Below are 144179 nucleotides of genomic sequence, written 5' to 3'. Positions count from 1 at the left end.
TGATGAGGGTTGAGGGTGTTTGCAGATGGAGGATGTGTTTGGGTGGATGGATGGTGAATTGCGTTGAGGGTGTTTGTAGATGGAGGATGTGTGTGGGTGGATGGAGGGTGATGAGGGTTGAGGGTGTTTGTAGATGGAGGATGTGTGTGGGTGGATAGAGGGTGATGTGAGTTGAGGGTGTTTGTAGACGGAGGATGTGTGTGGGTGGATGGAGGGTGATGAGGGTTGAGGGTGTTTGTAGATGGTGGATGTGTGTGGGTGGATGGATGGTGAATTGAGTTGATGGTGTTTGTAGATGGAGGATGTGTGTGGGTGGATGGAGGTTGATGAGGGTTGAGGGTGTTTGTAGATGGAGGATGTGTGTGGGTGGATAGAGGGTGATGTGAGTTGAGGGTGTTTGTAGACAGAGGATGTGTGTGGGTGGATGGAGGGTGATGAGGGTTGAGGGTGTTTGTTGATGGAGGATGTGTGTGACTGGGTGGATGGAGGGTGATGAGGGTTGAGGGTGTTTGTAGATGGAGGATGTGTGTGGCTGGCTGGAGGGTGATGAGGGTTGAGGGTGTTTGTAGATGGAGGATGTGTGTGGGTGGATGGAGGGTGATGAGGGTTGATGTTGTTTGCAGATGGAGGATGTGTGTGCGTGTGTGGAGGGTGATGAGAGTTGCGGGTGTTTATAGACGGGCGATGTGTGTGGGTGGATGGAGGGTGATGAGGGTTGAGGGTGTTTGTAGATGGAGGGTGTGTGTGGGTGGATGGATGGTGAAATGAGTTGAGGGTGTTTGTAGATGGAGGATGTGTGTGGGTGGATGGAGGGTGATGACGGTTGAGGGTGTTTGTAGATGGAGGATGTGTGTGGCTGGCTGGAGGGTGATGAGGGTTGAGGGTGTTTGTAGACAGAGGATGTGTGTGGGTGGATGGAGGGTGATGAGGGCTGAGGGTGTTTGTAAATGAAGGATGTGTGTGGGTGGATGGAGGGTGATGAGAGTTCAGAGTGTTTGTAAATGGAGGATGTGTGTGACTGGTGGGATGGAGGGTGATGAGGGTTGAGGGTATTTGTAGACGGAGGATGTGTGTGGGTGGATGGAGGGTGATGAGAGTTGAGGGTGTTTGTAGACAGAGGATATGTGTGGGTGGATGGAGGGTGATGAGGGTTGAGGGTGTTTGTTGGTGGAGGATGTGTGTGACTGGGTGCATGGAGGGTGATGAGGGTTGAGGTTGTTTGTAGATGGAGGATGTGTGTGTCTGGCTGGAGGGTGATGAGGGTTGAGGGTGTTTGTAAATGGAGGATGTGTGTGGGCGGATGGAGGGTGATGAGGTTTGAGGGTGTTTGTAGATGGAGGATGAGTGTCGGTGCATGGAGGGTGATGAGAGTTGAGTGTGTTTGTAGATGGAGGATGTGTGTGGGTGGATGGAGGGTGATGAGGGTTGATGTTGTTTGCAGATGGAGGATGTGTGTGCAGGGTGATGAGGGTTGCGGGTGTTTATAGACGGGGGATGTGTGTTGTGGATGGAGGGTGATGAGAGTTGAGGGTGTTTGTAGATGGAGGATGTGTGTGGGTGGATGGATGGTGAATTGAGTTGAGGGTGTTTGTAGATGGAGGATGTGTGTGGGTGGATGGAGGGTGATGAGGGTTGAGGGTGTTTGTAGATGGAGGATGCGTGTGGGTGGATAGAGGGTGATGTGAGTTGAGGGTGTTTGTAGATGGAGGATGTGTGTGGGTGGATGGAGGGTGATGAGGATTGAGGGTATTTGTAGACGGAGGATGTGTGTGAGTAGGTGGAGGGTAATGACAGATGAGAGTGTTTGTAAATGGAGGATGTGTGTGGGTAGAGAGAGTGTGATGAGGGTTGAGGGTATTTGTAGACCGAGGATGTGTGTGAGTAGGTGGAGGGTGATGACAGTTGAGGGTGTTTGTAAATGGAGGATTTGTTTAGGTAGATGGAGGGTATTGATGGTTGAGGCTCTTTGTAGACAGAGGATATGTGTGGGTAGATAGAGGGTGATGTGAGTTGAGGGTGTTTGTAGACGGAGTATGTGTGTGGATGGATGGAGGGTGATGAGGGTTGAGGGTGTTTGTAGATGGAGGATGTGTGTGGGTGGATGGAGGGTGATGAGGGTTGAGGGTGATTGTAGACGGAGAATGTGCGTGGCTGGCTGGAGGGTGATGAGGGTTGAGGGTGTTTGTAGACGGAGGATGTGTGTAGGTGGATGGAGGGTGATGAGTGCTGAGGGTGTGTAAATGGAGGATGTGTGTGGGTGGATGGAGGGTGATGAGAGTTGAGAGTGTTTGTAAATGGAGGATGTGTGTGGGTGGATGGAGGGTGATGAGGGTTGCGGGTGTTTATAGACGGGGATGTGTGTGGGTGGATGGATGGAGGAGGGTGTTTGTAGATGGAGGATGTGTGTGGGTGGATGGATGGTGAATTGAGTTGAGGGTTGAGGAGTTTGTAGATGGAGGATGTGTCTGGGTGGATGGAGGGTGATGAGGGTTGAGGGTGTTTGTAGACGGAGGATGTCTGTGGGTGGATGGAGTGTGATGAGAGTTGAGGGTGTTTGTAGACGGAGAATGTGTGTGGCTGACTGGAGGTGATGAGGGTTGAGGGTGTTTGTAGACGGAGGATGTGTGTGGGTGGATGGAGGGTGATGAGAGTTGAGGGTGTTTGTAGACAGATGATATGTGTGGGTGGATGGAGGGTGATGAGGGTTGAAGGTATTTGTTGATGGAGGATGTGTGTGACTGGGTGCATGGAGGGTGATGAGGGTTGAGGTTGTTTTAGATGGAGGATATATGTGGCTGGCCGGAGGGTGATGCGGGTGTTTGTAAATGGTGGATGTGTGTGGGTAGATGGAAGGAGATGAGGGTTGAGGGTGTTTGTAGATGGAGGATGTGTGTGGGTGGATGGAGGGTGATGAGGGTTGAGGGTGTTTGTAGATGGAGGATGTGTGTGGGTGGATGGAGGGTGATGAGAGTTGAGGGTGTTTGTAGATGGAGGATGTGTGTGGGTGGATGGAGGGTGATGAGGGTTGATGTTGTTTGCAGATGGAGGATGTGTGTGGGTGTGTGGAGGGTGATGAGTGTTGCGGGTGTTTATAGATGTGGATGTGTGTGGGTGGATGGAGGGTGATGAGGGTTGAGGGTGTTTGTAGATGGAGGATGTGTGTGGGTGGATGGATGGTGAATTGAGTTGAGGGTGTTTGTAGATGGAGGATGTGTGTGGGTGGATGGAGGGTGATGAGGGTTGAGGGTGTTTGTAGATGGAGGATGTGTGTGGGTGGATGGAGGGTGATGAGGGTTGAGGGTGTTTGTAGATGGAGGATGTGTGTGGGTGGATGGAGGGTGATGAGGGTTGATGTTGTTTGCAGATGAAAGTTGTGTGTGGGTGTGTGGAGGGTGATGAGGGTTGCGGGTGTTTATAGACGGGGGATGTGTGTGGGTGGATGGAGGGTGATGAGGGTTGAGGGTGTTTGTAGATGGAGGATGTGTGTGGGTGGATGGATGGTGAATTGAGTTGAGGGTGTTTGTAGATGGAGGATGTGTGTGGGTGGATGGAGGGTGATGAGGCTTGAGGGTGTTTGTGGGTGGAGGATGTGTGTGGGTGGATAGAGGGTGATGTGAGTTGAGGGTGTTTGTAGATGGAGGATGTGTGTGGGTGGATGGAGGGTGATGAGGGTTGAGGGTGTTTGTAGATGGAGGATGTGTGTGGGTGGATGGAGGGTGATGAGAGTTGAGGGTGTTTGTAGATGGAGGATGTGTGTGGGTGGATGGAGGGTGATGAGGGTTGAGGGTGTTTGTTGATGGAGGATGTGTGTGGGTGGATTGAGGGTGATGTGAGTTGAGGGTGTTTGTAGATGGAGGATGTGTTTTTGGGGGATAGAGGGTGATGTGAGTTGAGGGTGTTTGTAGATGGAGGATGTGTGTGGGTGGATGGCGGGTGATGAGAGTTGAGGGTGTTTGTAGACGGAGGATAGGTGTGGCTTGATGGAGGGTGATGAGGTTTGAGGGTGTTTGTAGATGGAGGATGTGTGTGGGTGGATGGAGGGTGATGAGGGTTGAGGTTATTTGTAGACGGAGGATATGTGTGAGTAGGTAGAGGGTAATGACAGTTGAGGGTGTTTGTAAATGGAGGATGTGTGTATGTAGATGGAGGGTATTGAGGGTTGAGGTTGTTTGTAGATGGAGGATGTTTGTGTGTGGATGGAGGATGATGAGGGTTGAGGGTGTTTTTAGGTGGAGGATGTGTGTGGGTGGATGGAGGGTGATGTGAGTTGAGGTTGTTTGTAGATGGAGAATGTGTGTGGGTCGGTGGAGGGTGATGAAGGTTGAGGGTGTGTGTAGATGGAGGATGTGTGTGGGTAGAGAGAGTGTGATGAGGGTTGAGGGTATTTGTAGACCGAGGAAGTGTGTGAGTAGGTGGAGGGTGATGACAGTTGAGGGTGTTTGTAAATGGAGGATTTGTTTAGGTAGATGGAGGGTATTGAGGGTTGAGGCTGTTTGTAGACAGAGGATATGTGTGGGTAGATAGAGGGTGATGTGAGTTGAGGGTGTTTGTAGACGGAGTATGTGTGTGGATGGATGGAGGGTGATGAGGGTTGAGGGTGTTTGTAGACGGAGGATGTGTGTGGATGGATGGAGGGCGATGAGGGTTGAGGGTGTTTGTAGACGAAGAATGTGTGTGGCTGGCTGGAGGGTGATGAGGGTTGAGGGTGTTTGTAGACTGAGGATGTGTGTGGGTGGATGGAGGGTGATGAGAGTTGGGAGTGTTTGTAAATGGAGGATGTGTATGGGTGGATGGAGGGTGATGAGGGTTGCGGGTGTTTATAGACGGGGATGTGTGTGGGTGGATGGAGGGTGATGAGGGTTGAGGGTGTTTGTAGATGGAGGATGTGTGTGGGTGGATCGATGGTGAATTGAGTTGAGGGAGTTTGTAGATGGAGGATGTGTGTGGGTGGATGGAGGGTGATGAGGGTTGAGGGTGTTTGTAGACGGAGGATGTGTGTGGGTGGATGGAGGGTGATGAGGTTTGAAGGTGTTTGTAGACGGAGAATGTGTGTGGCTGGCTGGAGGGTGATGAGGGTTGAGGGTGTTTGTAGACGGAGGATGTGTGTGGCTGGATGGAGGGTGATGAGGGTTGAAGGTGTTTGTAGACGGAGAATGTGTGTGGCTGGCTGGAGGGTGATGAGGGTTGAGGGTGTTTGTAGACGGAGGATGTGTGTGGGTGGATGGAGGGTGATGAGGGCTGAGGGTGTGTAAATGGAGGATGTGTGTGGGTGGATGGAAAGTGATGATAGTTGAGAGTGTTTGTAAATGGAGGATGTGTGTGACTGGGTGGATGGAGGGTGTTAAGGGTTGAGGGTGTTTGTAGACAGAGGGTGTGTGTGGGTGGATGGAGGGTGATGAGGGTTGAAGGTGTTTGTTGATGGAGGATGTGTGTGACTGGGTGCATGGAGGGTGATGAGGGTTGAGGTTGTTTTAGATGGAGGATATGTGTGGCTGGCTGGAGGGAGATGAGGGTGTTTGTAAATGGAGGATGTGTGTGGGTAGATGGAAGGAGATGAGGGTTGAGTGTGTTTGTAGATGGAGGATGTGTGTGGGTGGATGGAGGGTGATGAGGGTTGAGGGTGTTTGTAGACCGAGGATGTGTGTGAGTAGGTGGAGGGTGATGACAGTTGAGGGTGTTTGTAAATGGAGGATTTGTTTAGGTAGATGGAGGGTATTGAGGGTTGAGGCTGTTTGTAGACAGAGGATATGTGTGGGTAGATAGAGGGTGATGTGAGTTGAGGGTGTTTGTAGACGAAGTATATTTGTGGATGGATGGAGGGTGATGAGGGTTGAGGGTGTTTGTAGACGAAGAATGTCTGTGGCTGGCTGGAGGGTGATGAGGGTTGAGGGTGTTTGTAGACTGAGGATGTGTGTGGGTGGATGGAGGGTGATGAGTGCTGAGGGTGTGTAAATGGAGGATGTGTGTGGGTGGATGGAGGGTGATGAGAGTTGGGAGTGTTTGTAAATGGAGGATGTGTGTGGGTGGATGGAGGGTGATGAGGGTTGTGGGTGTTTATAGACGGAGGATGTGTGTGGGTGGATGGAGGGTGATGAGGGTTGAGGGTGTTTGTAGATGGAGGATGTGTGTGGGTGGATGGATGGTGAATTGAGTTGAGGGAGTTTGTAGATGGAGGATGTGTGTGGGTGGATGGAGGGTGATGAGGGTTGAGGGTGTTTGTAGACGGAGGATGTCTGTGGGTGGATGGCGTGTGATGAGAGTTGAGGGTGTTTGTAGACGGAGGATGTGTGTGGCTGGATGGAGGGTGATGAGGGTTGAAGGTGTTTGTAGACGGAGAATGTGTGTGGCTGGCTGGAGGGTGATGAGGGTTGAGGGTGTTTGTAGACGGAGGATGTGTGTGGGTGGATGGAGGGTGATGAGGGCTGAGGGTGTGTAAATGGAGGATGTGTGTGGGTGGATGGAAAGTGATGATAGTTGAGAGTGTTTGTAAATGGAGGATGTGTGTGACTGGGTGGATGGAGGGTGTTAAGGGTTGAGGGTGTTTGTAGACAGAGGGTGTGTGTGGGTGGATGGAGGGTGATGAGGGTTGAAGGTGTTTGTTGATGGAGGATGTGTGTGACTGGGTGCATGGAGGGTGATGAGGGTTGAGGTTGTTTTAGATGGAGGATATGTGTGGCTGGCTGGAGGGAGATGAGGGTGTTTGTAAATGGAGGATGTGTGTGGGTAGATGGAAGGAGATGAGGGTTGAGTGTGTTTGTAGATGGAGGATGTGTGTGGGTGGATGGAGGGTGATGAGGGTTGAGGGTGTTTGTAGACCGAGGATGTGTGTGAGTAGGTGGAGGGTGATGACAGTTGAGGGTGTTTGTAAATGGAGGATTTGTTTAGGTAGATGGAGGGTATTGAGGGTTGAGGCTGTTTGTAGACAGAGGATATGTGTGGGTAGATAGAGGGTGATGTGAGTTGAGGGTGTTTGTAGACGAAGTATATTTGTGGATGGATGGAGGGTGATGAGGGTTGAGGGTGTTTGTAGACGAAGAATGTCTGTGGCTGGCTGGAGGGTGATGAGGGTTGAGGGTGTTTGTAGACTGAGGATGTGTGTGGGTGGATGGAGGGTGATGAGTGCTGAGGGTGTGTAAATGGAGGATGTGTGTGGGTGGATGGAGGGTGATGAGAGTTGGGAGTGTTTGTAAATGGAGGATGTGTGTGGGTGGATGGAGGGTGATGAGGGTTGTGGGTGTTTATAGACGGGGATGTGTGTGGGTGGATGGAGGGTGATGAGGGTTGAGGGTGTTTGTAGATGGAGGATGTGTGTGGGTGGATGGATGGTGAATTGAGTTGAGGGAGTTTGTAGATGGAGGATGTGTGTGGGTGGATGGAGGGTGATGAGGGTTGAGGGTGTTTGTAGACGGAGGATGTCTGTGGGTGGATGGCGTGTGATGAGAGTTGAGGGTGTTTGTAGACGGAGGATGTGTGTGGCTGGATGGAGGGTGATGAGGGTTGAAGGTGTTTGTAGACGGAGAATGTGTGTGGCTGGCTGGAGGGTGATGAGGGTTGAGGGTGTTTGTAGACGGAGGATGTGTGTGGGTGGATGGAGCGTGATGAGGGCTGAGGGTGTGTAATTGGAGGATGTGTGTGGGTGGATGGAGTGTGATGATAGTTGAGAGTGTTTGTAAATTGAGGATGTGTGTGACTGGGTGGATGGAGGGTGTTAAGGGTTGAGGGTGTTTGTAGACGGAGGGTGTGTGTGGGTGGATAGAGGGTGATGTGAGTTGAGGGTGTTTGTAGACAGAGGATGTGTGTGGGTGGATGGAGGGTGATGAGGGTTGAGGGTGTTTGTTGATGGAGGATGTGTGTGACTGGGTGCATGGAGGGTGATGAGGGTTGAGGTTGTTTTAGATGGAGGATATGTGTGGCTGGCTGGAGGGAGATGAGGGTGTTTGTAAATGGAGGATGTGTGTGGGTAGATGGAAGGAGATGAGAGTTGAGGGTGTTTGTAGATGGAGGATGTGTGTGGTTGGATGGGAGGTGATTAGGGTTGAGGGTGTTTGTAGATGGAGGATGTGTGTGGGTGGATGGATGGTGATCAGAGTTGAGGGTGTTTGTAGATGGAGGATGTGTGTGGGTGGATGGAGGGTGGTGAGGGTTGATGTTTGCAGATGGAGGATGTGTGTGGGTGTGTGGAGGGTGATGAGGGTTGCGGGTGTTTATAGACGGGGGATGTGTGTGGGTGGATGGAGGGTGATGAGGGTTGAGGGTGTTTGTAGATGGAGGATGTGTGTGGGTAGATGGATGGTGAATTGAGTTGAGGGTGTTTGTAGATGGAGGACGTGTGTGGGTGGATGGAGGGTGATGAGGGTTAAGGGTGTTTGTGAATGGAGGATGTGTGTGGGTGGATAGAGGGTGATGTGAGTTGAGGGTGTTTGTAGATGGAGGATGTGTTTTTGGGGGATAGATTGTGATGTGAATTGAGGGTGTTTGTAGATGGAGGATGTGTGTGGGTGGATGGCGGGTGATGAGAGTTGAAGGTGTTTGTAGACGGAGGATAGATGTGGCATGATGGAGGGTGATGAGGGTTGAGGGTGTTTGTAGATGGAGGATGTGTGTGGGTGGATGGAGGGTGATGAGGGTTGAGGGTATTTGTAGACGGAGGATGTGTGTGAGTAGGTGGAGGGTAATGACAGTTGAGGGTGTTTGTAAATGGAGGATGTGTGTAGGTAGATGGAGGGTATTGAGGGTTGAGGTTGTTTGTAGATGGAGGATGTGTGTGTGTGGATGGAGGATGATGAGGGTTGAGGGTGTTTTTAGATGTAGGATGTGTGTGGGTGGATGGAGGGTGATGAGGGTTGAGGGTGTTTGTAAATGGAGGATGTATGTGGGTGGATGGAGGGCGATGAGGGTTGAGGGTGTTTGTAGATGGAGGATGTGTGTGGGTGGATGGAGGGTGATGTGAGTTCCGGGTGTTTGTAGATGGAGGATGTGTGTGGGTGGATGGAGGGTGATGAGGGTTGAGGGTGTTTGTAAATGGAGGATGTGTGTGGGTGGATGGAGGGTGATGATTGTTGAGGGTGTTTGTAAATGGAGGATGTGTGTGGGTGGTTGGAAGGTGATGAGGGCTGAGGGTGTTTGTCGACGGAGGATGTGTGTGGGTGCATGGAGGGTGATGAGGGTTGAGGGTGTTTGTAGATGGATGATGTGGTGTGGGTGGATGGAGTGTGATGAGAGTTGAGGGTGTTTGCAGATGGAGGCTGTGTGTGGGTAGATGGAGTGTGATGGTAGTTGAGGGTGTTTGTAGACGGAGGATGTGTGTGGGTGGATGGAGGGTGATGAGGGTTGAGGGTGTTTGTAGATGGAGGATGTGTGTGGGTGGATGGAGGGTGATGAGGGTTGAGTGTCTTTGTAGATGGAGGATGTGTGTGGGTGGATGGAGGGTGATGAGGGTTGAGGGTGTTTGTAGATGGAGAATGTGTGTGGGTGGATAGTGGGTGATTAGGGTTGAGGGTGTTTGTAGATGGAGGATGTGTGTGGGTGTATGGAGGGTGATGAGGGTTGAGGGTGTTTGTAGATGGAGGATGTGTGTGGGTGGATGGAGGGTGATGAGGGTTGAGGGTGTTTGTAAATGGAGGATGTGTGTGGGTGGATGGAGGGTGATGAGGGTTGAGGGTGTTTGTAGACAGAGGATGTGTGTGGGTGGATGGTGGGTGATTAGGGTTGAGGGTGTTTGTAGATGGAGGATGTGTGTTGTTGGATGGAGGGTGATGAGGGTTGAGGGTGTTTGTAGATGGAGGATGTGTGTGGGTGGATGGAGGGTGATTAGGGTTGAGGGTGTTTGTAGATGAAGGATCTGTGTGGGTGGATGGAGGGTGATGAGGGTTGAGGGTGTTTTTAGATGGAGAATGTGTGTGGGTGGGTGGTGGGTGGTGAAGGTTGAGGGTGTGTGTCGATGGAGGATGTGTGTGGGTAGAGAGAGTGTGATGAGGGTTGAGGGTATTTGTAGACTGAGGATGTGTGTGGAGTAGGTGGAGGGTGATGAGAGTTGAGGGTGTTTGTGGACGGAGGATGTATGTAGGTAGATGGAGGGTATTGAGGGTTGAGGGTGTTTGTAGACAGAGGATATGTGTGGGTGGATGGAGGGTGATGAGGGTTGTGGGTGTTTGTTGATGGAGGATGTGTGTGACTGGGTGGATGGAGGGTGATGAGTGTTGAGGGTGTTTGTAGACAGAGGATGTGTGTAGGTAGATGGAGGGTATTGAGGGTTGAGGGTTTTTGTAGACAGAGGATATGTGTGGGTAGATACAGGGTGATGTGAGTGGAGGGTGATTGTAGACGGAGGAATGTGTGTGGGTGGATGGAGGGTGATGAGGGTTGAGGGTGTTTGCAGACGGAAGGTTTGTGTGGGTGGATGGAGGGTGATGAGGGCTGAGAGTGTTTTTAAATGGAGGATGTGTGTGACTGGGTGGATGGAGGGTGATGAGAGTTGGGAGTGTTTGTAAATGGAGGATGTGTATGGGTGGATGGAGGGTGATGAGGGTTGAGGGTGTTTGTAGACGGAGAATGTGTGTGGGTGGATGGAGGGTGATGAGGGTTGAGGGTGTTTGTAGATGGAGGATGTGTGTGGGTGGATGGATGGTGAATTGAGTTGAGGGAGTTTGTAGATGGAGGATGTGTGTGGGTTGATCGAGGGTGATGAGGGTTGAGGGTGTTTGTAGACGGAGGATGTCTGTGGGTGGATGGCGTGTGATGAGAGTTGAGGGTGTTTGTAGACGGAGGATGTGTGTGGCTGGATGGAGGGTGATGAGGGTTGAAGGTGTTTGTAGACGGAGAATGTGTGTGGCTGGCTGGAGGGTGATGAGGGTTGAGGGTGTTTGTAGACGGAGGATGTGTGTGGGTGGATGGAGGGTGATGAGGGCTGAGGGTGTGTAAATGGAGGATGTGTGTGGGTGGATGGAAAGTGATGATAGTTGAGAGTGTTTGTAAATGGAGGATGTGTGTGACTGGGTGGATGGAGGGTGTTAAGGGTTGAGGGTGTTTGTAGACAGAGGGTGTGTGTGGGTGGATGGAGGGTGATGAGGGTTGAAGGTGTTTGTTGATGGAGGATGTCTGTGACTGGGTGCATGGAGGGTGATGAGGGTTGAGGTTGTTTTAGATGGAGGATATGTGTGGCTGGCTGGAGGGAGATGAGGGTATTTGTAAATGGAGGATGTGTGTGGGTAGATGGAAGGAGATGAGGGTTGAGTGTGTTTGTAGATGGAGGATGTGTGTGGGTGGATGGAGGGTGATGAGCGTTGAGGGTGTTTGTAGACCGAGGATGTGTGTGAGTAGGTGGAGGGTGATGACAGTTGAGGGTGTTTGTAAATGGAGGATTTGTTTAGGTAGATGGAGGGTATTGAGGGTTGAGGCTGTTTGTAGACAGAGGATATGTGTGGGTAGATAGAGGGTGATGTGAGTTGAGGGTGTTTGTAGACGGAGTATGTGTGTGGATGGATGGAGGGTGATGAGGGTTGAGGGTGTTTGTAGACGAAGAATGTCTGTGGCTGGCTGGAGGGTGATGAGGGTTGAGGGTGTTTGTAGACTGAGGATGTGTGTGGGTGGATGGAGGGTGATGAGTGCTGAGGGTGTGTAAATGGAGGATGTGTGTGGGTGGATGGAGGGTGATGAGAGTTGGGAGTGTTTGTAAATGGAGGATGTGTGTGGGTGGATGGAGGGTGATGAGGGTTGTGGGTGTTTATAGACGGGGATGTGTGTGGGTGGATGGAGGGTGATGAGGGTTGAGGGTGTTTGTAGATGGAGGATGTGTGTGGGTGGATGGATGGTGAATTGAGTTGAGGGAGTTTGTAGATGGAGGATGTGTGTGGGTGGATCGAGGGTGATGAGGGTTGAGGGTGTTTGTAGACGGAGGATGTCTGCGGGTGGATGGCGTGTGATGAGAGTTGAGGGTGTTTGTAGACGGAGGATGTGTGTGGCTGGATGGAGGGTGATGAGGGTTGAAGGTGTTTGTAGACGGAGAATGTGTGTGGCTGGCTGGAGGGTGATGAGGGTTGAGGGTGTTTGTAGACGGAGGATGTGTGTGGGTGGATGGAGGGTGATGAGGGCTGAGGGTGTGTAATTGGAGGATGTGTGTGGGTGGATGGAGTGTGATGATAGTTGAGAGTGTTTGTAAATTGAGGATGTGTGTGACTGGGTGGATGGAGGGTGTTAAGGGTTGAGGGTGTTTGTAGACGGAGGGTGTGTGTGGGTGGATAGAGGGTAATGTGAGTTGAGGGTGTTTGTAGACAGAGGATGTGTGTGGGTGGATGGAGGGTGATGAGGGTTGAGGGTGTTTGTTGATGGAGGATGTGTGTGACTGGGTGCATGGAGGGTGATGAGGGTTAAGGTTGTTTTAGATGGAGGATATGTGTGGCTGGCTGGAGGGAGATGAGGGTGTTTGTAAATGGAGGATGTGTGTGGGTAGATGGAAGGAGATGAGGGTTGAGGGTGTTTGTAGATGGAGGATGTGTGTGGGTGGATGGATGGTGAATTGAGTTGAGGGAGTTTGTAGATGGAGGATGTGTGTGGGTGGATCGAGGGTGATGAGGGTTGAGGGTGTTTGTAGACGGAGGATGTCTGCGGGTGGATGGCGTGTGATGAGAGTTGAGGGTGTTTGTAGACGGAGGATGTGTGTGGCTGGATGGAGGGTGATGAGGGTTGAAGGTGTTTGTAGACGGAGAATGTGTGTGGCTGGCTGGAGGGTGATGAGGGTTGAGGGTGTTTGTAGACGGAGGATGTGTGTGGGTGGATGGAGGGTGATGAGGGCTGAGGGTGTGTAATTGGAGGATGTGTGTGGGTGGATGGAGTGTGATGATAGTTGAGAGTGTTTGTAAATTGAGGATGTGTGTGACTGGGTGGATGGAGGGTGTTAAGGGTTGAGGGTGTTTGTAGACGGAGGGTGTGTGTGGGTGGATAGAGGGTGATGTGAGTTGAGGGTGTTTGTAGACAGAGGATGTGTGTGGGTGGATGGAGGGTGATGAGGGTTGAGGGTGTTTGTTGATGGAGGATGTGTGTGACTGGGTGCATGGAGGGTGATGAGGGTTGAGGTTGTTTTAGATGGAGGATATGTGTGGCTGGCTGGAGGGAGATGAGGGTGTTTGTAAATGGAGGATGTGTGTGGGTAGATGGAAGGAGATGAGAGTTGAGGGTGTTTGTAGATGGAGGATGTGTGTGGTTGGATGGGAGGTGATTAGGGTTGAGGGTGTTTGTAGATGGAGGATGTATGTGGGTGGATGGATGGTGATCAGAGTTGAGGGTGTTTGTAGATGGAGGATGTGTGTGGGTGGATGGAGGGTGATGAGGGTTGATGTTGTTTGCAGATGGAGGATGTGTGTGGGTGTGTGGAGGGTGATGAGGGTTGCGGGTGTTTATAGACGGGGGATGTGTGTGGGTGGATGGAGGGTGATGAGGGTTGAGGGTGTTTGTAGATGGAGGATGTGTGTGGGTAGATGGATGGTGAATTGAGTTGAGGGTGTTTGTAGATGGAGGATGTGTGTGGGTGGATGGAGGGTGATGAGGGTTGTGAGTTGAGGGTGTTTGTAGATGGAGGACGTGTGTGGGTGGATGGAGGGTGATGAGGGTTAAGGGTGTTTGTGGATGGAGGATGTGTGTGGGTGGATAGAGGGTGATGTGAGTTGAGGGTGTTTGTAGATGGAGGATGTGTTTTTGGGGGATAGATTGTGATGTGAATTGAGGGTGTTTGTAGATGGAGGATGTGTGTGGGTGGATGGCGGGTGATGAGAGTTGAAGGTGTTTGTAGACGGAGGATAGATATGGCTTGATGGAGGGTGATGAGGGTTGAGGGTGTTTGTAGATGGAGGATGTGTGTGGGTGGATGGAGGGTGATGAGGGTTGAGGGTATTTGTAGACGGAGGATGTGTGTGAGTAGGTGGAGGGTAATGACAGTTGAGGGTGTTTGTAAATGGAGGATGTGTGTAGGTAGATGGAGGGTATTGAGGGTTGAGGTTGTTTGTAGATGGAGGATGTGTGTGTGTGGATGGAGGATGATGAGGGTTGAGGGTGTTTTTAGATGGAGGATGTGTGTGGGTGGATGGAGGGCGATGAGGGTTGAGGGTGTTTGTAGATGGAGGATGTGTGTGGGTGGATGGAGGGTGATGTGAGTTGAGGGTGTTTGTAGATGGAGGATGTGTGTGGGTGGATGGAGGGTGATGAGGGTTGAGGGTGTTTGTAAATGGAGGATGTGTGTGGGTGGATGGAGGGTGATGATTGTTGAGGGTGTTTGTAAATGGAGGATGTGTGTGGGTGGTTGGATGGTGATGAGGGCTGAGGGTGTTTGTAGACGGAGGATGTGTGTGGGTGCATGGAGGGTGATGAGGGTTGAGGGTGTTTGTAGATGGATGATGTGGTGTGGGTGGATGGAGTGTGATGAGAGTTGAGGGTGTTTGCAGATGGAAGCTGTGTGTGGGTAGATGGAGTGTGATGGTAGTTGAGGGTGTTTGTAGACGGAGGATGTGTGTGGGTGGTTGGAGGGTTATGAGGGTTGAGGGTGTTTGTAAATGGAGGATGTGTGTGTGTGGATGGAGGGTGATGAGGGTTGAGTGTCTTTGTAGATGGAGGATGTGTGTGGGTGTGTGGAGGGTGATGAGGGTTGAGGGTGTTTGTAGATGGAGAATGTGTGTGGGTGGATGGTGGGTGATTAGGGTTGAGGGTGTTTGTAGATGGAGGATGTGTGTGGGTGTATGGAGGGTGCTGAGGGTTGAGGGTGTTTGTAGATGGAGGATGTGTGTGGGTGGATGGAGAGTGATGAGGGTTGAGGGTGTTTGTAAATGGAGGATGTGTGTGGGTGGATGGAGGGTGATGAGGGTTGAGGGTGTTTGTAGACGGAGGATGTGTGTGGGTGGATGGAGGGTGATGAGGGTTGAGGGTGTTTGTAGATGGAGGATGTGTGTGGGTGGATGGAGGGTGATGAGGGTTGAGGGTGTTTGTAGATGGAGGATGTGTGTGGGTGGATGGAGGGTGATGAGGGTTGAGGGTGTTTGTAGATGGAGGATGTGTGTGGGTGTATGGAGGGTGCTGAGGGTTGAGGGTGTTTGTAGATGGAGGATGTGTGTGGGTGGATGGAGAGTGATGAGGGTTGAGGGTGTTTGTAAATGGAGGATGTGTGTGGGTGGATGGAGGGTGATGAGGGTTGAGGGTGTTTGTAAATGGAGGATGTGTGTGGGTGGATGGAGGGTGATGAGGGTTGAGGGTGTTTGTAGACAGAGGATGTGTGTGGGTGGATGGTGGGTGATTAGGGTTGAGGGTGTTTGTAGATGGAGGATGTGTGTTGTTGGATGGAGGGTGATGAGGGTTGAGGGTGTTTGTAGATGGAGGATGTGTGTGGGTGGATGGAGGGTGATTAGGGTTGAGGGTGTTTGTAGATGAAGGATATGTGTGGGTGGATGGAGGGTGATGAGGGTTGAGGGTGTTTTTAGATGGAGAATGTGTGTGGGTGGGTGGTGGGTGGTGAAGGTTGAGGGTGTGTGTCGATGGAGGATGTGTGTGGGTAGAGAGAGTGTGATGAGGGTTGAGGGTATTTGTAGACTGAGGATGTGTGTGAGTAGGTGGAGGGTGATGAGAGTTGAGGGTGTTTGTGGACGGAGGATGTATGTAGGTAGATGGAGGGTATTGAGGGTTGAGGGTGTTTGTAGACAGAGGATATGTGTGGGTGGATGGAGGGTGATGAGGGTTGTGGGTGTTTGTTGATGGAGGATGTGTGTGACTGGGTGGATGGAGGGTGATGAGTGTTGAGGGTGTTTGTAGACAGAGGATGTGTGTAGGTAGATGGAGGGTATTGAGGGTTGAGGGTTTTTGTAGACAGAGGATATGTGTGGGTAGATACAGGGTGATGTGAGTGGCGGGTGATTGTAGACGGAGAATGTGTGTGGCTGGCTGGAGGGTGATGAGGGTTGAGGGTGTTTGCAGACGGAAGGTTTGTGTGGGTGGATGGAGGGTGATGAGGGCTGAGAGTGTTTTTAAATGGAGGATGTGTGTGACTGGGTGGATGGAGGGTGATGAGAGTTGGGAGTGTTTGTAAATGGAGGATGTGTATGGGTGGATGGAGGGTGATGAGGGTTGCGGGTGTTTATAGACGGGGATGTGTGTGGGTGGATGGAGGGTGATGAGGGTTGAGGGTGTTTGTAGATGGAGGATGTGTGTGGGTGGATGGATGGTGAATTGAGTTGAGGGAGTTTGTAGATGGAGGATGTGTGTGGGTTGATCGAGGGTGATGAGGGTTGAGGGTGTTTGTAGACGGAGGATGTCTGTGGGTGGATGGCGTGTGATGAGAGTTGAGGGTGTTTGTAGACGGAGGATGTGTGTGGCTGGATGGAGGGTGATGAGGGTTGAAGGTGTTTGTAGACGGAGAATGTGTGTGGCTGGCTGGAGGGTGATGAGGGTTGAGGGTGTTTGTAGACGGAGGATGTGTGTGGGTGGATGGAGGGTGATGAGGGCTGAGGGTGTGTAAATGGAGGATGTGTGTGGGTGGATGGAAAGTGATGATAGTTGAGAGTGTTTGTAAATGGAGGATGTGTGTGACTGGGTGGATGGAGGGTGTTAAGGGTTGAGGGTGTTTGTAGACAGAGGGTGTGTGTGGGTGGATGGAGGGTGATGAGGGTTGAAGGTGTTTGTTGATGGAGGATGTCTGTGACTGGGTGCATGGAGGGTGATGAGGGTTGAGGTTGTTTTAGATGGAGGATATGTGTGGCTGGCTGGAGGGAGATGAGGGTATTTGTAAATGGAGGATGTGTGTGGGTAGATGGAAGGAGATGAGGGTTGAGTGTGTTTGTAGATGGAGGATGTGTGTGGGTGGATGGAGGGTGATGAGCGTTGAGGGTGTTTGTAGACCGAGGATGTGTGTGAGTAGGTGGAGGGTGATGACAGTTGAGGGTGTTTGTAAATGGAGGATTTGTTTAGGTAGATGGAGGGTATTGAGGGTTGAGGCTGTTTGTAGACAGAGGATATGTGTGGGTAGATAGAGGGTGATGTGAGTTGAGGGTGTTTGTAGACGGAGTATGTGTGTGGATGGATGGAGGGTGATGAGGGTTGAGGGTGTTTGTAGACGAAGAATGTCTGTGGCTGGCTGGAGGGTGATGAGGGTTGAGGGTGTTTGTAGACTGAGGATGTGTGTGGGTGGATGGAGGGTGATGAGTGCTGAGGGTGTGTAAATGGAGGATGTGTGTGGGTGGATGGAGGGTGATGAGAGTTGGGAGTGTTTGTAAATGGAGGATGTGTGTGGGTGGATGGAGGGTGATGAGGGTTGTGGGTGTTTATAGACGGGGATGTGTGTGGGTGGATGGAGGGTGATGAGGGTTGAGGGTGTTTGTAGATGGAGGATGTGTGTGGGTGGATGGATGGTGAATTGAGTTGAGGGAGTTTGTAGATGGAGGATGTGTGTGGGTGGATCGAGGGTGATGAGGGTTGAGGGTGTTTGTAGACGGAGGATGTCTGTGGGTGGATGGCGTGTGATGAGAGTTTAGGGTGTTTGTAGACGGAGGATGTGTGTGGCTGGATGGAGGGTGATGAGGGTTGAAGGTGTTTGTAGACGGAGAATGTGTGTGGCTGGCTGGAGGGTGATGAGGGTTGAGGGTGTTTGTAGATGGAGGATGTGTGTGGGTGGATGGAGGGTGATGAGGGCTGAGGGTGTGTAATTGGAGGATGTGTGTGGGTGGATGGCGTGTGATGATAGTTGAGAGTGTTTGTAAATTGAGGATGTGTGTGACTGGGTGGATGGAGGGTGTTAAGGGTTGAGGGTGTTTGTAGACGGAGGGTGTGTGTGGGTGGATAGAGGGTGATGTGAGTTGAGGGTGTTTGTAGACAGAGGATGTGTGTGGGTGGATGGAGGGTGATGAGGGTTGAGGGTGTTTGTTGATGGAGGATGTGTGTGACTGGGTGCATGGAGGGTGATGAGGGTTAAGGTTGTTTTAGATGGAGGATATGTGTGGCTGGCTGGAGGGAGATGAGGGTGTTTGTAAATGGAGGATGTGTGTGGGTAGATGGAAGGAGATGAGGGTTGAGGGTGTTTGTAGATGGAGGATGTGTGTGGGTGGATGGAGGGTGATTAGGGTTGAGGGTGTTTGTAGATGGAGGATGTGTGTGGGTGGATGGATGGTGATCAGAGTTGAGGGTGTTTGTAGATGGAGGATGTGTGTGGGTGGATGGAGGGTGGTGAGGGTTGATGTTGTTTGCAGATGGAGGATGTGTGTGGGTGTGTGGAGGGTGATGAGGGTTGCGGGTGTTTATAGACGGGGGATGTGTGTGGGTGGATGGAGGGTGATGAGGGTTGAGGGTGTTTGTAGATGGAGGATGTGTGTGGGTAGATGGATGGTGAATTGAGTTGAGGGTGTTTGTAGATGGAGGACGTGTGTGGGTGGATGGAGGGTGATGAGGGTTAAGGGTGTTTGTGGATGGAGGATGTGTGTGGGTGGATAGAGGGTGATGTGAGTTGAGGGTGTTTGTAGATGGAGGATGTGTTTTTGGGGGATAGAGGGTGATGTGAGTTGAGGGTGTTTGTAGATGGAGGATGTGTGTGGGTGGATGGCGGGTGATGAGAGTTGAAGGTGTTTGTAGACGGAGGATAGATGTGGCTTGATGGAGGGTGATGAGGGTTGAGGGTGTTTGTAGATGGAGGATGTGTGTGGGTGGATGGAGGGTGATGAGGGTTGAGGGTATTTGTAGATGGAGGATGTGTGTGAGTAGGTGGAGGGTAATGACAGTTGAGGGTGTTTGTAAATGGAGGATGTGTGTAGGTAGATGGAGGGTATTGAGGGTTGAGGTTGTTTGTAGATGGAGGATGTGTGTGTGTGGATGGAGGATGATGAGGGTTGAGGGTGTTTTTAGATGGAGGATGTGTGTGGGTGGATGGAGGGTGATGAGGGTTGAGGGTGTTTGTAAATGGAGGATGTGTGTGGGTGGATGGAGGGCGATGAGGGTTGAGGGTGTTTGTAGATGGAGGATGTGTGTGGGTGGATGGAGGGTGATGTGAGTTGCGGGTGTTTGTAGATGGAGGATGTGTGTGGGTGGATGGAGGGTGATGAGGGTTGAGGGTGTTTGTAAATGGAGGATGTGTGTGGGTGGATGGAGGGTGATGATTGTTGAGGGTGTTTGTAAATGGAGGATGTGTGTGGGTGGTTGGAAGGTGATGAGGGCTGAGGGTGTTTGTCGACGGAGGATGTGTGTGGGTGGATGGAGGGTGATGAGGGTTGAGGGTGTTTGTAGATGGATGATGTGGTGTGGGTGGATGGAGTGTGATGAGAGTTGAGGGTGTTTGCAGATGGAGGATGTGTGTGGGTAGATGGAGTGTGATGGTAGTTGAGGGTGTTTGTAGACGGAGGATGTGTGTGGGTGGTTGGAGGGTTATGAGGGTTGAGGGTGTTTGTAAATGGAGGATGTGTGTGTGTGGATGGAGGGTGATGAGGGTTGAGTGTCTTTGTAGATGGAGGATGTGTGTGGGTGTGTGGAGGGTGATGAGGGTTGAGGGTGTTTGTAGATGGAGAATGTGTGTGGGTGGATGGAGGGTGCTGAGGGTTGAGGGTGTTTGTAGATGGAGGATGTGTGTGGGTGGATGGAGAGTGATGAGGGTTGAGGGTGTTTGTAAATGGAGGATGTGTGTGGGTGGATGGAGGGTGATGAGGGTTGAGGGTGTTTGTAGACAGAGGATGTGTGTGGGTGGATGGAGGGTGATGAGGGTTGAGGGTGTTTGTAGATGGAGGATGTGTGTGGGTGGATGGAGGGTGATGAGGGTTGAGGGTGTTTGTAAATGGAGGATGTGTGTGGGTGGATGGAGGGTGATGAGGGTTGAGGGTGTTTGTAGACAGAGGATGTGTGTGGGTGGATGGTGGGTGATTAGGGTTGAGGGTGTTTGTAGATGGAGGATGTGTGTTGGTGGATGGAGGGTGATGAGGGTTGAGGGTGTTTGTAGATGGAGGATGTGTGTGGGTGGATGGAGGGTGATTAGGGTTGAGGGTGTTTGTAGATGAAGGATATGTGTGGGTGGATGGAGGGTGATGAGGGTTGAGGGTGTTTTTAGATGGAGAATGTGTGTGGGTGGGTGGTGGGTTGTGAAGGTTGAGGGTGTGTGTCGATGGAGGATGTGTGTGGGTAGAGAGAGTGTGATGAGGGTTGAGGGTATTTGTAGACTGAGGATGTGTGTGAGTAGGTGGAGGGTGATGAGAGTTGAGGGTGTTTGTGGACGGAGGATGTATGTAGGTAGATGGAGGGTATTGAGGGTTGAGGGTGTTTGTAGACAGAGGATATGTGTGGGTGGATGGAGGGTGATGAGGGTTGTGGGTGTTTGTTGATGGAGGATGTGTGTGACTGGTTGGATGGAGGGTGATGAGTGTTGAGGGTGTTTGTAGACAGAGGATGTGTGTAGGTAGATGGAGGGTATTGAGGGTTGAGGGTTTCTGTAGACAGAGGATATGTGTGGGTAGATACAGGGTGATGTGAGTGGCGGGTGATTGTAGACGGAGAATGTGTGTGGCTGGCTGGAGGGTGATGAGGGTTGAGGGTGTTTGCAGACGGAAGGTGTGTGTGGGTGGATGGAGGGTGATGAGGGCTGAGAGTGTTTGTAAATGGAGGATGTGTGTGACTGGGTAGATGGAGGGTGATGAGAGTTGAGGGTGTTTGCAGATGGAGGATGTGTGTGGGTAGATGGAGTGTGATGGTAGTTGAGGGTGTTTGTAGACGGAGGATGTGTGTGGGTGGTTGGAGGGTTATGAGGGTTGAGGGTGTTTGTAAATGGAGGATGTGTGTGGGTGGATGGAGGGTGATGAGGGTTGAGTGTCTTTGTAGATGGAGGATGTGTGTGGGTGTGTGGAGGGTGATGAGGGTTGAGGGTGTGTGTAGATGGAGGATGTGTGTGGGTGGATGGTGGGTGATTAGGGTTGAGGGTGTTTGTAGATGGAGGATGTGTGTGGGTGTATGGAGGGTGATGAGGGTTGAGGGTGTTTGTAGATGGAGGATGTGTGTGGGTGGATGGAGAGTGATGAGGGTTGAGGGTGTTTGTAAATGGAGGATGTGTGTGGGTGGATGGAGGGTGATGAGGGTTGAGGGTGTTTGTAGACAGAGGATGTGTGTGGGTGGATGGTGGGTGATTAGGGTTGAGGGTGTTTGTAGATGGAGGATGTGTGTGGGTGGATGGAGGGTGATTAGGGTTGAGAGTGTTTGTAGATGAAGAATATGTGTGGGTGGATGGAAGGTGATGAGGGTTGAGGGTGTTTATAGACGGAGGATGTGTGTGGGTGGATGGAGGGTGATGAGAGTTGAGAGTGTTTGTAAATGGAGGATGTGTGTGGGTGGATGGAGGGTGATGAGGGTTGCGGGTGTTTATAGATAGGGGATGTGTGTGGGTGGATGGATGGTGAATTGAGTTGAGGGAGTTTGTAGATGGTGGATGCGTGTGGGTGGATGGAGGGTGATGAGGGTTGAGGGTGTTTTTAGATGGAGGATGTGTGTGGGTAGATAGAAGGTGATGAGGGTTGAGGGTGTTTGTCGATGGAGAATGTGTGTGGGTGGGTGGTGGGTGATGAAGGTTGAGCGTGTGTGTCGATGGAGGATGTGTGTGGGTAGCGAGAGTGTGATGAGGGTTGAGGGTATTTGTAGACCGAGGATGTGTGTGAGTAGGTGGAGGGTGATGACAGTTGAGGGTGTTTGTAGGCGGAGGATGTGTGCAGGTAGATGGAGGGTATTGAGGGTTGAGTGTGTTTGTAGACAGAGGATATGTGTGGGTGGATGGAGGGTGATGAGGGTTGTGGGTGTTTGTTGATGGAGGATGTGTGTTACTGGGTGGATGGAGGGTCATGAGTGTTGAGGGTGTTTGTAGACGGAGGATGTGTGTAGGTAGATGGAGGGTATTGAGGGTTGAGGGTGTTTGTAGACAGAGGATATCTGTGGGTAGATAGAGGGTGATGTGAGTGGCGGGTGTTTGTAGACGGAGAATGTGTGTGGCTGGCTGGAGGGTGATGAGGGTTGAGGGTGTTTGTAGACGGAGGATGTGTGTGGGTGGATGGAGGGTGATGAGGGCTGAGGGTGTGTAAATGGAGGATGTGTGTGGGTGGATGGAAAGTGATGATAGTTGAGAGTGTTTGTAAATGGAGGATGTGTGTGACTGGGTGGGTGGAGGGTGATGAAGGTTGAGGATGTGTGTAGATGGGGGATGTGTGTGGGTAGAGAGAGTGTGATGAGGGTTGAGGGTATTTGTAGACCGAGGATGTGTGTGAGTAGGTGGAGGGTGATGACAGTTGAGTGTGTTTGTAAATGGAGGATTTGTGTAGGTAGATGGAGGGTATTGAGGGTTGAGGTTGTTTGTAGACAGAAGATATGTGTGGGTAGATAGAGGGTGATGTGAGTTGAGGGTGTTTGTAGACGGAGGATGTGTGTGGGTGGATGGAGGGTGATGAGGGTTGAGGGTGTTTGTAGATGGAGGATCTGTGTAGGTGGATGGAGGGTGATGAGGGTTGAGGGTGTTTGTAAATGGAGGATGTGTGTGGGTGTGTGCAGGGTGATGAGGGTTGAGGGTGTTTATAGACGGAGGATGTGTGTGTCTGGGTGGATGGAGGGTGATGAGGGTTGAGGGTGTTTGTATATGGAAGATGTGTGTGAGTTGCTGGAGGGTGATGACAGTTGAGGGTGTTTGTGGACGGAGGATGTATGTAGGTAGATGGAAGGTATTGAGGGTTAAGGGTGTTTGTAGACAGAGGATATGTGTGGGTGGATGGAGGGTGATGAGGGTTAAGGGTGTTTGTTGATGGAGGATGTGTGTGACTGGGTGGCTGGAGGGTGATGAGGGTTGAGGGTGTTTGTAGACGGAGGATGTGTGTAGGTAGATGCAGGGTATTGAGGGTTGAGGGTGTTTGTAGACAGAGGATATGTGTGGGTAGAAAGAGGGTGATGTGAGTTGAGGGTGTTTGTAGACGGAGGATGTGTGTGGGTGGATGGAGGGTGATGAGAGTTGAGAGTGTTTGTAAATGGAGGATGTGTGTGGGTGTATGGAGGGTGATGAGGGTTGATGTTGTTTGCAGATGGAGGATGTGTGTGGGTGTGTGCAGGGTGATGAGGGTTGCGGGTGTTTATAGACGGGCGATGTGTGTGGGTGGATGGAGGGTGATGAGGGTTGAGGGTGTTTTTAGATGGAGGATGTGTGTGGGTAGATGGAAGGTGATGAGGGTTGAGGGTGTTTGTAGATGGAGAATGTGTGTGGGTGGGTGGTGGGTGATGAAGGTTGAGGGTGTGTGTAGATGGAGGATGTGTGTGGGTAGAGAGTGTGTGATGAGGGTTGAGGGTATTTGTAGACCGAGGATGTGTGTGAGTAGGTGGAGGGTGATGACAGTTGAGGGTGTTTGTGGACGGAGGATGTATGTAGGTAGATGGAGGGTATTGAGGGTTGAGGTTGTTTGTAGACAGAGGATATGTGTGGTTGGATGGAGGGTAGTGAGGGTTGAGGGTGTTTGTTGATGGAGGATGTGTGTGACTGGGTGGATGGAGGGTGATGAGGGTTGGGGGTGTTTCTTGATTTAGGATGTGTGTGACTGGGTGCATGGAGGGTGTTGAGGGTTGAGGTTGTTTGTAGATGGAGAATGTGTGTGGCTGGCTGGAGGGTGATGAGGGTTGAGGGTGTTTATAAATGGAGGATGTGTGTGGGTAGATGGAAAGAGATGAGGGTTGAGGGTGTTTGTATATGGAGGATGTGTGTGGGTGGATGGAGGGTGATGAGGGTTGAGGGTGTTTGTAGATGGAAGATGTGTGTGGGTGGATGGAGGGTGATGAGAGTTGAGGGTGTTTGTAGATGGAGGATGTGTGTGGGTGGATGGAGGGTGATGAGGGTTGAGGGTGTTTGTTGATGGAGGATGTGTGTGACTGGGTGCATGGAGGGTGATGAGGGTTGAGGTTGTTTGTAGATGGAGAATGTGTGTGGCTGGCTGGAGGGTGATGAGGGTTGAGGGTGTTTATAAATGGAGAATGTGTGTGGGTAGATGGAAAGAGATGAGGGTTGAGGGTGTTTGTAGATGGAGGATGTGTGTGGGTGGATGGAGGGTGATGAGGGTTGAGGGTGTTTGTAGATGGAGAATGTGTGTGGGTGGATGGAGCGTGATAAGAGTTGAGGGTGTCTGTAGATGGAGGATGTGTGTGGGTGGATGGAGGTTGATGAGGGTTGATGTTGTTTGCAGATGGAGGATGTGTGTGCGTGTGTGGAGGGTGATGAGTGTTGTGGGTGTTTATAGACGGGCGATGTGTGTGGGTGGATGGAGGGTGATGAGGGTTGAGGGTGTTTGTAAATGGAGGATGTGTGTGGGTGGATGGAGGGCGATGAGGGTTGAGGGTGTTTGTAGATGGAGGATGTGTGTGGAGGGTGATGAGGGTTGCGGGTGTTTATAGACGGGGGATGTGTGTGGGTGAATGGAGGGTGATGAGGGTTGAGGGTGTTTGTAGATGGAGGATGTGTGTGGGTGGATGGATGGTGAATTGAGTTGAGGGTGTTTGTAGATGGAGGATGTGTTTGGGTGGATGGAGGGTGATGAGGGTTGAGGGTGTTTGTAGATGGAGGATGTGTGTGGATGGCTGGAGGGTGATGAGGGTTGAGGGTGTTTGCAGACGGAGGATGTGTGTGGGTGCATGGAGGGTGATGAGAGTTGAGTGTGTTTGTAGATGGAGGATCTGTGTGGGTGGATGTAGGGCGATGAGGGTTGAGGGTGTTTGTAAATGGAGGATGTGTGTGGGTGGATGGAGGGTGATGAGGGTTGAGGGTGTTTGTAGATGGATGATGTGGTGTGGGTGGATGGAGTGTGATGAGAGTTGAGGGTATTTGTAGATGGAGGATGTGTGTGAGTAGGTGGAGGGTAATGACAGATGAGAGTGTTTGTAAATGGAGGATGTGTGTAGGTAGATGGAGGGTATTGAGGGTTGAGGGTGTTTGTAGATGGAGGATGTGTGTGGGGGGATGGAGGGCGATGAGGGTTGAGGGTGTTTGTAAATGGAGGATGTGTGTGGGTGGATGGAGGGTGATGAGGGTTGAGGGTGTTTGTAGATGGAGGATATGTGTTGGTAGATGGAGTGTGATGAGAGTTGAGGGTGTTTGTGGATGGAGGATGTGTGTGGCTGGATGGAGGGTGATGAGGATTGAAGGTGTTTTTAGATGGAGGATGTGTGTGGGTAGATGGAAGGTGATGAGGGTTGAGGGTGTTTGTAGATGGAGAATGTGTGTGGGTCGGTGGAGCGTGATGAAGGTTGAGGGTGTGTGTAGATGGAGGATGTGTGTGGGTAGAGAGAGTGTGATGAGGGTTGAGGGTATTTGTGGACGGAGGATGTGTGTGGGTGGATGGAGGGTGATGAGGGTTGAGGGTGTTTGTAAATGGAGGATGTGTGTGGCTGGCTGGAGGGTGATGAGGGTTGAGGGTGTTTGTAAATGGAGGATGTGTGTGGGCGGATGGAGGGTGATGAGGGTTGAGGGTGTTTGTAGATGGAGGATGTGTGTGGGTGCATGGAGGGTGATGAGAGTTGAGTGTGTTTCTGGATGGAGGATGTGTGTGGGTGGATGGAGGGTGATGAGGGTTGATGTTGTTTGCAGATGGAGGATGTGTGTGGAGGGTGATGAGGGTTGCGGGTGTTTATGGACGGGGGATGTGTGTGGGTGAATGGAGGGTGATGAGGGTTGAGGGTGTTTGTAGATGGAGGATGTGTGTGGGTGGATGGAGGGTGATGAGGGTTGAGGGTGTTTGTAGACGGAGGATGTGTGTGTGTGGATGGAGGGTGATGAGGGTTGAGGGTGTTTGTAGATGGAGGATGTGTGTGGGTGGATGGCGGGTGATGAGAGTTGAGGGTGTTTGTAGACAGAGGATAGGTGTGGCTTGATGGAGGGTGATGAGGGTTGAGTGTGTTTGTAGATGGAGGATGTGTGTGGGTGGATGGACGGTGATGAGGGTTGAGGGTATTTGTAGATGGAGGATGTGTGTGGGTGGATGGAGGGCGATGAGGGATGAGGGTGTTTGTAAATGGAGGATGTGTGTGGGTGGATGGAGGGTGATGAGGGTTGAGGGTGTTTGTAGATGGAGGATATGTGTTGGTGGATGGAGTGTGATGAGAGTTGAGGGTGTTTGTGGATGGAGGATGTGTGTGGCTGGATGGAGGGTGATGAGGGTTGAAGGTGTTTTTAGATGGAGGCTGTGTGTGGGTAGATGGAAGGTGATGAGGGTTGAGGGTGTTTGTAGATGGAGAATGTGTGTGGGTCGGTGGAGGGTGATGAAGGTTGAGGGTGTGTGTAGATGGAGGATGTGTGTGGGTAGAGAGAGTGTGATGAGGGTTGAGGGTGTTTGTAGATGGAGGATGTGTGTGGGTGGATGGAGGGTGATGAGGGTTGAGGATGTTTGTAGATGGAGGATGTGTGTGACTGGGTGGATGGAGGGTGATGAGGGTTGAGGGTGTTTGTAGATGGAGGATGTGTGTGGCTGGATGGAGGGTGATGAGGGTTGAAGGTGTTTTTAGATGGAGGCTGTGTGTGGGTAGATGGAAGGTGATGAGGGTTGAAGGTGTTTGTTGATGGAGGATGTGTGTGACTGGGTGCATGGAGGGTGATGAAGGTTCAGGTTGTTTTAGATGGAGGATGTGTGTGGGTGTGTGGAGGGTGATGAGGGTTGAGGGTGTTTGTAGATGGAGGATGTGTGTGGGTGGATGGATGGTGAATTGAGTTGAGGGTGTTTGTAGATGGAGGATGTGTGTGGGTGGATGGAGGGTGATGAGGGTTGAGGGTGTTTGTGGATGGAGGATGTGTGTGGGTGGATAGAGGGTGATGTGAGTTGAGGGTGTTTGTAGATGGAGGATGTGTTTTTGGGGGATAGAGGGTGATGTGAGTTGAGGGTGTTTGTAGACGGAGGATAGGTGTGGCTTGATGGAGGGTGATGAGGGTTGAGGGTGTTTGTAGATGGAGGATGTGTGTGGCTTGATGGAGGTTGATGAGGGTTGAGGGTGTTTGTAGATGGAGGATAGGTGTGGCTTGATGGAGGGTGATGAGGGTTGAGGGTGTTTGTTGATGGAGGATGTGTGTGGGTGGATGGAAAGTGATGAGGGTTGAGGGTATTTGTAGACGGAGGATGTGTGTGAGTAGGTGGAGGGTAATGACAGTTGAGGGTGTTTGTAAATGGAGGATGTGTGTGTACGTAGATGGAGGGTATTGAGGGTTGAGGGTGTTTGTAGATGGAGGGGTAACTTTGAAGGTATGAGACATGAATTAGCTAAGATAGACTGGCAAATGACACTTCAAGGATTGACGGTGGATATGCAATGGCAGGCATTTAAAGGTTGCATGGATGAACGACAACAATTGTTCATCCCAGTTCGGCAAAAGAATAAATCAAGGAAGGTAGTGCACCCGTGGCTGACAAGAGAAATTAGGGATAGTATCAATTCCAAAGAAGTAGCATACAAATTAGCCAGAGAAAGTGGCTCACCTGAGGACTGGGAGAAATTCAGAGTTCAGCAGAGGAGGACAAAGGGCTTAATTAGGAAGGGGAAAAAAGATTATGAGAGAAAACTGGCAGAGAACATAAAAACGGACTGTAAAAGCTTTTATAGATATGTAAAAAGGAAAAGACTGATAAAGACAAATGTAGGTCCCCTGCAAACAGAAACAGGTGAATTGATTATGGGGAGCAAAGACATGGCAGACCAATTGAATAATTACTTTGGTTCTGTCTTCACTAAGGAGGACATAAATAATCTTCCAGAAATAGTAAGGGACAGAGGGTCCAGTGAGATGGAGGAACTGAGCGAAATACATGTTAGTAGGGAAGTGGTGTTAGGTAAATTGAAGGGATTGAAGGCAGATAAATCCCCAGGGCCAGATGGTCTGCATCCCAGAGTGCTTAAGGAAGTGGCCCAAGAAATAGTGGATGCATTAGTGATAATTTTTCAAAACTCGTTAGATTCTGGACTAGTTCCTGAGGATTGGAGGGTGGCTAATGTAACCCCACTTTTTAAAAAAGGAGGGAGAGAGAAACCGGGGAATTATAGGCCGGTTAGCCTAACGTCGGTGGTGGGGAAACTGCTGGAGTCAGTTATCAAGGATGTGATAACAGCACATTTGGAAAGCGGTGAAATGATCGGACAAAGTCAGCATGGATTTGTGAAAGGAAAATCATGTCTGACGAATCTCATAGAATTTTTTGAGGATGTAACTAGTAGAGTGGATAGGGGAGAACCAGTGGATGTGGTATATTTGGATTTTCAAAAGGCTTTTGACAAGGTCCCACACAGGAGATTAGTGTGCAAACTTAAAGCACATGGTATTGGGGGTAAGGTATTGGTGTGGGTGGAGAATTGGTTAGCAGACAGGAAGCAAAGAGTGGGAATAAACGGGACCTTTTCAGAATGGCAGGCGGTGACTAGTGGGGTACCGCAAGGCTCAGTGCTGGGACCCCAGTTGTTTACAATATATATTAATGACTTGGATGAGGGAATTAAATGCAGCATCTCCAAGTTTGCGGATGACACGAAGCTGGGTGGCAGTGTTAGCAGTGAGGAGGATGCTAAGAGGATGCAGGGTGACTTGGATAGGTTGGGTGAGTGGGCAAACTCATGGCAGATGCAATTTAATGTGGATAAATGTGAAGTTATCCACTTTGGTGGCAAAAATAGGAAAACAGATTATTATCTGAATGGTGGCCGATTAGGAAAAGGGGAGGTGCAACGAGACCTGGGTGTCATTATACACCAGTCATTGAAAGTGGGCATGCAGGTACAGCAGGCGGTGAAAAAGGCGAACGGTATGCTGGCATTTATAGCGAGAGGATTCGAGTACAGGAGCAGGGAGGTACTACTGCAGTTGTACAAGGCCTTGGTGAGACCACACCTGGAGTATTGTGTGCAGTTTTGGTCCCCTAATCTGAGGAAAGACATCCTTGCCATAGAGGGAGTACAAAGAAGGTTCACCAGATTGATTCCTGGGATGGCAGGTCTTTCATATGAAGAAAGACTGGATGAACTGGGCTTGTACTCGTTGGAATTTAGAAGATTGAGGGGGGATCTGATTGAAACGTATAAGATCCTAAAGGGATTGGACAGGCTAGATGCGGGAAGATTGTTCCCGATGTTGGGGAGGTCTAGAACGAGGGGTCACAGTTTGAGGATAGAGGGGAAGCCTTTTAGGACCGAGGTTAGGAAAAACTTCTTCACACAGAGAGTGGTGAATCTGTGGAATTCTCTGCCACAGCAAACTGTTGAGGCCAGTTCATTAGCTATGTTTAAAAGGAAGTTAGATATGGCCCTTGTGGCTACAGGGGTCACGGGGTATGGAGGGAAGGCTGGGTTCTGAGTTGGATGATCAGCCATGATCATAATAAATGGCGGTGCAGGCTCGAAGGGCCGAATGGCCTACTCCTGCACCTATTTTCTATGTTTCTATGTTTCTATGTGTGTGGGTGGATGGAGGATGATGAGGGTTGAGGGTGTTTTTAGATGGAGGATGTGTGTGGGTGGATGGAGGGTGATGTGAGTTGAGGGTGTTTGTAGACGGAGAATGTGTGTGGGTGGATGGAGGGCGATGAGGGTTGAGGGTGTTTGTAAATGGAGGATGTGTGTGGGTGGATGGAGGGTGATGAGGGTTGAGGGTGTTTTTAGATGGAGGATGTGTGTGGGTGGATGGAGGATGATGAGGGTTGAGGGTGTTTGTAAATGGAGGATGTGTGTGGGTGGATGGAGGGTGATGATTTTTGAGGGTGTTTGTAAATGGAGGATGTGTGTGGGTGCATGGAGGGTGATGAGGGTTGAGGGTGTTTGTAGATGGATGATGTGGTGTGGGTGGATGGAGTGTGATGAGAGTTGAGGGTGTTTGCAGATGGAGGATGTGTGTGGGTAGATGGAGTGTGATGGTAGTTGAGGGCGTTTGTAGACGGAGGATGTGTGTGGGTGGATGGAGGGTTATGAGGGTTGAGGGTCTTTGTAGATGGAGGATGTGTGTGGGTGTGTGGAGGGTGATGAGGGTTGAGGGTGTTTGTAGATGGATGATGTGGTGTGGGTGGATGGAGTGTGATGAGAGTTGAGGGTGTTTGCAGATGGAGGATGTGTGTGGGTAGATGGAGTGTGATGGTAGTTGAGGGCGTTTGTAGACGGAGGATGTGTGTGGGTGGATGGAGGGTTATGAGGGTTGAGGGTCTTTGTAGATGGAGGATGTGTGTGGGTGTGTGGAGGGTGATGAGTGTTGAGGGTGTTTGTAGACAGAGCATGTGTGTGGGTGGATGGAGGGTGATGAGGGTTGAGGGTGTTTGTAAATGGAGGATGTGTGTGGGTGGATGGAGGGTGATGAGGGTTGAGGGTCTTTGTAGATGGAGGATGTGTGTGGGTGTCTGGAGGGTGATGAGAGTTGAGGGTGTTTGCAGATGGAGGATGTGTGTGGGTAGATGGAGGGTTATGAGGGTTGAGGGTGTTTGTAAATGGAGGATGTGTGTGGGTGGATGGAGCGTGATGAGGGTTGAGGGTGTTTGTAGATGGAGGATGTGTGTGGGTAGATGGAGTGTGATGGTAGTTGAGGGTGTTTGTAGACGGAGGGTGTGTGTGGGTGGATGGAGGGTTATGAGAGTTGAGGGTGTCTGTAAATGGAGGATGTGTGTGGGTGGATGGAGGGTGATGAGGGTTGAGGGTGTTTGTAAATGGAGGATGTGTGTGGGTGGATGGAGGGTGATGAGGGTTGAGGGTGTTTGCAGATGGAGGATGTGTGTGGGTAGATGGAGGGTTATGAGGGTTGAGGGTGTTTGTAAATGGAGGATGTGTGTGGGTGGATGGAGGGTGATGAGGGTTGAGGGTGTTTGCAGATGGAGGATGTGTGTGGGTAGATGGAGTGTGATGGTAGTTGAGGGTGTTTGTAGACCGAGGATGTGTGTGGGTAGATGGAGGGTTATGAGGGTTGAGGGTGTTTGTAAATGGAGGATGTGTGTGGGTGGATGGAGGGTGATGAGGGTTGAGGGTGTTTGTAGACAGAGGATGTGTGTGGGTGGATGGTGGGTGATTAGGGTTGAGGGTGTGTGTAGATGGAGGATGTGTGTGGGTGGATGGAAGGTGATGAGGGTTGAAGGTGTATAGACGGAGGATGTGTGTGGGTGGATGGAGGGTGATGAGGGTTGAGGGTGTTTGTAGACGGAGGATGTGTGTGGGTGGATGGCAGGTGATTAGGGTTGAGGGTGTTTGTATATGGAGGTTGTGTGTGGGTGGATGGAGGGTGATGAGGGTTGAGGGTGTTTGTAGAAGGAGGATGTGTGTGGGTGGATGGAGGGTGATGAGGGTTGAGGGTGTTTGTAGACGGAGGATGTGTGTGGGTGAATGGAGGGTGATGAGGGTTGAGGGTGTTTGTAGACGGAGGATGTGTGTGGGTGGATGGTGGGTGATGAGGGTTGAGGGTGTTTGTAGATGGAGGATGTGTGTGGGTGGATGGAGAGTGATGAGGGTTGAGGGTGTGTGTAGAAGGAGGATGTGTGTGGGTGGATGGAGGGTGATGAGGGTTGAGTGTGTTTGCATATGGAGGATGTGTGTTCGTAGATGGAGGGTCGTTGTACCTGAGGGTGATTGTGCATGGAGATAGGTTGTAGATGGGGAATCTTTATAGATGGTTAGTGGTTATGGCTGGAGAACCAGAGGGCCCACACAGTGTCCTGGTAGAGGTGGAAGTGTTGGAGGATATATGATTGATGGTGCTCGTGCGTATGACTCTGAAAGAATGAGCAGCCCCTTCACCATCGTTCAATGTGTATTTGTTAATGGGAATTGACTCTTACAGTATGTCTCCCAGCAAGTCCTCTGGCATTTCGTAATTCTTAATCATCAGCGGACAGCACATTCGGTGCATGGCAATGTTGGTGATTTGTCAAAAGTAAAAGTGCCTGCGGAGGGTTTCCAATGAATGCAGTGCTGAAGTTTGGGCATGTATGATATATGTTTGTTTACAGCTGTCAGAACAGATCTTTCGTCTGTTTATGACAAATGGTAGGAAGTAACGCATTGAAATCAGATGCAGGCAGCTCATGGCCACCATTGGTGACAGACTCAGCTCATGATTATTGATTGCAAGATGGATGTAATTGTCTCAGCAGATGTACTTTCTGTGCTCTGTTGGTGGTTGTATGTAGAATTGTCAATATTTTAATCGTGTAATATCTAAATGCAGACATAGAATCATACATCATGGAAAAAGGCCCTTCGGCCCAGCAGACACATGCTGACCATCAAGTGCCCATCCACATTTGCTCCATACCCTGCTATACATGACCCTGATCAGTATAGCAACACCCTGATGATTTTGAAAACTTATGTTTTTTTGTTTTAATTGTGTTTTTCTCTTGTATAATTTTATACAATTTATTTTTAATTTCCTTTTTTCCTGTGAATTCTGTGTCTCTAATCCTGTATCTGTGATGCTCCTGTAAGTAAGTTTTTCATTGCACCTAGGCATACGTGTGTTACGTATGCATGGAGCAAGAGCCACAATGGAGTAGTAAGATTAAACATTTTTACTGCATCATGTTCGTAATGGGATACACTGGGAAACTTAACAGTGTGGGAGCTACTAACTGGGCCCACCAAGATTAAAATATACATACCCAAAAGCCTGGTCCAAAAGAAAGAGCCCTCCGCATGTAGGAGGGGCAATGACACACTGCGCTATAAAATGGCTGCATGCACACTTGCCACATTCTTGTCTTCAATCCAACATGGTTCAACATGTACTTGTGCGTACATACTGTAGGTTAATAAACTCAAATTTATCTTTTTTTATGTTCTGTCAATTCAAGTGCTCATCCAGATATTTCTCAATTTGCTTTAGCTAGCAGAAAAAAACTTAAACACTTCATATACTTTTAACAATGCATTTCCACCATTTATGGGATGTCTGTGTTGAGAACTAGAAGGATTTAAGCTTTATAGGAGGATGACAGTTAATACTCCATTTTCTGTACATCGATTTACAGAGTAAAGTTTTATGGGTTTGAATCTTTGTTCAGCTGTATACTTTGCTGTTTTAATGCAGGAACATGACTTTTGTAATCAGAGACCTCAATGTTACCAGACAACACTTCCTCTATCACTATGGTGTGATATTTTACTGGGTACTTTTGCCAAAATTGTTTAAGGATTAATATCACTTGAAATATAAAAAGTGATTTAAAGTGCCTACAATGCACTGCAGTGACTGATATAATTGGTAGAGGACGAGGTGGGATGGCTAACTAGAATGATTGATCAGATTTACACACTGGGGAAAGAAACCTTTTAGATAGCATGAAGTTTTTGTTTCAATAGCCCAATGGTGTTTTCCAGAAGGGAGCTTTTGGAAAAAGCAGTTTGCAGGGTGGATACTGTCCTCAATGATTTTTCCTGCCTCGCTTCTTTGTCCTGGACACACAATTGTATCTTTCTGAGACCATTCAACTCCACACAGCAATAGAGACTTTGTCTAATTTTGGAATAAAAAACTGAGTTCCTGTCATAAGACGGTGGCTGGGAAATGAACCCAAATGCAAGACACAGACATTGAAGTACTGGGGACAGGACTAGGATACAGGGTGAGGGCTAGGACATGGACATGAAAACCAGGAACCCGGAACAAGACTGGACAAGAGAGCTAGGAGCCCGGGCTTGGACTCCGAGCCAGAGACTGGACAAGGACCCAGAACCTGGGTCTTGCCTCTGGCTCGGACCCCAGAACTAGGCAAGGACGTGACTTGGCTGGCAGGCAGGACGAGGCTGGAGTCTTCAGACTTGAGTCGAGGCTGGAGACCAGAGACTTGAGGCGAGGCTTGAGACTGGAGACGAGGCGAGGCTGGAGGCTGGAGACTTGAGGCGAGGCTGGAGGCTGGAGATGAGGCAAGGCTGGAGGCTGGAGACTTGAGGCGAGGCTGGAGGCTGGAGATGAGGCAAGGCAGGAGGCTGGATACTTGAGGCGAGGCTGGAGGCTGGAGACTAGAGGCAAGGCCGGGCTAGAGACTTGAGGCGAGGCTTGGCTAGAGAGTTGAGGCTTGGGGTCTTGAAGCTTGGCTTGGGGTGCGGCTCGAGGCTTGGGGTCTTGAATCTCCTCCTGGGCAGGGCGCGGTACTCCTGGGCAGAGCGCAGATCACCTGGGCTGGGCGCGGATCTCCACCCGACGGAGGCAAGAGACAGAAAGGTACAGAACCAACCGTAGGGTAACGGCAAGATGGCCTGGCTTACTCGACGGAGGCAAGAGACAGGAAGGGAGCTAGGTACAGGATGGCTCCAAGACAAGACTACAGGCAAGCTGAGGCAAGAGTTACCGGCAAGACAAGGCAGGGCTTCAGGCGAGTAAACAGAAGGCAGGGGAAGGGATACAAGGAGTAAGGAAAAGAACAATCCAGCAGCCATGCCCTGGTCTCTGGAGGTATTTATGCAGCCAGTCCCAAAGAGAATCAGCTGCCTCAATTAGTGCTCAACAAGAGCAGAAACAGGGTAGACAGGAAAACCTGGAGCAAGGGTCGATGGACCGGACCATGAACTGGAATGCGGACTTCATGGACGGACCATGACAGTTCCAGAGGTGTGGTGAGAGTGACTACCCTGGATGCCAAGGTTGCATTTGACTGCATGTGGCATCAAGGAGCCTTGATAAAACTGAGGTCCATGGGCATCAAGGAGAAGTGATTCCAATGGTTAGAGTCAGGCCTCATGGAAAAGATACTGCTTCAGGTGTTTCTTAAGCTAGCATCCTTAGCCTCCACCATAATGGCAGGTGAAGGTAGTGAAAACAAAGTGGTCAGTCACATTGGGGATTTGTTAAAAATGAAGCAGTCCATGAGCACTTACAGGGACCTAGATAACATCATCATCATTATGTGCCGAGTCACCTAGATAACATTCAAGCTAATAAGTGACACATTACAGTCATGTCACATATACTGCATTTTCAAGTGACTATTTCCAAAACAGAGTCTAGCCACCTAGCTTTGACATTCAATGATATAGACATCAATAAGGCCTCACTGACAATATTCAGGGGACATCAATGGCAAGAAACTCAACAAGACCACCCATGTAACTATTGTGGTTATAAGAGCTAGTAAGAGGTTGGATAACCTGCAGTGTGCTCTTATGTGGTCAAAGAAGGACACTTCGAGACATCCCAAAGTCTTTTCACCATCTACAAGGTAAATCTTGAAAAGTAACTTAAAAGTACATGAAAGGTGATAATACAAATGCAAATTGTTTTTTTTTTCTTGCTTCAGAAATAAAGTTTACTAGGAAATAACCAGTGTATTTTTGTCAGACCATTGATTGGTTTATTTCTGAAATGATGACAGTAGGCTATAATTCCAGTCCTTTCATGCACAACTTCTCAGTTTCCTTCCTCCATAAATTGAATCTAAAACACTGTACAAAGCTGACTCACTCATCACCCCATTCTCATCAATCTAGCTTCCAACCAGCCATCCCAGCAACTTGAAATTCTTATCCTTGTCGTTAAGTGCCTCCATGATCCCAAACCCTCGCTTCACTCTTCTGTTGATAAAAGTATGAAGCGATTCACTTTGGAAGGTTGAATTTGAAGGCAGAATACAGGGTTAATGGCAGGATTCCTAGCAGTGTGGAAGAACAGAAGGACCTTGGGTTTCACATTCATAAATCCCTCAATGTTGCTCTGCAAGTTGATAGGCTGGTTAAGAAGGCTTATGGTGTGTTGGCCTTCATTAGTCAGGGGAAGAGCCGCAAGGTATTGTTTCAGCTCTGTAAAATCTTGGTTAGACCAGTCTTGTAATATTGCTTTCTGTTATAGTCACCTCCTTATAGGAAGGATGTGGGACCTTCAGAGAGGGTACAGAGAAGATTTACCAGAATGTTGCTGGATTGGAGAATATGTCCTATTAGGATAGATTGAGCAAGCTAGGGGATTTCTCTTTGGAATGAAGGAGGATGAAAGGTGATTTGATAGAGGTGTATAAGATTATAAGAGCTATAGATCAAGTAGAATATCACTTTACACAGATTTATGGGTGTGTGGAATGCCCTGCCAGAGGTGGTGGTAGAGGCAAATACATTAGGGACATTTGAGAAACTCTTAGATAGGCACATGGATGATAGGAAAGTGGAGGGCTATGTAGGAGGGAATGGTAAGATTGATTTTAAGTAGGTTAAACAGGTGGCACAACATCATGGGCTGAAGGGCCTGTATTGTGCTTGTGGGAGCATTAGGTTTGTTGTCTGCAAAGTTCTGAACCCAAAGAAGTTAAGCCCAATGCAATATAGATAGCTATGTGTACCCTCACTCATGGAAATGAATACTGTAGCCATCAACTCTTCAAAGGCTAGATCACATTCCTGTTTATTTTCCATGGCGGGTTTAGCTGTCAGTACCCACTATTTGAGCAGTAGGTCCCCCCTACCTACCAAAGTTGTTAAAATACAGTTCATTTATTTTTAGTAGTACATGTTTAAATTTAGATAAAATTCTTAAAATACATTTAAAACTCACAGAGGTTTTCTATCTTATAAAAGTTTTCCAAAACACAGGCATATTTCCTTATAAATAAAAAAGATATACTAATGAGTTGCAGATGAATGAGTCATCCATCGCAAAAATCGAAGGCAAAAGAATGGATTCTAGTCACGTTGTCTTTCTGTCATTCTTCTTGTTGTTCCTTGATCATTCCTAACCAGCTTCACTTCTCTCTTACATTTATAATGTTTTGCTACTTAGTGACTTTACGTGCATATGACGTTTTTGCAAGAATCTTTTCACACAGATGGTCTAAAAGCCTCTGGGCCAGAGATCCCAGGCACCCAAAGTTAATGCTATGAAAGCTGACTCTCTGAGTACACAAATCTCCCAACTGTTGTTGATAGATCAGATATTTGATGTGCTAAGTGATAGTATCAGTCTGGTCTGCAAGCTTCCTTCAACTCAATGACTTAGCCAGCATTGTATGGTTTGATACAGGCACAATCAACATAACCCCATTGTCTGACAATGCATCTCTTGAGTAGTCAGCCCTGTGCTGTGAGCCAGCGTCCTGTGCTCTGTAGACAGTGTTGTTTGTTTGCAAAGCTGTCATTTTAACTTGAGACTGATTGCAAATTAGAATAAGAACTGAAGACTGGCTCTTGTTTACAGCAAGAAGCTGAGCAAGGAATGTTGCTTGGGATTGTAACTTCCTCAAAAACGACTCTTTGATCCCTGGAAGTGTCAGCTGCTGTGTTAGAAAGCTGAGCTTGGCAAAAAAGTCCATCAACTCCTGTAATGTTCTACATTCCATATTCTTTGTTCTGTCTGCTATCTAATCATTCAGAAATTCCAATGAGTTAGCATCTGGTATATAGGTGATGTTTTCCACATTCTCCTGAAATGGATCAGAGGATTTTTTATTTGATCTAATTGTGTTTAAGTCATGTTTAATTTATGATTTTCTTGGGCATGCTGCTATATGATACTACGTGCCTGTGATACCACTGCAAATACTTTTTTCATTGCACCTGTGCTTACTTGTACTTGTGAAAAATAAGAATAAACTCGACTTTGACTTTAGTAAGTTTCTAATCAGAACCTAAAGGGAGAGTGGAAAATAGGGTTAGAAACAGGCCACATTTTCTACTCACCCTTTACACTTACTGGAAACTTTACAATAATACAGTGTTACATCTTTTAAGAAGTGAATAAGTTGAATGAGAATGAGAAAAACTTCCAGTAGTCCAAAATATATGCTAGTCCTACACTCCGACACACTAGATTATTAAAGCTGCATTGGGTAAGTGCTTACTCCCACATTAGAGCATGGCTACGCAATAGAGTAAGTTTGGTTGACATATTACAGCACAGACCAGCGATTTTCAACTCATTCACTCTCTGCTTCTTTGACCTTACAGCACTGTGGGAGTCGCTGTTGTCCTTGCAATCACCCACTTATAACTTTTTGTCCTATTCCTTGTCCTTTCGTAAATGGCGAACAATTGAAACTGCCATGGTTTACAATCCCAAAGCTTAGATATATTGTTCCCATAAAAGTGCATCGACAGACTTCACAGATTGCACAACACACAGCAGACTGTGAAGAGATGCGTGGGTTAATGATATCCTGGAGGCTGTTTTTGCTTATATTTAAATGCACACATTTGCTGGTAGAAAGCAGAGAAGATGTTCCGAAAACAGATGAGTGAGACTGGCTAGTCACTTTAGTGGGGCATTATGTCCGGCTGCAGTTTACTACAGTTAATTCAGGAAGCTACTGGTGGATTGTGGTGCAGAATTGCTATTTTTCTTGTAGTTTAACTTCCTTGTGCTTGTTTGCATTTTTATATAACCACCCACACACGTGTGATTGTTTAATAAGATTTTCAGTGGTTATACCTGCCTCTGTATTTTTCTGGAACCTTCTTGGTTTCAGTGGTGGGTATCACATTACATGAGCCTGGCTATTTCATTGGTTAATGTTACCAATGGAATTTAGTGTTATCGGTAGCCTGGTATAAGAAGACCACACTGCCTTGGTGCTATCTCATTTTCTTTGTTCTATCTCGCCATGCTTCTTTCTTTCTACTCTTTGCTCTTGTAACATTTAATAAAATGGTTGTAAGCAGCAAATTATGTAAGCAGGATTTCCCAGTGGCCAACCATTTTAATTCTACTCCCCATTCCCATTTGAACATGTCGGTCTCTGGCCTCCTCTACTATCACTATGTGGCCACTCTCAGGTTGGAAAAGCAACACATCATATAGCCTCCAACCTGACAACTTGAACATCAATTTCTCTAGCTTTCGGTAATTTCTCTCCCTTCTTTTTGTCTCATTTTCCATTCCCAATTCTGGCTCTCTTCTCTAACTTCCAGTAATTTCTCCCTTCCTCGCTCTTATTTCCTTTTACATTCTCCATTCTGGCTCCCCTCTTACCCCTTCTCTGCTCCTCACGTGCCCATCACCTTCCTCTGGTGCTCCTCCTCCTTCACTTTCTCCATGGTCCACTCTCCTCTTCTATCAGATTCCTTCTTTACTTTTCCCATTTATCACCTCTGAGCTTTTCACTTCATCCTCCCCCACCTACCTTCCCCCTCACCTGGCTTCACCTATCACATTCTGCTCCTTCCCTCCTCCCACCTTCCTATTCTGGCTTCTTCCCTGTTCCGTTCCAATCCTGATGAATTCCCCAAACACCAACTCTTTATTCCTGTCCTGGGAAGTGTGCCATTTGTGTTAACAACCAACGCACCGAAGGATGTGCTGCCGGTAGCCCACAAGTATCACCACACTTTCTGACGCCAACAGCATACCCACCATGCTTGGCAGAACAACACAGAAGGGAAACACATAAGGGAATGCATGAGCAACAAAACAACAACAGCGAAACAAGCACTGTTCTTCCCTCCTTCTGAAAAGCTAATTTGTTAAGTAAATGAGTGTGATAAGGTAGCAGCTGAATTCATTAGAATTCCATCCATTGGAAGTGAATGTGAAGTGTTCGTCCATCGCCGACGTCGATGAGGACCTTCACACCATTATGATGGTGTCGAGACTAGCGTGTGATTTGGATTTAAGTGAGGGAGAGTTGCGCAGCATCAGCCTCACTCTCTCTTCCCAATTCCCATCTGGATCCAGTGGCAAGACAAGAGTCGAGACGGCTGGAGATGGGACTAGGCGCAGTGGATGACCAGGACGTCTTCTGTGTCTTGTCCTGCTCTACACGTTCCACGATGCTTGCAGAGACCGCCTTCTTGACCATTGGACCTTCCATTGGTCTCGTCCGCTCAATCCGCCGGAGTCTGTCTTCACATGCTGGGATAGACATCTCCCTATCTCACCGAGGGTTTGTGACCCGTCGGCTGCCCTCACCTGGTTTAGCCGGCTTGTCCAAGCCGTTGCCTGGGGTGTGGCCGCTGTCGCATGCAAACAGCTACGGGGAGCCACAGGTGAGAGCTGAGTGCCAGGTGGGGACCAGAGGTGGACTAACCACCTCGAAAAGGACGTGACATGTTCCCCCACCAGAGGTGCTACCCCTCCCTGACACCCCATACACCCCATTAATGTGAAGCAGTTGTTGTTGTTGTTGTTCATCCTTCGTAGTCGAAGATGACCGTGGCTTCAAAGTCAAATTGGAGATTAGTGGCTGTGGGTCTGGAGGTGACTGATGAGGCCAATCCGGGCTCTGAAGGCTCGCCCACATGTGGGACACAAGTGGGTGGGTGCTGTCGTGGCTGAGGATGCTGCTCGGGCCTTGCGCACAGCACGCTTTCGTTGTGCCTCGATGATGCGCCTGACTTCAGCTGCACGGGCTCCTGTGGTGATCTTGCTGCGCCAAGCTGGACGGTCGAGGGCAAGCGTCTCCCACGTGTTGATGTCGACACCCAGGCCTTTGAGGCAGTCTTTGTAACGTTTCTTCTGCCCCCCGACTGAGCGCTTGCCCTGACACAGTTCTCCGTACAGCAGCTGCTTAGGCAATCGGCTGTCTGGCATTCTGACCACAGGTCCAGCCCACCTGGCTTGGGCTTTCAGCAGGAGGGTGTAGATGCTGCAGAGCCCAGCTCGTTCCAGGATTTCCGTGTCGGGGACTTTGTCCTGCCACCTGATGTGGAGGAGTCTGCGGAGACAGCTCAGGTGAAAGTGGTTGAGATGTTTGGCGTGTCTGCTGTAGACAGTCCAGGTCTCGCTGGCATAAAGGAGGGTGGTAGGGACCACTGCACAGTAGACCTTCAGCTTGGTGGTAAGGCTGAATCCTCTCCGCTCCCAGACGTTCTCACGGAGTCTCCCAAAGGCGGCGCTGGCTTTGGCAATCCTGTTGTTGACCTCAGCGTCTATGTTCACTGCGCGAGAGAGTATGCTGCCCAGGTAGGTGAAGTTGTCGACTGCCTGGTGGTTCTGGCCCTTCACCGTGATGTGCGGCTCCTGGTATGGCTTTCCTGGGGCAGGCTGGTACATAACTTTGGTCTTTTTGGTGCTGATAGTGAGAGCGAAGTTGTCGCAGGCTTGTGAGAAGCAGTTCATTTCACGCTGCATCTCCTGTTCTGTGCTGGCGTTGAGTGCGCAGTCATCAGCAAATAAGAAGTCTCTGATGACAGTCTCTTGCACCTTTGTAACTGCCTGCAGGTGCCTAAGGTTGAACAACCTGCCGTCAGTCCTGTACCTGACGTGGATTCCTTCTTTGTAGTTATGGAAGGCATCTGTCAGCATGGCAGAGAATACCATACTGAACAGAGTCAGGCCAAGAACGCAGCCTTGTTTGACGCCATTTGTCACTGGGAAGGCCTCCGACTCGTCGCCGTCATCCAGAACTTTCACCATCATACCGTCGTGGAACTGCCGGACGATTGTGATGAACTTGCTGGGGCAGCCAAACTTCTCCATGATCTTCCACAAGCCTTCTCTGCTGACCGTATCGAAAGCCTTGGTTAAATCGACAAAGGTCATGAAGAGGTCGCTGTGTTGCTCCTGACATTTTTCCTGGAATTGGCACACAGCAAAAATCATGTCCGTGGTCCCACGTTCAGCACGGAAGCCGCACTGGCTTTCTGGGAGCAGACCTTGCTCGAGATGTTGGAGAAGGCGGTTGAGCAGGACGCGGGCCAGAATCTTCCCCGCAATGGGCAAGAGGGAGATACCTTGGTGGTTGTCGCAAGACTGGCGGTTGCCTTTCCTCTTGTAGATGTGGACTATGCTGGCATCTTTCAGCTGTTGCGGGAACTGCCCCTTTTTCCACATGGACTGGAAGAGTACAGTCAGCTTTTGCGTCATGACAGGGCCTCCTGCTTTGTATACCTCAGCAGGGATTACATCGGGTCCTGGCCCTTTGCCACAGGAGAGTTGCTTCACCGCCTTCCTGACTTCATCTACTGTGGGGAGGGTGTTGAGGTTCTTGTTGATCTCTACCTGGGGCAGGCGGGCAATGGCCTCGTCGTTGATGTCGGCAGGGCGGTTAAGGACGTTGTTAAAGTGCTCAGCCCACCGATCCAGAATCTGCTTCTTCTCTGTCAGCAGCTGCGTCTCATCTGCGTTGAGGAGGGGTGAGGAGCCGGAGGACTGAAGCAGTAACATGGAGAGATACAGCATAGCAACAGACGCTTCAGACCAAAAATGCTAGGCCAACCATCAACCAACCATTTACACTAATCTGACAATAACCCATTTTATATTCCCATTGGTTCCCCCAATGACATTGCTTACTTTGATAAATCCGTCTGTTGGAATTTTATAAACAGTTCACTAACAAGGACTGCTTTTATGCTCTAGACTAGTACATTGTATTGTTGTGAGCATTACATTTAACTGTGTGGGAGTTCACCCACAATAATGGATGAGAAGATATGAAGCCAATAAGATATATTATCACTTATCACTTATGAAGCACCAGTAATGTTAAACTGTTTAGTATTGTAACTTGTGTAGTAAATGCACCTTATGCTAAATGTCAATCTTCTGGAATGTGTTTTATTATTTGTTAATTCATTTGTGGTATAATTATGTTATATGTTGTGTGTGAGTTGTGTGTATTGTGTTGTGCAATTGGTGCTGAGGATCATTGTTTTGTTTGACTATATACATGTCTACGATTGAATGATAATCCACTTGAACTTCAATGTGAACTTGAATTTGATATTATCACCCACCCACTGCCACATTTCCTCCATCCCTGTAAAAAAAGGCATAAAGCAACGGACAGAGGGCAAAATTGGTTTTGATTGGATGCTTTTCCATTAACTCTATCATGCAGGTTGTGTGGGATGGGGAGGACTGATTATTAATGGTGACAAACCACTGAATGGAAATTGTTGAGTGGTATTTGACATCTTTTGTTAATTGATTACTTTGCACCATTTCTTTTACTTTCCTTATTAATTGGAGGTTGCAGAGGGATTTTAAAATTCTTTGGCAGCTCCTGCAGTCCTATCACAAGGGGAGGGCACGTGCCAAAGTACATTGTATTCAGAAAAGGAAGATGCGAAAAGTGAGCAGGAAGGAACTAGGGAGAGATGAGCAGGTTAAAGTGCTGAATTAAAGGTACACTCAAAGACAAGAATTTTAATTTTGCAAAGTTTGATAAACCAGTCTTGACAGATGTCTCAGCAGATCATTACCACTGCTGATCTTCATCATTCCGTTTTTTTAAAATTAGGTAACCTTTGAAAAGATATAATACCACAGAATGACAGCACAGCGGATGCATTTCCTTATGATGTCCTGCTCCTAGTTAAATGTTTCTATTTCCTTTCCAATCATTTGCAAGTGACTCTGCCTCAGTCTGTCAGACTAAAGTCCAGTTGCCTTTAACTTTAGTCCTCTTTCAGGCAGTGCCTCTTTCTTCATTGAATTTCTCTGATCGTAAAATAGGTGAATGAGAGATGTTGGCAAGGCCAACTGTCCATTTACTGTCCAATGCTAGCAATGAAGCCAGCTGCTGGAGGAACTTAGTGGGTTAGGCAGTACATTTTGAGGGAAATAGACAGTCATCATTTTGGGTTGTGTCTTCAACCACAGCTCTTGGATGCCTCCTCATTCTTATCCTAGATCGAATATCAGGCCACTGTCTTCCACACCATCATAGATCTTATCATCTCAGGAGTTCTCCATCTGACTTGATAATTCTCCAACCTCATACTAGCTATTTTTATCCCCTACCCAAGATTCACAAACAAGACTGCACCAGTACTGCCTGCTCTTGCTCCACTGAATCTAACTCTTTATACCTCAACTCTACCTTGTTCGCCCTTGTCCAGTCTCTTCCTACCTGCATCCAAGACACCTCCATCTTTTTAGCAACTTGCCATCCCCTGACCCCCACCACCTCATCCTCACCATGGATGTCCATTCCCTATGCACCCATCTCCATCAGGAAGGCCTCATGGCTCTCCATTCTCTTCTTGAAAATTAATCCAACCAGTTTCCCTCTACTAACTCTCTCCTCCGCCTGGCAGGATCTGTGCTTAATTTGACCGTCCTCTGTTTTGATCCCTCCCACTTTTGATGGAAGGCATCCAGGTGAAGGGTCTCAACCTGAAATGTTGACTGTCCATTTCCCCTCAAGGATGCTCCCTGATCCGCTGAGTTCCCCTAGAGTCTATCTTTGTGCCACATCCCAGCACCCGCAGATCCGTGTGCCTCTGACGTCCATTCCAAATTGCTCTTAAACCAAATAGACAGCTGAGAGGAGATTAATAATGGAGCAGATTGCTGTAGCCCTGGAGTCACCAACTAGACAGTTTTGGGAGATTTCCTCCCCTGAAGTAGACTTTTTTTAAACAGTAATGTGTTTATTCATTCATGTGATCATTATTACAAATACTAACTTTTTATGATTCTGGATTTACCAAAGTACAGTATTTCTCTGATTACCTTTAAGCTTAATTCCACAGTTAAGTGCTTTGGCACAACAATAATAAATGGTTAATCCATTGGTTTAGGGCGGGAGTGACTGAGTGTTGACTGTTTCATCAAAGCAGCAGAAAGACAGGATCAGAAAAGGACTATTGAACGTCTGCAGGCCGCTCCTCTATTCAATTGTATCAACATGACCTGAATCTGAATCTGAGAAGACAGATCACAACAGGGAAAGGCAAAATATTCAGCAGGTCAGGAAGAATCAGTGGCAGAGTTAACATTTCATATCAAGGTTTGTATAAAGCCTAGGCTCTTTTTCTCTCCCTGCAAATTGCCTGACCTGCTGAGTATTGCCACCATTTTCAGGTTTTATTTCAGATTTGCAGCACCTGCAGTTTTATTTTTGTTTCATTTACGAGAAGACAAGTTAAATTTTCCACTACTCTTCAGTTTATTAACTGCTCCTCAAGAGGAACTAGTTTGTACCTCCTTACCTTATTAAACCTTGCAATCATTTAAAAAACTTCAATGTGGTTAGTAATTAATCTCACATTCTTGAGCAAATAAAAGCTCACAAGGGTTGTCTTCAACAAATAATGTCACGTGTGTCCACCTAGATGTGTCCAACACTTTCTCACGTACCGTAACGCACACCATTATGCCCGAGCTCTCTCATGTTCATACTCCCATGATGGCTCTGGGCCTGTCCTTGTTGGAATAGAAGAAGTGAGGGGAGATCTCATTTAAAACTATGGAATACTGAAAGGCCTTCAAAGAGTGGACTTGGAGAGGACATTTACAATAGTGAGGGAGTCTAGGACCAGAGGGCCGAGCCTCAGAATTCAAGGATGTCCCTTTAGAACAGAGATGAAGAGAAATTTCTTTAGCTGAAGTGAGTCCTTAGGTTGAACCCAATCTGTGGACTCACTTTAAAAGACTCTGCAACTTATGTTCTCAGTATCATCTATCTATCTATTTATTTATTTATTACTTGTTTCTTTTTGTATTTGCAGTTTGTTAATCATTGATTGTATGTCATTTTCTATTTATTCTATTGTAGTTTTTATTCTACAATGAAAGCCTGTGAGGAAATGAATCTCAGGGTAGTGTTTGATGAGATATACTACTTTGAAAATTGATGAATGTGTGGAATTCATTGCCACATTCTATGGAGGCCAATTCACTGGGTATATTTAAAGTTGAGGTTAATAGATTCTTGATTAGTAAGGGTGTCAAAGGTTACAGGGACAAGTCAGGAGGATGGGGTTCAGAAGGAGAATAAACCAGCCATGGAGGAATAGTGGAACAGACTCGATGGGCCAAATGGCCTAATTCTGCCCCAGTGTCTTATGTACATTGTGGCAAAGACAGTAGTTCAGTGATTCTGAGAGTGGTGCAAAACAACTGCCTGTGAACCTCTGTACCATTAACACAGAATGGTTTTCTAGGCTCCTCCTTTGACTATACACGACCCAGAATGAACACAGTTTTGTCAGACTGGATCTCGGCACGGAATCTAGCATTGCACTATAGTTGAATATATTTGCTTGAATGGAAACATGTTAAGCAATGCTATGTGCGCCAGGCATGAAATTTCAATGTTTTGCTACATGGATCACACAAACATGGTGAAACTCTGCAATTTACATAGCTTGTTAAACAGTATCTACCTTTTCTGTATGCTATGTGCATGTAGTACATTTTGCAAGGTCACCATTTTCTGATTCTCCATGAGATGAATCTTTCCTGGTACTGTGTATTGTACCTGATGTACAAAGTGTCACGGCGGCCTCAGGATTTCCTGCAATCATTTCTGACCAGAAACAATCTACTCCTTCTCGCTCTTTGTTCTCCACTTATTTATTCTCTTCTTCCTCTTCCTTCTCATTTTCCTCTTCCCCCCTTCTCTCTCTGCTCCTCCCTTTTCCTTTTTCTCCTAACCCCACCACCTTCTCTTCCTCCTCCTCCTTTCCCACTTCCTTTTTAACCACAGCTCACAGACACCTTCTCATTCTTACCCTTGACCATGAATCCACCAACGAACATCAGGCCACTGTCACCCACACCATCATGGACCTCATCACTTCAGAAGTTCTCTATCCAACCTGATAATTCTCTAATCTCATACTGTCTAATTCTATAGCCTACTCAAGATTCACAAACAAGGTTACCCTGGTAGGTCCATTGTTTCTACTGGCTCTTCACCCCTCCTTCCTCAGGCCAAAAGGGAGTCACTCACCAATAACTCAACCACCTACACAGCTACTCTGTTCAATGAAGCAACTATTAATGGTGTTATGGATGAGTGGTCAGGCAAACCTTAACTTAATACCTGGCGCCCAGAGAAGCACACACAGAATGTGGAGGAACTGAGCAGGTCAGGCAGCCTCTATGGAGAGGAATCAACACTTGCCATTTCCGACTGAGACCCTTCATCAGGACTGGAAAGGAAGGGAACAGAAGCCAAAATAAGAAGGTGGTGGCAGGAGACAGAGTGCAATCTGGCAAGTGATACATGGAATCAGCTGTTGGCAAGGTCAGTATATTGGGATGCAATCCTGGTGGAGAGTCTCGGCCTCTCCACAGATGCTGCCTGATCTGCTGAGTTCCTCCACCATTTTGTGTTTGTTACTCTGGGTTTCCAGCATCTGCAGAATCTCTTATGCTTCCATCTGAAGCCCTGATGTTAATTAGCACATGGTAGGGCACAGTTTTGCTTAACTAACAATAAGGAAAATAATGAATCGAACCTTGGCAACTTTCATATGTTCTTATCTTAACCCACAGATAATAAACCAGTCACCAGAAATGCTGAGATCAGCAGATACCTGTCACCTTTCTCCTTCCATCTTCTTGTTCAGTTTTCTTCCCACTTCCTAAAGTTATAGCAAATACAAGATCTACTGTATCCCAGTGCAGCCTCCTCTACGTTGGTGAGACCTGATGTAGATTGGGGGACTGCTTTGTCCACCACAGAAGGGGGGATATCCCAGTGGTAACCAATTTTACTTCTATTTCCCATTCTCATTCCAACATGTCAATCCTTGGCCTCCTCTTCTGCCACCTTGAGGATAGAGGAACAACATGTCATATTCTCTTATGGGTAGCCTCCAAACTGATGGCATGAACATCAATTTCTCAAACTCCTGGTAACTTCTCTTTCCTCCCTCTTCTCTGTTTTTCTGTTCTCCATTCTGGCTCTCCTCTTACCCCTTCTCTTCTCCTCAGCTGACCAACACTTCCCTCTGGTACCCATCCTCCTTCCCTTTCTCTCATGGTTCACTGCCCTCACCTACCATATTCCCTCTTCTTCAGCCCTTTACCTCATCCACCTATCACCTTCATTCCCTCCTCCACACTCACCCACCTTCTCCCTCACCTATCATCTGCTAGCTTGTACTCCTCCCCTTCCTCCACCTTCTTGTTCTTGCTTCTTCCCTCTTTCTTTCCAGTCCCAATGAAGGGTCTCATTCCGAAATGTTGACTGTTTACTTCTCTCCATAGATGCCACCAGACCTGCTGACTTCCTCCAGCATTTTGTGTGTGTTGACCTAAGGTAGAGTGCTGTGAAGTAATCCATTTGCTCCTAGTACAAACTAACTAAAGCAATGAGGACGTCTGTGATGTATCCAGTGAGGGAGATAAAGTATATCATCACAGGGCTACAAAACTGACCCCTTGGTACAGTAATCCAATATAGACAACAGTTGCACATCATCTTTAATGTGAAAGGGCACCTCAAGGTACCATTAGGAAACCTTGGCATCAATGGGAGAGCATAGAGTGGCACAAAGAATAGAGCTGCTGCCTCACTCCTCCAGCTGGACCCAGGTTCAATACTGACCTCTGCTCACGGAATGTGTTAGTGCGGGGTTTGCACGTCCTCCCTCTGACTGTGTGCTTCTCCACACATTCTAAAAGCAGGCAGGTTGGTAAATTATACTGAGTTTGTAGATGAGTGGCAATTGTCCGCTCTGACAATCAACACTAGTGCACCTCAACGATATGAGCTTAGCTTGCTGCTCTATGCCCTCTACGCTCATGACTGTATGGCTAGGCACAGCGCAAACCCCATTTATAAATTTACTGAAGACACAATTGTTGGACAGATCTCAGATGGCAATGAGGAGGTGTCCAGGGGTGAGATAGATCAGCTGGTTGAGTGATGTTACAGCAACAGCCTTGCACTCAATGTCAGTAAGACTCAGGAATTGATTGTGGACTTCGGGATGGTGAAGTTGAGAGAACACACACCAATCCTCATCGAAAGGGTGTGCAGTTTCAAGTTCCTGGGTGCCAACATCTCTAAAGATCTATCCCGGGCCCAACGTATCAATTCAATTACTAAGAAGGCAGGACGGCAGCTATAGTTCATTCGGAGTCCGAGGAGATTTGGTATGTCACCGAAAGCTCTAACAGGCTTCTACCAAAGTACTGTGGAGAGCATTCTAACTGGTTGGATCACTGTCTGGTATGGAAGGGCCACTGCACAGGATCAGAAGAAACTGCAGAGGGTTGTATACTCCACCAGCTCCATTGCAGACACTAGCTTCCCCAACGTTGAGAATGTCTTCAAAAGGTGAAGCTACCATCCGTCATTAAGGATCCCCGCCATGCAGGACATGCCCTTTTCCCATTACTGCCATCAGGGGAGAGGCACAGGAGCCCAAAGGCACACGTTCAGTGGTTTAGGAACAACTTCTCCCCCTCCACCATCACATTTCTGAAACGTCAATGAAGCCATACAGGCTACTTACTATTCTTGCTCTCTTTTTTGCATTACTTATTCAATTTATTCATACGTATACATTTATTGCAATTTATGGTATATTTTACGTGTGGCACTGTACTGCTGCACAAAACAAATTTCACCAAAACGGATTCCGACTCTGCTGGGTGGAATCCAGGGGAGTTGATAGGAATGGGGAAGTAGGGAGAGTGTAAATTAAGGCAGGTTTGATGTTGTCGTTTAAAGTTAAATTGGATGGATATATAGACAGGAAAGGAATGGAGGGTTATGGGCTGAGTGCAGGTCTAGGTGAGAGTAAGAGTTCGGCACGGACTAGAAGGACCGAGATGGCCTGTTTCCGTGCTGTAATTGTTATATGGTTATATGGTTATATAAATGAGTGTGGACTTGGAGAGCCCCAAGGCGTGATTCCCTGCTGTATAACTCCGGGACTGTAGAATGTCTAACCATCCCATCTTTGAATTACCATCCTGATGTTATAATACTAACTGTGAAAGCAGGGAAGCATGTGTAACTATGGTTGCAATCACCATCGTCTACAAGGTATACCCTGGTATATTTCCACTATTCTGAAATTCAGGTCAGCTTTACCAGTCATTCATTCCATTGCTGAGTTTCTGATTAATTGAACAGGTTTAAACACAAAAATTGGGCAATTGTTAAGTACAATGGAAGTTCAGCAAAAGATGACGATGTCAGCAAATTATCTAAAAATGCCAAGGCAGCAGTTAAAAATCAATCACAGTTCACATCAATGCTGCAAGCAAATTACTTGAATTTAAAGATAATCTAGGCATTGAAATAGAGGAAGGATCCATTCTGCCTTCCAAGACAGACTGGGCTGGTCGTCCTTCTGGCTTTAAATGGCTGCACTGAACTAGTGGTATAGGTTAAAGTTAGCAGGTTATAGGTGAAGTCAGGTGAGGGGAAGATGAAGTGAAAAGCTGGGAGGTGGTAGGTGGAAAAGGTAAAGGGCTGAAGAAGAAAGAATTTGAAAGAAGATGAGAGAAGATGATGGGAAAAAGGGAAGGAGGAGTGTCACCAGCAGGAGGTGATGGGCAAGTGAGGAGGAAAGAAAGGGTAAATGCGAACTAGAATGGGGAACAGAAAAAGATAGAAGGGGGAAGGGAGAGAAATTACCAGAAGGAATTCCTGGCGAGTACCTAAAGACTGGAAGAATTTCATGTGTTTTTCTTCATGCCCAAGGAGCAGTAAGGAGGATTTCCCTGAATTACTGGATTCTGGAAAGCATGGACTTTCGTCCTGGTCCCACTGTACTGAACCCAATACAGCATGGCAGTTGCACTGGAAAAGTAGACCACGCTGTTGTAGGAATTTGCATTGGGAAGTAGTGATGCTTACCAACAGTGTAATGGCAACACCCAACTGTCTTAAATAAGGAAGGAGCCCGAGACTTGGATATTGCCTGCTAATTGTGTCACACTCCCACCCCCAGTCAGGAGGATTGGTTTATAGCCACTCAGGGCTGAATGGGAAGCCCCTCAGTTGCCCTTGTGATATACCGACCTGTCAGGTTTCCTGGCAGCCTGGACTGCAGTAGGTACAAGTCTGGGCCATCCTCTCTCAGCATCAGGACAGCTGAATCTGTTGCAGTGCACTAGATGAGACTAGCTAAATTCTATCTCCACCCCCACAAGATCTGCTGGCTTGGAATTAACTCATTTAAATTCTCATTTAGAGATACAGCCCAGTAACAGGCCCTCCTGGCCCAATGAGCCTGCGCCATCCAATTACACCCATGGGACCAATTAACCCACTAACCCGTATGTCTTTGGAATGTGGGAGGAAACCAGAGCACCCAGAGGAAACCCATGCAGACATGGGCAGAATGTACAAACTCCTGACCAACAGCGGCAGGAATTAAACCGAGGCCTCTGGCGCTGTAACAGTGCTATGCTAAGCACCACACAACCGTGCTTTATGAAGGGTAATCAGTAATCGAGTAATTAAAACAGTTGTCAGATACAAGCATCAGCCTCGCCTTGTGCCCTCCATTTGAACCAGACTGATCGTACAGATGACTTTGTGGAGGAGTTGTTATTCCCAGGCAATAAATAAGCTGATTCCACAATCTATGGACTCACTGTCAAGGACTCCACAACTTATGTTCTCAGTATTATTTATTTACTCATTATTTTTATCTGCACAGTTTGTCTTCTTTTTCACACAGGTAGTCATTCTTTGTTTGTGTGTAGTTTCTCATTGATTCTATTGTATTTCTCTGTCCCACTGTGAATGCCCCCGGAAAATGAATCTCAAGTCGTATGTGGTGACATATACTGTACGTACTTCGATAATAAATTTGCTTTGAACTTTGACCTTAATTTGCACCTCTGCGAGAGCTTGTGCTACCTGTCATCTCTTTGGAGATGCTAACCCATTCGTTGAGAACACTTTTATCAAGTGGTATGTAGGAATACTCCTACATTGTCAGAGTTACTTGGGTGCAATGACTGCTTCCAGTGGACAGACCGTATCAGTCCGTCCAAGAGTTTAATGACTTTGCCATTTTTTATCCAGGCGATCTCAACCAGGTGGAAATCCTTCAGATGTGCCTGAAACCTTTACACCATTAAAGCATAATGGAATTATGCACCCACTGAGTAAAATGACTCCATCTAGAACTTATAAGTTAAGTGTTTTTTTTTGTGCAGTGATTCTGGTGCTGCCCGAAGACTGTATGAATATTTCATTAGCCTAATACTTGCTTAGTAGTCACAGGGAGCCTGGAGTGAGATCTGAAATAACGGATTATCCTTCCAGCTCGAATATCTGTCAGATGCTTGACATCTCACTCCTTAAGGCAATTTTAAGTCTCTTCGATCAGCATTACAGAACCTGGAAGAGAAAGCTATAATGGACCGTCTTTTTATGCCCTCTCTTAATTTAAAATTGCTCCTAGATAAGAGTCCACCAATCTCTCGTTCTTCCCTGACATCCCTGCCTTGCAGCCATGACTCCACAAGTCATGCACTATAAGCATTTTTCCATGTGCCATAAAAATAACATAATCTCTCATTGTGTTCAACTCTAGTTTCCTTCCACATCCCAAAGACATACTGGTTGGGGGGGGGGGGGGCAATTGGTTACTGTACGTTGCTCCAAGTGTCAAAATTGCTGAAAGTGCAGAAAAGATTTATGAGAGTAGGACTCGAGGGGATGGGTTATAGGAAGAAGTTAGGCTGGGAATTTATACCTTAGATATGTAGACCTCAACAGCAGAAGATGATGACACATCACAATGGCAGTGAAGACAGAGGAAGACCACGGCATTGAAGGGTACCCATTCGTCTTGCATTCCGTGTCACTGGGCCCTGACCCCGATCTGTCAAGGACTGTGAGGTCGCTTCAATGCATCAGCCTCCCCATTTTAAGCAAAGACAGGTACAGGTGTTTGCCATGAAGGGACTTCACCCTAACAGAATATGTGGATCTTGGATTGGCCTCTACATCCACATGAGGACCCACAAATAGACAGCCTCTTAGGAGACCACCACATTCAACCTGAGTGATCAGCTTGGAGATTGGCAAAACTGAGGAGTGGACTTACAGAGGTCTATGATATCATAAGGGGCATAGAAGGGATGAACACACTCAGACCTTTACCCCCAGGGTTGTTAAATCAAAAACTAGACCACACAGTTGTAGAGTGAGAGCGGAAAGATTTAACCGGGACCCGACGGACAACTTTTTGACCCAGAGGTTAGTACATATATGAAACGAGCTGCCAGAGGAAGTGGTTGTATCAGGTGCAATAGAAACATCAGTCAGTTAGTCAGTCAGTCAGTGGGTGCCATCCCGAATCCAGGGTTGGTGGCTATGTACCTCCATCTTCTTCGATCTTGCACTCTTTTTCTGGCCTCAGCATAACTCAAACCAGTCCATTGCCTCACATTATCGTACCAAGTGGTTTGCTGCCTTCCTCTTTTCCTCTTTCCTTCTATCATCCCTTCCAATATCATCCCTTCCAATGTCAATTTCTGCAGTCCACCACCTCGTAACAAGTGTCCGGCATATTCCAGCTTCCTTTTCTGCACATTCTTCAGCAACTCCTTTTCTCTCCTCACTCTCTTCAACACGTCCATTTTACTGACCTTCATCACCCACCTAATTTTCTGCATTCTCCTTAAACACCACATTTCAATGCCTCCAGTCGTCATTGCGCTTCCTTGCATAAGGTCCACAATTCGACTTCATATAACAGACTGCTCCAGACGTAGCATTTCCAAATTCTACAATGCAACCCAAAGTCCAACCTCTTGCCACACAGCACGTCACTCAGGCTCCAGAACATTGACCTTGCAATCTCAATTCTTCGTCTAATTTCTGTATGACATTTCCCATCGTCTGTGACCATCTGTCCCAAGTACACACACTTCTTCACTTGCTCTATGCCTCTGCCGTTAATTTTGATACTGATTTTGGAGACTTCTTTCTTCCGTGATACTACCATCATCTTCGTCTTTGCAACATTTATTTTCATTCCAAATCGTTCACCTTCAGCATTTATCTTATCTACTATTCTGAGTAACTCGTCCTCAGTCTCGGCTAACAACACTGAATCATCTGCATACCTCAAGTTGTTCACCGTCACTCCACCAATTTGGACACCAGCTCCATTGTTCAACACCCTGAAGATTACCTCTGAGTAAGTGTTAAATAATAAAGGGGAGATAATGCAGCCCTGGCGAACCCCTTTTTGGATCTCAGCTTCCTGTGAATTCCCACCACTCATTCTTATTACTGCCTCCTGATGCCAGTACAGACTCGCAATCAGCCGAGCATCTTTCCCATCCAGCCCCAATGAGTTCAGGCAATTGACCAGCTGTTCATGATTTTTAGTAATCCAGGAAGCACATGTAAATGTATTTTTTTTTTCTAGACCTCGTTCCACAATCTTTCGCAAATTGAAAATCCCTTCACAGGTACCCTTACCTGGTATAAATCCACTCTGGCACTCATTAATTTCATTAAGAACTGTCCTTTTTATTCTGCTTAGAAGTATTAATAACAAGATCTTGGAGGCATGACTTATAAGACTTATAGTTCTAAAGTTGAGCATTTCGTGCTCTTACTTTTCTTTGGGATCATGACAAACTCTGACACCACAAAATCTGTTGGCCACTTTCCTGTTGAGTAGATTGTATTGCAAAGCCTCGTGATCTCCTCAACCTCCGAGTCACCAAGGCATTTCAACATTTCGGCTGTAATACCATCTACTCCACAAGCTTTACCAGTTTTTAACTTTCCAATGGATGCTCTTACTTCCGCTACCAAAATTTCCGGACCTTCCGTGTTCTTCTCACTCACTCGATCATTTCGAGCATCGTAGTACAATTCCCTAATGTATTCCATCCATCTACTTTCCACCTTGTCATTCTCAAAGAGTACGTTCCCATCGTTGCCTTGGATAATGCCAGTCCTTGATCGTTTCTTGTTCCTGTTGGTCATCTCTGCAATCTCCCTGTGCATATCCCTTGAATGATGCCACATGCCCATGGTGTCTATCTTTTCACACCGTTTGATAAACCATTGTTCTTTAGCTTTTGCACATTTTGCTCTTATTTGTTGGTCCAATTCCTTGTACTTAGATGTGTCCTTCTTGTGCTTCCTTCTCTCTTCCATGAGCTTCAGAATGTGATCGGTCACCCAGGCTTGTTCAGCTACGCGCCTTCTTTTGGGGAGACATTCTTCAGCTTCCATTTGCATACAATCCTTCAGGTTTGACCACATGTTATCTGGTGTCTGCTCCATGGCTTCTACTCTCAGTCCTTTAAACCTATTTTGTACTGCTGCAGAGGATCTTTCTCTATACTCGCTCTTCAGTAAGTCCATATCCAGCCTGGCTTTCTTGGTTGCAGGCTTAATCTTTGTCTTTAGTGCAATCTTCACCCTAACAACCACCGGGTTGTGATCCAAGCCTATATTGGCACCTGGATAAGTCTTGGCCATCCTAATACTTCTCCTGACGCGTTTCCCTCACTGCAATATATTCAATTTGTCTCCTTCCAGTATCCCCAGGCTTCTTCCAAGTGTATAATTTTCGTTTGGGTAATTTGAACCATGTGTATTCTACCATCAGTTCATTCTGCTCACAAAATTGTATAAATCTCCCCCCTCTTTCATTTCTCTCAACCAAGCCATACTGACCAATGATATCCTTGTATTTCACGTTGCCTACTCTAGCATTCAGATCTCCTATAATGAAAAGTACATCAGAGCTCTTTGTAATTTTTAAAGCAGATTCTACGTCCTCGTAAAACTGTCCCACCTCTTCATCCTCATGCTCACCTGTTGGTGCATACACTTGGACTATGGTAACATCGAAAGGCTTTCTTTTTAATTTTACCATTATAACTCTATTAGATACGGGCCAATTGCATTATAGATTTTCTTCTTCATAATAATTCCAACGCCATTGGCATGGCTCTCTCCTCCAGAGTATATCATCGCAAAATCATTCTTGTCAACTGTTCCAGCCTCTGTCCAACGGACTTCGCTTACTCCCATAATATCCACCTTCATTCGAGATATCTCAAGAATTGCATTATCAAGCTTCCCCGCTTGATATATTGTTCGAACATTCCACGTCCCTATCCGTAAGATACTTCCCCTAGTTTTCAGTCTATCATTAGACAGTGCCACACATCCTTTCAGATTTGGTGTGCCGCCTTCATTCCCAACAGGCCTACAATTCCCAAGGTCGTTATCTTTTTCCTTGTGGCTATGTACAGCAGAATTGCTCGCAAGGAGCCCAGCTTCATCTACACAATGCATGTCTCTTCTAACTAAGTACATAACATGCGATTCGTAAGAGGGAGATACGTGGTGAGGCTTTAATCTCTTCCACGAAAGATGGCCGTTGGTTCACAAGGAGCTCATCCGCCCTTTGTCAGGTCTTGTTTTTTTTAGTCCTGCTGGGTGTCCTCACACCCTCCTTGCCAGTCTGAGTCCGGTGGGGGAGCCAGTTTAGTCGCCGACCACTCGACCATGAACAGGTTGTACTGGATTACATGGAGCCGTGAGCTGCCGAGCAGCCGAGCCGGTCGGTTCTGTGGAGGAGGCGGACTGCTTGACCCCTGCCGAGTCCAGGAGCTGAGTGTTTATAGAAACATAGAAAGCCTACAGCACAATACAGGCCCTTCGGCCCACAGAGTTGTGCCGAACATGTCCCTACCTTAGAAATTACTAGGCTTACCCATAGCCCTCTATTTTACTAAGCTCCATGTACCTATCTAAAAGTCTCTTAAAAGACCCTATCGTATCCGCCTCCACCACCATTGCCGGCAGCCCATTCCACGCACTCACCACTCTCTTGGGTAAAAAACTTACCCCTGACATCTCCTCTGTACCTACTCCCCAGCACCTTAAGCCTGTGTCCTCTTGTGGCAACCATTTCAGCCCTGGGAAAAAGCCTCTGACTATCCACACGATCAATGCCTCTCACCATCTTATACACCTCTATCAGGTCACCTCTCATCCTCCATCGCTCCAAGGAGAAAAGGCCGAGTTCACTCAACCTATTCTCATAAGGCATGCTCCCCAATCCAGGCAACATCCTTGTAAATCTCCTCTGCACCCTTTCTATGGTTTCCACATCCTTCCTGTAGTGAGGCAACCGGAACTGAGCACAGTACTCCAAGTGGGGCCTGACCAGGGTCCTATATAGCTGCAACATTACCTCTCGGCTCCTAAGTTCAATTCCACGATTGATGAAGGCCAGTACACCGTACGCCTTCTTAACCACAGAACCTGTGCAGCTGCTTTGAGTGTCCTATGGACTCGGACGCCAAGATCCCTCTGATCCTCTACACTGCCAAGAGTCTTACCATTAATACTATATTCTGACATCATATTTTATCTACCAAAATGAACTAGTTCACACTTATCTGGGTTGAACTCCATCTGCCACTTCTCAGCCCAGTTTTGCATCCTATCAATGTCCCACTGTAACTTCTGACATCCCTCCGCACTATCCACAACACCTCCAACCTTTGTGTCATCAGCAAACTTACTCAACCCATCCCTCCACTTCCTCATTCAGGTCAATTATAGAAATCACGAAGAGTAAGGGTCCCAGAACAGATCCCTGAGGCACACCACTAGTCCCTGACCTCCATGCAGAATATGACCCATCTACAACCACTCTTTGCCTTCTGTGGGCAAGCCAGTTCTGGATCCACAAAACAATGTTCCCTTCGATCCCATGTCTCCTTACTTTCTCAATAAGCCTTGCATGGGGTACCTTATCAAATCCCTTACTGAAATCTATATACACTACATCTACTGCTCTTCATTCATCAATGTGTTTAGTCACATCTTCAAAAAATTCAATCGGGTTCGTAAGGCATGAAAACCATTTCAAAGACAGTTGCACATGGATCAGTAAGGCTTAGAGGGATATGGGCTAAATGCAGGCAAATGAGTCTAGTTTGGATGGACATCTTGATTGGCATAGACTAGTTGGGGCCAAAGTCCTGTTTGCAAGTTCTGTGCCTCCACAGGTCTATGTGTGAAAGTAGTAACAAGGTAATGGTTAAGGTAATGTCCAGGCAAGGATAGTTTATAGATTGTGTGCAGGAGTACTGGGAAATTAGGAGAGGGGACGGGGGATAATTGGTTTGTTCTTTCAGGTAATGGCGTGGTCCAAATGGCCGCATTCTGTCTTATTTTATGAATAAGGTCAAAAATGTGTGATTTGCCGGATGAAAGAATAGGCTCAAATATATTACTTTGAATGACCTTTTCCTGCATGGTATGATTGTACATAATGAAAATTGCTCTTCTAAAACTAAATCAGTGACTTAATGTATCAAGTTTTAGAAAGACATTTGCAGTGATTAGCTGTGTGGTACAGTCTGCCTTTTAGAGTGGTGATTCCAAAATACTTATAACTTCTTCCACCTCCTCCTTCTCTATTTTTTTAATTTCCCATTCTGGCTCCCATCTTACCCCTTCCCTTCTCCACACCTGGCCATCACCTCTCAATGGTGTCCCTCCTCCTTCCCTTTCTCCCCCGGTCCAGTCTCCTATCCTGTCAGATTCCTTCTTTTTCAGCCTTTTCCACCTATCACCTCCCAGCTTCTCACTCATCCTCCCTCACCTGGTCGCACCTACCACCTGCCAGCCTGTGCTCCTTCCCTTCTCCCCACCCACTCAATCTGGCTTCTTCCCCTTTCATTACCAGACCTGATGAAGGGTCTTGGCCTGAAACATTGACTGCTTATTCCTCTCAATAGATGCTGCCTAAACTACTGATTTCCTCCAGTATTCTGTGTGCTGCTCCAGATCTCCAGCATCTGCAGAATCTCTTGTGGTCAAAAATGTTCATCCTGGTGAAGTAGGGAAGATCAGCTCAAAGGGATAGTGTATTGAAAGGAGAAAGCACAAATATAGCAGTCGGAGTGGCTGATCAGTATAAAGTGGGGCTGCTGCATTGTGATACAGAGGAATGGGGAAAGACAGTTTCAGGTGAGAGGATAAAGCGTGTGGGACAGAGATGAGGAGAAATGTCTTCATCTAGTTGGTGATAATCCTGTGGAATTAGCTTCAGCAGAAAGCCATAGGGATCAAGTTATTAAATATAGATAGGTTTCTGGACACGTATTGTTGCACACAAGGTAATGTTACAACTCTATAAAACTCTGTTTGGAACACGCCTGGAGTATTGTGTTCAGTTCTGGTCACCTCATTACAGGAAGGATGAGGAAGCTTTAGAGAGAGCGCAGAGGAGATTTACCAGGATGCTGCCTGGACTGGAAAAGATGTCTTATAAAGATAGGTTAAGCAAGCTAAGGTTTTCTCTTTGGAATGAAGGAGGATGTGAGGTAACTTGACAGATAATAAATGTCCTTGTAAGAGTGGTGATTCCCAAAATTTCCCCCCTCACCTTCTCTATTTTTCAATTCCCCATTATGACTCCCCTCTTACCCCTTCCGCTCTGACCCCCACTTAGATCAAGAGGATGGCCAGAGACTTTTTTCCCAGAGTGGAAATAGCTATTAGGAGGGGACATGCATTGAAGGCAATTGGAGGAAAGTATAGAGGGGGTTGTCAGATGTAAGTTTTTTTTTACACAGAGAGTGGTGAGTGTGTGGAACACCCTGCCTGGTATAATGGTAGAGTCAGGCACTTTAGGGATATTTAGCAAACTATTATAAAGGCACATGAATGATAGAGAAATGGAAGGCTCGGTGGGAGGGAAGAGATAGATTGATCTTCGAGCAGGTTAAAAGTTTGGTGCAACATTGTGGACTGAAGGGCTTGTACTGTGATGTTCAAATATATCAAAGGGTATTGGGAGAACATGGGATTGTAATATTGAGTAGAGAACTAACCATAGTCATACTGAATAATAGAATTGGCTGAAATGGCTTTTGCTTCTATTTTCTATGTGAGATGTACAGAGGATAGGGACATTGTGCATGCCATTGGGATTTCCATCCTCCTGGTAAAAGCCGGGTGATAGGTGCTTAAACCATTCCTGGGAACTCACTGTGTCATACAGATATATTTAACATGAAACACATTGATGGTTGCTATCTGGGACACAACGTCTGACACAATAGATAGCTGGGAATATTCAGAACTCTGAATTATTCATTCACATCCAGATTAAAGCTCCCTTAGCTCTAAGAGCAATTTCTAAATATTATGTGATTAGCTTTGTGTCAAAGTTTTTCACTGTAGTCTTCTTGCTTTAATCTGATACGCCCCTACTGGTTATGTTAAATGCGATAGCTTCTGCTGCAAATTGAGGAGATCCTTGCTGGTTCAAGCAGACCACTCCGGATACTGAATGGTTCCAATGTCCACTCTTTCCAGAAATCTATAGGTACTGGAAGTCAGTTGAATCTTTCAAAAATTATTGAGGAACATTGAATAAAATGTATAATATAGGCAATTTATACCAACAGGTCCATGCTGGCTTTAGATTTTTGCATCCTTCCTTATTTCACTGTCGACATAGCTTTTATCTTCTTGTTTTCCTTATTTGCTTAGACAAATTTCCTTTTAATGCATCTATACTGCTCTCCTCCTCTACATCCTGTTCCACATCACCACTACTGGAGAGCTTTTCCAAATTCCCTACTTAATCACCCAGAGACCATCTTACTTAGACAACCTCCAGGTTCTCTCTACCCCATCAATAAAATGCATCTGTATCTGCCTCTGCCTCTGCATCTGCCTTTCCCTTGCTGGTACCCAATTAGTTCATCCATTACCTATATGTGAAAAAAGTGACTAAGTCTGGTATGGAATCATCCTTGTAAATCCTTATTCTGCTTCTTCAGAATCTATGTGTCCTTTTAATAATACGGTGACCCAAAAGTACGTAGATTCCAGTTGGTATAATCAGGCATCAACACAAGCCCAGTGTAACGTCTACATTTCAATTCTACCCCTTTAACATTTTCTTCGATATTCTATGAAATTCTGTGTTACTTTTGCTAGTTTATATACTTGGACTCCCTGTTCCTTTTCCTCATCTATCCACAGAGGTTTATTTTCTGAATAATATATTAACCTTTACTGCAGTTCCTATGTGACCACTGTGTTGGTCAACAAAGCTATTACTGCTTTGCTTAAGTTCTTTCAGCCCTCGACAGTATTGATAATATCCAGGGCAAAGCCCAAAAAATCGAGTAGTGTTCAGATCAATTGTGATCCATCTAATGGCAACTAAGAGACTAACTGACTTATAGCTGCTATAAAACATCAAGTGGCTTGATTGAAATCCCTTTGCCTGGTACTAAGCATCTGCACTTTAACTTTTGTTTTTAAGGTAATTAAGCTGTAAGGTCAAGATATGCTCAGTACATATACCTGTGTGGAGGTGGCGTTGCATAACTTACTGGGGCAACTGGATGTGCCCCTTCTGGGATTTTAAATCCTAGATTTGCCCAAAATTCTAGAAGAATTCCTGCTTGGACTAGAGGGGAGGGGATGTTGGGGAACACTTCTGCAATAGAAGGATGTCCCTTTAGAATAGAGATGGAATTAGAGAATAGAGGAGGAATTTCTTTCGCTAGAGGGTGGCGAATCTGTGGAAGTCATTGGGTGTATTTAAAGCAGAGGTTTGATAGGTTCTTGATCAGTAAGTGTGTCAAAGGTTCTGGGGACAAGGGAGGAAAATGGGGTTGAGAGGCAAATTAAATCAGCTGTGATTGAATGGCAGAGCAGATCTGATGGGCTGAATGGCCTAAATCTGCTCCTCTGTCTTATGGTCTGATATGTTTTAAAGCAATCTTATCCAAGGAAAAACATGTGGAGGGGAAGACATGGATCTTTTTTTTTTGCCTAAAGCAAAGTTATCTCATTAAACTGCCTTCCATTCAGAAACGAAGAGAGAATTAATGCACAGAGAGAAAAAGCGGAGGCTCTAAGAATGCACCATCAGCAGTTCATGCTTTCTTATCCTCTTGCTTCCAAAATCTATAATGCTTTTTCAGCACTTTATTCAAACAGCTACGTGGGTAGTTGCTACGAAGGTGCTGAAGTGATGCCAAAGACAATCCATCAAACATTTTGACTGCTGCTGAGGAGGAATGCTATAGGTGGTTGGGGATCAATGAACTAATTCATTCATTGATTATAGGTCAGCCTACAACACCATAATACCTAATAAGGTCATTGCTAAACTCCTGGACACTGAGGTCCAGGGGGGGTCCCATGACACAAGGGTAATGACTGGGGGCATTGGCATTGGGGGCCCCCATCTGTAACTGGCTTCTGGTCTTTTTGACTGCCAGACCTGAGTCAGTTAGACTCGGTCATAATTTCATGCACCCTGATCCATTGATCCATCCTAAACCTACCACTGAAAAAGAGGTACTGGAGCCTTAGGTCCCACACCACCACATCCAAGAACAATTATACCTTACAGCCATCAGGTTCCTGAACCGGAGTGGATAACATCACTCACCTCAACTCTGAACTGATTTCACAACTTACAGACTCACTTTCAAGGACTCCGCAACTTATGTTCTCAGTATTGGTTAATTTTTGTTTGCACAATTTGTCTTCTTTTGCACATTGCTTTTTGTCAGACTTTCTTTATGTGTTAACTTTTCATAAATTTTATTATATTTCTCTATTTTTCTGCAAGAAAATTAACCTTTAGGTAGTATATGGCGACGTATGTATAATTTGATAATAAATTTACTTTGATATTGACTTCGATCCTCAACGCTGGTGATCCCCGGGATACCTGCTCTACTGTCAATATACTTATGACAGTACGGCCAGATACTGCGCCAGCTCAGGTTCACAATGACACTACTGTTATAGGCTGGATCAAGAAAAGTACAAGAAAGGATTGTGACCCTTCTGCCATGGGTTCAGAGTTACAATCCAGCCCTTAGCGAAAGCAAGACAAAAAGAATCCCGATGAAGGGTCTCGCCCTGAATCATCAACTGTTTACTCTTTTCTATAGATGCTCCCAGGCCTGCTGAGATCCTCCAGCATTTTGTATGTGTTGTAAGACAAAAGAGTTGGTTCTTGACCTGAAGAAGAGGGGGTGAGGTTGGTGAACATACTGTAATCTTGTCCTCGGGAATAGAACTGCTGTCGATGTGATGAAGAGCTTTATGTTCCTCAGCATTCCTATCACCAGCATCTTCTCCTGGTCCCGCCATACTGATATGGTCATCAAGAAAGCACATCAGTGTAGGTACTTTCCTAGGCTTCCAAAAAGGTTCAACTTGTCCATGATGATTCTCGTGAGTTTTTACAGATGCACTGTAAAAAGTATCCTGATGGATTGCATATTGGCCTGGTATGGCAACTGCTTTGCTCTCGATCACTGGAAGATGAAGACAGTGGCAAACACAGCCAGCCATCACAGCCTCATTTCCTCCTTCCATCCAGCCCATCTCTGTGGTGCGTTGCTTCAGGAAGTCTAACAGAATCGCAAAGGAAGCCAGCCACACTGGACATTCCCTTTTCTCTCTTTACCTTCTAGAAGATACAGGCACTTGTAAGTCCTGACAACCAGACTAAAGAACAGCCTTCTCCACTGCCCTCAGACTTCTAAACCAGTCGTCTCTTTCACCTGCAGCCACCCAGTGGTGCTGCAGCACCCCAGTTCATTCCACCACTTCAGTGTTTCGTTTTTGCACTACTTCACCACTGTACCTTCTAAACATCTTCAGTTTGCACTATTTTGTTGTCCTTGCACAGATTCCTGTATTTATTCTTATATTTATCATTACCATGTATACTGTTTATTTTGTGAGCCTCGCACGAACAAGGAATCTCATTGCATCCTGGTGTATATGACAATAAACTAATTTGAACTGTATCCTAATGTCTCGTTCAGGATGTCACTGTCTTTGAGAAACAGTGCAGTACGGGACCAGTCTCAGGTAAGGAACTAGTATGACTCTTGTGAGAGAACTTCAGCCTCTCTGCACAGTTTCGTATTCAGCACTGATAAAGATGTTAAAATATACAGCCTGTAAATGTGACAGAACAGAATGCCCTTCGTAATCTTAGAATGTGTCATATTGATTTGCAGTCATTGAAATATAGTTGCTGAGGCAAAATGGGACAGGCAATCCATCCAACCCTCCTCTTCTGTTTACATCACCACTGACTGGCACCTGCATTCATCTGAAGGTAGTATATAGCTTCATTTACAACCTCATCATACCCCGAAATTCATTACAGTCATTAAGGCAAGATTGAAATGTAGCCACTGTTGTAAAAATACAACAATGTCCCACAAAGAGTAATTGTTGATTGGTTTATTGTTATCACATGTACTGAGATACAGTGAAAAACTTTGTATGTGTGCCATCCATACAGTTCATTGCAAACATAAATGTACGGAGGTAGCTCAAAGGAAAAGGCAATAGGAGAATGCAGAATATGGTGTTACATTTACAGTTACAGAGAAAGTGCTGTGCAGGTAGACAAATAAGATGAAAGGGTACAACAAGAAAGACTGAGAGATAAAGAGTTCATCTTTATCGTATAACAGGTTCCTGCAGTGAATTATGACAGTAGGATAGAAGCTGTCTACACACCTGGTGGTACATGTTTGTATCTTCTGCTCAATGGAAGTGGGGTAGAAGAGATAATGATAATCAAGTAACTTGCTTCAAAGATATTGTTTGATGAATAAATTTGTACCAGGACACCAGGGAGAGCGAGGCAGCACAGAATTTGAAGGTTTAAAAACGATCTGAAGAGCAACTTCTTCAAGCAGAGGATAATGTGTATGTAGAATGAGCTGCCAGTGGAATTGGTTAAGGCAGGTACAACAGCAATATTTAAAGACAGTCTGTTAATGCATGGCGTACATGGCGCTTAACTGCGATGAAGGTGAAGATTGAGGGTGGGGAAAATTTAAACAGGAGGACATGAGTTGAGAGTTAGAGGACAAAAGTTTAGGGGTAACATGAGGGGGAACTTCTTTACTCAGAGAGTGGTGGCTGTGTGGAACGAGCTTCCAGCAGAAGTGGTTGAGGCAGGTTCGATGTTGTTGTTTAAAGTTAAATTGGATAGATATATGGACAGGAAAGGAATGGAGGGTTATGGGCTGAGTGCAGGTCGGTGGGACTAGGTGAGAGTAAGAGTTCGTCATAGACTAGAAGGGCCGAGGTGGCTTGTTTCCATGCTGTAATTGTTATATGGTTATATGGTTATAAGGTACTCTCAGGACTGTAAAGAATGATACCATTAAGAAAGTCTTTGACTTCCAGTACCTCAGATCAAGAATGATGAGTTCGGAGAAGGACATAAAGATACGGAAGGCGCTGGCGTGGAGGGCTATGAACAACATGAAGGAAATCTGGAAGTCAAACCTGACCAGAGGGCTTAAAACGAGGATATTCATAGCAGTCATAGAGTCCATTCTCACGTACGGATGCGAGACGTGGACACTCACCAAGACTATGCGAAAGTCTGTAGATGGTTGCTATACACGAACGCTCTGGATGGCTCCTGATGTGAGTTGGTAACAGCACATGACAAACGTCGAGCTCTATGACGACCTACTGATGCCCACCACTAAAATCGAAGCGAGAAGACCTGCAACTTGTGGGGCACTGTCTACGCCACCCTGAGCTACCTGCCAGCCTAGTCATCATATGGGAGCCCAAGCATGGGAGGATGAACCCTGGGCGCCCTCCCAAGACTATGGTCAGCACGCTCCTAGAAGACAGTGGCACGGTTAATGTAGATGAACTGAACACACTGATGAGGGAGAGGGAGAAGTGAAGAGTCCGTCATCATGCCCGACGCCGGCTCCCTAGGTCTGACTTGACGTAGTAGTAGTAGTAGTAGTAGTAAGTAGTGGTTGATAAGAACGTTGGTAGGAATGGTTGGGAGGGACAGGAGCAGATGAATGGGACGAGCTTTGTGGGCCGCATGGCTGACATGGATATTGGGCTGAAAGGCTTGTTTCCATCACAGAGTGCTGGAGGAACTCAGCATTCCTCCAGGTCAGGCAGTATCTACAGAAAAGGGTAAACAATCCATGTTTCAGGCCAAGACCCTTCTTAGAAAAGTTGATTGTTAACTCATTTCAATAGATTCTGCCCGATCTGCTGAGTTCCTCCTGCAATTTATGTGCGTTGCTTTGGCTTTCCAGCATCCGCAGATGTTCTCAGGATTGTTTCCATGCTGTGTTACTCCACGACTCCAAGTTCTTCATTTGTTTCTCACGTTCCCATTCTCATATTATTCATTGGCTTTCTTTATCAGTACATTTCTCTTCACGTGTAGGCACGTGGCCAAGTGGTTAAGGTGTTCGTCTAGTGATTTGAAGGTCGCTAGTTCGAACCTTGGCTGAGACAGCGTGTGTGTCCTTGAGCAAGGCACTTAACCACACATTGCTCTGCGATAACACCGGTGCCAAGCTGTATGGGTCCTAATGCCCTTCCCTTGGACAACATTGGTGGCGTGGAGGCGAGAGTCTTGCAGCATGGGCAACTGCTGGTCTTCCATACAACCTTGCCCAGGCCTGCGCCCTGGAAAACTTCCAAGGTGCAAATCCATGTTCTCACGAGACTAACGGATGCCTATATCTCTTCCTATGCTGAATTCCGAATTTCCCCAATCCTCAGGCCTACTGCTCTCTTTCGTAACTTTATCGATCTAATGTTACCTTAAACTTCCCATGACAACCAGGATTATAATCAGAGTCAGAATCAGGTTTATTTTTAGTAACGTGTTATGAAATTTGCCATTCTGTGTCAGCCAAGACCAGAAACTTTTCCTGTTGATTTTTCTATTGCCATAAAGAGATTTATTCCACAGTTTGTAAATATTTTATCTCATTTTTATGTTAACTGATGCTTGGTTTCTGCCTTACCTTTTAATGCAGCTTCCCAATTTGCCCATATCTAATTCATACCTTGTAATTTACATTATTGAAGTTCAAACCCTAGTTTCAGAATGAACAAAATCACTTTCAGTTTTTAAATAAATACTGTCATGTTATGATCACAGTTCCTAAAATTCCACTCAACTCTCAATTATTAATTAACCATTTCTTATTAATATTAAGTCTAAGATAGTTTGCTCCAATTGGTTCTTCAACACAGTAATGTAGAAAATCATCTCTTACACATTCCAATTCACATAGTGCGAATTTGTTCCTCACACTATTACCATTGATTTGTCCAATCTGCATTGGATTACATTCCCCTTGATTATATCAGATTGAATTTATATTTCATTAATTTGTAGGAGACTATTCTTCCCATTATTTCTATTCCAGCTATCAGAGAATCCCATCAGTCTCATTCACCCACTTATTTCTCCGTGCTCCCCCACATGACTATTAAATATCCTTCTCTTCCGCTGCCATCTATCTGCACTTGGGATCACCTAGCACATTTTCTGCAAGTGGGTGGAAACCAGATCACACAGCGGAAGCCTACACAGTCACAGGGAGAACATGCAAAATCCACAGAGATGGTAACAAACCTTCATTGCTGGAGCTTGAGTGACAGCAGTGCTAACTATCACTTGTTTTTCTGTGACTTGTATGTTTTGTATGACTGATACAAAAACGATGGGTTACACCTGAACCTAAAGGGCACTAATATCCTGGCGGGATTGTTTAATAGAGCTGTCAGGGAGGGTTTAAACTAAGTTGGCAGGGGGAAGGAAACCAGGGTGTTAGGGTCAAGGAGGAGGAAAATAGAAATAAGTCAAAGATACTGTGCAGCAAAGATGGCAAGAAGGTCAGGCAGGTGAATAGACAGGATAATTTGCTGTGCGATAGAAATATAGCAAAATCGGTAACAGATACTGATCTAAATGTACTGTACTTAAACACACACAGTATTATAAGTAAAGTGGATGACCTTGTTGTACAGCTACAGATTAAAAGATATGACATTGTGGCCATCACCGAGTCATGGCTAAATGATGGATGTGATTGGGAGCTGACTGTCGAGTGTATAGGAAAGATAGGAAGGTAGGTAAAGGGGGTGGAGTGGCCCTGATGGTAAGCAACAATATCAAATCACTAGAAAGAAGGGAAATAGGATCAGAAGAGGTAGAATCCTTATGGGTCGAGTTAAGAAATGACAAGGGTAAAAAGACACTAATAGCAGTTATATACAGGCCTCCAAACAGCAGCCGGGATGTGGACTACAAGTTACAGCTGGAACTAGAAAAAGAGTGTCAGAAGGAAAACGTCAAGATAATTACGCAGGATTTTAATATGAAAGTGGATTGGGAAAGTCAGGAAGGTACTGGATCTCAGGAGAGGGAGTTTGTAGAATGCCTACGGGATGGCTTTTTGGAGCAGTTTGTCCGTAAGCCCACCATGGGATTGGCTGTTTTGGATTGGGTGCTGTGTAATGAACCAGAGGCGATTAGGGAGCTGGAGGTAATGGAACCCCTTGGAAGTAGTGATCATAATATGACTGAGTTCAGTTTCAAATTTGAAAAGGAGAAGCTGGTATCAGGTGTATCGATATTTCAGTGGAACAAAGGAAATTACAGTGGTATGAGAGAGGAATTGGCCCAAGTAGATTGGAAAAGTAAGCTAGATGGACGGACGGTAGAGCAGAATTGGATGAAATTCCTGCAAGAAATAAGGAAAGTGCAGGAAAAATATATTCCAAGAAAAAAAAACCATGAATGGAAAAATGGCACAAATGTGGCTAACGAGAGAGGTTAAGGCAAAAATAAAAGCAAAAGAGACGGCGTACAAGGAAGCAAAAATTAGTGGGAAAACTGAGGACTGGACAACTTTTAAAAAGTTACAGAAGAAAACTAAGAAAGTCATTAGGAAAGAAAAGATGAATTATGAAAGGAAGTTGGCAATTAATATAAAAAAGGATACTAAGAGTTTTTAAAAAATATATGAAGAGTAAAAGAGTGACATGGGTAGATATAGGACCGATTGAAAATGATGCTGGAGAAATTATAATGGGTAACAAAGAGATGTCAGGGAAACTAAATGAGTATTTTGCATCAGTCTTCACAGTGGAAGACATTAGCAACATACCTGATAGCCAGAGGTCTCAGGGAATAGAATTAGGTACAATCAAGATTACTAGAAAGTGCTTGGGAAGCTAAATGGACTAAGAATAGATAAGTCTCCTGGACCAGATGAGGTGCACCCACAGATTCTGAAGGAGGTGGCTTTGGAGATTGTGGAGGCTGTGGAAATGATCTTCCAGGAATCAATAGACTCTGACATGGTTCCGAAGGACTGGAAGGTCGCAAATGTAGTTCCACTGTTTAAGAAAGGAGGGAGGCAGCAAAAAGAAAATTATAGATCTATCAGTTTGACATCAGTAGTTGGAAAGTTATTGGAGTCGATCGTCAAGGACGAGGTTATGAAATACCTCGAGGTACATGACAAGATAGGCCCAAGCCAGCATGGTCTCATGAAGGGAAGATCCTGCCTCATCAACCTATTGGAATTTTTTGAGGTAATCTCAAATAAGATTGATAAGGAAGAGGTTGTGGATGTTGTGTATTTGGATTTTCAAAAGGCCTTCAATAAGGTGCCGCATAAGATGCTTAATAAGATGAGAGCCCATGGAATTACAGGAAAGACATTGGAATGGGTGGAGCATGGGCTGATAGGCAGAAAGCAAAGGGTGGGAATAAAGGGATCCTATTCTGATAGGTTGCCGGTTACTAGTGGTGTTCTGCAGGGGTCGCTGTTGAGGCCGCTTCTTTTTACAATATATATTGATGATTTCGATTATGGATTAAATGGTTTTGTGGCTAAGTTTGCAGATGACACCAAGATAGGTGGAGGAGCAGGGAGTGTCGAAGAAACGGAAGGGTTACAGAGAGACTTGGTCAGTTTAGGAGAGTGGGCAAAGAAATGGCAAAATGAGATACAATGTGAGAAATGTACGGTTGTACATTTTGGAAGAAGAAATAATCGGGCAGATTATTATTTAGATGGGGAGAAAATTCAAAAATCGGAAGTGCAAAGGGACTTGAGGGTCCTCGGGCTGGATACCCTGAAGGTTAACCACCAGGTTTGATCAGCAGTAAGGAAAGCAAATTCTATGTTGGCATTCATTTCAAGAGGAATAGTGTATAAGAGTAAGGAGGTGTTGATGAGGCTCTATGGGGCACTGGTGAGACCTCATCTGGAATACTGTGTGCAGTTTTGGGCCCCCTCTCTTAGAAAGGATGTACTGATGTTGGAGAGAGTTCAGAGAAGATTTACGAGGATGATTCCTGGAATGCAGGGGCTAACATATGAGGAGTGTTTGTCGGCTCTTGGACTGTATTCATTAGAGTATAGAAGAATGAGGGGGATCTCATAGAAACATTTTGAATGTTGAAAGGGTTGGACAGAGTAGATGTGGAAAGGCAGTTTCCCTTGGTGGGTGAGTCCAGGACAACAGGCCACAGTGTTACAGTTAGAGGGTACCAATTTAAAAGAGAGATGAGGAGAAATTTTTTTAGCCAGAGGGTCGTGGATTTATGGAATTCGTTGCCACATACAGCTGTGGAGGCCCAATCATTGAGTGTGTTTAAGGAGGAGATTGATAGGTATCTAATTAGTCAGGGTATCAAGGGATATGGGGGAAAAGCCAGAAATTGGAACTAGATGGGAGAATAGTTTAGCTCATGGCGGAGTGGCAGAGCAGACTTGATGGGCCGATTGGCCTACTTCTGCTCCTTTGTCTTGTGATCTTGTGAACTACCAAGTGGCTGTGCTGTGCACAGTCCAACCTGCTTCTTTCACCTACTACTTTCTATTTCCATATCAATTTCATGCTTTTTTCTTTAGCTTAATTCTGCAATTTTCCTAATCCTTGGGGTTATAGCCTTGTTATTTTGATTACATTTTTCTGTATCTCTTGTTATTGATTTAACCCTTGCCTGACATTACCACATATTCAGGGACCTACAGTACTGTGCAAAAGTCTTAGGCACCCTTTTATACGGTTTCAGATGGTATGACCTCCACAGACTCATCCAAAGTCTACAGAAGTTCTTCAAAACTTCAGAACTATGGCAAGTTCTTCAAGATGCTTTGAACAGCATACCAGGCAATTTTAAAAAATATTCCCCGACAGTGTGCCTAAGAGAATTGATGCAGTTTTAAAGGCAAAGGATGGTCACACCAAATATTGATTTGATTTAGTTTTTTTAACTGTTTACTGCACTTTATAGTGTTTTTTTTTGATACTTGGAAACCTTACATTATTTTTGAAAGCATCTTCACTTTACAGAATTTTTTACATGTGCCTAAGATGTCTGCACTGTACTGTATATATAACTCCTACTCATTTTTTTCCCGTCTGCTGTTTTTTGGCTCTGCATAAACTGTTTCTAAGCAAAGATCCTGATTTTCCTGACTTTCTTAGACAAGGTAACTCTTCTTCACTGCTTTTCTCTCCTCTTTAATGCCAGGCTACCCCTCATCCTTGCCTATCTCCTCCAAAACAAGCCTTGGAATATTTAGTCCCAAGCCTCTGTCCTTTTGCAGGCATGTTTGTAAAAAGGCTGCTGAATGTACAGTTCAAAGTAATCTTAGTAAGATGTTGCTCTCTGCATTTTGGCTAAGCTATAGCAAACTATTGAAAAGACTTCTGCATTTCAAGAGCTTTTAAGTTTAATTAAACATTAAATTAGCAGTGATAGTGATAATATCAGATTCATTTGGCCGTTTTTTTTGCCAATCTTTCACACTGTGCCAGCCTCTGGAAATCTCCCCTCAACATCTCTTCCTCATTTCCTCTCTAAGAACACTACTTAATATATAGCTCGAGTCACATTTTTGATCCCTCTGCCCCTCTGAAATCAGGAACACACCCTCCCCCCCAATAAGTTACAATAGCCTCAAATTCCTACATTTTTAAACACACCCCGATCGAGATTCCGATTCCGATTTATTTATCACGTGTTCATTGTCTTGTTTGTGTTCGCGATAGGCTGGGGAAGCCCACAAGTGACGCCACACATTCTGGCACCTTCAGCGCGTGCCCACAGTGTTCAGAAAAACAACAACAACAAAACAAAACAAGATAACTTTCCCACCTTCCCACCTACCCACCTTACCACTCACGCACACAGACTGCCCTGCAACCCCAGGTTTGTTGCATTATATTCCCATGAAATGACTTGGAGCACTTTACCCTTTACCTTACAAATAAACCTCTGTTTGTATGCTGGACCTTGCTATCAGTGAATCTGATCTTACATGGATGCTAGTCACCTTGAAGAGTAGCTGTATGGATTATGTGCCCATTTAATGCTCAGCGACATATCGATCCTATATCGCTAAAGGCAAACTACTGAAACATCTTGTAAATCAGCATCAGCCTTAGCAATTAAAAATGTCATTGTTACATATAATCACAATGAATGTAGCTGAACAGAGATGGCTGAGAGCAAAATTTTTCTGCTTAAAAACCATTAGATTAGCTACATTAAGAACATCATTGGCCATATCCTCTGGAATAATTTAACACCCCCTCACAGTTGGCTTTGCTGAATAAGTACATGTCATCTGAGGCAGTAGCGGAACTCAATCTCATTATAAGGGCACAAGATCTGTTCAGAGTTCAAATTCTATTCCATTGACCATGCTTGAATAAGGGTTGAACTCTGAATTAGTCTCAACTCCCACCAATAAAGTTCAAAGTTCAAAGTAAATTTATTATCAAAGTATACATGCTGAATGTCACCATATATTACCCCGAGATTCATTTCCTTGCAGGCATTCACAGCAGAACAAAGAAATACAATCGAATCAATGAGAAACTATACACTAAGACTAACAAACAACCTATGTGCAAAAGCAGATAAACTGCAAATACATAAAAATCAAATAACAATAATAAATAAATAAATAATACCGAGAACATGAGTTTATTTTTATTTTTAAACCTTTTTGAGATACAGTGTGGTATAGGCCCTTCTGGCGTATCTAGCCACGTTACCCAGCAATTCCCCAATTTAATCCCAATCACGGAACAATTTTCAGTGACCAATTAACCTACCAACCTATACACCTTTGGATTGTGGGAGGAAACTGGAGCAGATGGAGGAAATCCACCCGGTCACAGGGAGAACGTAAAAAAAATGGTTACAGGCAGTGGTGGGAATTGAACCCAGGTCACCTGTATGTAAAGCAATGTGCTACCATGTCACCCTGTAGAGTCCTTGAAAGGGAGTCCATACATGTGAAATCAGTTCAGTGTTGAGGTGACTGACGTTATCCACATTGGTTCAAGGGTAATAACTGTTCTTGGATCTGTTGGTGTGGGACCTAATGTTCCTGTACCTCCTTCCTGATAGAAGATGGTAGGTAGAAGAGGACATGACCTGGATGGTGGGAATCCTTGATGATGGATGCTGCTTTCTTGTGCCAGTGCTTCTTGTCAATGTGCTCAGTGGACTGGGCCGTGTCCAATATTTTTTGTAGGCTTTTCCGTTCTTGAGCTGGTGACATGTGGACAAGTAGCAAAGGTAAAGAGTTATCCAGGTTCTTGGGGTCGGTTGGATAATGTGTGTAGGTGAGGACATTACATAATAACATGAGAAATAGGAGCAGGAGTTGCAGTCGACCATCTGACCCATCAAGCCTCCTCCGCCATTCAATAAGATCATGGCTGATCTGACCATAGACTCATCTCCACCTGCCTACTTTTCCCCATAACCCTTATTTCCCCTACTATGCAAAAATCTATCCAAACTGGTCTTAAATATATTTACTGATGTAGCCTCCACTGCTTCATTGGGCAGAGAATTCCACAGATTCACCACTCTCTGGGCAAAGCAGTTCCTCCTCATCTCTGTCCTAAATCTACTTCCCTGAATCTTGACACTATGCCCCCTAGTTCTAGTCTCACCTACCAGTGAAAACAACTTTCCTGCCTCTATCTTATCTATCCCTTTCATAATTTTATATGTTTCTATAAGATCTCCCCTCATTCTATAAGGTCATTAGTGAGATGATAGAGCAGTGTAGAGGAAGAATGAAACACAAGGTCTGTGAAATGGGGGCAAGTGTATAGGGGAGCAATATTTACACACCAGATGAACCAGCTTTCTAGTTGTGGAGAAGGTTAGTGAATCATCAGCTCTGTCTGGAAATTGTGCTACAAACTCAAGCAAAATTGCTTTTTCCTGGACACATCAAATAGACCTGGGACATCTTATGCATTGGAATTCGAAGTCAGTACCTCTTGAATAAGTAAAATTAACAAGGCTTTATAAAACTCTGGTTAGACTATACTTGCAATATTGTGCTCAGTTCTGGTTGCCTCACTATAGGAAGGATATGGAAGCTTTAGAGAGGGTGCAGAGGAGATTTACCAAGATGCTGCCTGGATTAGGGAGCATGCATTATGAGGATAGCTTGGACGAGCTTGGGATTTTCTCTTTTGTGCAAAGGAGGATGAGAGGATAAGAGGTGACTGTATTATGCCGTAATATTCTGTGTTCTATGTTCTAAAATGTTCACACAAACAGTAGTGAGCTAATAACTGGCTTAATAGTGTTGTTGGATCCGAGATATGTGTTTGCTTCAGCACTGGTGTCAGTCCAGATCACATGCGTGGCTCAGAAGTGGAAGCCACAACAAAGAAGCAAACTTCAAATGCCTATTTCAAGTTTACCTTATGTCCTATTTCTGACATAAAAACAGAAAATACTGGAAACTCTCAGCCTGATGTCAGGCAGCATCAATAGAAAAAGAGAAAGAATTAATGTTTCAGGTTGAATCAATGTGTCCAGATGGAAGATAGAGTGGATGTGACCAGAGCAAAGATAGATCTCTGGTCCCTGTCTTCCATACAGCAATCCTCCATATTCAATGAATCATTGTGCAACAATTTTGACTACATTCAATGTGATTTCAACATCAGACACATATTCCCTTTCCCTTACCACCCCCCCTTCCTTTTCAGCATTTTTCAGGAGCCATTTTCTGATCCACTTTTCCATTATGACCAACTGCTCCCCTTCCTATAGCTCTGTCCTATGCAAGGATCCAAATGTTGTTGCACAACTGGCAGTGTTGCTGCCTCCCATCTGCAGTGACCCGGGTTCCTTGGGTGCGGTATGGAGTTTGCAAGTCCTCCCTGTGACAGCAAGGCTTCCCCCCGGCTTCCACCTACAGCCTAATGACATGCAGGTTGATAGATTAATTGGCCACTGTAATTTGCCCCAGCATCTGCTGCCTCTTGTGTCTCCATTTTTCTTTTGGGTTCGGCTTTAGCCATAGCTCTGACCTACATTTTGTGCTTTGGTTATTTTCTCTCTCTCTCTCACTCTCTGCCTCTCTCTCACTCTCTCTCTCTCAGACACTCTCACTCTCTCTCTCTCACACTCTCTCTCCCTCTCTCCCTCTCTCCCTCTCTCTCCCTCTCTCCCCCTCCCCTCTCGCCTTCTCTCCTTCTCTCCCCCTCTCCCCGTCCCCTCTTCCCCTCTCTCCCTCTCTCCTCCGTCCCCTCTTCCCCTCTCCCCCCTCTCTGCTCTTTCCTCTCTCCTCTCTCTCTTTCTCTTTTTAACTGCCCTTTTTAATCTACCAACCGCATAATTCTGTAAATAACATCTCGGCAGTCGTGACCGCACCCTATCACAGGCATTACCTTTGTCCTATCCCTCCTTCCCCACACCACTTTCTCCCTTTCCTGCAACATCATACCAAAGTTTTCTTCCTTTCCCAGTTATGAAAAAAAGGCCACAAACTTGAACCATCAGCTCTTTTCCTGGAGGCATAAGAAGCTGCAGTTAGCCCAGATGTTAGAGTTTTTGACCAGTGGCCAATCCGGACATCAGAAGTTTGGAGAAGAGGGGACTTCAATCAGGTCCACCACCCAAGGATAAGGGGCAGGAGCAGTTCATGGCAGTGTAAGAGAGCTTTGACCAACAGCCAATTCAGACATCGGAAATTTGGAGAGGAGGGGATGTCAATCAGGTCCACTGCTGGAGGATAAAAGGCAGGAGCGGGTCATGGCAGTGTAATAGAAACATAGAAACATAGAAAATAGGTGCAGGAGTAGGCCATTCGGCCCTTCGAGCCTGCACCGCCATTTATTATGATCATGGCTGATCATCCAACTCAGAACTCCGCCCCAGCCTTCCCTCCATACCCCCTGACCCCCGTAGCCACAAGGGCCATATCTAACTCCCTCTTAAATATAGCCAATGAACTGGCCTCAACTGTTTCCTGTGGCAGAGAATTCCACAGATTCAACACTCTCTGTGTGAAGAAGTTTTTCCTAATCTCGGTCCTAAAAGGCTTCCCCTCTATCCTCAAACTGTGGCCCCTCGTTCTGGACTTCCCCAACATCGGGAACAATCTTCCTGCATCTAGCCTGTCCAATCCCTTTAGGATTTTATACATTTCAATCAGATCCCCCCTCAATCTTCTAAATTCCAACGAGTACAAGCCCAGTTCATCCAGTTTTTCTTCATATGCCATCCCAGGAATCAATCTGGTGAACTTTCTTTGTACTCCCTCTATGGCAAGGATGTCTTTCCTCAGATTAGGGGACCAAAACTGCACACAATACTCCAGGTGTGGTCTCACCAAGGCCTTGTACAACTGCAGTAGTACCTCCCTGCTCCTGTACTCGAATCCTCTCGCTATAAATGCCAGCATACCATTCGCCTTTTTCACCGCCTGCTGTACCTGCATGCCCACTTTCAATGACTGATGTATAATGACACCCAGGTCTCGTTGCACCTCCCCTTTTCCTAATCAGCCACCATTCAGATAATAATCTGTTTTCCTATTTTTGCCACCAAAGTGGATAACTTCACATTTATCCACATTAAATTGCATCTGCCATGAATTTGCCCACTCAACCAACCTATCCAAGTCACCCTGCATCCTCTTAGCATCCTCCTCACAGCTAACACTGCCACCCAGCTTCGTGTCATCCGCAAACTTGGAGATGCTGCATTTAATTCCCTCATCCAAGTCATTAATATATATTGTAAACAACTGGGGTCCCAGCACTGAGCCTTGCGGTACCCCACTAGTCACCGCCTGCCATTCTGAAAAGGTCCCGTTTATTCCCACTCTTTGCTTCCTGTCTGCTAACTAATTCTCCACCCACACCAATACCTTACCCCCAATACCGTGTGCTTTAAGTTTACACACTAATCTCCTGTGTGGGACCTTGTCAAAAGCCTTTTGAAAATCCAAATATACCACATCCACTGGTTCTCCCTTATCCACTCTACTAGTTACATCCTCAAAAAATTCTATGAGATTCGTCAGACATGATTTTCCTTTCACAAATCCATGCTGACTTTGTCCGATCATTTCACCGCTTTCCAAATGTGCTGTTATCACATCCTTGATAACTGACTCCAGCAGTTTCCCCACCACCGACGTTAGGCTAACCAGTCTATAATTCCCCGGTTTCTCTCTCCCTCCTTTTTTAAAAAGTGGGGTTACATTAGCCACCCTCCAATCCTCAGGAACTAGTCCAGAATCTAACGAGTTTTGAAAAATTATCACTAAGGCATCCACTATTTCTTGGGCTACTTCCTTAAGCACTCTAGGATGCAGACCATCTGGCCCTGGGGATTTATCTGCCTTCAATCCCTTCAATTTACCTAACACCACTTCCCCACTAACATGGGAGCTTTGACCAGCAACCAATCACATCTGGGATTGATTAGTAGAAGCAAATTAAGGAAGGCAGAAGCAAATGCAGCATCCGTAGTCTGAGTGGCCATAGTCAGAGTAGTGGTCTTAAGCTTTTTTGTTCTTTGAGGCTGCATTGAAGAAAGGCTTGACTGTGAGAAAGCAAAGGAAAGAAAAGATCATTTTTCCTGCTCAGCTAGGTAGAGGTGCCAGGCAGGATAGTGGAATGCTCCTCTCGTGGGATGTGGGAAGGCAGGGAGGCCTCCAGTATCTCTGACCACTATCACTGCAAAAAGTGCATCCAGCTGCAGCTTCTAACAAACCATGTTAAGGAGTTGGAGTTGGATCTGGATCATTCAGCAGGATGAAGGGGTGATAGGTGATAGGACGTATAGAGAGGTAGTTACACCCAAGGCACAGGACGCAGAAAACTGAGTGACAGTCAGGAAGGGGTTAAGGAACCTGTGCAGAGTAACCTGTAGGAATCCCCCTCAACAACAGGTCTATCAATTTAAATACTGCTGGGGGGAATGACCTAACAGAGAAAAGTCACAGTTCTTGGGTCTCTGGCATTGAGTCTGCCTCTGTGACTCAGAAGGGTACGGGGGAGGAGTGGCATGCTGTGCGGATAGGGGATTCATTAGATTCATTAGTTTGGGGAACAGACAGGAGGTTCTGTGGATGGTATGTTCCCTCTCAGGAACTAGGGTCTGAGATATCTCAGATCAAGTCCTCAGCATTCCTAAGTGGGAGGGTGAACAGCCAGAGGTCATGGTCCATGTAGGTACCAATGACATGGGGAGAACATGTGGCAAGATTCTGCATAGGAAGTCCAGGGAGTTAGGTGCTAAGTTAAAGGGCAGGACCTCTAGGGTTGATATATTAGGATTGCTACCTGTGCCAGGTGCTAGTGAGGCCAGAAGTAGGAAGATTATACAGTTCAATACGTGGCTAAGGAGTTGGAGTAGGAGGGAGGGCTTAAGGTTTTTGGATTATTGGGCTCTCTTCCAGGGAAGGGGTTGAATCATTGTGGATAGAGCTAAGGAACTGCAAGGGTAAAAATACAGGAGTTGTATACAGGACCCCCCGCCCTGAACAATAGTAAGGATGTGGCCTGCAAATTACAGTGGGGGATAGAAAATGCATGCCAAAAGGGCAATGTTACCATAGTCATGGGGGACTTCAGTATGCAGGTAGATTGGGAAAATCAGGTCAGTGCTGGATTACAGGGGAGGGAATTTCTAGAGCGCCTCCGAGATGGCTTTTGAGAACAAGTCATGGTTAAGCCAACTAGAGGATCAGCCATTCTGGATTGGGTGTTGTGCCACGAATCAGAATTGATTAGAGAGCTTAAGGTAAAAGAACCCTTAGGGCCAAGTGATCATAATATGATTGAATTCACCCTGAAATTTGAGAAGGGGAAGCTAAAATCTGATGTATCAATATTACAGTGGAGTTAAGGGAATTACAAAGGCATTAGAGTAGAATTGACAAGAATTGATTGGAAAAGAACGCTGGCAAGGATGACAGCAGAGCAGCAATGGCCGGAATTTCTGGAAGCAATTCAGAAGGCACAGGATATATACATCCTGAAGAGGAAGAGATATCTTAATGGCAAGGTGACACACCCATGGCTAACAAGAGAAGTCAAAGCCAACATAACAAACCAAAGAGATGGCATACAATAGAGCAAGAATTAGTGGGAAGTTAGAGAATTGGGAAGCTTTTAAAAACAAACAGAAGGCAAGTATAAAGTCATTAAGAAGATGAAGATGAAATACGAAGTAAGCTAGCCAATAATTAACGTTTCTTCAGATACATAAAGAGTAAAAGGGAAGCGAAAGTGGATATCGGACTGCTAGAAAATGATGCTGGAGAGGTAGTTATGGGTGACAAGGAAATGGCGGACAATCTGAATAAGTATTTTTCATCACTTTTCACTGTGTAAGACACTAGCAATATGCTGGAAGTTCCAGGTGTCAGGGGTCATGAAGTGCGTGAAGTTACCAATACTAGAGAAGAGGTTCTTGGGAAACTTAAAGGTCTGAAGGTAGATAAGTCATCTGGACCAGATGGTGTACACCCTAGAGTTCTGAAAGAGGTGGCTGAAGAGATCATGGAAGCATTCATCACTCCACTCTTCAAGAAGGGAGAGAGGCAGAAGAAAGGAAACTATAGATCAGTTAGTCTGACATCAGTGGTTGGGAAGATGTTGGAGTTGATTGTTAAGGATGTGGTTTTGGGGTACTTGGAGACACATGATAAAATAAGCCCTAGCCAACATGGTTTCTTCAATGGACAATCTTGCCTGACTGATCTGCTGGAATTCTCTGAAGAAGTAACAAGCAGGATAGACTGATGAGAATCTGTTGATGTTGTGTGCTTGGATTTTCAGAAGGCCTTTGATAAGGTGCCACACATGAGGCTGCTTAACAAGCTACGAGCCCATGGTATTACAGGAAAGCTTCTAGCATGGATAAAGCAGTGACTGATTTGCATGAGACAAAGAGTAGGAATAAAAGGAGCCCTTTCTGATTGCCTATCAGTGTCTAGTGATATTCCACAGGGGTTTGTGTTGGGATCAATTCTTTTTACATTATATGTCAATAATTTGGATGAATGAATTGATGGCTTTCTTGCAAAGTTTGCAGACGATATGAAGATAGGTGGAGGGGCAGGTAGATTTGAGAAAGTAGAGAGAGGCAACAGAAGGACTTAGAGAGAATAGGAGAATGGACAAAGGAACGGCAGATAGAATGCAGTATTGGGAAGTGTATGGTCATGCACTCTGGAAGTAGAACTGAAAGGGCTGACTATTTTCTAAATGGAGGGAAAATACAAAAAAAAATGAGGCACAAAGGGACCTAGGAGACCTTGGACAGGTTTCCTAAAGGTTAATTTGCAGGTTGAGTCTGTGGTAAGGAAGACAAATGCAATGTTAGCATTCATTTTAAGAGGACTGGAATATAAAAGCAAAGATGAAATGTTGAAACTTTATAAAGCACTAGTGAAGTCTCACTTGGAGCATTGTGAGCAGGTTTGGGCCCTTTGTCTTAGAAAGGATGTGCTGAAACTGGAGAGGGTTCAGCAAATATTGACAAAAATGATTCCAGGATTGAATGGCTTGTCATATGAAGAGCGTTTGATGGCTCTGGTTCCGTATTCACTGGCATTCAGAAGAATAAGGGGTGACCTCATTGAAACCTATCAAATGGTGAAAGGCCTTGACAGAGTGGTTGTGGAGAGGATGTTTCCTATGGTGGGAGAGTCTAAGACCAGAGGACATAGCCTCAGAATAAAGGGGTGTCCTTTTAGAATAGAAATGATGAGGAATTTCTTTAGCCAGGGAATAGTGAATCTGTGGAATTCTGTGCCACAGGCAGCTGTGGAGGCCAAGTTTTTACGTATATTTAAGGCAGAGGTTGATAGATCCTTGCTTGGTCAGGGGAAGAAGGGGTGCATGGGGGGGTGGGGGCAGGGGGAGGCAGGAGACTGGGGCTGAGAGGAAAACTGGATCAGCCATGATGAAATGGCAGAGCAGACTGGATGGGCCAAATGGCCTAATTCTGCCCCTATATCTTATGGTCTTATGTTCTGCTCACCTATTGCACTTAAAAGAAAGAGATCAATAAGATTGCAGGAGTGCAGAGAAAATTGACATGGATGTTACTGGGACTTAAGGTCCTGAATTATAAGGAGTGGCTGATTAGGTAGAACCTTATTCCCTGGAGAATAAGGGCAGATTTGATCGAGATATACAAAATTATGAGGGGTATAGATAGAGTTAATGCAAGCAGGCTTTTCCCACTGACGTTGGGTGAGACTAGAATGAGAGGTCATAGGTTAAGTTTGAAAGGTGAAATGTTTAGCGAGAGCTTGAGAGGAAACTTCTTCACTCAGAGGGAGTGAGAGTGTGGAATGAGCTTCCAGCGGGAGTGGTGGCTGCGGGTTCAATCTCAACAACCAAGAGGGTTGAATAAGTACATGGATGGGAGGGGTATGGAGGGTGATGGTCCAGATGTGGGTTGATGGGACTAGACTGAGTTACAGTTGGGCATGGACTAGATGCGCCAAAGGGCCTGTGTGTGGAGCAACAAACAACATAATAGAGGAAGCAGCATCTGTGGGGGGAAAGGAAGTTTTCAGGTCAACATTGTACATCAGGACTGAGAGTGGGGAGGGGAGATGGCCAGAATAAAGAGAAGAGTGGCAGTGGTGAGACAAGAGATGGACTGAGATGGTGGGTGGGGCATTGAACAATGATGAGTAGATGTGGCCAGGTAGGGAAGAGGATGAATTTTTTTTTCCATTGGTAGGTGCTGCCAGAATTAGTGAATTAATTTGGATAGATGGAGGCAGACAAAACAAATGGAGGAAGATGGAGCCAAGTAGGGAGAGTGAAGATGGAGACACTTGCTGGAGTGCGATATGGTGTGCTGGAGATGTTAATGAGGGGTGACTGGCAGATAGAAACAGAACTAAAATAAGGTTAGGGAAGTGGAGACTGGAGGTGAAGGTTACCTGAAATTAGCTGATTCACTGTCCTTCAGACAGATTGTCACGGCTTCTCTCTCCACAGATGCTGCCCGACCTGTTGGAGTGTTTCATCCATTTTATGTTTTATTTCATGTTTCCAGGATCTGCCGTTTTATATTTTTTGCCATTTTTTTCCCAGTTTCTGTTTTGCCCTCAATGGCAATTAGCTGTTCAGCAGAAGGTGAATGGGACTGAGATTCCTCAAGGAACACTGTGACTATTACATTTGAAAACCATTTAAGTAGTCTTATTTTTAGATAGTCATTTATTAGCTTCACACTACAGTGCTTCCATACCTTTCCACACCAAATTAAAGTTCTATGTTTGGGAGATGCAGGCTCACTTTCACTGAAAGATAGTTGGATGCTCCAGACAACATTGAATAGAGAGATGCGATGAGTCAAAAAAACATTAACTTCCCCCTGTCATCTGTAAGGTCGAAGGGACCTGAATATATGGAAAAGTGACAGGAGGAGCTGAAGCCGGGGTCATAACCAAGTGCTGTTTCTGGCTGAGAGAGGAGGAGGAAGAGGATAATGCTGGCTATTTCATTCAAGTAGGAACTGAGGGTCTCCTGGGTGTAATCATCAGGTGCCGCCTGCCTGTTAGCTCCCTTGTGTTTATTCTGTAAATAGGTAGTTAATGTGATTGTATTTGGAGCGGTCCAGGAATCAAATGACCTCTCCTCTGAGTGTGCAAAACTACCCTCTGAGCACTTTAGACATAGAGGTTTGACTTTTAACAAAGGGCAAAAGCCTTGTGGAAAAAAAAAACACTACAGCATCTCTTCCACCTCAGGCGACTGGAGAAGTTCGGCATGGGCCCCCAAATCCTCAAGACCTTCTGCAGGGGCACCATTGGGAGCATCCTGACTGGCTGTATCACCGCCTGGTACAGGAACTGCACCAACCTTGATCGTTGGGCACTGCAGAGAGTGGTACGGACAGCCCAGCGCATCTGTGAATGTGAACTTCCCTCCATTGAGGACATTTACAGCAGCAGGTGCAGAAAGAAAGCCTGGAAGATCGTTGGGGCACCAGTCACCCCAACCATAAACTGTTTCAGCTGCTTCAGTCTGGTAAATGCTACCATAGTGTTAGAGCCAGGACCAACAGGCTACAGGACACCTTCCTCCTACAAGCCATTAGACTTCTAAATTCACATGTCTGTACATTGCGACAGAGTCATAATGCAAAGGTTTTTACTCCCTCACATTGTGGGATGGATATAAGATTTAAATAAATTCTAATTCCAGTTCCAATTTGGAAAAGCAGTTGTCTGAAGTGGACTGGAAAAGTTGAATGTGGGATCAGTAATTATCGCTGGGGTTTCTGTTTTCCCTTGGGTAGGCATAGTGAATTAATTCTGATTTTAACAGTCAAGCTAATTTTTGTCTTCAGCTTTCATTGAAATCAAAGATATTTTGAAATCCAGTTTATTGAAAGGGACCTGTGATTATAAGAAGGGGTCACAGCCAAACACCGTGGAGTTTGTTTGTTATTGGTTAAATAAAAGTGCCATCGAGACAAGGAGGGGGTATTTGAGAGCTTGGTGTGTGAAGGGGTTGGTTGGGAGATGCTGAAAGAGGGGAAGGGAGATGAAGTTTGATCTTGGATTATCAGTACTGGGCGTGCCTGTGATGGCCGAATATCGAGCTATATAAAATTAGGAGAGATATACTGTAGATAGAGTTCAAAGTTCATAAGTTCAAAGTAAATTTATTATCAAAGTACATATATGTCATCATATACAAGCCTGAGATTCATTTCTTACAGATATTTACAGTAGAACTAAATACAACAGAATCAATGAGAAACTACACACCAAGGGTGACAAACAACCAGTGTTCAAAAGGAGACAAACTGAAAATACAAGAAGCAGATAATAATAATACTAGTAATAACTAAATCAGTACATTCTGTACATACATACATACATACATATACAGAGAATATGAGAACTTGAATGTCAGTCCATAGGTTGTGGAATCAGTTTAGTGTTGAGGTGAATGAAGTTGTCCGTGCTGGTTCAGGAGCCTGCTGGTTGTTCTCCTGATTCTGGTGGTGTGCTGGTGTGCTGGTGTGGGTCCTACCTGCTCCTGGTGACAGCAGGGAGGAGAGACCATGGCCTGGATAGTGGGGTCCTGAACGATGGATGCTGCTTTTTGTGGCAGTGTTCCATGTGAATGTGCTGAGGTTATGGGTAAATGCACTCAACTGTTTTGTTTTGCAGCAAAAGGGGATCACAAATTAGAGGGCGTAGGTTTAAGGTGAGTGGGGTAAGGAATAGCTTGGCATTTCCTGAGAGTGTTTTAGCTGCACTGCTTTAGACAGCTATTCAGTTACTCCATCAAACTCAAACCCCATAATCTCCCCCTAGATTCTACCACTAATCCACACACAAGAGACAATTCACAGTGGCTAATTAGCCTACTGTGGGGAGAATAACAAAGGGGATAAATATGGGATTATGTAAAATGGGTGGTTATGGTCATTACAAACGCATTGTGGTGAAGCTTGTGTCTCTCTACGACTCTCTCTCTCTGATTGCCTCAGCTTTGTACCCTTCACCGAGGGTGTACCGAACAGTCCTTTTCCTTTGAATAGACCTCAGCAACCTGTGTGGGATAGGTAAAATGATCCTGTTCTCAAACATCAAAATTCAAAGAAAGATTTATTATCAAAGCACATTTATGTTACCATATACTACCCTGAGGTTCACATTCTTGCCGAAATTTACAGAAAAATAAAGAAAGGCAATATGATAAAAAACTATCCATGAAGACTGATAAACAACCAATGTACAAAAGGGGACACATTGTGCAAATAATAAATAATACTGGGAGCATGAGTTGTAGAGTGAGTCTGTCGGGGGTTCGAAACTAGTCGGGTCCGCTCCTGAGTATGCTTTCCATCCGTGCCGGGTTGAGTGTCGAGATTGCAACTCGACCTCGTAAAATAAAGGGAAAACACTGCGAAAATGTCTGTGGGAGGAGTGACACGCCACACAGTCTCTCTCCCTCTCTCTCGCTCTGCGCCTTGTAAAAAAGCCATGAAAAAGAAATCATCACGGACACACGCAAGCACACGCAGACGCACATGCACCGACTCGCACGCACACAGCCAAAACAAAAAGTGAATCTGTAGGTTGTAGAATCAGTTCGGAGTCACGGTTCAAGGGCCTGATGGTTGTAGGGTAATAACTGTTCCTGAACCTAATGGTGTAGGACTTAAGGCTTCTGGCATTCCTGCCTGGTAGTAGCAAGAAGAGAGCATGGGGGTCTTTGATAATAGATGCTGCGTTCTTTTGACGGCACTCTTTGTAAATGTGCTCAATAGTGAGGGCTTTGCTTGGGACGGATTGGACCGTACCATCACTTATTGGAGTCTTGTTTCCATAACCAGATCATGATGTAGTCAGTTAGGACTGTCTCCACTGCACATCTGTAGAAGTTAGCCAATGGTTCTGGTGACATGTGAATGAATGAATGAATGAATGAATGAATGAATGAATGAAATGAATTGATTTTATTTCTTACATCCTTCACATACAGGAGGAGTAAAAATCTTTACGTTACGTCTCTGGCTAAATGTGCAATGTGCAATCATAGTAATTTATAATAAATAGAACAGTTTATGTAACATAGAAATACATTCAAATCAGCGTGAGTTAATCAGTCTGATGGCCTGGTGGAAGAAATTGTCCCAGAGCCTGTTGGTTCTGGCTTTTATGCTGTGGTACTGTTTCCCAGATGGTAGCAGCTGGAACAGTTTGTGGTTGGGGTGACTCGGGCCCACAATGATCCTTCAAGCCCTTTTTACACACCTGTCTTTGTAAATGCCCTGAATCATGGGAAGTTCACAACTACAGATGGCGCTGGGCTGTCCACACCACTCTCTGCAGAGTCCTGCGATTAAGGGAAGTACAATTCCCATACCAGGCAGTGATGCAGCCAGACAGGATGCTCTCAATTGTGCCCCTGTAGAAAACTCTTAGGATTTGGAGACACATACCAAACTTCCTCAACCGTCTGAGATGAAAGAGGCACTGTTATGCCTTTTTCACCACACAGCTGGTGTGTACAGACCATGTAAAGTTCTCACTGATGTTTGTGCCAAGGAACTTAAAGCTGATTACCCTCTCAACCCCAGATCCATTGATGTCAATAGGGGTTAGCCCATCTCCATTCCTCCTGTAATCCACAACCAGCTCCTTTGTTTTTGTTGAATCTATGCAAACTTCTAAGAAAGCATGGGTGCAGTTATGCCTTTTTCTGATGGCACTTAAATGCTAGTCCCAGGACAGATCCTCTGATTGGATAATGCCAAGGAGTTTAAAGCTGTTGACTCTTTCCTCCTCTGATCCCCTCATTACAGGCTGTGGAACTGCAAGAATCCTGCATTAGACAAATGCAGTTTGCCCCATTGACTTGTGTTAGATGATGAATGACAGGAAATGGGCAGAAGCCTTTAACCAGAAGTGCAGGGGCTTTCTGCCCAATGCCAGGAGTCCAAGAGATCTTCTGGTTGCAATATATTGCATTTCTGTAGTGCCTTACATATTGTTGGGTCATCCCAATATATTTCCTACAGCCTAAAATAATATTTTATCTTGCATACAATCAGTGTTTACAGCATTTGCATTCCTCTGAAGTTAAGTGAATATCTTTCTAATGGCAATGTCTGTGATGAATTATTTAAATCAGATGCTTTCTCGCTATGTTGGTAAAATGGAGGCCATTTCTGCTGATGCACGTACAATATGCGAAGTGTTTTGTTGGGCCTTGAGCTCTTCATTGTTTAGAGAGGAGTGCTGTTTCCATATAGAGCTGGGAATATCCATCGTTATGTTGGTTTTAACCCCCCCTGGTTGGCTACTGAATTAGATGTTGCTGTGTTTTGAAAATGTTTTTGAGGGTTGCAGCACAAGATTGGGAAGTGTTAAAATTTTGAATTTATTGTGATAGACAGACACCCGGGTATATCAATGCTGTGAAAATTAGCATTTTAGAGCAGTAGTATAACACATGACAAATATGATAAAACGTAAATTAACATAAATTATGCATAACTTGCATGACAAAATAGGCTTTACATCAGGCTGAGTGTAAAAGGAATATAGTCTGAAGCAGTTTTAGGTTTATTTCGGTAAGTTCAAGAACCCGATGGCAGTGGAGAAGACACTGTTTCTAAACCTTGAGGTATGGATCTTCAGGATAGTCACTGGCCTCCAGGAGTAACATTCAGATGACTACACAGAAACTTAGTTGCTTCAGTGATGACCCTTAACATATTTTGTGTGGCTAATGTCTTAACATCTGCTGAGTGTTGATACTCTTGTGATCCGTAGGTTTGAGGGTCTGGTCAATGGGATGAGGCAGAATAATAGTTCGGCATGGACTGGACGGGCCATAGGGCCTATTTCTGTACTGTAGTACTCTATGACTCTGCAACTCTTGAGCTCAAAGTAGTCGTACTGACAACAGCAGTGCTATTTTCTGTTGCCATGGAGCATGTTGTGCATTATCCAATCACTGCCACTGATGATGCGCCATGTTGATGCAGCGAAGCAAAACTTTCTATTAGCTTGGGCACTCTTGATTTTGTCTTCCCTCTCATCTACCATCCCAATGTGTGAGATTAATAGGGTAGTAGAAATATATTCCACGTCTCGGCTTCAATAAATCTCACAGCATTATTGAATATTCCCCTTGCAATGTCAGGTGCTGACTAGTTGGTCATTTGTTTTGCTGTAGTGGTGGATAAGCAATTTAGTTAAAGAAGAGGTGACCTATTGAGTTGAGGTGTGTTGATTTACAGTTGCATGGTTCTCTGGTCTTTAGGATTGGGTTTGAGGGTGTTGTGGGATGGGAGAGGTATACTGTGAATCATTAAAGAGGAAATTTTGCCTTCCTGATCCCTACCTTCTTCCATAATCCTGGAAGGGGTCTCAACTAGTGGCATCGTCAAGGCTGGCCAAGACTGAAGTCTATTAATGGGAAAGGGAGAAAGGATGGAAAGGTTTGTGCATCCAGATTTTCCATGGCATTTGGAGAACTGGCCATGAAGCAGCACACCTAGAGATAAAGGGTGGCCCAGGCATGTTCATTGCTGGGCTCCAATGTTGTCCACGTGGAGTTTGCACATTCTCCTTGCAACTACATGAGTTTCCTCCTGATCCAAAACATGTGCTGGTTGGTAAGTTACTTAGCTACTATAAATTACCCTTGTGCTGGGTCATGTTAGAATTTGGATGCAGTGAGAGTCAGTAGCCAGGTTTCCAAGCTGTGTGCCAAAGTTAAAGTCAAGTTTATTGTGATATGCACAATCAGAATCAGAATCCAGTTTAATATCACTGACATATGTCATAAAATTTGTGTTTAGCGGCAGCAGTATATTGCAATAAATAAAATGTACTGTGAATAAGAAAAATATATACTCAGTGGCCACTATATTAGGTACATCTATACGCCTGCTTGTTACTGCAGCTATCTAATGAGCCAATCACGTGGCAGCAACTCAGTGATTAAAAAGAATGCAGACATGGTCAAGAGGTTCAGTTGTTGTTCAGACTAAACATCAAAATGAGAAAGAAATATGATCTAAGTGACTTGGACCATGGAAAGATTGTTAGTGCCAGACAGGGTGGTCAGATTTTCATGCACAACAGTCTCTAGAGTTTACAAAGAATGGTGCGAAAAACAAAAATACTCTAGTGAGCAGCAGTTCTGTGGGCAAAAACACATTGTTAATGAGAGCGATTGGAGGTGAATGGCCAGACTGGTTCAAGCTGACAGGATGGCGACAGTAACTCAAATAACTACACATTCCAACAGTGGTGTGAAGAAGAGCATTTCTGAATGCATAACATGTTGGACCTTAAAGTAGATGGGCTACAGCAGCATAACACTATGAACACCCACTCAGTGTCCACCTTATTAGGTACACGAGGTAACTGATAAAATGGCCACTGAGTGTATCTATGGACATGGACCTCAAGACCTCTCTGTTCCTCTATACTGCTAAGAATCCTGCCATTAATGCTGTATTCTGCCTTCAATTACGACCTTCCAAAGGGAACCACTTCACACTTCCTCAGGTTGAACTCCATCTGCCACTTCTCAGCCCAGCTCTGTACACTGTTAATGTCCCAATGTAACCTACAATACGATGCTTATAACAAAACTCAGAATCCGTGTTTGTGCGTCTTAGTACCATTAAGCACAACACTCTCAGTGCTGACAAACGTTAACTCTGCTTTTCTTTCCACCGATGTTGCCGGACCTTCCAAAGGTTTCTTTTTAAGTTCCTCTCAATCTGTTCTTTGAGGATTAGCTGAGAAGATGAGATGATAGAATTTATTTCAAATAAATGTTGGGTGGATGCTTCAACATAGACAAATTGTGGATGTGACTGAAATGGATGCCGTGACAAAACAGCAAATATTTGTGTCCACATAGTAACTGGATTAGAAGAACCAGACTCTGGTTTACACTGGAAGAGAGGGGTATTCTATGTTTCTAGGGCAAATGCTGATATTTTTTCTTCTTAGGAAAACAATGGAAACAATGAAGGTGGTTTAAATATCCTTGGCAAGTTATTATTGTGCAGACTGGTTCTGTTTATCATTTTATGCATCCATGCGATGAACTGAGAAATGCTGAGGTGCTTGAGAATCTCATTGCTCCTGGCACGATTAAGATAAATGGCTGCCTCTGGATAACAGCTCCACATAATCACACTCGCCCACAGAGCCGTGTGATTCGGCAACACTAAACTTGGCAGGGCATGTGGAAATGGATTGGTTCTGCAGCACCTCATTGGTTATCTAGAGACTTGCTCACCTGTGGGAGGCTTTCAAGTGCAGAGGCTGTGATGGATGAGGATATGGAGAGAATGGCCTCGAACTCATGGGTAGGTTTTTGATCCCATGCACTGGAAGGTGAGCATGTTTTCTTTGGAACAGAGGGAACTGCAACTGATGCACATAAAACTGAAGAGCCTGGCGGTACGATGAAGGGGAGAGTGGCCTGCTGTTGGGTGTACAGTTGTCTGGTTTGGTTAATTCTTTCATGCACTTTGCTCTGAATTCGTATCCCTTTAATAACAATTCTTGAAGTCCCTTCGATCAGGAAATCCACCCCAATGAATGCAAATGGAGACAGAAGAAACAAGCTATATAATGGGACATCGGCATTCTGTCTGGTGTAGAAACATGTAACATTTTATATTACTTGATTACAAACAGTTTGATTATTGTTTATACACTGTTCCCCAAGTATTGCCAGCTCTGGTTTAATATATACCTACTAGTTTGACCACAGGTCCTCCTGAGTTGGTTAATTTGCTCCGTCAGACAACCTCTTCCTCCTACCTCTCCAATGTTTTTATAATTAATGAAGGAATATGTTTAACAAAATTGGCTTCGTGGCAGAGTGGTGCAACGAGTAGATTTGCTACCACACAGCTCTAGCGACCTCGGATGCTGTCTGTGAGGAGTTTGCACGTTCTCATCATGGCTTTCCTCCTGGTGCTCCAGTTTCCTCCCACACCTCAAAGATATGTTAGTTGCCTGCGGTAAATTACCCATTGTGATGAGAATTCAGGGAGAATGTGACCATCAGAGCAGAATTAGACCATTTGACCCCTCGAGTCTGCTCCATCATTTCATCATGGCTGATCCAATTTCCATTCGGCCCCAACCTCCTGCCTTCCCCACCCCCACTCCGAATCCCTTCATGCCCTGACAAATCAAGAATCTATCAACCTCTATCTTAGATATACATAAAGACTTGGCTTCCACATCTGCCCGTGGCAACGAATTCCACAGATTCACCACTCTCTGGCTGAAGAAATTCCTCCTCTTCTCCGTTCTGAAAGGACATCTCTCTATTCTGAGACTGTGTCCTCTAGTCTTAGATACTCGCACTATAGGAAACATCCTCTCTACACCCATGCTATCAAGGCCTTTCACTATTTGATAGGGTTCAATGAGGTCAGCCCTTATTCTTCTGAATTCCAGAGAATACAGTCCCAGAGCCATCAAATGCTCTTCGTATGACAAGCTTCATTTCTGTGAACCTCCTTCCAACCCTCTGCAGTTTCAGCACATCCTTTCTAACTTAAGAGGCCCAAAACTGCTCACATTACTCCAAGTGAGGCCTCAACAGTGTTCTATAAAGTTTCAACATCACATCCTTGCTTTTATATTCTAGTCCTCTTGAAATGAATACTAACATCACCTTTGCCTTGCTCACCACACATTCAATCTGCAAATTAACCTTTAGGGAATCCTGCACAAGCATTCCCGAGTCCCTTTGCACCTCAGTTTTTTGTATTTTCTCTCCATTTAGAAAATTGTCAACCCTTTCATTTTTACTATACACTTCACGAGACTGTATTCCATCTGCCACTTCTTTGTCCATTCTCTTAATCTGTCTAAGTCCTTCTGTAGCCTCTCCACTTCCTCTAAACTACTTGCCCCTCCACCTATCTGCATATTTTCTGCAAAACCTGGCAACAAAGCCATCAATCCCATCATCCAATTTATTAACATATAACGTAAAAAGGATCAGTCCCAACATAGATACCCCTGGAACACCACTAGTCACCGGCAGCCAACCAGAAAAGCTCCTTTTATTTCCACTCTTTGCCTCCTGACAATCAGCCACTGCTTTATCCATGCTAGAATCTTCCTGTAATACACAGGGGGCATAGCTTGTTTAGCAACCTCGTGTGACACCTTATCAGAAGCCTTCTGGTAATCCAAGTACACATCAACTGATTCTCCTTTGTCTTTCCTGCTTGTTATTTCTAAGAAGGATTCCAACAGATTTGCCAGGCAAGATTTTCCCTTGAGGAAACCATGCTTACTATGGCCTATTACATCATGTAGCTCCATGCACCCTGAGACCACATCCTTAACACTCAACTCCAACGTTTTCCCAGCCACTGAGGTTAGACTAACTGGCCTATATTTTTCTTTCTTCTGCCTCTCTCTCTTCTTGAAGAGTGGAGTGACATTTGCAATTTTCCAGTCTTCCAGAAACATTCAGAATCTGGTGATACTTGAAAGATCATTACTAATGCCTCCACAATCTCTTTAGCCATGTCTTTCAGAAATTTATGGTGTACACCATCTGGTCCAGGTGACTTATCTACCTTCAGACCTTTCAGTTTCCAAAGAACCTTCTCCTAGTAATGGTAACTTCACACACTTCATGACCCCTGACACCTGGAACTTCCAGCATATTGCTAGTGTCTTACACAGTGAAGACTGGTGCAAAATACTTACTTAGTTTGTCCGCTATTTCCTTGACCCCCATTGCTACCTCTCCACTTTCACTTCTCTTTTACACTTCATGTATTTGAAGAAACTTTAGGTATGCTGTTTAATATTATTGGCTAGCTTGCTTACTTTTATATTTCATCTTTATTTTCTCAATTACTTTTTAGTTGTCTTCTGTTGGTGTTTAAAAGCTTCCCAACCCTCTAACTTCCCACTAATTTTTGCTCTATTGCATGCAATCTCTTCGGGTTTTATGCTGGCTTTGTCTTCTTTTGTTCACCATGGTTGTGTCATCTTGCCTTTGGAATACTTCTTCCTACTTGGGATGTATATATCCCATGCCTTACAAATTGTTACAAGAAATTTTAGCCATTTCTGCCATCACCCCTGCCAGTGTTCTTTTTAAATCAGTTCTGGCCAGCTCCTCTCTCATGCCTCTGTAATTCCCTTTCCTGCACTGTAATATTGATACATCTGACCTCAGCTTCTTCTTCTCAAACTTCAGGGTGAATTCAATCATATTATGATCACTTGGTCCTAGGGGTTCTTTTACCTTAAGCTCCCTGATCAATTCCAATTCATTGCAAAACACCCAATCCAGAAAAGCTGATTCCTCAGTGGGTTTAACCATGAGCTGCTCTAAAAAGCCATCTCATAGGTATTCTAGAAATTCCCGCTCTTGGGATCCAGCACCAACCTGATTTGCCCAATCTACCTGCATATTGAAATCCCCCATGACTATTCTAGCATTGCTATTTTGGCATGCATTTTCCATTTCCAGTTGTAATTTGCAGACCACATCCTTAGTACTGTTTGGGGGTCTGAATATAACTTCCATCAGGAACTTTTTACCCTTGCAGTTCCTTTGCTCAATCCACAATGATTCCGACCCTATGTCACCTCTTCTCTACTGATCTGATTTCATTTTTTACCAACAGAGTAATGCCCCCACCCCCGCATTCCTGCCTGTCCTTTCAATATGATGTGTATCCTTGGACATTATGCTTCCAGCTATAATCTTCTTTCAGCCATGATTCAGTGATGCCTGCAACATCATACATGCCAATCTGTAACAATGCTACAAGTTCCGTATACTGTGCGCATTCAAATATAACACTTTCAGTCCAGTATTGGCTCTTTTCAATTTTGTCTGTCTTTTACGTTGGAACTCATCCTGTTGAGTACAGTTTTGCCCTATCATCAGCCTTCCCTTGCTAGGAGTCTCACTATGCATTGCCTCTGTTTGTAAACCAGCTACCTCACTTTCAACACTATCACTCTGGTCCCCAGCCCCCTGCCAGATTAGTTTAAACCTACCTGAACAACTCCAGCCAACCAGCCCACAAAGATATTGGAACCCGTCCCTTTTGTACAGGTTGTATCTTCCCCAGAAGATGATCCATGAATCTGAACCCTGCTCTCCTCACCAGTTCCTCAGCTATCTATTCACATGTTGAATCATCCTATTCTTACCCCCACTGGAATGTGGCACAGGCAGCAATCCCGAGATTACTACCCTGGAGGCCCTGTTTCACAGCTTTCTACCTAGCTCCCTAAAATCTCTCTTCAGGATCTTGTCACCTTGACAACCTATGTCATTGGTGCCAATTTGTACCTAGACTTCTGGCTGTTCACCCTCACCCTTGAGAATGCCATGGACCCGATCAGAAACATCCCTGATCCTGGCACCAGAGAGGCAACATATCATACGGGTGCCTCCATTGCACCCACTGAACCTCATCTCCGTTCCTCTGAATATGGGATCGCTTATCAACACTGCAGTGTTCTTCACCGATCTGCTGTTCTGAGCCACAGCACCAGACTCAGTGCCAGTGCCCGGTCGCTGTGGCTCTCCTTGGTAGGTCATCCCCCTCAGAAGTATCTAAAGTTGTATAATTATTATTGAGGGGAAAGGCCACAGGTGTACTCTGCACTGGCTGTGCATTTTCCGTCCTTCTCCTGACAGTCACCTAGTTACCTGTCTCCTGCAACCTAGGGGTGGCTATCACCCTGTAGCTTCTGATTACCACGTCCTCATTCTCCCGAATGAGTCGAAGGTCATCAAGCTGCAGCTCCAGTTCCTTAATACATTCTCTCAGGAGCTACAGCTCAGTGCATCTGGTGCAGATGTGTTTATCAGAGAGACTGGAGGTCTCCCAGACTTTCCACATCCTATACACAGTACAAAACACTGCCCCGGAGCCATTCTCACTAATCTATGCCTTAATAGATGAGGAATGAACAAATAAGGACAGAAAGAGAGAAAGTTTACCTCACGCAAGCCTGATCTCGCCTCAGCCTGATGAGCCAAGACCACTCTAAAGGCTGACACACTCTAAAGTAGTACTGCTGAAAGCCTAGCCGCTCCACTGGCATCTCTGTTTCTTGTATTCTGCCTTTCTACTGAATCCCTCTTGCTAACTGGTGATTCTCAACTCAGAGAAACTGCCACGAAGCCCTGCCTTTAAAATCTCGATTGCAAAAAGGTAGCACTTTTTATGCAGCCTTGACATTGGTTGTCGAGCTCAGAAAAACTTGCCGTGAAGCTCTGCTTTTTAAATCTTGATTAAAAGATAGCTCTTGATACACAGGCCTGAGATTGATTGTCCGAGAATAGAGGGAAAATTAATGAGGGAACAGGAGCTGGGATAATTCAGTGGGCAGAATAGTTTACTTCTAAAAATACCTAGTTCTGGTGCTTAGCGGTCAAGTTTGTTCAGGATCTCTCTTACCTGAAGTTCAGCGAAGAGCCTTGACTGATTTATTTCCAGTTCACTGTTGTTGGTCTAACCTGCTACCTGAAACATTCCCATGAGTTGTCAAGGTTACAGGGGAATGACAGATGTAATGTATCTCATCTTGTGTCTATGTGTGCGGTAGGGGTAGGCCATTGGCGTGTTGTATTCAAAGAGAGCTCACTGTATCTCTTGTCCAGCAGCTGGAGCACACATCTTCACCAGGATGGATGGCAAGAACATTCTGCTCCTGAACCATGCTGGAACTATGTTCTAGTGAGCTACACAACCATGAAAGAAGAGGGCAAGGGATCAAAACTTCAATGATGTGGTAAATCAAAGTGTAGAAATGGGGACAGAGAGAAAGATGTTCAGAAGAAAAATGATAAACTGTGTCAGGAAGGAATAGAGAGAGAAGATCAATAGATGAGGCTTAAGGTTGCAAAAGGTAGCAAAATGACAAAATTGAAAGCCTTGCATCTGAATGCACAGAGCATTCAAAACACAGGAGACAGACTGAGAGCATAAACAGAAATGATTAATTGTAATCTGAGAGCCATTACAGAGGCGTTGCTGTGGCCGTACGTAGATGGGACCAGAATATTAAAAGGTATGTGAAATACAAAGGACAAGGAACCAAGTAAAGGTGAAGGTGAAGGGGTGACTTTGTTAACCAACAATACTCTTTATATAATTGAGAGGGGTTCAGGATATCAAGAGATAAAAAGTAGTTTGGCACCAGATAAGAAATAATTAAGGAAATAAATTTTATGGAGTCATAGTGCACTACAGTTCAGCCCATCTGGTCTATTCTGAATTATTATTTTCCTCGTTCTATTAACCTACACCTCCCTATCCCTCCCATCCATGTACTCATTCCAATTTCCATCAACCTGCTGCCACACTTCTGCTGGCACCTCATTCCACATTCTCACCACCCTCTCAGTGAGGAAGTCTTCCATCAGGTTCCCCTGAACATTTCACCTTTCACCTTTAACCTGTAACACATAAATGTGCTGATAGTATGACTGAAGTTTACTTTCAGTTCGAGAAAGAGAAGAATGGGTTCAAAACTAGTATTTACATTTAAAGAAGGACAGATATGGAAGTACGAGGGTCGGGAGGATGGAAGTAGGTACAGGAGCATTAGATCCCACACCATCAGGTTCAGGAGCAGTTACTATCCTTCAACCACCACGCGCCTGAAATGGCGAAGATAGCTTCATTCACTTCAACACTGAACTGATTCCACAGCATACGGACTCACTTTCAAGTGTTCTACAACTCATGTTCTCAGTATTATTTTGTATCTGCAGAGTTTGTCTTCTTTTGCATGTTGTTTGTCAGTCTTTGTAGTCTTTCATTGTTTCTATTGTATTTCTCTGTTCTACTGTGAGTGCAAGAAAATGAATCTCAGGGTAGTGTATGGTGACATATTTTGATATGTACTTTGTACATGTACTTTGATAATAAATTTACTTTAAACTTTGCGCCTGAATCTGAAAGTGAACTGGTAAATTAGATTACGGGATCAGTCAATGTAGGTGCAGTGGCAGACATGTAAGGGACTCTTTCGGAATATGTGGTAAGGTCACATTCCAATGAGAACTAAAAATGTTGAAGATAGTATCAATATAACCATATAACCATATAACAGGCCATCTCAGCCCTTCTAGTCTGTGCCGAATGCTTACTCTCACCTAGTCCCACCGACCTGCACTCAGCCTATAACCCTCCATTCCTTTCCTGTCCATAGAGCTATCCAATTTTACTTTAAGTGACAATATCGAGCCTGCCTCAACCACTTCTACTGGAAGCTCGTTCCACACAGCTACCACTCTCTGAGTAAGGAAGTTCATCCTTGTGTTTGTCCCCCTTTCCTAAACTTTTGCCGCCTAACTCTCAACTCATGTTCTCTTGTTTGAATCTCCCCCACTCTCAATGGAGAAAGCCTATCCATGTCAACTCTATCTATCCCCCTCATAATTTTAAATACCTCTATCAAGTTCCCCCTCAACCTTCTACGCTCCAAAGAATAAAGACCCAACTTGTTCAACCTTTCTCTGTAATTTAGGTGCTGAAACCCAGGTAACATTCTAGTAAATCTTCTCTGTAGTCTCTCAATTTTGTTGACATTTTTCCTATAATTCAGTGACCAGAACTGTACACAATACTCCAAATTTGGCCTTACCAATGCCTTGTACAATTTTAACATTACATCCCAACTCCTATACTCAATGCTCTGATTTATAAAGGTCAGCATACCAAAAGCTTTCTTCACCACCCTATCCACATGAGATTCCACCTTCAGGGAACTATGCACCATTATTCCTAGATCCCTCTGTTCTACTGCATTCTTCAATGCCCTGCCATTTACCATGTATGTCCTATTTTGATTAGTCCTACCAAAATGTAGCACCTCACACTTATAAGCATTAAATTCCATCTGCCATCTTTCAGACCACTCTTCTAACTGGCCTAAATCTCTCTGCAAGTTTTGAAAGCCTACTTCATTATCCACAACACCACCTATCTTAGTATCATTTGCAGACTTACTCATCCAATTTACCACCCCATCATCCAGATCATTAATATATATGACAAACAACATTGGACCCAGTACAGATCCCTGAGGCACACCACTAGTCACTGGCCTCCAACCTGACAAACAGTTATCCACCACCACTCTCTGGCATCTCCCATCCAGCCACTGTTGAATCCATTTTATCACTTCAATATTAATACCTAATGATTGAACCTTAATACATAACTAACTACCTAATACCTAACTACTAACTACCTACCTAACTAATACCTAATATTGATACCTAACTAACCTTCCATGTGGAACCTTGTCAAAGGCCTTACTGAAGTCCATATAGACAACATCCACTGCTTTACCCTCGTCAACTTTCCTAGTAACCTCTTCAAAAAATTCAATAAGATTTGTCAAACATGACCTTCCACACACAAATCCATGTTGACTGTGCCTAATCAGACCCTGTCTATCCAGATAACATTATATACCATCTCCAAGAATACTTTCCATTAATTTACCCACCACTGATGTCAAACTTACAGGCCAATAATTGCTAGGTTTACTCTTAGAACCCTTTTTAAACAATGGAACAACATGAGCAATACGCCAATCCTCTGGCACCATTCCCGTTTCTAATGACATTTGAAATATTTCTGTCAGAGTCCCTGCTATTTCTACACTAACTTTCCTCAAGGTCCTAGGGAATATTCTGTCAGGACCCGGAGACTTATCCATTTTCATATTCCTTAAAAGCGCCAATACTTCCTCTTCTTTAATCATCATAGTTTCCATAACTTCCCTGCCTGTTTCCCTTACCTTACACAATTCAATATCCTTCTCCTTTGTGAATACCGAAAATAAGAAATCGTTCAAAATCTCTCCCACCTCTTTTGGTTCCACACATAGCTGTCCACTCTGATTCTCTAAGGGACCACTTTTATCCCTCACTATCCTTTTGCTATTAATATAACTGTAGAAACCCTTTGGATTTATTTTCACCTTACTTGCCAAAGCAACTTTGTATCTTCTTTTAGCTTTTCTAATTTCTTTCTTAAGATTCTTTTTACATTCTTTATATTCCTCGAGCACCTTATTTACTCCATGCTGCTTATATTTATTGTAAATACCTCTCTTTTCCGAACCAGGTTTCCAATATACCTTGAAAACCATGGCTCTCTCAAACTTTTAACCTTTCCTTTCAACCTAACTGGAATATAAAGATTCTGTACCCTCAAAATTTTACCTTTAAATGACCTCCATTTCTCTATTACATCCTTCCCATAAAACAATTTGTCCCAATCCACTCCTTGTAAATCCTTTCGCATCTCCTTAAAGTTAGCCTTTCTCCAATCAAAAATCTCAACCCTGGGTCCAGATCAGTCCTTTTCCATAATTATATTGAAACTAATGGCATTGTGATCACTGGACCCGAAGTGCTCCCCAACATATACCTCCGTCACCTGATCTATCTCATTCCCTAACACTGCCCCTTCTCTGGTTGGTACCTCTATGTATTGCTGCAAAAGCTATCCTGCACACATTTTACAAACTCCAAACCATCCAGCCCTTTTACAGTATGGGCTTCCCAGTCTATGTGTGGAAAATTAAAATCTCCCACAATGACAACCTGGTGCTTAGTACAAATATCTGCTATCTCCTTACAAATTTGCCCTTCCAATTCTCGTTCCCCATTGGTGGTCTATAATATACCCCTATAAGTGTTACTACACCTTTCCCATTCCTCAATTCCACCCAAATAGCCTCTCTAGACAAGCCCTCTGATCTATCCTGCCAGAGCACTGCTGTAGTGTTTTCTCTGACAAGCAATGCAACACCTCCCCCTCTTGTCCCTCTGATTCTATCACACCTGAAGCAACGGAATCCAGGAATATTTAGTTGCCAATCACACCCCTCCTGCAACCATGTTTCACTAATAGCTACAACATCATATTTCCAGATATGAATCCATGCTCTAAGCTCATTCACCTTTCTTACAACACCCCTAGCATTAAAATAAATGCATTTAAGAAAATTTCCACCTCTTACTCTCTGTTTATCACTAACAACTTTACTATCTTTTTCTTCCTTCTTCCCTACATCTGTTCCTACACTTTGGTTCCACTCCCCCCTTGTATCTAGTTTAAATCCACTGGAGCCTCTCTAGCAAAATTACCTGCAAGAATATTTGTCCCCCTCCAGTTCAGATGTAAACCGTCCCACCGGAACAGGTCCCACCTTCCCTGGAAAACTGCCCAACTATCTAGAAACCTGAAGCCCTCCCTCCTGCACCATGTCTTCAGCCTTTCATCTTAAAGGAAAAACCATACAATTGTGCCAAGACTTTTGATGTGTTGGAAGATTGGACAGAATGTATTAAAAATGACTATGATTAGTAAGGAAGGAAAGATAGCTAGCAGAAAGATGAAACAGTAAGAACTAGAATAATTGAATTCACTCCCTCCTCTTTGTCAGTTCTTCTTCAGCCTAGATCCTGAATTCTGAGAATGTTTATGAAAATTTTTCACTCAACACTGGTAGTTCTGGCATAAGAAGGAATTGTTCTATTTATTTATTTCATTCAGATATACAGTGCAAAACAGGCCCTTCAGGTCCAATAATCTGTACTGCCCAACAACCCAACTATTTAACCCTAGCCTAATCACAGGACAATTTACAAAGGCCAATGAACCTATTAATAGGAACGTCTTTATACTGTGGGAGGAAACTGGAGGAAGCCCACACGGTCACGCGGAGAACGTACAAACTCCTTACAAGCTGCTTTGGAACTGAACTCCAAACTCCGATGCCCCGAGCTGTAATAGCCTTGCAGTAACTATTACGCTATCGTGATACTAATACTGGATGATTCCCTCAAGGTTCCCTCATTTAAAAGGGAGCAGGATGTATTTGGGAATGTGGGTTTGAGCTTTCACTCTTCATTATTGTTGTCACTTTCTGTCGAGTTCCTGTTCTTTGCCTTACTGTGTTATTAGGGTGCCAGCTCACCATTCCCAGAAGAGTCTCCTTTTCTTTATTTTTAGCATCCTGAACTTAATTCAGCTCTCTCATTTGTGCAAAGATCATCATTAATTAACAGTGTCTACCACATTATTTCTGGAAAACTAGGCATCCATTCTTGTAATTGCCTGGGCATTTGGTGTGAATGTGTCTGTACCTGTATGTTTGACCATTTCCCCCACTTACACATCCATGTATTTAACTGAAGTAAGAAACTGCTTTCTTTAAGCTACCATGTGATACAAGTAATGGACCAAACCCTTGTGAGCTTTTGGTTTGGTTTTGCTCAACTTCCCCATGTATAACACTACCACCTAGTGGTGTTAAGAGAAATAACAGCTCACTCCTACTTGCTTTACAGGGAATGTTGACACATTTAAAGCCACAGAACATTCCAGTACGTAGCACCGAGTGAATGCCCGTTACAGGTTTAATCTGTCAATGGAAGCCTCTCATACTGAGTTTCTCATGCAGTAGGATTGAGGTTTCCGCAAGACTACCTGTTCAACAAATGACACTGGGAAGCTGTGTCACACCACTCGGTGACTGTGAGCACTGGTTCACTGTTGGGTGAGGACCTCTGATTCATTTATTTGCCACGTGCACGTCGACATGTACGGTGAAATGTGTTGTTTGCGTTAACCGGAAGTACTTCATCCTTTCGAGGCAGCCGATCTGCCTACTTTTCCTTTGCTTGCCCCACTTACATTTTTACTAGTTGATGATAATTGTGAGGGTGCTTGGTATAGCTACTCTTGGTTTGGAGGGTATGCCTGCGTGTAATCTGCAATCCCATTCCGCTCTGCTGAACAGCTTTCCTCTTTTAGCAGCAATGTTTAAACCACAATTGCTCCCATGGTGCAATATAAAGAGAACACGTGTTCCCCTCACTGCCAGGCTCCACTTTTAACAATTAGCTTTATTTAACACATGCACATTGAAGCACCGAAACATACAGTGGAAATGCATCGTTTGCGCCAAATCAAGTCAATGAGGATTGTGCTGGAAGCTTTGGCATGCTTCCAGTGCTAACATAGCAATGCCCACAACTCACTAGCCCCAACCCTAAGCACATATCAGGAATGTGGGAGGCAAGCGGAGCATCCGGAGGAAATCCACACGGAGAACACACGAACTTTTTATCGGCATCGGTGGTAATTGGATCCCGATCAGTGATCTCTGGCACTGTGAAGTGATGCGCTAACCATAGCGCCACTGTGCCACCCTTTATCACCAATCCATCTTCTTCCTGTCGGGTAGTCCACGTGGTCAGGGCTCGCTCCAGTTCAGAAGCATACATTCTCTCAATGTCTGCTGCACCTGCTCTTCCATAGATGGGCTTGAGTACCAGACATCCTTAAGCGTGAGGTCCAAGGCCTAATGAAAAACAAAACATGTTGGAAATGCTCAGGGCGTCAGGCAGCATTTATGGAAAGAGAAACAGAGTGAACGCTTCAAGTCCATCAGAAATGGCTTTTCCAGTCCATCTGAGCAGCCTTGGCTATGTACATTGTGTCTTGAGAAAACTGCCTTATAAACCCACTAACTTCCTTTATGAAGTGACCAGCCAATGTTGAGAGCAGCACCCTCTGCTGGTGAGATCTAGTATAATCTGTTGAAACACCTCGGATTTTCCCAATGGCCAGCCCAAAGTGGTGTACGCCATGGACACAGATCCTGCAACGCACCGTCCATTCTGACCATCAAGCACCATTTTTACATGATTCTTACTCTAATTCCATTTATTCACCCAACCCCCCATCAACATCTTCCCAGTTCTCCCCTGGACTTGATATTTATTATCACTGACATATGTCATGAATTTGATGTTTTACAGCCACAGATCAGTGCAATACATAAAATGTACTATAAATGGTAATAATGAGAATAGGACATTTCTTGGGTGCTGGGGATCTTTAATTATGGCTGCCACCTTTCTGAGGCATTGTCTTTTGAAGATTTTGAAGCAGCTCTGGTGATGGAGTTTACAACGGCTAATTAACCTACCAACACGCATGTTCAAAGTTTAAAGTTCGAAGTTCAAAGTAAATTTATTATAGAAGTACATATATATACAATATACAACCCTGAGTTTCATTTTCATGGGGCATACTCAATAAACCCATAATAGAATAATAACAATAGACCACAGCAACTTGGGCATTCAACCAGTGTGCAAAAGACAACAAAATGTGCAAATACAAAAGAAAAAATAAATAAATACGCAATAACTATTGAGAAAATGAAATGAAGAGTCCTTGAAAGTAAATCCATGGGTTGCAGGAACAATTCAATGATGGGGCAAGTGAAGTTGAGTGAACCTTTGGTTCAAGAGCCTGATGGTTGAGTGGTAATGACTGTTCCTGAACTTGGTAGTGTGCTCCTGAGGCAGGAACTGAGAAGAGAACATGACCTTGGAGTCCCTGATGATGGATGCTGCTTTCCTGTGACAACGCTTCATGTAGATGTGCTCAATGGTGGGGAGGACTTTACCCGTAACAGACTGGGCCTTATCCTTTACTTTTTGTAGGATTTTCTGTTCAAGGGCATTGGTGTTTCCATACCAGGAGATGATGCAGCCAGTAAACATACAGTCCACCACACATCCATAGAAGTTTGTCAAGGTTTCAGGTGTCATGCCGAACCCTCACGATCTCCTAAGGAATTAGAGTCACTGCCATGCGTTCTTCATAATTGCACTTACGTGCTGGGCCCAGTATAGGTCCTCCAAAATGATAACACTGAGGAATTTAAAATTGCTGACCCTCTTCTCCTCTGATGAGGACTGGCTCTTAGATCTCTGGGTTTCCTCCTCCTGAAGTCAATAATCAGCTCCTTGGTCTTATTGACATTGCCTAAGAGGTTGTTGTCGGGACATCACTCAACCGGATTTTCAATCTCCCTCCCATATGCTGATCCGTGACCACCTTCAATACGGCCTACAGCAGTGGTGGCACCTACAGCTTGAAAATGGCATTGGAGCTGTGCTTACCACATGGTCGAGTAGAACAGGGGGCTAAACACACAGCCTTGTGGTGCACCTGTGCAGTTGGAGACTGTGGAGGAGATGTTGTCACCAATCTGAACTGGGGTCTGCAAATGAGGAAATCGAGGATCCAAATGCCTAGGTCTTGAAGCTTATTGATTAGTTTAGAGGGGATGATGGTATTGAATGCTGAGCTGTAGTCGACAAAGAACATCCTGATGTTTGCTGTTCAGATGTTTCAGTGTTAAGTGAAGAGCCAGTGAGATGACATCAGCTGTGGACCTGTTGCTCCTGTAGGCAAAATAGAGCAGATCCAAGTCACTTCTCAGGCAGAAATTGATATGTTTCATCACCAACCTCTCTAAACACCTCATTACTGTTTATGTAAGTGCTACCAGATAATAGTCATTGAGACAGATTACCACGTTCTTCTTTGCACCTGTATAAGTGAAGACTGCAGATGCAAGAGGTTAAAGATCCCAGTGAACACTCCAGCCAGTTGATCAGCACAGGTCTTTAGGAGCCCCACCTGGGCCGGATGCTTTTTGTGGTTTCACCTTCCTGAAGGCTGCTTACATGTCGGCCTCGGAGACTAAAATGGTGGGATCACTGGGGGCAGCAGGTGTCCATGTTTTCACGGTCAAAGCAAGTATAGGAGGCACTGAGCTCCTCTGAAAGCGAAGCCCTATTGTCGCCTATATTGTTTGATTTTAGTTTATAAGAAGTGCTAGCATTGATGCCCCGCCACAACTTCTGAGCATCCTTCATTGATTCAAGTTCAGTCTGGAGTTGTCACTTTGCCTGTGTGACGCCTTTTCAGAGGTTGTGCCTGGACATCTTGTAACTTTCTTACTCAGTGGACTTGAATGCCTCTGGTCTGGTCCTCAGCAGATTGAGGATCTCATGGTTCATCCAAGTCTTCTGGTTGGGGAAGACTCTGAATGTGTGGACACAATCATCTACAACTGTTTAAATAAATTCCATGGGAACCATGGTGTATTCATTCATATCCACAGATGAGTCCTTAAACGTGGCTCAGTCTACCACGTGAAGCAATCCCATAGCCGCTCCTCTGCCTGTCGCGACCACCTCTTTGTTGCTCTAATCTCTGGAGCTTTGCTCTTTAGCCTCTGCCTGTGTGTAGATAGGAGAAGGCCAGCCAAGTGATTGGATTTACTGAAATGTGGTCTGGGCATGGAACAGTGGGCATTCCTTATCTTGGTATAACAGTTGTCTAGTGTGTTGGGACCTCTGGTGCTACAGGTTACTGTATATGCTGATGATTATTGGGCAGGGCTTTCTTCAAAGAAGGCTGTTAAAGTCCCTGAACATGATTTGAGATGCTTTGGGATGAACTTTTTCTTATTTTGAGATGGCATCATTCAGTATCTCAAGCACTTAATTATAGTTGGCCACTGTTGGTATATAAACTGTGGTGAGGATTATGGAGGAGAACTCCCAAGGGTATGTGGGTGGAAGCCAGGGGAAAGTCACACAGACAGCATTTAAGCTCAGGATCAGGAATTGTGAGACAGCAGCTCAACTAGCTGTGCCACTGTGTCGGTCTGGACTATCACCTGCTCTTGTGTCCTTATCAGCAGAGTTGGGTCACCAGGTATAATCTTCCTCCTGCCAGGCTTTCTTCCAAGCCAAGCAAAACTCAAAAGCTGGGGAGAACCAGTTAACATTGGCTTCTAAAAGTGGGTTCGAAATGGGATGATAGTTTCAAGGAGGAACAAACCTGCACATCACTTAAGTCAAAAAGTCAAAGGAAATTTATTTTCAAAGTGCATATCTGTCAACATATACTTTCCCAAGATTCATTTTCCTGCAGGCATTCACAGGGAAAAAGGAAATACAATAGAATTTATGAGAAACTATACAGAAACAGAAGTTGACAATGTGCAAAAGAAGACAAATTCTGCTAATATAAAAATAATAAAAATGGAACATAAGTTGTAGAATCCTTGATGTCATTCTGCCAAGCTAAAGATGTTCTGTTAGAATTCTTATGAATAAATCTTACATTGGAGTAGGTCTTCCCTCCGCACTTCGGTTCTGACATTACCAGCGCCCATCGTGACAGGGAGGTGTGATTAAGAATGAACAATGACTAAAAGTGTGGAGAGAGAAGAAACTGGTTCTGCTGTTCTCAGGAATGAATGCATGATGGGTACTGCATGTCGGACTTTTGAATTTAATGTTCTGGAAGTTCATTTGTAATGATGTCCATATGTCAGGACAGCCTGCAAGTGTAGAAATATTATGGTCGTCACATTATAGGAAGGATATTGAGGTTTTTTGGTGAGGATGCAGAAAAGATTTACCACGATGCTGCCTAGATTAGAGGTTACATGCTGTAAGAAGAGGTTAGACACACTTGGGTTTTTTCTAGGGAGTGTTAGTAGCTGAGGGGAGACCTGACTGAGGTTTATAAGATTACAAGAAGCATCCATTGAGTAGGCAGCCAATATCTTTGTCCCAGGGTTGAGATGTCGAATACCAGAGGGTATGCATTTAAGATGAAAGGGGATAGGTTCAAAGGAGATGTGTGCGGCAGTGGAGGCAAATACGATGGAAGCTTCCAGAGGCTCAAAGTTAGGCATTTGAATGTTAGGAAAGAGAAGAATATATGTTTTGTGTAGGCAGAAGGAATTCGTTCAGTTGGGCATTTGATTACTAATCTACTTACTTCAGCACAACACTGTGGGTCAGAGGACCTGTTTCTGTGCAGTCCTGTTCTATGTTCTATAAACTGTGGACTGAAGTTAATTAGTGTATATGGTAGTTTGAATATAAGGGACTGGACACTAAGAGATACGTGGAAGTGACTGGAGACACTTGCAATGGGAGTACTCATGGGTGACTGAATATACACAGGAGAGTTTTATATTCATTTTGTTATGGAAGGAGGAGAGCAATCTCTGGGTAGATTCTGTGTTAAAAAAAACTTACTTCTGTCATCCCCCTAGACTTACCCTCCAATCACCTTATAATTATTCTCACTCATATTAGTCATTTACTCCCTGACAAATCATCCTCCTTTGCCCTAACTCACTCAGCCTATCCTTTTAAGACATGCCCTCTAATCCAGGCAGCATCCTGCTGAGTTGAGGTTTCGGGCTGAGACCCTTCAGCAGCGTCCTGCTAACTCTCCTCTGCACGCTCTCTAAAGCTTCCACATCCTTCCTATAATGAGGGGACCAGAAATGAACACAATGTTCCAAGTGTGGTCTCACCATCTTGGTTGGACTGTCCTTGGAATATTGTGTTCCGTTCTGGTCGCTCACCATCTGAGTGGGGTTCTCAGCATATTGCCTAGAGGGAGGATCCAGGGTGAGCAATGTAAGTGTGGACAAGAGGACTAGAACGAAGCGAGGGGGAGAAACTTCCTGGGACAGGGGCAAGCACACTAAGGTGAGATATAGGATAATATATTTGTAGGACAATATAGGACAAAGTTGCAGTTTGAGCAAAGTGAAAACTACTGGGAAATGCTCAAGGGAAAGGTAATACCATCCCTCAGCCATGACTTGGTCAAGGATGCAATGTTGGGATAGTTACGATGGTGGGTGGCGAGGGACGAGATCAGAAATGAACAGGTATTCCAAAGGGAAATATGAATGGAAACGATGATAGTTATTCTGTTGACAGATTGCAGTGACAACGTTAACGAGTGGAATGGGATGCATATTGGCTCTGAGCAAACAGGAAGGCAGTTTGAGTTGGCTGTAACAAGCACATTGATGCTTCCATTGGAGGATGGTGAGAGAGGCCTTGAGTGAAGACGAAGACTTCAATAACAAATGCCTATGCTGGGATGAGAAGTGGAGGGGAATAGGAAATTTAGGTATTGTTGAAGAATTGGGATGGATACCAAAAGGCATAGGGTGGGCATGAAATGTGATAGTGAGTTAGAGAAAAAGAAAGAATGACACAGTGAAAAGGGATCATAGAAGGAAGGGACTTGTATCCAGAATGGATGCCTACCATACACAACGGGCATTTACTAATTAATGTTTGTCAACATGGTATAATGTTTAAAGATAAGCTAGGTGCACTTCGGTTCAATTAGATTTCAGAGTCAGGTCTGAAGTAGTAACTGGAGTTTGGGCAGAATTAGTGACAAGTGGCTATTCCAGTGACAAGACAGATGTGAACCCAAGGTTCCATGCTACCTGTTGTTTCCAGCTGTTCCACTTGAGTGGAGACAGTATCTTTTTTGTGCAGACCAGACCTCTAAAATGTGCACAAACTCAGTTCCATAATATCCTAAGACCAGAAGATAAAGGCCTATTGAGTTTGCTCCACCATTCCATCAGGGCTGATATATTATCCCTCTCAACTCCATTCTCCTCTCTTCTCCCCATAAGCTTCGATGCCCGGACTAAGTGAGCTTAAGGTTAGGGAACCCTTAGGGAACAGTGATCACAATATGATCGAGTTCACTTTGAAATTTGAGAGGGAAAAACTAAATTCCAATGTGTCAGTATTTCAGTGGAATAAAGGAAATTACACTGGCATGAGAAGGGAGCTGGCCAAAGTTGACTGGAAAAGGACATTTGCAGGAAGGACAACAGAGCAGCAATGGCTGGAGTTTCTGTGAAAAATGAGGGAAATGCAAGATAGATATATTCCAAATAAGAAGAAATTTTCGAATAGAAGAAGGACACTGCTGTCTCTGACAAGTGAAGTTAGACCCAAAGTAAAAGCAAAAGAGAGGACATAAAAGGAAGCCAATGCTAGTGGCAAGATAGAGGATTGGGAAGCTTTTAAAAAATTGCAGAAGGAAACTAAGAAGGTCATTAGGAAGGAAAAGATGAATTATGAAAGGAAGCTGATTACTAATATTAAAGAAGATACTAAAAACTTTTTAAAGTATATAAAAGGTAAAAGAGAGTTGAGGGTAGATATAGGACCAATAGAAAATGACGCTGGAGATATTGTAATGAGAGACACAAAGATGGCAGAGGAACTGAATGCGTATTTTGCATCAGTCTTCACAGTGGAAGACATCTGCAGTATACTGGACATACAAGAGTGTCAGGGAAGTGAAATATGTGCAGTGAAAATTATGACTGAGAAGGTGCTCAGGAAGCTTAATGGTCTGAGGGTGGATAAATCTCCTGGACCTGATGGAATGCACCCTCGGGTTCTGAAAGAAGTAGCTGGAGAGATTGCAGAGGCATTAACAATGATCTTTCAAAAATCGATCGATTCTGGCATTGTACCACATGACTGGAAAATTGCAAATGTTATTCTGCCATTTAAGAAGGGTGGGAGAGAGCAGAAAGGAAACTATAGACCTGTTAGCCTGACATCAGTGGTAGGGAAGTTGTTTGAATCGATTGTGAGGGATGAGATTACGGAGTACCTGGAGGCACATGACAAGATAGGCCAAAGCCAGCATGGTTTCCTGAAAGGAAAATCCTGCCTGACTAACCTACTGCAATTTTTTGAGGAAATTACAAGCAGGGTAGACAAAGGAGATGCAGTAGACGTGGTGTACTTGGATTTTCAGAAGGCCTTTGACAAGGTACTGCACATGAGGCTGCTTAGCAAGGTAAGAGCCCATGGAATTACAGGGGAGTTACGAGCATGGGTGGAGCATTGGTTGATCAGCAGAAAACAGAAAGTGGGAATAAAGGGATCCTATTCTGGCTGGCTGCCGGTTACCAGTGGAGTTTCTCAGGGGTCGGTGTTGGGACCGCTGCATTTTATGATGTATGTCAGTGATTTGGACATTGGGATTAATGGATTTGTGGCTAAATTTGCCGATGATACAAAGATAGGTGGAGCAGTGGGTAGTGTTGAAGAAACAGAGAGCCTGCAGGGAGACTTAGATAGTTTCGGGGAATGGGCAAAGAAGTGGCAAATGAAATACAATGTTGGAAAGTGTATGGTCATGCACTTTGGTGGAAGAAATAAATGGGCAGACTATTATATAGATGGGGAGAGAATTCAAAATGCAGAGATGCAAAGGGACTTGGGAGTCCTTGTGCAGGATACCCTAAAGGTTAAACTCCAGTTTAAGTTGGTGGTGAAGAAGGTGAATGCAATGTTGGCATTCATTTCTAGACGTACAGAATATAAGAGCAGGGCTGTGATGTTGAGGTTCTATAAGGCATTCATGAGACCGCACTTGGAGTACTGTGTGCAGTTTTGGTCTCCTTACTTCAGAAAGGATATACTGACATTGGAGAGGGTTCAGAGAAGATTCACAAAAGTGATTCCAGGAATGAGAGAGTTACCGTATGAGGAACATCTGGCAGCTCTTGGGCTGTATTTCTTGGAGTTCAGGAGAATGAGGGGGAATCTCATAGAAATATTCCAAATGTTGAAAGGCCTGAACAGATTAGATATGGCGAAGTTAGTTCCCATGGTAGGGGATTCTAGGACAAGAGGGCATGACTTCAGGATTGAAGGACGTCTATTTAGAACAGAGATACGGAGAAATTACTTTAGTCAGAGGGTGGTAATCTGTTGAATTTGTTTCCACAAGCGACTGTGGAGGCCAGGTCATTGGGTGTATTTAATGCAGAGGTAGATAGGTTCTTGTTTAGCCAGGGCAACAAAGGGTATGGAGAGAAGGTGGTGAATGGGGATGACTGGAAGAATTGGATCAGCCCATGATTGAATGGCAGAGCAAACTCGATGGGCCAAATGGCCTACTTCTGCTCCTATATCTTATGGACTTATGGTCTAATCAAGAACCTATCAATCTCCACTTTAAATATACTCTATGACTTTTTTGCCTGCACAGCCGTCCATAACAATGAATTTCATAGATTCACCACCCTCTGGCTAAAGAAATTCTTTCTCATCTCCATTCTAAATTGACATCCCTCTATTCTGAGGCTGTGCCTTCTGGTCTGAGACTCATCTGCTATAGAAAACATCCTCTCCACATCCACTCTATATAGGCCTTCCAATATTCAACAGGTTTTAATGAGATCTCCCTTCATTTTACTAAATTCCAGTGAAAACAGGCCCAGAGCCATCAAATAATCCTCATACATTAACACTTTTATTGCTGGAATCATTCTCGTGAACCTCCTCTGGACCCTCTCCAATGCCAGCATATCTTTTCTTAAATAAAAGGCCCTAAGCTGCTCAGAATGTTCCAGAGCCTCAGAGCCACAATAGAGCCTTAGCATAATATCCTTGCTCTTCTATTCTCGTCCTCCCACAACGAATGCAAACATTGCATCTGCCTTCCTTACCACCAACTCAGCCTGCAAGTTCACCTTCAGGGCTATTTGCATCTCTGATTTTTCTCCCCGTTTAGAAAATAGTTTACGCCTTTATTCCTTCTGCCAAAGTCATGACTATACACTTCTATACACAAGATTTCTTCCACCACTTCTGTGCCCATTCTCTCAATCTGTTTAAGCCCTTCTGCAAACTCCGTGTTTCCTCAACACTACCTGCCCGTTTGCCTACCTTTGTATCATCTGCAAACTTGGCCACAAAGCCGTCAATTCTATCGTCCAAACTGATGACATATAATGTGAAAAGAAGGGGTCCCAATACCGATCATTGCAGACACTACTAGCCACTGGTAGCCAACCAGAATAGGCCCCCTTTATTCTCACTCATTGCTGCCTGCCAGTCAGCCATTCTTCTCTCTATGCTAGCATCTTGCCTGTAACTCCACGGGCTCTTATCTCATTTGTTTATTTAGCAATACAGCGCAGAGTAGGCCTTTTCAGCCCTTCGAGCCATGCCACTCCAGCACCCTCTAACAAACCCGATTCACCCTAACCTAATTATGAGACAATTTACAATGACCAATTCACCTACCTCGTACATTTTTAGACTGTGGGAGGAAACGCACGCATTCCATGGGGAGGACGTACAGAGACCCCATGTCCATTACAGGAGGGCACTGGAATTAAACTATGAACTCTGAACTTCCCCACTTGTAACCATTATGCTACCATGGTGCCCCTCGTGTGGCATCTTGTCAAAGGCCTTCTGAAAATCCAACATCCACTGACTCTCCTTTGCCTATCCTGCCCGTTATTTCTTCAAAGAAATTTCTAACCATCAAGCTAGGAATCAATGAAATTGTTTTCCTATTCCTGAAAATGAATTACTGCTGGTGTTTCAGAAGCTCTGGGAGATGCCAGCATTGCTGTCACTGTCATCAGTCATCAATAGGTTATGAAGCTTGGAATGATTGACAGTGAGACAGCCTGAGGGTGTGAACTATGCCCTTCTTTGATGGATCTGCTCCTAAGTGATGGCTCTGTGAAATTGACTAGGGCCGCAGGGTGGACTGATATCGATATCGTTGCTGCCCTTTTAAATGAGAGGCATTGATCGTGTGGATAGTCAGAGGCTTTTTCCCAGGCCTGAAATGGCTGCCAAAAGAGGGCACAGGTTTAAGGTGCTGGGGAGTAGTTACAAAGGTGATGTCAGGGGTAAATTTTTTACTCAGAGAATGGTGAGTGTGTGGAATGGGCTGCTGGCAATGGTGGTGGAGGCGGATACGACAGGGTCTTTTAAGAGACTTTTGGATAGGTACATGGAGTTTAGGCTAATAGAGGGCTATGGGGAAGTCTAGTAATTTCGAAGGTAGGAACATCTTCGGCACAACTTTCTGGGCCGAAGGGCCTGTATTGTGCTGTAGGTTTTCTATGTTTCTATGTTCTAAATCACCATAGTTGTTGATGCAATGCGAGTGATTGAACATCCAAAGGACACATCTGGTCCAGCACATTTCTTATTAGTCAGCCAGTCTCTTCCCATGCAGTTTGTAATCACAAGCAAGCCTCAGACATTCAGAGAACCAAGGCTAAAAACAGATAGGGTTGGAATCGCGCAATAGGTTAGGCAGCATCTGTGGAGAAGGAGATAGAACTGACAATTCAAGTCAGTGACCTTTCATCAGAACTAGTTAGCCTTACCTAGAACTTAACTAGGACACTATCACAGTCCTCTGATTTCCATTCAAGGGATTTGGGGTTCCGCAGTCCACCACTGACAAATATTATCCTTCTTAATCTTGTTTCTCAATAGTGACCATCTTCACAGGTTCAAAGTCCCACACAGTGATTGTCTCTTGTGAGACCATGGATTTGCGCCTTGGAAGGTTTGCAGGGTGCAGGCCTGGGCAAGGTTGTATGGAAGACCAGCAGTTGCCCATGCTGCAAGTCTCCCCTCTCCACGCCACTGATGTTGTCCAGGGGAAGGGCACTGGGGCAGATACAGCTTGGCACCGGTGTCGTCGCAGAGCAATGTGTGATTAAATGCCTTGCTCAAGGACACAACACGCTGCCTCAGCTGAGGCTCAAACTAGCGACTTTCAGATCACTAGACCGACACCTTAACCACTTGGCCACGTGCCAATACAGTATTAAATATTGCATATGAAAATGAGTAAGCCACTGGAACTATTCCACCATTCAGGTATAAATTCTGGGTGAGAACTTTACATTTAAATAATTGCCCCACCCAAGTGCGGTCCTGGAACAGATGAAGAGAAATTGACTTTATTTGTCACATGTACATCAAAACATCAAGTGAAATGTGTTATTTCATGTCAACAACCAACGCAGTCCAAGGATTGTGCTGGCGTTGCCCGCAGGTGTCACCACACCACACCTCTGGCACCAACATAGCATGTCAACTCTCTAACTCCAACGCGTATGCCTTTGGAATGTGGGAGGGAACAGGAGCACCCAGGGGAAACTCACTCTGTCGTGAGGAGAGCTTGCAAACTCCTTACAGACAGGCATGGAATCCCCATCGGCGATCGTTGGCACTGTAAAGTGATTGTACTAACTGCTGCACTACTGTGTCATTCTGAATGGTTGTGGCCCCAGTGGGACTGGAACTTGTGACTTCCGGTTTAACGAGAACAGTGCTCTAACCCCTGGGCTATGGACCTTCCTCCATAGACTGGGGGAAGTCAGTTGTGTCAGTTTCATCCTTACCCATCAGTGCCCAAACATGGATAGAAACCTCAACTTGTTCTCCCCACCCTAATCAATTAACACAGTTCACATCTTGGTACCATGTGCCAGGGTTCTGGAGTTTTAGATTATTTGTGCCATGGATTACTGCTTCTAAATCTACTAACTTCAAACAGCATCAACTAATGGGGTCAACACAAGCAGAACCCCGCTACATTGGACAATGGCAGGAGGTCAGCAGGGTGAGAGTCAAAAGCACCACTTGTCATTAGTTAGAGCTAGTGCTTCTTGGCCATCTGGCAAGAGTGGATATACTGTGGAGAGCATTTCAACTGGCTGCCTCGCCCTCTGGTATTGTGGGGGCGGGGGGAGAGGTCTACTGCACAGGATCAAAATAAGCTGTGGAGACTTATAAACCTAGACACCTCCATCATGGGTACTAGCATCCTAGACATCTACGAGGAGAGTTGCCTCAGAAAGGTGGCATCCATCATTAAGGACCCCCATCACCCCGGTCGTGCATTGTTCTCATAGGTAACATCAGGAAGGAGGTACTGAAGCCTGAAGGCACACACTCAGCGATTCAGGAACAGCTTCTTCCTCTCTGCCATCCGATCTCTGAATGAACGTTGAATCCGTGAATACAGCCTCACAGCTTCTTTTATTTCTGTTTGCACTACTTTTTTAATTTAATTATTTAATATATATACTTACTGTAATTCACAGTTCTTTTTTATATCAGTATGTATTGCATTGTACTGCTCTCGCAAAGACAACGAATTTCACAACAGATGCGGGTGATATTAATATGTCTGATTCTGATTCTGAAGAGGCTGCTGTAGGTGTCCATGTAATCATGAGCACTAAGACAAGACAATTGTGCTGGGATATATGACTGGTCCATATAAGTGTAAAAGGGAAAGTTGTTTCTCGTTGCACACGGTGACCAGGTGTGTGTCATCACTGAGCTAATGCCGCCATTGTAGCCAGTGAGGTCACATAGGCAGGTGTGACCTTTGTCCTTGGGAGTTCTTTGGACCAGCTCCTGTTAAGGCCGCAAACAGTCTGGCAATGCCTGTCTATTGTATGTTGTGCTGTAACTTCACTTTTACTGAAAGCATTGATTTTCCCTTGACATAAGGTGATAAGTAGAATTGACTCATGTTGGTAGCTGGGTCAATAACCAGAGAAAGGTGCTTGATAGAAGGCACACAGGAGGTGAGAGGGATTTTATTTTTGTGGGAGACCTACTAAGGGTAGGGAGGTGGATTGACAGTAACCTTCAAAACAAACCTTACAAAAACAAAATATGTGTAGGGCTATGACGCACATGCAAAGAAGTGAAACTAATTGGATGGTCTTTCAAAGAGTAGGCTGGTACACTGCATGTCAAATGGACATCTGTGTTGTAAAATGATGCTGCTCCACAAATAGTTAGTATTCTTTCATCTCAAGTTGTCAAGCACTAAACCAACCAGAAAGCATTAAATATTCCAACAGCTAAAGTACACTTAGTGGTCAATTTATTATGTACCTCCTGTCCCTGAAAAAGAGGCCAATGAATGTATGTTCATGGTCTTCTGTTGCTGTAGCCCAGCCACTTCAAGGTTTGACGTATTGTGCATTCAGAGACGCCCTTCTGCACATCGATGTTGTAGCTCTTGATTATTTGAGTTACTGTCACCTTCCTGTCAGTTTGAACCAATCTGGCCATTTTCCTCTGACCTCTCTCATTAACAAGGCATTTTCACCCACAGAACTGGCGCTCACTGGATGTCACTTTTGCTCAGAAAAGCATTCTAGCTGTGGAAGTGTGTTGTGGGTTCTGTTTCTCTCTACACAGCCACTGCCTGGCCTGTTGAGTATCCCCAGCAAGCACAAATTCTTTGACCAAATGGATGCTTTTTCGTTTTTGCTCCGGCTGCTGTGCTTTGTGTCTACGAGCTTTGCGGCAATTTACCCCGCTAATATGATGAACTGAGACCGAAGCTTTGGGCCTACTCTGCACTGCTCGGGGATTCGGATCTAAGAACTCAGCTTGGTTCGGAATGCTGTTGCTTGCTTCCATCGTTTGCATGATTTGTGTTTTCTCCTCTTTGTCTGAGCATTGAGGTTTGACTTTTATTTTTTTTTAAATTGGGTTCTCTCGAGTTCCTTGCTTTGTGGCTGCCTGTAAGCAAACAAATCTCAAGGCTGTATAATTTTTGCATTCTTTGATATTAAATGTACTTTGAATGTTTGAACATGGCATCATAGGTAGATAGGGTCATAAAGAAGGCTTTTGGCACATTGGCCTTCATAGATCAACGTATTAAGTGCAGGAGATGGGATGTTATGTTGAAGTTGTATAAGGCACTGGTGAGGCCTAATTTGGAATACTGTGTGCAGTTTTGGTCAACTACCTACAGGAAAGATGTAAATAAGATTGAAAGAGCACGGAGAAGACTTACAAGGATGTTGCAGGGACTGGAGGGCCTGAGTTATAAAGAAAACTTGAATAGGTTAGAACTTTATTCCGTAGAATGTAGAATATTGAGAGGAGATTTGATAGAGGTATAGAAAATTATGAAGGGTACAGATAGGGTAAATGCAAGCAGGCTTTTTCCACTGAGTAGAGGTTATGTGTTAAAGGTGAAAGGAGAAATGTTTAAGGGGAACATGAAGGGAAATTTCTGCACTCAGAGGGTGGTGAGAGTGTGGAATGAACTGCCAGCGCAAATGGTGGATGCGATTTCGATTTCAATGTGTACAGGAAGTTTGGATAGGTACATAGATGGGAGGAGTACAGAGGGCTCTGGTCTGGTGCAGGTCAATGGGAGTAGGCAGTTTAAATGGTTCAGCATGGGCTAGATGGGCTGAAGGGCCTGTTTCTGTACTGTGGTTTCTATTACTCTGTGACCATTGACCATGTCTACATGCTTTTATGCATTGAATTGCTGATACATGATTGGCTGATTATATATATAGTTGCATTAACGAGCAGGTACACAGGTGTACCTAATAAAGTGGCCACTGAGTGCTTTGAAGCTATTTAATTTCTGGTCTAACAGAGACCAGCATGTGAAAAGAGGGGCATTTTTTTTATTCTGACATGCAACATACTTGATGTTGACATGGGTCTTAGCATCCTCTACCAAATCATCAAACTGTGAAGGGAAAAGCAAGTGCAGATGTTGGTATCTGGAGAAACAAACAAACTGCTGGAGGAACTCAGTGGGTCGAGCAACATAAACACAGGAGATTTTGCAGATACTGGAAATCCAGAGTAATGTACAGCAAATGAAGAAGGAACTCAGCAGGTCAGGCAGCATCTGTGAAGGGGAATACAGTAAACAGTTGATGTTTTGGGCCAAGACCTTTCATCAGGACGGGAAGAAACCAGAATAAGAAGGTTGGGTTAGGGGAAGGTGGCAGGTGATGGGTGAAGCCGAGTGTGGGGAAAATGAGGTTAGAAGCAGGGAGGTGATAGGTAAAGGGCTGCAGAAAAAGATGTCTGAGAGGAGACGAGAGCGGTAGTATCATAAACACAAGAAAATCTGCAGATGCTGGAAATCCAAAGCAACATACACAAAATGAAATGCTGGAGAAACTCAGCAGGTCAGGCAGCATCGATGGAAAAGGGTAAATAATCGACATTTCAGGCTGAGGCCCTTCACCAGTCCTGATGGCCCGAAACGTTGACTGTTTAATTTTTTTGATAGATGCGACCTGACCTGCTGAGTTCCTCCAGCATTTTGTGTATGTTGGAGAGGAGAGTCGACCTTGGGAGAAAGAGAAGGAGGAAGAGCACCAGAGGGAAGTGATAGGGAGAGGAGGGGTAAGAGGGGAGTCAGAATGGGGTCAAGTGGAGGTTAGAGAATTGTTATGAGGAAAAACTTCTTCAAAGTCAGCATCTCTTGACCTAGCAGTGGAGTAATAAGACAATTGCTGTGCCTGCACAGATACTACACAACTCGTTGTGTATCACCAGCAAATTGCTTGTTACTTTTACAGTTGCAGGTTTAAGCCTGACTCTAGAGAGTCCAACATGTAATGTAGAACAGCTGCTGTATTGCCGAGGGAGTGTAACACTGTCAGAAGTGACGAGTTTTGGACGAGGCATTAAACTGAGACCCATAGCAGACAATGCAACTACTTCACAAGAGACTCTTCGTTGATGTTTGAGGCATTGCTCACCTAACATCCACTGGACATTGTTTGGTACCCAAGACTGGTCCTCAACTTTCCACCCAGTTGCATTAGAAGACACCACTTCTTGACTTATTTTGCACTGAAGGAGGACATTCAGCCCATTGGTTCCATACTGGCTCCCAGTAGAACAACTCCACCAGTCTGAGTCCACTTCCCTCTATAAACCTTCAAATTATTTCCAGCTTTCCAATTCCCCTTTGATTCCTTTTGCTGCTTAGAACATAGAACATAGGACATGTTGTGCCTAACCAAATGAATTAGTAATCAAATTAGTTTAATTTAATCAATGAAACTAACCCTTCTGCCTACGCAACATCAATATCCTTCCATTCCCCTCACATCTGTGTGCTTATCTCATATCTCTTAAAAGTCCTTAATGTATCTGCTTCCTCCCCCATCCTGGGCAGTGCATTCCTGGCACCCACCAGTCCCTGCATAAAATACTTGCCCTTCACATCTCCTTTGAACTTACCCCCTCGCACCTTAAATGCTTGTCCCCCAGTCTTAGACATTTCAGCTCTGGGACAAAGAAACTGGCTGTCTCCTCTATTTATGCCTCTCATAATCTTATAAGCCTCTATCAGATCTCCCCTTGGCTCTGGAGAAATCAACCCAAGTTTGTCCAACCTTTTGCTATGGCACATCCCTCTAATCCAGGCAGCATCCTGGTAGACCTCTTCTGCATCTTCTCTAAAGCCTCAACACTCTTCCTATAATGGGATGCCCAAAACTGTATGCAATTCTCCAGATGTGGCCTAACTTGGAGTTTTATAAAACCACAACATAACTTCCTGACTTTTGAACTCAATTCCTCAACTAATAAAGGCAAGCGTGCCATATGCCCTCTTAACCACTCGATCAACCTGTGCAACTACGGTATGAACTTGGCCCCAGATCCCCCTCCCTGCTCACCAACACTGTTACTTATCTACACTAAGCAGTTATTTGCAGTGACCAAGGAGCTTACCAGCATGGTTCTAGTGTAGGAGGAAACTGCAGTAGCCTGTGGACATCCAAGGTCAGGATTGAATCCAGGTTCCCAGAACACTGTAGCAACAACACTGACTGCTGCACCACCATGTGTCCCGTGGTCAGTACTCTACTGCAGTTTGTGGGAGCTTGCTGTGCAGAATCACATCGCTGCAGCCACACTTCTGAAGTCCATAATGTGCGGCACTGCATCATCTTGGGATTCTGAAAAAGCCCTTTAAACCTTAGCTCACTGACTGTGAAAGGGTAGAGTTACAACTGCTGACGATGATGCAGTTCACTACCTCAGGGTTGGGTTCATTTCAGTGTGCTATCTTTCCATTGAACACTGTGCTCTTAAATACCTACTCTGCTTAAGTTACACTGTGAACTGGCACCTCAAGCAAATCTTCTTGGAAAGACCCACATCCTGGGCAGTTCAAACACAGACATCATGGCAAAGGTCATTCTGAATGTCCTTTTCTCTCTAATGGAATCCAAAACCCTCTAGGAGAAATCCACTGTAAAGCTGCACATACTTGAATGCTTCACTGACCCATTGATTTTATTGCTGGCATGGCATAATTATCCTGAAAAATCCTGTAAGGTGGCCCCCATCTAAACTCGAAATATATTATTGTGTACCACAGTGTAATTTCATTACATTTGTTGCTCTTTGTTTGAAATCATACATTCCCAGGTTCATTTTTTTTCTCCAAGAATATAATAACAGGCCTGTAAATTGCATGGTTTAATCGTGCACTTTAACAAGTTTAATGTGGGTTAGGGGTGATATTAAGAAAATGAACAAAAAGACTGATTTTATAATTCCCGAATTTTCGATTTATCTTGACAGCTACAATTTTTATTCATCTTAAAGAGAGCATTGAGTCATGTACTATCTCTGCCTCTCTGAACCCTTTGGTTTTCTCTTTGCCTGAATGTTTCCTCATTTTCTTGCAGCCCAGCATCCTTGGTGCTAATCATTTGTCTAAAGTACCCTCCGGAGGCGAGAGCACAAAATCTAGGCTGATGCTCCTGTTTTCTTGCTGAAATGGTGCTGATTACAGATAGGCAGTACAAACTCCACATAGTCTGGACCCAAGGTTGGAATTGAACTTGGATCTCTGGTATGGTGAAGCAGCTGCTCTACCAGCTGAGCCACTGTGTTAAACTGAATACACCTCTCTCTCGTGTGAACTGTGGACAATGCATGGTTTGTTTCAGGGATGGTAGGTCGATTGTCTACTGCAAATTGGACAGTGAGTGGTGGAAGTGAGGAACTGATGAGAATTTTGGGGAGAAGTTAAGAAAAGTGAAATGAAAGTAGGATTAGTGTAATTGGGTGATTGATGGTTGGCATGAACAGAGTGGGCTAAATGTTCTGTTATGGGAAAGTTTCTGCTTTTTCTCTGTGTGTAACACTTATGCCTTTCCAGAGCGTGTCCTTACCTTGTGATGGTAAGGACAAGGTAGTGGTGCAAGGTCTTAACTCCAGGATCTCTTCATTCATTTGTCAACTCCCCTTTCAACAGAACTTACACAAATAGCAGCTAGGATTTTTAAGAATATTCCTGCTGCAAAGAAAACTCCCACTGAACTATTATCAAGTAACAACTTGAACTCTAAGCCACAGAAAGATATTTACAAGATGATCCAAGAGCAAGAGGGGTCAAAGAATAATGCTTAAAAAAAAACATGATAAAAGGATGATAGAGGGTTTGGAACTTACTAGATAAATGAAGGTACAACATTTAGTTTTATTCACTCAAGCAATGAAGCAGTCCATGCTTTAACCCTGAATGACCTAGGCATCAGTGAGACATGGGCTGATACCTGGTGAGTAAGGATCAACTGCCAGGTATTGGCTATCTCCAATAAGGGAGAGTCAGACCAACTCTCTTCCAGATTCAATGCAAGAAAACAGGAAACAAGAAAATAGGCCACTCAGCCCCCTCAAGCCAGCCCTGTCATTCACTGTGATCTATGTGGCCTTTTCTGTGCTAGTTCCCCATAACCTTCAATTCCTTAATCTTTCAAAAACCTATTTATCCCCACCTTAAGTACTTCTAAAGCTGTGCTCCCCCCCCCCACCCTTGGTATAGTGAATCCCAGACATTCATCACCCTCTGTAAGAAGAAATTCCTGTGCATTGCTATTTTTAACAATTTACCCTAATCTTGTTTCTGTATCTCCTTCATCAATACTCTCCTATCAGTGAAAACATTTCAACATTTTCCCTGTTATACCCCTATAAGGTCACCCTTCATTCTTCTAAACTCTAAAGAATAAAGGACTAGGCTGTTTAGCTTCTCTTTACCCAAAAATCCTTCACCCCAGGAATTCACCTGTTGAATCATTTTTGGACTGCCTGCAATAGTATTATATCCTTATTGTAGACTGGAGGACCACTTCGTCGAGCACCTTGGCTTCGTCTGCCACAAAAGGTGGGTTTTCCCAGTTGCCATTCATTTTAATTCTATTTTCCATTGCCGTTCCAACATGCCTGTCCCTAGCCTCCTGATCTGCCATGATAAGACTACTCTTCAGACTGGAAGTGCAACACATCCTATAGCCTCCAAGCTGACAGCATGAACATTAACACGAGGAAATCTGCAGATGCTGGAATTTCAAGCAACACACATAAAAGTTGCTGGTGAACGCAGCAGGTCAGGCAGCATCTATAGGAAGAGGTACAGTTGACGTTTCGGGCTGAGACCCATTGTCAGGACTAACTGAAAGAAGAGCTAGTAAGAGATTTGAAAGTGGGAGGGGGAGGGGGAGATCCAAAATGATAGGAGAAGACAGGAGGGGGAGGGATGGAGCCAAGAGCTGGACAGGTGATTGGCAAAAGAGAGAGGATCATGGGACGGGAGACCTAGGGAGAAAGAAATTGGGGTGGGAGCCCAGAGGATGGGCAATAACGGATGGGGTATGAGGGGGAGGTGGGGCATTAACGGAAGTTAGAGAAGTCAATGTTCATGCCATCAGGTTGGAGGCTACCCAGACGGAATATAAAGTGTTGTTCCTCCAACCTGAGTGTGGCTTCATCTTTACAGTAGAGGAGGCCGTGGATGGACATGTCAGAATGGGAGTGGGACATGGAATTAAAATGTGTGGCCACTGGGAGATCCTGCTTTCTCTGGCAGACAGAGCGTAGGTGTTCAGCAAAACGGTCTCCCAGTCCGCGTCGGGTCTCGCCAATATATAGCAGGCCACATCGGGAGCACCAGACGCAGTATATCACCCCAGCCGACTAACAGGTGAAGTGTCACTTCACCTGGAAGGACTGTCTGGGCCCCGAATGATGGTGAGGGAGGAAGTGTAAGGGCATGCGTAGCATTTGTTCTGCTTACAAGGATAAGTGCCAGGAGGGATGTGTCGCACTTGTTCCGCTTACAAGGATAAGTGCTGGGAGGGAACATGAACATTAAATTCTCTAACTTCTGGTAATTTTCCCCCTCCACTTTTTTGATTTTTTCTCTCCCCATTCTGGCTCTCTTCTTACCCCTTCTATTCTCCTCACTTACCCATTACCTCTCTCTGATGTCCCTCCTCCTTCCCTTTCTCCCATGGTCCATTGTCTTCTCATCAGGTTCCTTCTTCTTCAGCCCTTTACCTCTTCCACTTATTGCCTCCCAGCTTCTCACTTCATTTGCCATTTCCCACCTACCTTCCTCCTCACTTGGGATTCACCTCTTGACTGCAGGTCTGTATTCCTTCCCTTCCCCCACATTCTTATTTTGGCTTCTTCCCCCCTCCATTCCAGTCCTGATGAAAGATCGTGGCCCAAAGTGTTGGCTGTTTATTCCTCTCCATGGATGTTGCCTGAGCTACTGAGTTCCTCCAATATTTCATACATGCTGCTCTGGATTTAGAGCATCTGAAGAATCTCTTGTGTTTAAACTGTATCTTTTTTTTAGGTCAGGAAACCCAGATGTGAGCTCACCAAACCTCTTCTTCTAAACTTCAACCCGTTTGCCATAAACACCAAAATGCCATTTATCTTCTTAACTGCTGCAGCTACCCGCAGCATTACCAGGACTAAATATCTTGTCATTAACATCCTCGTGTCACAATTGAACTAAAAACAGATAAGCTTATGGCTACGAATGTAAAGACAGCTGGGGATTCTGCAGAGCATAATTCACTTCTTCACTCCCATCAAGATGCAAGTTTCCATAAGACCATAAGAACATGATTTGGCCAATCAACCCATTGAGTCTGCTCTGCCATTCTATCATGGCTGATTTATTAACCCTTTCAACCCCATTCTTCTGCCTTCTCCTCATAACCTTTGATGCCCTTGTTAATCAAGAAATTATCAACCTCCGCTTTAAATATACCTAATGACTTGGCCTCCACAACCGTCTATGGCAATGAATTGCACAGATTCACTATCTTCTGGTTCTCTAAGGTTGTCCTAACCAGTGGGGAGTTATGTAGTGGGGATAATCTCATACTAGCTATTAATTCTCCCAATGGCATGCATCTCAAATGGCCTCTGAAAACCAAGTCCAGCATCTGGCCGTCACGTGTGGCTTAGCTACTAAACCTGGCAGAACTGTTATCACCTACAGGAAAAGGGGCACAGGCAGCTTATAGGCATCCATTAGTCTCATGAGACCATGGATTTGCGCCTTGGAAGGTTTCCAGGACGCAGGCCTGGGCAAGGTTGTATGGAAGACTGGCAGTTGCCCATGCTGCAAGTCTCCCCTCTCCACACCACCGATGTTGTCCAAGGGAAGGGCATTAGGACCCATACAGCTTGGCGCCAGTGTCGTCACAGAGCAATGTGTGTTTAAGTGCCTTGCTCTTAGCTACAGGAAAAGGGGCACAGGCAGCTTACTGGCACCTTAAAACCAGTTTCTCCATGCAGATGGGGGTCATCGCCCATGGTTGGCAGCTCATCTAGGAGATGGAAAATTATGGTCTGAACCTTTGCTACCTCACTCATGGGGAAGGCTTTGGGAGTAATCTGAGTTCAAAGTTGACTGGCAACTCCTGTAACACTGCTATGGCCAAACTGTATCAGTCTTTGCCATTCAGCTGTGTGGAGAGGGGCAGCCTGCTGCATTGGCAACAGCTTGCTATCCATATCATACTGCCTCGACTTGCATATTGGCTTGTGTATCGACTGACGGCAGCGTACCAACAACACAGACAGATAAGACGCAACATCCATGGTCGACCCTAACCCACAAAGGGCCTCACCACCCTCTAGATAAAGAAATCCCTCCTAATCTCTGCTCTAAAGTGATAGCCCTCTATTCTGAAGCTGTGCCTTCCGGTCCTAGACTCCCCCACTACAGGAAACATCCTCTCCATGTCCACTCTGTGTAGGCCTTTCAATATTTGATAGGTTTCAATGAGATCCCCCCTCGGTGTACTAAACTCCAGCGAGTATAGGCCCAGAGCCATCTAACGCTCCTGATATGTTAACCCTTTCATTCCCGGGAACATTCTCATGAACCTTCTTCTAACCCTCTCCAATGCCAGCACGTTCTTTCTTAGAGACAGGGTGAAAAACTGCTCAGCGTTACATCCTTTCTGTTATATTCCAAGTTTCCAAGGTGACAGCAAAGCAGCAGTGTGACAGGCACCTTATCCACAAGCACAGGCATCCTTCCACTACCATCGTTGCAGTGAGCTCCACTTTCAAGAAGCGTTGCTACAATTGATCAGTATTTCTCCAATATCACTTCCCAATGCACCAAGGGGCACAGGCACACATCATTGCCAAGTGAAAAATCAGGTGAACTACTAATGCTGAAAATCTAACATAAAATTGGAAAATGCTAGGAATAACTAAGCAAGTCAGGCCATATCTGTGGGAGGAGAAATCGAGCTAACATTTCAGATCAAAGATACTTCATCAGAACTGGGAAGGAGACAAAAGATGGACATTTAAACTGGAAGAGAAGGGTGGGAGGAGGGGACTGTCTCTGATAGGGTGTCTCTGGAGATAACCTGTAGTTCAGATGAAGTGTCTTAGCCTGAAATGTCGACTGTTGGTTTCTCTCCATAGATGCTGCCTGATCTGTTGAATTCATCCAGCATTTTGGGCATTGCTTGAGATAAGATGTAATGGAGGTTATCTAGTCATTGATTGAACAGGAGGAGGTAGAGAATGAGAACTTAGACAAAAGAATGTAGGAGTTGTGAAACACAGAGCAGGAAAACATGCCTGGCAAGTCAGGCTGGGTTTGCCCTCCAACCCCAGAGGGAAAAAATGGACAAAAAACTAAGCTGAGACAATATCATAAATCACAGATGCAGAGAGAGAAATCAAGATACCTGAGGCTGTAGAATTCAGGATTGATTTTCGAAAGGCTGCTGTGTGGAACACCTCCATGATGGGTTTCCCTTCAAGTCGAACACCATCCTGACTTTGACATGTTATAGATAATCCTGTGTAGCTGTTGAAGCTCCTATCCAACAGCTATGTAGTAGTAGTTTCATTGTACAGATGCAATGCCTTTTACAGATGCTTCACTGCCATTTTCTGAAGGGTATTTAGGAAGAACAATGAAGGCTAATGATGTCAGTGACAGCCACGTCCAATTAATTAGTAAACACCAGAATAAATATATCTTTCATAGTCTGGAATCTATAGTTGTCCTTCTTTAAATTAAACTGTTTTAAGATATCTGGAATGCTTGAAAGACTGTCTAGCACTAATTTTTTTTTAAAAGGCATCCATTAGTTTTGTGAGACCATGGATTTGTGCCTGGAAAGTCTTCACTCTCCAGGGCGCAGGCCTGGGCAAGGTTGTATGGAAGACCAGCAGTTGCCCATGCTGCAAGTCTCCCCTCTCCACGACACCGATATTGTCCAAGGCATGGGCAAGGGCCGATACAGCTTGGCATCAGTGTCGTCGCAGAGCACTGTGTGGTTAAGTGCCTTACTCAAGGACACAACACGCTGCCTCGGTTGGGGCTCAAATTGACGACCTACAGGTTGCTAGTCCAATGCCTTAACCACTTGGCCACGTGCCCACACATTTTAGCACTAATTATGGGTTGAAGATTTAGTTATTTTTGTTTTTCAGCTTAAGAATTTCTAAATACCGAACAAGATTGAATTTTAAATGTACCACATCTAGAAATATTGGCTCTTAATTTTTGGACAATTTATTCCATTGTAATATTCAGGAGGAAAATGCACAGAATAGAACTATTTTCCATAGAAACCAGATGAAAATAAAAAGCAACAGATGCCTAATAATATGTGATGAGATTTGACAGACCAAACATAAAGATGTGTCCACATGTGGTATAATCCAAAACCATTTACTTAGAGATTCTGGAGCACATTATTTTTAATTTAAGGGAAGCCTATAAAATAACCTGAGGGAGAAACGGTTGGAAGGATATGTCAATAGGAACAAATAAATTAGCATATAGGAGAAGGACAGATAGAATAGTTAGAAACAAAAGAGAACATTTCAGGTGCTAACTGACTGATTGAATGTTTCCAGTATGTTTCAGAAGCTGAGCATGAACAGTTCCTTGATTTTCATCGAGTCCAAATGCCAGTCTGGAGGAGAAGGGTGAATGGCTACTTTCTGGACTTTTTATTCATTGTAATTTGTACCCCAAAGCTGTGGAACCCCTTGCCTGCTTCACTATTTCCTTCCGCTCCCACCCACAGTTGGACGGTTTCTTTAACCCACCAAACACCTTGGTCTCAAAGGCCTCCCAGGCTTCCCGATGTTGTGCGCTATTATGCATGGCTCTTCTCTTCAGTTTCTTAGTGACAAAGAAGTTGGTTTTTCTGTCAGGAAACCTGAAGACTACTTCTCTTCTGAACTGCCTACTGCCATCCAACAAGACCTGCCTCCCTCTTCTCACAGGCTTCAGCGTCATTGTGTTGACGGGCTTCCACGCTCTCTACTTTCCCAGAGAATGAAAAGGCTTTACTTGTTGACTCTGGTCAAAGTCACAAGTGGTATGAAGACCATAGCAATGCACTGTACTTTGACAGTGCCTCTAACATCACAAGGCACTTGTCTGCAGCATTATCAAATTTATTTTGACAGTGACGCATAACAAAAGCTAGGTCAAAGATGAAGGCTTGAAGATTCATCCTGAATGAGGTGATGAAAATAAAGAGCTTTTGTTGTTTGGTTCTTGGCAGTTGGAAGCAGCATTATCAGCATTGGGGAGATTAAAATGGACATGCAGGTATTCAAATTTGGTCCTCGAGGCAGTTTCTGGAGACAAGAAAAGATGTAGCAAGTCTCAAAGAGAGTTGAAAACAAGAATGTGAATATTGAAATGGGAGTGTTACCGGACTGGAACTCAGTGTAGATAAACTGACACAACTGTGCAAGTGTATCTGGATCCAGGGTAAGGTAGCACAACAGAGTAGTTGAAGGTGAAGGCTGGTCAGCTGTGCATTGAAGTAGTCAAGTTTAGAGGAGACAAAAGCATTGAAGAGCTATGATCAGATAGTGACAATGAGTGCTGATACAGTGAGGGGATTAGACACGGATACAGTATCTGGTTAGAAGCTCATTATCCACTCTATACCGCCGTAAAATTACAAGCTTTCTAGTTCAGATAGTTAGCAAAAGAGGAAACATCTGTCATCACAGATTGCCACCATCCAGGCTATGACATCTTCTTGCAGCTGCTATCAGGCAGGAGGTACAGTAAGCCTGAAGTTCGAAGTTCAAAGCAAATTTACTATCAAAGGACATATATGTCACTGAGATTCGTTTTCTTGCAGCATTCACAGTAGATCAAAGAAATACAATAGAGTCAGTGAAAAACTACACACAAAGACTGACAAACAACCAATCTGCAAAAGGAGATAAACTGTGCAAAAACAATAAATAAGTAATACGAGAATGTGAGAAGTCCCAGGCCACCAGCTCAAGAATAGTTCTTCCCATCAACAATTTTGATTATGAACCAACCAACACAATCCTAATCACTATTTCTGTATGCACCACAATGGGCTTTTTTTTCTAATCTTTTTCTTTCTTGTATAATTTTGTATAAGTTGCTTTTCTTGTGACTGCTGTTTCTCTGATGCTCTGTCTCTCTGTTGCTGCTGCAAGTAAGATTTTATTGCATATGGACGTATTTTTGCATTTGACAAAGCACAAGGTAGCATGGTAGTGTAATGGTTAGCACCATGTTTTACAGAGCCAGCTGTAAGATTGGGCTTTGATTTCCAACACTGTCTGTAAGGAGTTTGTGCACTTTCCCTGTGACTGTATGGGTTTCCTCCGAGTGCTTCAGTTTCCTCCCACATTCCATAAACCATACAGTTGGTGTTAGTGAGTTGTGGGTGTGTACATTGGCACTGAACACTTGGCCCAGCACAGTCTTCACTGATCTGATCTGCTGCAAATGATACATTCCACTGTATGTTTCAATGTGCTTGTGGCCGATAAATCTAATCTTTTTTTTATATAGTCTTTATATTTATAACAATAAATTCAATTTTGACATTGTTAACTTAGGGGAAAGATGGTACTTCATTCTTCCAAGTTCCACCCTGCTGATCGCCACGTTGAGTTTTCCCTCGCACAGCCGAACCATTCAGAGGAGACCCAGGAGGCTGCAGATGCTGGAATCTGGAGCAACAATGTGCTGGAGGAACTCAGCAGGTTGAGCAGCATCTGTAAGAGGAAAAGGGCTGTCAGCATTTCGGGTCAAAGCCTTTCATCAGAAATTGATCCATTCGTGCAGCCCCTGTGGGATTGCAACCTGCAGGGTGCCCTTTCCTGCTGTCTTCAAATACTGGATTGCTGTGTATAAGGCAAAACAAATAATGTGATATATACATCATCTGCAGTGTTGACAGATTCCAGCTGGTACTCTGCTCTCCTTCTCTGTGTAAACACCGTTTCCCTCTGAGAATTACACTGTAACCTCCTGGTTTATATCTGCAGGATGGTTCACTAAGCCTTCTGTGTAAAATTGATTATTGATCAAACTTGTCAATTAATTTTGGTTATTAATTGGATACTAGCAAGATTAAAACTCAGGCTGAATCAAATACAATTGAACCATTCCTTATCAGAGACACCAAGGACCAAAATGGACATCGGTATTCGTGAATTCTCCTATGACATGAAGGAGGGCATTTAACGCGTTGACTTTTTGATATCCCTCAGAGTAATCCCATTCCTTCACATTTTTTCCTGTAGAATATACAGTACTCTCTCCAATGTCCATCATTTACCTGCACTGGGGGCAATTTACAGTGACTGATTTATCAAACTTTCAGCAGTCCCCAGCAGAACATTCCCATCAAGATTCAAGATTCATTTGTCACGTGTACATTAAAACATACAGTGAAACGCATTGTTTGCATTAACAATCAACACACCCGAGGGGGTGCTGGGGGCAGCTCGCAAGTGTCACCACACATTCCAGCACCAACATAGAATGCTCACAATGCTCGGCAGAACAACACAGAACACAACAAGCAACAAAACAGCAACAGCAAAAACCCCTGTTCCTCTCTCCCACCAACGCACATACACAGTCCTCGAACCCCAGGACAAGCCGCCTTTGGCCTTCAGCCTCCAACGCACTTGGACTCAGACTTGGGTTTACAGATATTGGCCTTCGACTTTCCAGCAGACTGGTAGAGATTTGTAAATTTGGGGCCCCGACCAGTGTGCCTCACCTGCCAGACTTCTGATTTGATGCTTGGGCCTTGATCCTTGGCATCAGCCCCAGCACTCGCTGATTGACAAACAGTAGGCCCCGAAATCTGGATTGGCCGATGTCTAATTCCTCGTTTTTTTTCCTTTAACATATTTTCTCTCACACTCCCATTCGCTCCCCCTCCTGATTCTCCAAATGACATGCACCAGGGGTAATCTACAGTTACCAATTTGCTACCAACCCATACATCCTTGGGACGAGGGGGAAAACTAGAGCACTCAGGAAATCTGTGAGGTCATAGAGAGAGCACGCAAGCTTCACACCGAGGGCACCCGAAGTCAGAGTTGAATCCAGATCAGTGGAACTGTGAGGCTGTGACTCTACAGCCCTGCCACTGGTCTTTTTAGCGCCATGATTATAGGAACAAAAAAAAATCAAAAAGAATTAACACCATTACAAAGAAAGGTCAAGTGACCCTGACTTCAGTTGAATTGCTAGATGTTTTAAGAGGTATATTAAAAGAGGAAGGAAGGGCTGAGAGATTCATGTCCATATAGCCAGACGTGTTGGTGCCGGCTTTTGGTGGAAATGGGAGAGACAAACAATTAGAGGAAAGCAGAATTCTTGCAGATTTTAGAGTGTAGAGAGTTGCAGAAAGGTAAAGGAGGTGCACGGAAGGGTTTAAACCTGGGAGTGTAAAATTTTAAAGTGGAGGGGCCCATGGCCAGTGTAGATGAACAAACCCAGGCATCGTCGACTGGCAGGATTGAACTTGCCTCTCAGTAATGCACATCAGGCTCTGAGCAGCTCAACAACAGATGTTCTTCCTTGGTCATCCACTAGAAAGTTTAGCTGTAATTGTACAGTTGTTCTCTTTGCCATGAACTCCATCATCTGGAACAGTTTACATCCTGAACATCTGTAATTAAGCAGGAAGGATTGAGCTAGCTGTGTGGGACTGAACTGTGCTTATAAATGGTCTAACACGCACGGTGACGCAGCCGTTAGCATAATGCTTTTAAAACGCCAGCTGGAAGGTCAAGGTTCAATTCCCACGGCTGTCTGTGAGGAGTTTGTAATGTGGGTTTCCTCCAGTTGCTCCCGTTTCCTCCCACGTTCCAAAGCCGTACAGGTCAGGGGTGAGTGAGTTGTGGGCTTGCTACGTCAGCACTGGAAGCACTGCCACACTTGTGGGTTGCCCAGGACAATCCTCATTGGTTTGATTTGATGGAAATCATGCATTTCTCTGTATTCAATGTGCATGTGCAAAATCTAATCTTTAATCTTTCAAAATTCAACGGCCTGCAAATGCTGAACATTTTAATAGTAAGAACAGGATATTGGAAATGCTCAGGATATCACTGTCTGGTTTGCTGCAGCATCCTGTCACAATATATGAAAACTACATTGAACTGTCAGGTCAGCAGAGAAGATCACTGGCTGCAGCCTTTCATCACTGCAGGAGTTGTATGTGTCCAGGGCAGGAAAAAATCACGGACACTGCCCACCCAGCAATCTACCTTTTCCAAAATCTCCCTTCTGGAAAACAATATTGGGCTATTAAAACAAAAACTTCTTAAAATGTTCTTCTCCCAGGCAGTTTATCTAATCAACTATTCTTGTTGGTTCCCCTCCACTCTCTCTATCGATTACCTCAGTCACTGCACTGCGTAAACCCTCTTTTAATAATGTCATTTACATTGTAAATACATGCTGGTATTTCAGCATTTATGCACATTTTACTGCATCTCCATACTTTAACTCTAGATTTACTGTTTATATAATTCTATATTCTTATAATTGTTGAATGTTGCACCAACACACCAGAGCAAATTCCTAATACATGTAAATGTATATGGCAAGTAAAATTGATCACTGATCCTCTCCCGGGTTCAAAGGCCCAGTGTCATAGACAGGTGTCAGCTTCAAACAATGGGACAGCGCAGCATAGGAACAAGCCCTTCACTCCACCACACGTGTGCCGACCATGATGCCTCCTCCTATATCCCTTTATTCCCCGGCGTACAGGTGCTTGTCTAAAACACAAGAGGTTCTACAGGCGCAACACACACAAAATGCTGGAGGAACTGAGCAGCTCAGGTTGGATCTGTGGAAAGAAATAGGAGTCGACACTTCAGGTTGAAACCTTTCATCAGGACCTGGTACTTGACTAAATAGTCTTAAATGTTGCTATCATACCCGCTCCTACCACTTCACCTGGCAGCACATTTAGGGAGGACAAATGTGATGAGGGATTCCTTAATAAGTGGAAGTACACTGAGGAGTGAGAAGAAGCAGAGAACCTTGGAGCACGTAACCTTAGACCCCTGAAGCTACTGGGACAGTTGGAGGTAGTGGTTGAGAAGACATACCAACTACCTTATTGCAGGTGGCATTGGATATAAGAACATGGAGGTGAAGTTGAAAATATACTCTATTAGGTACACCCATACACCTGCGTGTTAATGCAAAATCTAATCAGCCAATCATGTGGCAGCAACTCAATGCATAAAAGCATGCAGGCATGGCCAAGAGGTTCAGTTGTAGTTCAGACCAAACACTAGAATGGAGAAGAAATGTGATCTAAGTGACTTTTACCCTGGCATGATTGTTGATGCCAGACGGGACATAGAAACATAGAAACATAGAAACATAGAAAATAGGAGCAGGAGTAGGCCATTCGGCCCTTCGAGCCTGCACCGCCATTTATTATGATCATGGCTGATCATTCAACTCAGAACCCTGCACCAGCCTTCCCTCCATACCCCCTGACAGTTTGAGTATCTTAGAATTTGCTGGACTCCTGGGATTTTCATCCACAACGATATCTATAATTTACAGAGAATGGTGCAAATAAACAAAAACAAAAAAAAAATCCAGTGAGTGGCAGTTCTGTGGGTGAAAGTGCATTGATAATGAAAGAGGCTAGAATGGTTCAAGCTGACAGGAAGGTGACAGTAGCTCAGATAACCACGTATTAAAACAGTGGTGTGCAGAAGAGCATCTCTGAATGCACAACACACTGAACCTTGATGTGGATGGGCTACAACAACAGAAGGTCATGAACATACACCAGGTGTTCACATTATTAGGTACAGGAGATACTTAATAAGAAGATGCCTAACAAAATGGCCACTGAGGTATAAAACCCATGCAACATCACATCATAGAATGGATACAATAGCAGAGTAAGTTCACACTATGTTTCCTGGGCTGTCGAACTGAAGTTTTTAAGAGAGGTTGGTTAGGCTGGGTTATTTTTGGAACATAAGACATAAGAGCAGAATTGGGCCATTTGGCCCATCGAGTCTGCTCCACCGTTCCATTATGGCTGATTTACTATCCCTCTCAATCCCATTCTCCTGCCTTCTCCCTGTAACCTTTGACGCCCTTGCTAATCGAGAACCTACTAACCTTCATTTTAAATATACCCAGTGATTTGAGCACTGGTAATTAAAGTGAGGAGTTGAATATTGTGAGGGACCCATACCGTGGATAAGAAAGGTGCATTTCCCACAGCAGAGAGGACAATACCAGGTACATTCAGATTCAGCTTCAGATCTATTTAACACACAAATGGAAACATACAGTGATATGTGTCATCTGTGTTAACAACCAACACACACCTAAGGTTGTGCTTGGGGGCAGCCCACAAGTGTCTCCACACATTCCAGTGCCAACATTGCATGCCCACTATGCTTGACAGAACAACACAGAAATAGCTATATAGTTTTAAACTAACTGGTGGAAGGTCTGGAGCAGAGACGAGAATTTGCTTTTCACATTGGTGTTGGTGGTGGACTGGAATTTACTGCCTGAAAGCGTGGAAGTGGGGTAAAGCCTCAAACTCTCAAGTCAAGTTTGTTAGTCGTATGTGCATACAGTATATGCACAGGGGCAATGTCGAATGTAGCTGCAGCGGATTTTCATGCATATGGCACAGGTACAAGACTATGAACTAGGAGCTGGGAAAAAGCATTAAACTGGAGACCGTGTGCTTTTGATGGCCCCTTTTCAAATAATCAGACCTCTCCAATTCTCTCCCTAACACCTGCTTTCTAAGGAATATGCTTGCCTTGAGTCTTAACCTCACAACCTACTACTGCTTTCCAACCCACTTTCTAAACTACTTGACAACGAACTTCACGACATATGTCAATGATGATAAACCTGATTCTAATACTGAATATTTCCATTTACAGGGAAGTGTATGTTTCCTTGCAGTCATCAGACCAGCAAACTTTCACTTCCCAAAGTTATTGGAATCTAAGTATAAAGATGGATTGCTGATTCTGATTAACTGGTGTGTGAAGAACCGGTGTAAGTTTAACAATCCAAACCAGCTCTTACCACTGGAGACTGATTTCCTGCATCAAAGATTGAGGGCTCTTCACCACCACGTGAAGGTCCTCGAATTCAGTGGCACAGCGCAGAGTGTCGCTGATTAAACTTTGCCATTGATATTCAGGCTCTGCAGTTTTCTACATAATTATCACCACTGTTCTGTAATTAACAACACTTTGAGCTAATTTCTTTTGTGAAGTGTGTGTAGATACGTGTGTGTGTGCATGCGTGCACACAAGCAACTGTAGAAGAGTGTAGCTTCTTCACACAACCGCAACTTCTAATGGTTAACCCTCGCACTACTGAATCTCCAAAGCAGCTTCCAAAACCAGCTTCTCTCTTGTGGCATGTTTAGCATTACGTCTGTGAGCACATTCTAACAATCATTCAATTTTTACGGTCTGTATTCTGGATGAAAGCCAGCAATATATTGTAATTAGCCAGCTGTACCTACAACCCCTACTCTTATTGCAGTGGCCAGAAGATGCCATTACAACATGACAGTTTTACCTTGATCATAAATCCACAAATACATGAATTCACACCAAATGACTTTAAGATGGACACTGAATTAAAACAGCATAAATCTATCTGAGTCGATAATCTGAAGCGATTCTGCAGTTGCTGGAAGTCTTGAGCAACACACACAAAATTCTGGAGGAACTCAGCAGGTGAGGCAGCATCTATGGAGAGGAATAAACAGTCAGCATTTTGTGCTGAGACTCTTTAAATCTACTTTAAATTTATTCCTTTTAACCACACTTTACCTGAAGACAGTGCTGGATTTTGACTCTCTCAGGATTTTGGAAAGGATGATATTAAGAGTTTCTAATGATACTGTTTCATAGGGCCATTGAAATCCTATTGTACAGTTGGGCAGTGTCCTGCCAGGGGTGGTGGTGAGTGGAAATAAAGTGGTTTTTAAGAGGCTCTTAGTAGTAGCAGTAGTGCATTCACTCAAGTCAGGCATGGTGTTCTCCTGAGGGGTTGTCTATTGTTGGATCTTCAGGTGGCTGTGGAGCCAGATCTGGAATCTACAACACAAACCTCGGCCCAAAACGTCGACTGTACTCTTTTCCACAGATGCTGCCTGGCCTGCTGAGTTCCTCCAGCATTTTATGTGTGTTGACGGATTTCCAAAACATCAGCAGATTTTCTCTTGTTCACAAACCTGCCCACTTTGCCACTTGCCGATTGCCACAGGAATTAGGCTGGGATGTTAGGGTGTATTTCCTTAATGGAGAATGGTGTGTGACTTTGTTTAACGGGTGAGGCTGATGCACGGGGAGGCACCACACAGTCCTTGACAGATTGGGGTCAGGGTCCAGGGACACGGAGAGCAAGACAACTGGGGACCCTTCACTGCTCTAGCCTTCCTTTGCCTTCACTGCCACTGTGATGTGCCAACTCGCTGATTTCTTGGATGAATCACTCTTGTCTGGAACCTCCCCCTGGACATCACCGCCATGGGTGGCCCTACCAGAAACTGAGTGCCAGATGGCTAAACTCCAGGTGGCATTGCTCCTGGGATCGTAGGGAGTCACAAGCCTCTCAACCATGACAGCAAGGGATTAAGTGGTCAACGTTGATCTACCAGGAGCTTAAATTCCAGATGCCATCACTCTCAGGATCTCTTAGATCTTAGAGGCTCTTAGACAGGCATATGAATGTGCAAATAATGGTGGGATATAGCCATTGTTTAGGCAGAATACATTAGTTAGGCATTTAATTAGTAGTTTAATTAGTTTGGCACAACATTGTGGGTGACCTTTGCGTCTCATTCTAGGCTGGCAATAAGACCACAAGACACAGGAGCAGAATTAGGCCATTTGATCGATCGGGTCTGCTGCACCATTCAATCATGGCTGATTTACTTTCCTCTCAACCCCATTCTCCTGTCTTCTTCCCGTAACCTTCGATGCCCTTACTGATCAAGAACCTATCAACCTCCACGTTAAATGTACCCAATGAATCGACCTCCACAGCCTTCTGCGGCAACAAATTCCACAGATTCACCACTCTCTGGTATGTGTAGGGAATAGCTTATTTCTGCTTTGCTGCATTGAGATAAGTCAATTGGAATGTCATTGCAATAGAGGTAATTTTACAGATGACTGTTGGTAATGGTCCTCCTGGTATTTATCTATTGATGTTACCATGATTCATTGATCAATAAAGGCGAGTGCTAAGGATTGATTAATTCCTATAGAAAAGAAACAAAGTGGGAAATGAACAGATCAAGAGTTTGCATGGATAGACATTGGAGCACTGAACAATTTCCCAGAGAGATAAGCATTGATCAGGGAAAAAAAGAGTTAAAATTGCAGACATAAGTGTGAGTTACGATACTTTGCAGTAAGCAGACAGAGGCTTGTCAAAAAAATGTCATTTATTTAACATTCAATTGCAACTGATTTGTGTCAGCCTCGGAGTGGTTGGTTTTTAATTGTTTGCAGGTGTCTGCTATTGTCTGCGTCCAGATGCAGCTGTAGCTGTAATTGTGCTAAGTACCTTGTTCTGCTCATTATTTTTGGTTTAATTCCAGATTGCTAGACTTAACAAAATGAATTGATAACTATTTCTGTTCCTTCCGAGAGCGCATCATTAATCTAAACCTTGTCTCCATCCTGTTATTTCTGCCCTCACCTCACGCTGACACTTATTGGTATATTAGCTGGTCCTCTCACCCCAGTCACTGTTTTGTCCAGCAACGGTTCGAGACAATGAGGGAAAAAAGCCTCCTCGAAGCCCAGAGGAAGATAGTGCATCCAATACTGTTTTCCCCTCTCCTGTCCCTTTGGATGATAGTAGTAGACTAACTGTCTCAATACTGTAACAAAAATCCTGAGTCTGTGAATTTAGATCCCAAATTAGCCAACTGAGTACTTCAGTTCAATTTTCAGTGAAATACAAATAAGGAGCTGGTCTTGGGAGAAGTGATCATATAGCCAGAGCCTTCTCCTCAGGGCAGAAATTCTCAGGGTGCATAATTTTAAGGTGATTGGAAGACAGTCTTGGTGGGGGGGAATGTCAGAGGTAAGCTCTTTACACAGAGTGCCAAGTGTGACAAATGGCCTGTTAGGGGTTGTGGTAGAGGCAGATTCATTACGGACATTTAAGAAACTCATCTGGATGTTTTAAAAAATGGGGAACTATGTAGGAGGGAAGGGTTAGATTGATCTTAGATTAGGTTATAAGGTTGGCACAACATCGTGGCTGAAGGGCCTGTACTGTGCTGTAATGCTATATATTCAAGTTTTTTGTAATAATTGAATGCATAAAACATCCCAAGGTGCTTCATACAAGGATGTGGGAGCTGGAGTAGGCTACCTGGCCCCTCAAGCCTTCCCCATCACCCTGCATGATCGTGGGTGGTCTGTATTGTCCTCCTCTGTACCAGCTCCCCATAAGCCTCAATTCCTTAATTTTTCAGCTATGTATCTACATCCTCTTTAATACTCTTAGTGATCTGGCCTCCATCTCCCTCTGGGGTGGAGAATTTCAGCAATTCAGTATCCTCAAATTAAACTGGACAGACACCAGGCCGCAGGGTAATGAAAGGAGAGGAGGCCATCACAGGCTGAGAGGGAGAAGCAGCAGCTGGCTGATGCAGGGGAGGCATGAGGCCAGATGAGCAAGGCTTTGTGACAGTTACTTTCCAAAAGCGTGGCTTAGTGCTCACTTTTCTAGTTGCTCTGAGAGGTTTCTTAACTCCCCAGGAGGTCAGGCCTCTGTGAAGATTTTTTTTTCAGACACAGATTAGGAATTTGGAAAGGTAATTGAGGGAAGGAGGTTGTTAGGTGCGGGGCAGCTCTGTGGCCTGGTTGTGGTTCCTAGGACCCACGGAAATGCAGTTCTGTTGGGTTTAGCTTGCATCTGGCTACAAGTAGGAACTGCAAGATTTCCAAAATTTAATAAAAATTGTGTTTGGAAAGCTGCGCTTGCTGGTTTTCCCAGCTAGAGATTGGGGGTGTTGGGTTGCAACCGTTCACACTCTATTCCTCCCTGTGATGTTGCGGTGGTGGGGGTTCTCTCAGAGGTCACTCGGTATTGTGCAGCTGTGTGCCATGGGCATTCCATCTCCACAGGTCATCAGTCGACTTCTTTGACTTTTGTACATCACGAGTTGACAAGGGGCTTCAGTTTGTCTGCTCATTGCAGGGCTGACTCTCGTTATGGTGCGGGTAAAGAAATAGGAGAGAAATCTGTGGCGTGGAGAGACGCTGCAGGACCGAGGTGGGAGGGATGTGCACTTCAGTTACCGGGGCACCGGGGTCACTGGGCGAGCTGGGGCCTTTAGAGTCGGTGCCTACCCAATTGTTGTGTAGGTCTTTGAGTGCCCAGAATACCTGGAATCATTCTTTGGGGTACCTCCTGTTGACCTGCTCTGGGACAGATGTGCCTTCAGCTGGAAGATGTCCTCCGTTTTGGCTTGCCTGCCCCTTGGCTTGTGCAGTTGACCTTCTCCAGTCTGGAGGGTAGTGAGTTTCGGGAACAAGCTGCCAGATGAGGTGGTTGAGGAGGATACAATTGCAACATTTAAGAGGCATTTGGATAGATATATGGAGGGGGAGGTTTGGAGGACTGTGGGCCGAATGAGGGCAACTGAGACTAGCAGGGAGGATGCTGTGGTCAGCCTGGACCAATTGGGCCAAAGAGTCTGTTCTGTGCTGTATGACTCTATAACAAAAGTTTAGATAAAACTTTAGGTTTCAGAAATAAAAATAACAAACATGAATCAACCTGAAATGTTAACTCTGTTCCTGTCTCCTCAGATGCTGCCTAACTTGCCGAGTATTTCTACTGTTTTCTGCATTTATTTCAGGTTTCCAGCATCTGCATTCCAACTAACTGACCTGCATCCATGCTTCATGGGTTTGGTTGGATCAGGGCAGGCCAGGTGGATTCAGCAGCTTGAATATATTATAGAAATAGTCTCTCTGTAAATTAGATTTTCTATCTCACTGCGATATACACTCAGTGGCCTCTTTATTAGGTACACCGGTACAACTGCTCGTTAATGCAGATATCTAACTAGCCAATCATGTGGCAGCCACTCAATGCATAAAAACATGCAGACAGGGTCAGGAGGTTCAGCTGTTATTCAGAACAAACATCAGGATGGGGGAGAAATGTGTTCTGAGAGACTTTGACCATGGAATGAGTTTTGGTGCCAGACAGGGTGGGTTGAATTTCATAGAAACCGCTGATCTCCTGGGGTTTTCATGTACAACAGTCCCCAGAGTTTCAAGAGGATGGTGTGAAAAAAGAAAAACATCTAGTGAGTGTCAGGCTGTGGGACAAGTGCCTTGTTAATGACAGCGGTCAGAGGAGAATGGCCAGACTGGTCAAGTTGACAGGAAGGTGACAGTAGCTTAAATAACCACGTGTTACAACAGTGGTGTGCTGAAGAGCATCTCTGAATGCATAAGATGTTGAACCTTGAAGTGGATGAGCAACAGCAGCAGAAGACCATGAATGTGCACTCAGTGGCCATTTTATTACATTTAGGAGTACCTAATAAAGTTGCCACTTAGACTAGAAGGATGCCATTCACCCATCAAGTCTAGGCTGCCCCCCAGATCATTCCCATGAATCCTATTCCCTCATTTATTTCACATTTACCTATTCTTTCACACATGTCCATCAGCACCTCTCCTTCCCGCAACACTTCCTCCTAATTCTACTTCTACTTTCAACCACCACTGAATTTACAATGGCCAGTTAACATGCAGGCTAGCACAATTTGGGAGGAAGCCGGAGTGTACGAGGGAAACCTGCCTGGGAGAACTTGCACAGGTAGCACCCGATGTCAGGACTGAACTGGGGTCACTGGAGCTGTGTGGCAGTGGTAGTCACTGCTGCAACCCTGCGCCACTTCAGAGGAAATATCCACATGATTAATGGGACACTCAGTGGCCACTTTATTAGATACAGGTGTGGGACCCAGTGAGGCCTTCTGCTGTTGTAGTTAATTGAGTTTCTGTTGCCTTCCTGTCAGTTTGAAACCTGTCTGCCTACTTTCCTCTGATCTCTCTCATTAACAAGATGTTATTGCCCACAGAACTGTCACTTGCTGGATTTTTTTTTTTGTTTTTCGCTGTAAACTGAGAAGATTGTTGTACACAAAAATCCCAGAAGATCAGCATTTCTGAGGTACCTCATCTGGAACCCACAATCATTCCACAGTCAAAGCCACTGAGATCACATTTCTTCCCCATTCTGATGTTTGGTCTGAACAACAACTGAACCTCTAGACCATGTCTGCATGCTTTAATATATTGAGTTTCTTCTACATGATTGGCTGATTAGATATTTGCATTAATGAGCAGGTGTACAGGTGTACCTGATAAAGCAGCCACTGAGTGTATGTTGCTAGGAATCAGCTTAGAGGAACTTTTAACAAGTATATTGGTCAGGTTCAGATTGGCAGTGATGGTGCTGAGCTTACTGTTTTTATACTGGAGTAGATTAATAGCTGATTTTACAGGGCACTTCTAAGGAGGGTTTAAAGCCCCAATTAATTAACTGGTGTGCCTTTAGAGAGGAAGGGAGTAAGACTGCTGTCTGGGCTTTCAGTGTGATTCCACTCTCACACCAGCTCTTTGATTTGCTCAGGTCAATTGGCTGGATGGAAAGACCAAAGGGCGTCGTACTTAACCACCAATACCTGAGGGCAACTTTGCAATGGCAATGCATAATAACCACGCTGACCGGCGACCCACTCACTGTGGATGAACTATGCAAGACCTGACAGAGTTTTCTGTGGCTGAGCTCAGTGGCTACTGAGCACAGTGCTGATCCTGTAGCTGCACGTACATAATATTTCCTCCTGATGTCAATTCATCCCCACCCCCACCTCCACTCACCATTGCTTCACCTGATCTAGCCTAGCATTTAAACAGGTCCTACTCAAGCTTCAGGCATCTGCCTTCCGCTAGTAAGCGAACTCCCATTACATTTTGTTTTGGAATTACTGTCATCCTCCATCAGGTGTGGGAAAGCACCTTCTCTACTCACCTCAGGACCCCACTTAAGAAGGCTACTGCCCAGAGGAACACCAAGTGACCGACAAAATCTACAGTCCTATAACTGGTTGTCTGTTGGATCTACAATGGTATTTCTGGAGCTGTATCTGCTGGAACTGTCTGTCATTTTCCTTCTCTTCCCTCTAGGTTACTTCTAACTTGCAGGCAAGTTGGCCCATCACAACTCCTCCATCTTCATGACCACAAGGTGTTTGGATTAATGCTTCTCAACCAGTTTGGGATCAAAATGCAGTTTGCCCAAAGGCCTTTTGAAGATCATTTAGGTGGGGGAAAGACTAAACAATGTGAGGATACAAACCGGGAAATTAATGGCAGCTTGTTATTAATTGAAAAAGCACTTCTTGCAGTAAACGCTGCTTGACTTTTCAAACTTCAAAGAGTCTCAACACTATACTCATGCTTGCAGTCTTTTGTGTGCCTATGATTTTGTTTAGTGACTTGATAGTGTACAAGATGATGAGAGGCATGGATGGAGTGGATAGTCAGAGACGCGGAAGTGGCTCATATGAGCGGGCATAATTTTAAGGTGAGTGGAGGAAAGTGTAGGGGGGATGTCTGAGGTAAGTGCCTTGCACAGAGTGGGTAGGTGAGTGGAACACACTGCCGAGGCGCTGGTAGAGGCAGATACATCAGAGACATTGAAGAAACTTTTAGATAGGCACATGAATGATAGAAAAATGGAGGACTATGTTGGAGGGAAGAATTAGATTGACCTTAGAATAGATTAAAAGATTGGCACAGCATCATGAGCTGAAGGGCCTGTACAGTGCTATAGTGTTCTACGTTCCGTTTGGTAGTCAGAAACCAATTTGGCAGCTTGGTGTCTAACTCTTTGCAAGTTTGAGCTTTTCAAATTTTCGCACGGTTCTGGTGAACGGTCGCATTAACTCTGTTTCTCTCCCAACAGATGCTGCTTTCAAGTATTCTCTGTTTATCACAAACTGTCTAAAAGGCAGTCTGATACTTGATCCCTCTGATGACCAAACTTCTAACTAACTCGACTATTTAATCTACATGCCCCTCATTGTGTGTTCTCTGTGGGACAGCTTCAAGCCAATTGCTTCTGCATTGAAGAAATGAGAACAACTATACTTGGTGCTCTGCGGTTATGATACCTGTTGAGTTGTGACCAAGTGTAACTGGTCTTCTGCACATTTTGCCAATTATATCTTATTATTGAATGGTGTGATTTTGAGCTGGCTGTTCCAAATAGATAAAACAAACTGTAGAAAGCAATGGCCAAAAACAGAATGAAAATGTCATTGGACCATAGAGCTGGACAGTACTGAAGCTGGCTCTTTGGTTCATGTGCCAATGGCCATCTCTTTGTCCATCTACACTGATCCCCTTTCCCTGCAATTCTTTTATGTCTTGGCTAGTTACATAAATGTCAATCTGAGTACCTGTTAATGAAATAATTGCACCACCTGATTCTGATTCTGCCACCGTCTGCAGGAGACACTGCCTGTCGAAGGCAACATCGGTCATCAAAGTTCCCCTAACATCCAGGTCATACCATCTTATTGCATATACCACGGGCAGGAGGTCCAGAAGCCACACCGCCAGGTTCAGGAACAGCTAATTCCCTTCAACTACTCAATTCTTGAACCAAGCAAAACCATAATCACTGTAGTTTAGTAACACTATGACCACTTTGATTACTTTGCAATGAAATGGGCTCTGTTTTAATTTTTGTTCTCAGTGTGTGTTGTTTTTGTAAAAATTATGTATGCTTTATGCTTGCCTTTTTTCCTACCTTGTGAATACTATGATCCTGTGATGCTGCTGCAAGTAGGTTTTTCATTGCACCTGCACAGGTACGTGAATATATGGCTTTGTCATATGTGCATACGACAACAGACTCTACTTTAACTTAGAAAATGCATTCCAGAAATCAACCATTCTCTGTGTAAAAAGTCTGCACCTCCAATTCTGTTTAAAGTTCCTTCGCCTCACCAGAAAACTATGCCCTCTTGTGATACTTTTTACCATGGGGAAAAGATCTTGACTCCAGACTACCTATGCCTCTTATAAAGAGACACAAGAGATTCAACAAATACTGGAATTCTAGAGCAGCACATTGAAATGCTGGAGAAACTCAGCAGGTCAAGTAGTGTAAAGGGAAGGAAACGAACAGTTGACATTAAGGGTTGAGATTCTTCATCGGGACTGGAAAGGAAGAGGGCAAAAGCCAGAATAAAAAAAGGTGGTGCGGGGAGGGACAGGAGCACAAGCTGGCAGATAACAGGTGAGTCCAGATGAGAGAGAGAGGGGACTGGCAATGAAGGGGAAAGATATGAGACTCAAGGAAGAAGTGGAAGATTAGATTATGAGGACACGCAGTCCTCTTTTATTGTCATTTAGTAATGCATGCAAAAGGCTGATAAAGGAATCTGATAGGGGAGCATATTGGACCATGGAATAAAGGGAAGGAGCTGGGATACGAGAGGGAGGTCATGAAGGTGGGGGAGAGGAAGAGAATGGAAGAGGGTCCACAGGAATGAGGGAAAACAAATGGAGTGGAGTGGAAGAGAAATGAAAACAGATGGGAGTGGTTACAAGAGAGAAATCAATGTTGATGCCGTCAGGTTGGGGGGATTACCAAAACAGAATATAAATTGTTGCTCCTTCAACTCGTGTTAGACCTCATCCTGGTAGTTGAGGGGAACATGGATGGTCGTGTTGGTGTGGGGATCGGAAGCTGATTTACAATGGGTGGTCATCAGGATTTTCAAACTGTTGTGGTGGACAGAGAGAAGGTGCTCGAAGAAGTGGTCCCCAAACTCCTTTCCCTCAGGAAAAACAAGTGCAGCCTGTCCATTGTCTCCCCATAGCTGAAGTCCTCTAATCCAGGCAATATCCTTAGCACTCTCTCCGTGCAATGTCTGGAGTGAGGTGATGAAGGCACGAAAACAACCAAATCTCAAACAGGGGATGCAAGGGATTACAACAGGTCTGTGCATCTGCAAGGAAGAATGGAGATTACTATTCCATGTTCTGCACTGGAGATACACCTCATTCCACAGTGGGTGAGGTTATTGTCTAGGTCACACAAGCATTCAACAGTTTATCAACTCTGCAGCAACTTCTCATAGAACTGGTGACTTTAGACCGACTCATTTTATAGCTCTCCAGAACAAGGCTTTCCTCAAACTGCTGCCCGGTTAGTTTGAAGACTAATCAATAGATATTGATTGCCACAAATCATTACTGTTGTAGGATGTCTCTCTTAGATGATACTTGAAGAACAAGCTGGAACATGGACATTAATTTAATTTTAATTTAGAGATACAGCACGGTTACAGGCCCTTTGGGGCCAGTGCGTCTGCGCACCCAATTGCTCCCAATCTTGCCCAGCATTTTCTCTGTCCTCCAATAGCTCAGCAAATACTGAAGAACAGCCAGCTGGGCATGGTGCCAGAAAATTATTGTGCTTCTGTAGGTCAATTTGATTCTGCGCCATATCAGATCAATTGTGAAAATTATGGCAAGTCTGCATGCGGCCGATCGATCGCGCGGTAAATCAATTGGGCCTCCTACGTACAAGAGGCACTCACTTGGCACGGATTTTCAAGTGCGCTTGTGTTTTGTCTTGGCGGGCCCAGTTACTGGCTCCCACACTGTACGTTGCTCAGTCTGCAGCATTACTAACCTGACTCAGTAAAAATGTTTAATTGTACTATTCAGTTGTTGTTCTTGTTCACGGAATATGTAACAGATTCAACAAAGTTATCTGGCTCTTGGAGCTCATAAGACATAAGACATAGGACATAGGACCATAATTAGGTCATTTGACCCATCTAATCTGCTCCATGAGTGATGGAACTATAGATTAATACAACAAAAAAA

The sequence above is a fragment of the Mobula hypostoma genome, chromosome 15 (genome assembly GCF_963921235.1).
Source record: "Mobula hypostoma chromosome 15, sMobHyp1.1, whole genome shotgun sequence".
Classification (NCBI taxonomy): Eukaryota; Metazoa; Chordata; class Chondrichthyes; order Myliobatiformes; family Myliobatidae; genus Mobula; species Mobula hypostoma.
This window is presented reverse-complemented; position numbering follows the sequence as displayed.